Here is a 144,179-nt window from a genome sequence, read left to right as displayed (position 1 = left end):
AGTCTGCTCTTCCTTTGTCACTTCCAAGCTCAAGCTTTTAGTTTGGTTTTCAATAAACAACTTATTAAAGTATCTCGACCACCTCTCTTTTATGTCTTCTTCTTTGATTAAGACTTTATCATTCTTGTCTTTTATACATTTTATATTACCTAAATCTTTGCATTTTCTTTCCCTAACTTTAGCAAGTCTATAAATGTCTCTTTCTACTCCTTTGGTATTTGGTCTAGTATACAAAGTATCATAGGCTCTATGTTTAGCTTCATTAATAGCCTTTTTGCATTTTTTCTTGTCTCTTTATACTTTTAAAGATTTTCTATATTTCTACGGCTTTGTCATGTTTTATAGCTGTCTTTTTTTCTTTACAACTTTTTGGACATCTTGATCTTACCGCCAACTTTCTTTAGTGCTTGAGTATCTTCCTCAAGATTCACCTAAAATCTCTTTTGCTATCTTTGTGATAGAGTTAGTCATTACATTCTTCATAATTTTTGCATCACCTCATCTCCTATTGTCCTCACTCTTTTTAATCATTTTATCTTTGAATTTACTGTATTTTCTCCTTCAAGCTCCATCACCTTATCCTCTTGCATTGATTTATGTTGCTCTTTCTCTTCCATTTTTACAAGGACTCTATGTTGTGTAGTTAAACTTTATTCTAGGATAACTCTACAATCTTTACATGATAGATGATCCCCCTTGAATGTTCCTTTTTATAAAACACGTATTTAACCAAATTGTAGGACATGGAAAAATCTAGAATTGTATCACTGGCCTTATTTTTATCTCCGTATCCCTAACCTCCATGTATCCTCTTATAAACTATATCGTCCTTTTCAATGTGTCCATTCAAATCAACTCCTATAAATGTCTTTTTAGATGATGGTATCCCTTGTATAATGCTATTTATATCTTCTCAAAATTATCTTTTAAGGTAGCATATGCACTAATGACATTTACGGTCTCTAGGCCTAGAGCTATCTTGATTTTTATGATCCTATCCCCTATTATTTCAACATCTACTGCATTGTCTTTTAGGTCTTTCTCTATAGTGATTCTCACCTTGTTTCATGTTTCTCTTTTCCAATGTATCAAAGTTGAAATCCTTGATTTCTCAATTTCTCTACTTTTCTCCCCTACCCATTTCATCTCTTGAAGGCTAATTGAGTTAGTTTTCCTAAAAATGATTGTATCCACTATCTCCATGCTTTTGCCCATAAGCATCTCTATATTCCAAGTTGCTAATCTAATCCTAGTTTCTTGTGCTAAGTTTTTGGCTCTCTCCCATCTAGATTGATGCAATCTACTCTGCTCTTGTCCATTTCTCCTTGCATCCAGGTGGTATAAGTGAAAAGCCTCACTTGTATGAAACGCCTTAGTGAAGATTTGGTAAGGATTCAATAGTTATAAAGACTTGACAAGTTTTACACTGACTGTCATCTACCTAACACAACCTCACTCCTTTATCTGGGCTTGGGACCGACTGTGTGTACAAAGATAATTGGTGTTACACAAATGAAGTACAAGAATCAACAGTTTCAGGGGTTTTTTTTAAATATGCAAACTTATTTCATAAAGACCCCCAAAAAAAAAAAGGCAAAAACTAAAAACCCACACGACCTACCATAAGCAGTCTAAACTAAAACAAAACTAATCAAAGCTGAAAAAGTCTACTAAAATCCTACCATTCGTCCAGTTCACTATTTTCTAAAGCACACCCTACAACCAGATCTAAAAACCACACAAACATCACAATGAACTTAAAATCTAAAGCATTCAATTTTGGTTTGTGAAACAAAGCAAGACTAAACCAAAAACTCATGCAATAGTTTTTCTAAATTTTTTTTGTATAATCCAAGAGTTGCAAAACGTTTTTTTCTTGAGATCCAAAAACTGAGAAATTAAATGCATATGTTAAGCCTACAAATCGGAAAGCATAAAACTTACTCTACTAACCAAAAATTAAAAACAATTTGAGAAAAAAATGAAAATAAGAATAAATCAGATCAATAGAGGGAAAAGATCTCACCAGTGGCCAAAACAGAAGTTAAAACAAATCAAATCAAGAAATGCTTCAATTGAAAAATCCTAGATAACACTCGCAAGAATCCAATTCAAAATCTGGATCCCAAGCAGAAGAGCCGTTGGGCTGATGTGTGAAACTCATGGTGTCAATTTGTGGTTGCTGATTGCATTGTTATAATTTATTTATTTTAAAGCTATCAGGTGAGGAGGGGAGTTTTTTGGATGTCATAGGCCCATTACCAATGAGGATTTGTGCTCCCTTGTATCCTCAGTTTATTTCTAGTAATTAACTTTTCCTACAGTGGCTTATCTTTGTAATTATGTTCATGTCATTCTCAAAAAATGTTTAAATAACACTTGGCATGAAATTTCCTGAGAAACTAAACAAGTTAAAAATTTATTTTATTTTTCAATTCCTTAATTATTTGACTTTTAACTATATTAATTTCCTTAGACAATTGATGAAGCGGAGCGCAGTCAGAATGGTGCAAAAACATCAGAAAGTGAAACAGAGAAGGAGGGTAGTCAAAATGATGCAAAGACATCAGAAAGCAAAATGCGGCCAGGGCATTTATCCAGTTTGAAAACCCTCACTGAAGCATACAAGGAGGCTATTATAGATGGGGATGAAAAAACTATAGCTGAAATTGAGGCTATGATATATACATTAGAGAATGAGAAGAATGATTTGGCTCAGAAAGTTTCAACTTTGTCATCTGAGATAACATCTGGGAAGGACAAATATCTTCGCCTGCAAGCAGATTTTGATAATTTTAGGAAGAGATCAGAGAAGGAGAGACTTACCACAAGGACTGATGCCAAAGGAGAAGTAATTGAGAGCCTTTTGCTCATGGTGGACAATTTTGAGCGGGCCAAACAACAAATTAAACCAGAAACAGAGAAGGAAAAAAATATTGATACAAGTTATCAGGGTATATACAAGCAGTTTGTGGAGATCATGAAGAGTTTGAACGTGTCTGCTGTAGAAACTGTTGGAAAGCCATTTGATCCATCAGTAAGTGAAATCTTTTGAGACTTGCTTCAATCCTTTTCTTTTTTACTTTTCCCAATATTTCTTAATTCCATTTTTATGCTGCTGTGTTTTGCCTGCAAAGTGCACAAGTTTATAATGCCAAGATACAGGAAATGTGAGAAACCATATAGGTTGGCATTAAAGAGACATATTTGTTCAGGAATCCCCCTCACATGCTTAGAATGAGAACTCAAAAGTGAAATTCTTGTCCTCTGCCATATGCAAAAATTATCTGACACCTTAGCCTTGAATTTATGTCGCAGTAGAGATGAAATGCCAGTAGTTAAAATAAGCCTGTCCAGAAGTCAGGGGCTAAGTACAATGCAGCCAGCGCCTACCTCCCGTGACTTCTCTGACAGTCGTGGGGACCTCTAATATTTCTGAAATAGCATTTAGCACCATGACTTTATTTGTATTATCAGATGCCTCCCCTTATTTGTTGACCACATTAGTCAAAGGCCCTTGTGTGATGTTATCATTTTCCATTTCCATTATTGATAGCACTTAAAAAGAGATTCTAGTTGATTTCTTAGCAAATTTCAGGTAAGCTTGACCTGTTTAGTTTTAGAGAATTGTTCCATTCTCCATCTTTAATTTTTTGAAGAATTATGAAAACATCACCTTTTTTTTTTTTTTTTTTTTTCCAGTTTTCAAACATTTCTACGGAGAACATAGTAAATTTATGTTTTCTAAGTTTCGCATACAAATGTTTGAAAGCTGGAAAACAAGGTGGCATAAGCAATTCTTTAGAAAACTGGAAATGTAAAAAAAAAACTATTTTCCACAACTAAAAACCCTTAGGTAGTCCTTGGAGCATATATTTCGAGGATTGGATTTGGATTTGTGTGAATTTGGAAAAAAGTCGATATAATTTTGTACTATATTTTATCCAAATCCAAATCCAAGCCCTGGAATTCATGCTCCCAAATGCAGGGTTAGTGTTATTCTAGAATTTTTAGGGAAAGAATCTAGAATTGTTAAGAAAGTTGGGGGTGGTAATAGAAGTTGTGAATGTTGTACCAATGAATGCGCTATATTTATTAGAATGATACGTATCACTATTGGCATTGGATTACCATTTCAATTCATGAATTTAAAAATAAAAAATAAATATCAACTTTATTTTTCAAGAAGCAGAATTTGTCACTGTCAATTGGTTTTTGAATGTCATCACCCATTATTTATCAGTACTAGGTGGCATAGATCGGTACTGATGATTTGAACAGTATGAGTAGTTGAGGCCTCAAGTGATTACATTGTATGGCAAAGTTCCAAGGTGGTTTTTTTTTTTTTTGTGCGTCTCTGATAGCAACTTCGGACCTGCCAATGGACTTGCTAGTATAATACTATTAATCAAGTGCCCAAAGTCCATTTGTGCATGCTAATTGTGAAGAGAATGAGACCGGTGCAGAGTTGCTGACCCTTACCATTAGTATTGAGCACTTGATGGTAGCTTCTGTGTGCTTGATGAAAAATTTAGTTAATGAGAGACTGTTGGAGTGTCAACTTTATTAGAGATGAAACACATCACGTTCTGTCCCATTTCCATGGAAAACCTTTTACTGTTTTTTCATTAGGGTTTTTTTCTTACTGTGCCTACATGTTTTCTATCTTATTGTAATTCTTGTTTAGTTTAATTTGCTCAGTTCAATTCATCCGTCTCATGTTCCTCCTTGAAATATTATGTCGCTATGATGTACTGACCAGACCTTAGCACCACCTCATAATCTCATTTAGGTAACATCTCTCTGTGTAGCATATTATACGAGAGGTGTTTAGTAATACAGAAGCTATCCCAACAATGAGCCTACTCTTAGCCAAGCAAAAGGGGGCAAAAAAAAAAAAAAAGGAAAGAAAAGCCACGAGCCTAGTGTAGACTGAAGTGAAAGGAGGGCAAAAAGGTATAGAATTACATCGTCCTTATTTCCATTCTGTTCTGCAGCTGCACGAGGCCATGGCACGCGAGGAGTCCCAGGAGTTCAGGGAGGGAATTGTGATTCAAGAATTCCGCCGCGGTTTTTTCCTTGGAGATCGACTTCTAAGACCAGCAATGGTTAAAGTTTCTGCTGGCCCTGGTCGGAAGAAAACCACTTCAGGCGCTGAGAAATCCGACGGGCAACCTGCCACAGCTGCTGGAGTGGATGAAGATGCTTCTGTGAAACAACCCTAAGGACTAGCTTAGTGACACAAGCCCAATGAGTATTTGTCAAACCACACTGGGGTTCATCCACTGGCTTTAGATCTAATGTATTGGATTTCCCCTTTCCACCCTAGCCAATTGCAACCAACAGTTATGGTATCTTGAGTTCTGAAGTGGTCATTTTGGGTTAATGTCTGGGGACTTGACATTATTTTTGTTTGCATCAACCGTGATGGATTTAATATGCTTAAAAGCCCGTTCAAATTTACATGCCAAACAATTGTCTCTGCTTATTTTGGTGGGGAGGAGTGGTGGTGGCTGTATCTCTATTGATTTTTTTGTGACACGGCTGTAACAAATGTTCATTTTTGTTCTTGTGATATGACTTGAGTACCACAAAAAAAGTACTTGTTAATGAACATCATAATAAGAATAGAAATTATTTAATTACTTTCCATCATTATATTTTTAAAAACTCGCAGAATAATCTTATTGTACAGGAAAATTGAAAAATAAAAAATATATATTTTTTTTAAATGAATTATTTGTTTTTCAAAATTTAAGAAAAATGTTTGGAGATTTTTCTTTTAGATATATTTTCAATTTGCTGTCATTTTTATTAAAATTTATGTGCAAAATGAGTAATTTAATTGACAAAATTAATCATGTTTGTTAGAATATTTTGGAAATAAGTTGTCAAAACATGTTTATTAGTTTGTTTTTTGGTAGAGTAAAATTGAAAATAAAAAATAAAATTAGAAAATCAGTAATATTTATGCATTGTCATAATCTGTTTTTTTTTTTTTTTTTTTACTGAAATAGAAAATGGAAATAATGCCAAAGAGATCCTAGGGCTTATTAATTTACTAGTGGAAAATGATTTTCGTTTTTCATTTTAGTTTTCAAGAAATTACAAAAGTTGGTTAAATTTAATTTTTACAATATTTGTATCAAATAAACAAGTAATAAAAAGTTTTGGTACTATTTGCTTGTAGAAATAGTTTTATTTTTTATTTTAAAATTTTAAATAATTATAAAAATCTCACATTGTAAATTTTAAATAGTTTTATTTTAAATTTTTCAATTTTCTAAATTTATATAAAAATGTTGAAAAACATATTTTTATTATTTTCTAAATTTCTAACCCTTATTTGCATACAGGAGTATGAATTTGGATTTTAGACATTGAGTTGTTTGGATTACATATCGGGTTTGCTTCAAATCCAAGTACTAAAATTTATAATTTCAAATATTACCTCCTACAATTTTTGAAAAATAATTTTTTTGCCATTATATGGAAATATAGAAGTAAAAAATAAAATATTTTGCACATTTAAACAACTTTTTATTTTAATTTTTTTTTAAAAAAATATGAATCTTGAAAATGAAAAAATGAGTTAAAATTCTTATAGTTCTTTGAAAAACTAAAAAATAGAAAATAGAAAATGTTTTTCCCCACTAATTAGGTCCTAAAACTTTCTACATTGTCTCCAATCTATACATATAAAATAACATATACTTTTAGTATTCATCTTTTATATTTTCCAAAATCATTAGTTAAATATTAAAGCTAGTTATGATATAAAAAATATTAATAATTTTATAATTAATCTATAACTATTTTTAACTCATCACTATTTGCATATATAGATCTTACATTTGCTAAAGAATTTTTTATTCACTTGCACTATCCTGTTAAATAACAGTTTTGTATTACAGCAAAAAAATTATGAAAAATAAAATTAAAACAAAGTCATAAATTTAAAAATTAAAAAAAATTGATTAGTATTTATAAAACAAATACAACTTAAAAACTAGATTGAACATATGCTTATTTTTGTCTTGAACCAAATAAAAATTCCATAATATAATTTACATATTAGAAAAATAAAAAATACACATTACAAAAATATCATAAAAAATTTATAATTATTTTACTTCATTATATTTTGAAAACTCGCTATTTAGTGCAATACGAGCAATCTTATTATACATGAAAATTAAAAAGTAATGAAATTATTTTTTTTAAGTGAATTCTTTTTTGCAAAATTGAAGGAAAATTTATGGATGCATTTTTTTTAGTTCTATTTTAAATTCACAACCATTTTTAATTAAAAATTACTTATAAAATGGATAATTTTATTCAAGGAGTTAATTATGCATATTAGAATATTTTAGCAACAACTTATTAAAATAATTAAAAGTCATAAAATCCATTTATTCGTTTTCCGATCACATCTGGAAATTAAAAATAAAAATAAAAAACCAGTACTCTAGCAATCACATTATCATAATATATTTTTTTCACTGTATAAAAATAAAAATAGAAAATAGTAATAAGGCTAGAGATTCTAAAGTTCTTTATATTTTTTCTCCTATGAAAAGTGGATGCTTTTAGCATTTATCTTTTATTTTTCATGATATTACAGTTAAATATTAAAGCTAATTATAACAATATATATATATATATTGTGATATTTTTTTTTTAATGTACAACTATTTTTAATCCACATTTACCTCAACTTCATTGTTTATTATTTTTAGCATTCTAAATTCATATCAACAAGGGTGCTATTACATGTTACATTAAAGAGTAATTGGTATATATTTAAAAATTTATTGATTGAAGACACTGAACTTTCACTAGCTTTGTTTAAAAAAATATGAGCCTTTCATCAAGTTTAGAATTTTTTAAAAATTTTTAACACCTAATCTTAAATTAATTATATCCTTTTCCCAAACTTATTTTCATACAATTTTCAAGTATTCAAATAAAATTTTAAACAAATCAATTCTTTTGCCTCGTAATTAAGGAGAGTTCCGTTAGAAGATGTGGGACACAATTGATGATCCTACCTAGTGCATCTGGTTTCCCTAGTTTGGTACCCTTTTCTTGTGAGTTTTAGGACTTGTTTGGATTAAGGATTTTGGTTGAAAAAAATAAAGGAAAGGAAAACAAGAAGGAAACTCACTTTCCACTACATTTTTCCTCTATATCAAATACTACAAAAAATAAAAATTTATTTTAAAATGGTTAAAAATTAAAAAAAAAAACAAGTGTAAATGATTCGTAAAATCATATTTTTATTCATTGATTTGGTTTATATTTTGCTCCTTTTTTTTTCTTACTTTTCTTGATAATTAAACATGGAAAAGTGGATTCCTTCATATTTTTCTTTTTTAAAGATTTTTCAAGGTCCTAACAGGGTCTTAGGAAAATAGTGCTTTTCTTGATTGTTGAATTTGTATTTCTAGTATTGTTTCAGAAGTATCCCTAACACTCATAAAATTATTATATATTTTTCTCCAATCTCAATGAAAAATAAAATTTGAAAATTTAAAAGAAAATAAAATCTATTGAACTTTTTTAGCCAAAATTGTGTACGTAATTGAGGATGTACTTTTTAGTCCATGTAATATCATTTCATGTGTCAAAGGTAAAAGAGCCAATTATTTGAAAATTTTAATTTTTTTTTTTTGCCACTTAATAGTAAATTAATGAAGGGAATACACAAATGTTTAGGAAGGTCTTTGTTATTTTTAGAAGATTAATCTTAGTCATATACATACATACATACATATATATATATATAAAATAGAACTTAAGGAATGTCAAATCTTTTGTTTAAAAGTAAATAAAGATGTTATGTAAACATGCTAAGTGATAAAGTAATAAATGTGTGTCATTTAGAAGTATTTCTAATGTAAGTTTCAAAAGTTTAAATTATGTTGCATGTTATTGAGAAGGACATAAAAGATATATGGATTATCTAATCAATTCATCCTTTTCATTGGGCTTGCCACCTTTGTCGCGAAAGAATTGACAAACAAGGATACTCCAGAGTTCATGTGTACAATATGGATAAATTTGGGAAACCCACTGGTAATTCTCAATGAACCATCCAGTGAGGAGTGGAAGAAACAATTAGAACCTCTAATAAATCATTGAAAGCCCCTATTAGAGAGAGAGTAAGCAGGGAAAGAAAAAGGTAAGTACATTCAACTTCAACCTCCTATCTTCTATAGAATTCGCTTGTGAGACTCCCTTCAAAAGGTTTTCCTTGAGGCCTATCTCCATCATCCTTATTGTTTTGTAAGAAAGTGTTTAGGTGTATCAAACATACATCAACTAGGACATTAGGTCAGAAACTATTTTAATGGTTTGGTGTTATCCATGGAGCTATGAACAAATAGCAATGGTCTATTCACCTCACTAGAGAGAAACAAGGAAATTAAAGAAGAAATTCAGAAGCTCCTAGCTATGGGATTCATTAGAATGGCAAGTTGTCTTAACTACTTTGTTATGTTAGCATTAGGAAAATGGCATAAATGTATTGATTTCACCGACCTAGACAAAGCATGACCAAAGGTTTCTTTCCTACCAAGGCATGGATAAGTTTCATGGATGCTTTCTCTACTTATATCATATTTGACAGTTCCAAGATGGGGAAAATTCCTAATCTATAACAAAAGAAGGAAAACATAATGCCATTAAGTGATGCCCTTTGAATTGAAGATTGCTAGAGCAACCTTTCAGGGAAGAGTTTAGTGAATGATGCATTCAAAGACCGTATCTAAACATAAATTTTGTTAAAGGTCCTTATTGTCCAATTATAACCTCCTCCGAAGGGGTGGATGAAATTGAATGTGGATGGAAGTTTCATCGATAGAGTTGGAATGACTAGTTATGTGTGGTTTTAAAGGACAAACTAGGAAGATAGCTTCTAGGGTTCTCAATGATATTCGTCTTAGTACGAAAATAGTAGCTGGAATATGGAGTGTAGACACCTTATTTTGTTTTCGCATTATATAGAAAAACCTCACATTATTAAAGTTTATATTTTAAACATTTTTTGGCAGCTTTTCAAAAAAATTTCAAAATAGTTCATTAGTGGTTTTTGTTTTTTAATTGTTTAGTTGGATAAAAAAGGTTTTTCATTTTAAATTGGAGTGCCTTCTAAGACCCATCCTAGTAGCTCTCAATTAGTATCTTAATTCATTTGTTCTCCTACTCTGCTAAAATAAAATACACATACATCCATCCACATTACATTATTCACCCATTCATTTTGCAAAAATTCATACAAAAAAAAAAAAGCAAGGTTTTCCTTCAACTACCATCTTCAGATCCCCAAGCTAGCCATTAGGGTAACATTCACCTACCCACACAAATAAACATAGTTAGTAAAGGTATTCAAGTTCAGCCTAAACCCACTTTGGGCCCTAACTTTAGAGGAGGCCCAAGAAACATCACCTCTTAATTTAGAGCCAACAAACGGACCATGTAGTATTTGAAGCTTGTATAGGCTCCTCTCATTTAGACCAAGCCCTGTGCTAGGCTCAGCCTACTGTCCCCAAGCCCATCTAGTTCTTATCCCAATACTCCCTAACTCAACTCACTACCTTTGGTCTGAACGAATTAGCCCACTAGCCCAAGCCCTATGTTGGTCATCCAATTCTCACCCCCAAATCCAGCCCACTCTCACTCACGTAGGAGTTGTTGTTCCCTTCCCCTCAACAGACTCATATGCTGACTCCCCTGCATATTCCCTCTAAACCAATTAAGATAGATGGCAACCTATCAAATTTTCAAGGACTAAAGCATAAATGAAATTGAAATTGGGCACGTTCTCGCCCAGCTAACTGCGTAGAGGGTAGCTATTTGAATAGTTTACCTATAAATAGAGTGCTAAGAGAACAGAGAGAGGAGAGAGAGAGAGAGAGAGAGAGAGAGAGAGAGAGAGAGAGAGAGAGAGAGAGAGGGAGGGAGAGGGAAACAAAGAGAGAGAATGTAGTGGGAGAGAGATAAATGAGAGAGTTGTTCTTGCAAAAGGGTCTAGAAAGGCTCGGAAAAAGATAGAAGAGTATAAAGGAAGGGAGCAGGATACGTTGGAAGAAAGGGAGCTTGAATTGTGAAGAACCTGTAGAGAAGAAAAAGAATTAACAAAGGGGTGGTGCAGGGTGACCGACTGAAAGAGAGAGTAAAGAAAGAGTTATAGAGGAATTTTAAAGGTACATGTTCCCTTTTCTCTCTCAAATTATCTTAAAAGTCATCTATTCTACCATGTGATGAATGGTTTGGTTTGATTCTTAGGGTAATGAATCTGAAAGCATGCAAGATATGTTTGGTTGAAACCATGTTTAATTGCATGCATGTGGATTGCAGACTATTGAATACATCTTTGTTGCTTTCAATATCATATAGCTAAACTTATGATTGAGTAATGCATGAATATATTCTTTGAAATCATGATATGAATGGAAAATTTTTGAATCCATCGATTGATCTTAAGAATTCGCAATTGGTTGCCTCTAAATGGCAACACTTTAAACATAGGGATTGCCAGATTTTAGAATCATGAAATTGATCTCATAATTGAATGTTCATTAACAGTTTTAGTTGAAAAATTGTTTAAGCAATTTGAATTTGGATCCACTGATTAACAATTATGTCTCTCAAGGCCATTTGAAGTCAAATCCACTTAAGGATTCATATTGGTTTAATTTGACCAAACCTAAATTCATACCTATTTTCTAACCAGGTCAACCCAAGGCTCAGGTTCAATTCCTAACCGAGTCAACCTGAGACTTGGATCCAATTTCTAACTAAGTCAACTCGAGACGCGAATCCAATGTCTAATTGGATCAGCCCGAGACCCTGAATCAAGTTCCAATTGGGTCAACTCGAGTTCCAATTGGGTCAATCTGAGACCCAAACCTGAATGTTGTCAAGGTCAGCCCAAGGTCTGGGCTCGATTATCATTTGGATTAACCCAATACCTTAATCCCAAACACTCCTAAACATTGCCCTAAGACCGATCCAAGCCGAACTGAACCCTAGTTGGATCAAACCTGAGCCAAAACTTGTTTGTTCAATGAGAAAAGAAAAGAAAATTAAGAAAAGCAGAAAACCCAAACCCCAAGCTATTATTTGGTGAGAAAGAAACTAAAAGAAAAGAAAATAGCATAAAATAAAGGAAAAGATAAAATAGAGAGTCGAAAAGGGCATAGGGAGAGTTAGAATGTGAGAGAGTGAAGAGGATTAGAGAGCAAAAAGAGTTTGCACCTATAACGCCCTGGACCCACCACGTGGGGCCCAGAGTGTTATAAGACTGACACGTGTCTCTGATACCAATCACGTAGTAGAAAATAATTAAGTAACCTCGAACATAAAATACCAAAGTTCTACATTTGTACATCAGCAAATGTATATTATACATCCATGTTCTCTATATTACAAAACCTGGAAGAAATATAAAGAAACATAAAAACTAATACATAATCGTTTTAGTACCACTCACAAAACTACCCCGCCCTGGAGCTATCTAAGCTCGATCACCTGGATAACTTGAAAAGTTTAGAACATCGACGGGATGAGACACATCTCAGTAAGGAAGAAATAGTTTATAATAGTGTGTGGCTGAAGTGTTTAATATACAATTAAAATATCCATCCAAAATGCATTCACAATCCATAAGTAGCCCAAAATATCGTGCCCATAATCACACAAAGTCAATATCTTTGCCAACCAATCACATACCCACAATCATCAATATTTTACTTGTAATTCCTGAGAATAGAGAAATATACCCGCTCATACAAGTAGTTTCCCTCTGCTCTAGTGTTAGCACCAGAGCACTCACCTTTCTCAGTAAGCCCTCATGTTATGTATCTAGGTAAAGTCACCGAGAATAGGGAAGATCACCCTCCCATACAAGTGGTTTCTCTCTACTCTGGTATCCACATATAATTACCAGAGTACTCGCCTTTGTCAACAAGCCCTCGGGTGGAGTAATCTACTTTACCATAAATACTTAATTAATTAAAGTTACACACGGCCAATCACAATTGCTTCACATATTTTCACACATATACCCATATCACAATCAATCCACATAAGATATTCATACAGTTTTTTATTCTACCCACACAGGGTCTACATTCACATATCATATATTTGTCCACAAAAGACCCTATCACACACATCATACATATACACATAGGATTGGTCCATACAGGACTAATCAACTCACAGCATAAATGTCTACACAGGACTGGTCCACACGGGACTAATCAAACCACACAGGATACAAACAACATTTCGTTCATGGTAAATAGGTAAACAACCTCTTCATACCACTTCCAATGTTTACCTCCCAATATAACGTCCATATAACGACCTCCTCATACCACTGCCAACGTTATATGATGGTTATACCAGGTATGATATAACGATCTCCTTATACCACTGCCAACGCTATATCGTAATTTACATGAACCACCACCCAAATCAACAGCAACCAAATATTTAACATATCCATAATTCTACCACAATATACACAACACCAGTATTTTCAATTAACCAGTATATTCACAATCATTTAATTATCAAAAATGGTTTCAACCACACGATTTTTCCCCAATATAATTTATTTATCTAAACACAACATTTTCAATACCTGTAAGGTTTAGAACATTATACCTGTATACATATATAAAAATTCATACTTGAAACTAGTCATTTAAAATTATTAAAAGGCTATTATAAAATATTTCTCCTTACCTGCTCCTCGAAATTCGACCTAAAATCAACAAAACGAGACCCTATAATCCAAAAATTCTAAATTCCACAAATCTTAATAAAACACCCTTATAATACTTCCTAGGCTCCAAATACCTCAAAATAATGTTAATACCTTAAATTATTTTACTTACCCTGGTTTTGGGATGTTTCCCAAACTTCTCAAATCAAAGATCCACTTTGCCTATATTGCAGAGAACCTTCCCAGGAGTCTCGTGGTTGCTTCCAATAGTCGAACCGAGCTAAATCCGGCCCAGAATCAAGGAGAGAAGGTAGTAGGGTCAAATTTCTAGTGTGTGTGTGTGTGTGTGTGTGTGTGTGAGAGAGAGAGAGAGAGAGAGAGAGAGAGAGAGAGAGAGAGAGAGAACATGCAAAAAATTCGTGCTTGAAATGAAAGAACTTGCTATTTATACGCAGGGATTCGTCGACGAGACACATGGAAATGTCGACAAGTCCTAGTACATAGTTCGGCGATGAAATAGTAAACTTTGTCGATGAATTTTAGTAGTGAAAACCCCCCTCTCGGTAATTCCTCGTTGACTAGACACACATCCTTGTCGACAAGCCAAGACTAACACTCGTCGATGAGACCAGTTTGTTCGTCAACAAATGCTTGGTACCCCCCTTTTCTAACTTATTCCTCCTTCCCTTCTATCTTTCTTATTATTTCAAATAGTTTAAAATTGTTTCGGGTCGTTACATTCTTCCCCCCTTAAAATAATTCCGTCCTCGAAATTCGTTAATCAGCCATTTTCACAACCATAAAGCTAACTAACCACATTCACAAATTCTAAACAATTCAAACATGTGCAACATTAAATTATGCAAAGTCAAACAACATTAATACACATACTAACATAAACATATTATCTAGACCTTTAGTGTTGCCCTCTTTAGGCGTACCCAACATATAGACAAGCGTCGGGGCATCGCCGCCGCGAGGCACCAGATTGTTCCTTTGATTTTGATTTTGGTTCGGAGCTGGTGCATTATTCGGCGGCTCTCGACATTCTCGAGCTATGTGACCCTGTTTTCCGCACCTGTAGCATACGACACTCCTACTCCGACATTCTCCCCAATGCCTTTGATTACATCTAGGGCAATGAGGGCGTGACAAATCGCCCTGCTATCCCCGATCACCCCTTTCTGACCCTAGGCCCACTGCATCTCTGTCTCCCCTCCACGGCCCTTGTCTGACATTTGTTTGGGATCATGGAGATGCAGGCCTCTTCCTTCGTTCTGATGCCTCCGTACCCCTATATAGACTCGACTCTGCCACCGTAGCTTTCTCCACCAACTCCGTGAAATCCTAAATCTGCAAACATGCCATATACTCATGGATTCTTTGATTTAGGCCCTTCTCAAACCACCTCGCCTTCTGATATTCATTTTGAACCACAGAAGGTGCAAAATGAGATAACTCCATAAATTTAACAGCGTACTGCTGAACAATGAGGCGCCCCTGAGTCAACCTGAAAAATTCTCCTTCCTTTACATTTCTAGTGGTGGTGGGAAAATATCGGTCATAGAAGACCTGCCTAAAGTGACCCTAGGTCATTGTTATAGGTACCGCTCGTTGTTCCTCTAAAAGTTTCATCGCATGCCATCACCGTTCAGCTTCTCCGGCCAGTTTGAAGGTGGCGAAGAGAACCTTCTGCTCCTCGGTACAATTCAACACAGCAAGTATTTTCTCCATTTCTAGCATCCATATCTCAGCCTTAATCGGATTAGTGCCACCCTCAAAAGACGGGGGTTTCAGACGAGTAAACTAATCAATAGTGCAACCCTGGTGCACTGGTAGATGGCTTGTTCCCCCAAAATCCCGTCTCATTTCTTCCCTGACCTGATGAGCTATTCTTCGTAATAGTCAATAGGTGTCAATTTTGCCCCCGCTAGAAGCTCCATTTCGCTTCCTCCTCCTTCATCCACGTTCTTGCTTCTAGGATCCATCCCTAAACATAAATGTACAACAAAAGCAATTTAGAATCTTCACATCTTTATATATATTTGACATTATCACGAAACATAAAACCAATTTAATATCCATTTATCCACAATCATTTGAACTTTCAAATTTAAATTCCAAATCTCAGTTTCACAACTTGGAAACATCACCATTAATGGATTTACCATGGTTTTTTGAAAGCGTCGACTGATTCAGAAATTCACAGAAGTCCGTCAAGGGATTTCCGCCTCCAAATTACAAAACAACCTCAAACTTTTGTCAATACCTCAATCTACCCATTCCTACCCTCATTCAATTCAAACCTATACTCTGGTATTAATCCTCTTAAAGTCCGCAAGACTGTTATGCTCTAATACCAACTGTAACGCCCCGAACCCGCCACGTAGGGCCCAAAGTGTTATAAGACCGACACGCGTCTCTGATACCATTCACGCAGCAGAAAATAATTAAGTAACCTCGAACATAAAATACCAGAGTTTTACATTTGTACATCAGCAAATGCATATCATACAGCTACGTTCTCTATATTACAAAACCTGGAAGAAATATAAAGAAACATAAAAACGAATACATAACTATTTTAGTACCACTCACAAAACTACCCCGCCCTGGAGCTGTCTAAGCTCGATCACCTGGATAACTTGAAAAGTTTAGAACATCGACGGGGTGAGACACCTCTCAGTAAGGAAGAAATAGTTTATAATAGTGTGTGACTGAAGTGTTTAATATACAATTAAAATATCCATCCAAAATGCATTCACAATCCATAAGTAGCCCAAAATATTGTGCCCATAATCACACAAGGTCAATATCGTTGCCAACTAGTCATATACCCACAATCATCAATATTTTACTTGTAATGCCCAAGAATAGAGAAATCTACCTACCCATACAAGTAGTTTCCCTCTGCTTTAGTGCTAGCACCAGGGCACTTACCTTTCTCAGTAAGCCCTCGGGTTATGTATCTAGGTAAAGTCATCGAGAATAGGGAAGATCACCCGCCCATACAACTGGCTTCCCTCTACTCTGGTATCCACATATAATTACCAAAGTACTCGCCTTTCTCAACAAGCCCTTGGGTAGAGTAATCTACTTTACCATAAATACTTAATTAATTAAAGTTACACACGGCCAATCACAATTGCTTCACATACTTTCATACATACACTCATATCACAATCAATCCACATAGGATATTCATACAGTTTTCAATTCTACCCACACAGGGTCTACATTCACATATCATATATTCGTCCACACAAGACCCTATCACACACATCATACATATCCACACAGGACTAATCAAATCACAACATAAATGTCCACACGGGACTGGTTTACACATGACTAATCAAACCACACAGGATACAAACAACACTCCATTCATGGTAAATAGGTAAACAACCTCCTCATACCACTGCCAATGTTTACCTCCCAATATAATGTCCATATAATGACCTCCTCATACCACTGCCAACATTATATGACGGTTATACCAACGACCTCCTCATACCACTTCCAACGCTACATCGTAATTTACATGAACCACCACCCAAATCAACAGCAACCAAATATTCAACATATCCATAATTCTAACACAATATACACAACACTAGTATTTTCAATCAGCCAGTATATTCACAATCATTTAATAATCAAAAATGGTTTCAACCACACGATTTTTCCCCAATATAATTTATTTATCTAAACGCAACATTTTCAATACCAGTAAGGTTTAGAAAAGTATACCTGTATACATATATAAAAATGCGCACTTGAAACTAGTCATTTAAAATTATTAAAAAGCTATTATAAAATATTTCTCCTTACCTGCTCCTCGAAATTCAACCCAAAATCAACAAAACGAGACCCTGTAATCCAAAAATTCTAAATTCCACAAATCTTAATAAAACACCCTTATAATACTTCCTAGGCTCCAAATACCTCAAAATAATGTTAATACCTTAAATTATTTTACTTACCCTGGTTTTGGGATGTTTCCCAAACTTCTCAAATCAAAGATCCACTTTGCCTATATTGCAGAGAACCTTCCCAGGAGTCTCGTGGTAGCTTCCGATCGTCGAATCGAGTTAAATCCGGCCCGGAATCCAGGAAAGAAGGTAGTAGGGTCAAATTCTAGTGAGAGAGAGAGAGAACATGCAGAAAATTTGCACTTGAAATGAAAGAACTTGCTATTTATATGCAGGGATTTGTCGATGAGACACGTGGACTTGTCAACGAGTCCTAGTACACAGTTTGGCGATGAAATAGTAAACTTCGTCAATGAATTTTAGTCGTAAAAACCCCCCTCTCGATAATTCCTCGTCGACGAGACACGCACCCTCGTCGACGAGACATGCACCCTCGTCGACGAGCCAAGAGAGAACACTCGTCGACGAGACCAATTTGTTCGTCGATGAATGCTTGCTACCCCCTTTTCCAACTTATTCCTCCTTCCCTTCTATCTTCCTTATTATTTCAAATAGTTTAAAATTTTTCCAGGTCGTTACAGTACCTGAGTGAGAGAGTAAAGAAGATTAAAAGAGAAAAAAAAGTGCGTACCTGAGGGAGGAAGGGAAGAGAGAGAGCGAGAGGGAGAGAGAGGGAGAGGGAGAGAGAGAGAGAGAGAGAGATCTGGCGACGTTCTGGCCAAGGATGGTGGTGTCAGTTAGGCTGAGAAGGGTAGCAAAGGTACTTGGCCATAATAGCAAGTGTGAGAGAGAGAGAGAGAGAGAGAGAGAGAGAGAGAGAGAGAGAGAGAGAGAGGGGAGAGAGAGAGATCTGGTGGTGTTCTAGCCAATGAAGGTGGTGTCAGTTAGGCTGAGAGGGGTAGCGAAGGTGCATGGCCATAATAGCAAGTGAGAGAAGTCAAAGATCACTAGGGTTCTCTGCTTCATGTTCTCACTTGAGAGGGAGAGGGAGAAGAGTGAGGATTTGTGAGTAAGGGTGTAATTAGTTCGGTTCAATCGGTCTTTGGGCAGGTTCAAAACCTAAATTGATTTTGTCGGTACGAAATTTTTATAAACTTAACAAAATCGACTATTCTTAGCTCAGTTTGGTTTTTCTGGTCGATTTGGGCCTTTTGGTGGCTCTTTATTAGGCCATAATTATGCTTGTTAAAATAAAAAAGCAACCTTCTTAAAATTATGTCAATTTAATCCAAAAAATTTGGCCAATGAAATTTTTATTCGAACAACAATGAAATATGCCTCTTAAATAATGAACTTTTGGATTGAATTTTTAGGAATTTATTTAAAAAATAAAAATCTATCAATAATTATATGCATGATCTTGTCATTTGCAATTTGCACTAATAATTCGTTAGAAATCATGAATTAATGAATACTTCATAGTTAAATTAATGGATCTAGTTCATAACAAACCAATATCCAATTTTTTTTTGTTTAAAAGGGTAAATAAGTTAAATAAATAACTAAATATAATATATTTTAATGTGTATATATATGGTTCAGTTCAGTTTGGTTCTACTAGTGTTTTAAACATTCAAATTGGAGACCGAATCAAAAGTCTTGGTTCTCCCATTCCATAAATCGAACCAAATTGGTTCCCTTACAAAACCAACTACTAAGGTTTGTTCCCATTTACATTTACATTTTTACAATGTCCATATTATTCCTTTGCAGAGATGATTGGTTGTCATCCAATTGTTGCATCCCTTCAAGCATAGTACGATTGGTTTTCATTTGCAACTACGTCTTTTCATCCCTTTACAGAGATTTTTGGTGGTTGTCCAATCATTGCATACTTTCAAGTGTAGACATGGTTAGTAGTAGTCCACCATCGTGTCTTTTCAACCCTTTACAAAGATGGCTAGTAAGCATCCAATCATTGCATCCTTATAAGCATAGATATGGTTGGTAGTCATCCTCCACTATGTCTTTTCATTGCTTTGCAAATATGGTTGGTGGTTATCCAATCACTGCATTCCTTCAAGCGTAGATATGGTTGGTAGGCATCCACTACTGTCTTTTCATCCTTTTGTAGATATGGTTGGTGGTTATCTAGTCATTGCATCATTTTAAGCGTATATACGGTTGGTATTCATCCACCACTGTGTCTTTTCATTCCTTTGCAGAGATGGTTGGTGGCCATCGAATCATTGCATCGCTTCAAGTATAGATATGGTTGATAGTCATCTGGCACTACGTCTTTTCATTCTTTATATCTGACCATTAAATCCTCTTAAGTGTATTATGGTTGGTAGCTATCTGCCACTGCGGAGATGGTTAGTAGTCATCCAACCACTGCATCCCCTCAAGCATAGAGATTGTAGGTAGTCGTCCACCATTGCATCTTTTTCATCGCTTTGCAGAGATGATTGGTAATCATCCAACTATTGGTTTTCAAGCATAGGTAATCCTTGTGTAATTGACTAGAACTTTACCAAGTAACTCCTTTAACTTTTATCTTTTAGGAAACCCTATATAATTGACTAAGATCTTAACAAATGGCCTACTATCTTTTGACCATTGGTAGTTGAATGTTCTACCAATCGATTAGTCCAAATGTGAAGGACCGATAGATTAGATCCCAATGTTAGATCATAATACCTATGACCTTCCAATCTACACCCACTTTAAGAACATCAATTATGCACCCATATGACATGGTGAACTTCCTTTAGTCATCCTCCTATAGGCAATTCCAATACCCTAATATCCCAGCCACATCTTATTTTTTCACCCATAGGTTTATCTTGTCTGTTAGTGTACTTTGAAAGTAAGATGGAATGACATCCCTTTTTATAGCATGTTCTTTTTGTTTGAAAGGTACTTCTATTAGATTGATTAGTCTCACCAACATGTTGTATACCTATGCAATTCAATTCTAGAATGACTAAGGCAACATGCAAATTACATGACATGTTAATATACCCTTAGGGATCATATTTATGGCCCTTGCGCCTTAACATTTTGTTTATCACCAAACACCTGGTAAAAGCTCTATCCTAGGGTGTAGGAAAAAAATTTCTAGTAGAACAAATCAAGTGAAAGAATTTTCATAAGGCTTATATAGGAAACAAAGCCCCACTAAGTACCTCACTACTTCTTCCTTCTCCTATATTCTACAAGGTAGGCACTTCAGATATAGGACTCATGCAATGTAGTGGATGTAACAACCTGCCTATTTTACCGTAAATTCTTTTTTTTCCATAATAACATTTAATATAATAGTCCTAGTATCCTGTTCAGCTAATAAAACATAATCAACCTGGACCCATGTGTAAAGAGCCGAAGAATAATGGTATTTATATAATAAAGAGAGAGGAAAATGGAAATAGAAAAAAAGGGGCGGCAGCTTCGCGTTTGTCGACGACGTGGCATTTTGGGCTCATTGACGAGGGTGCACTTCATCGACGAGAAGATACCGAGAAGCTATTTTTTTTAGTTCTGAATTTCATTGATGAGGAATAGTATTCGTCAACAAATTTCCTTCTTGACCTCGTCGACGAAGTGACGTGGCTCGTCGACGAGGGCAAGTGTATAAATAGGCCTAACCTTCATTTTATGGCCGAAAATCCTGTGAAAATCTCCTTCTTTCTCCTTAGTTTGTCCCCCCTTCCTTCTCACTAAGATCTCGAGCCAGATTCTCGCCGGCTCGACTATCTGAAGCCACCACGACGCTCCTGGGAAAGTTCTCTGCAAACCTATCAGAGTGGATCGTCGGTGGAGCTACTTTGGAATTCATCTCTAGTTTAAGGTAAGGCTTTTTTTGGTCTTCTCGTAGTTATAAAAAATGTTATTCATGAAAGAAATGTTGAAGTTTAGTTATGAGAGTTGTTGTTTTCAGGGAATTGAACGAGGAACCCTGCGAGTGCAGGACGAGTGTATTTTAGGGGATTTTTCTGCAGAAATCAAGTAAAGGAATAAACTAAAGCAATTATTTTTCCATGAAAATTATTATTAAATTCTTAAAAGAATTATGTTCAGGAAAGTATGCATTATATTTGTATATTATTGAGAAAATGCATATTTGGAAAAATACTGCTATGATACTGAAATGTATGTATAAGTAAAAAATGCAAGAAAATATGATTTTAGAATAGAATATATGGTTTTATTCAGCATTGTGTGACATGAATATTATTTTACGTGAAAAGTATTATGTTAAGGAAATTTTACAGATAAAGTATGTTTTCAGAAAATATGGAATAATGCAATACATTACGATTTTACAATACATGATAAATAACATGTTTATTCATATTATTATTTATGAAATGTTTGGCATAAGGCCATGTATTATGTATGATTTCGGAGCAAGGCTGTATTTATGAAATGTTCGGCGCAAGGCCGCATATGTGAAAGTAATAGGCGTAAGATTGCATGTATTTATGCTATTACAAAAAATGCTATCAATCTATTTACGTTAAACTGTATATTATCATGTATTATATATTATCAGAACCCGGATGATAGTTTAGTTCAGTTATAGGAGCACAGTACCGTAGCTATACAGATCAGATTACTATGTTCAGACTTATGCTAATCGCCCCTGCAAGTAGAGGGGGTGGGAGATGGATAGTTGATGTGGCTTTCAGTGTAGAGTTGTAGACGCCCACCTGGTAGTCCGGACCAAGGTGTGGCGGGCCCATCATACTGACAAACATTTTTGACTCGGCAGTGGTCGGTCAGCCATTGTCGGGTCCTGCCTTCGGGTTGCACAACCCGTCATGGGGGGTAATACATGACATTAGCTAGCTATGATCCTGGGTAAATTACAGTACCACCAGTTATATTAGACATTTCATATACAATATGATTTATTAGAAATTGCGAAAGTATATGCTTATTCAGTTATGTTTTGATAAATGTTTACTGATATATGAAATGTACTATATATGTATTATAACATCAAATATTCATGTTACCACACAGCTGTATTTAATTTATTTTCCCTTACTGAGAGGTGTCTCACCCCCAACATTAAATCATTTTCAGGAAATCCAGAAAGACCGGCGGATCGAGACCGCTATTGAGATAGTGTGATACTACCCCGCTAGGAGGGTAAGTTTTGATCTGGGAATAGGAGAATTGTGTTGTGGGTTCCTAGATATGTATATATTCTTGTATTTTTGGAGATTTATATATAAACACAGTATTTTAGAATTTAGTTGACTCTGGTATTATGTATTTTATGGTTATAAGGATGTGATTTACATTTACTATTGCTTAGGTTTCTGCTGTGAATGTCAGATGTGTCCCCGTTACCTACGGGTTCGGGTTGATTATATTAATAAATATATTTTACTATATGATAAGATAAGTAGGTCATTACAGTTTGGTATCATAGCCTAGGATACTAGGTTCTTTAGACTCTAGAATGCAGCAGTAATAATACCAGAGTATAGGATAAGAGAATTTGAGGTCTGGTTTTGTAGTCTAGATACAGGACTTCCGTGGTGGTTTGTGTGATTTTTCTAAGGTGACGATTTCAGGAAAGTCATGGTAAACTATCGTCAGGTTAGGTATCTAGGTTGTAGGATTGAACCTTGAATTAAGATTAGGAGAGATGAATTAATTAGGAATATATTATATTGGTTGGATGATATGTATAGTGAAGGGCTTCTAAGTTAAGTTATTTGTTTTTCTAGATGGACGCTGGTGGCAGTAGTACTCATTCCAATCGAAATGAGAGAGCTAGACCCTCAAGCATTGCAGGTGGTGATTCAGATGTCGTATTGTGCAGCGTGGCACAACAAGTCATGGCTGAAATCACAGGAGTTCTAGAGAACAAAGTGGTCCATCGGCAGGCCATAGTAGCTCGATTGAGAAATTCATTAAGATGAACCCTCTAGCTTTCTTAGGAGGAACTGATCCTGCAGCCGCTGAAAACTGGGTGCAGGAGATTGAGAAAGTGTTTGCAGTACTGCAGTGCATAGAAGAGCAGAGGTGTTGTTTGCTACATATAGATTGACTGGAGAGGCTAAGAGATGGTGGACGGCGGTGAAACTCCTAGAGTAGCAGAGGACAGTACCTATAGAGATGACGTGGGAACAGTTTAAGGAGATATTCTTCGACAGGTATTTTCCTGCTTCGTCTAGGGAAGTTAAGATAGAGGAGTTCCTGAATCTGAAGTAGGGACAACAAACAGTGCAGCAGCACGTAGTGAGGTTCATTGAACTATCTTGCTTCACCCCGTACATTATTTTAGATAAGGCGAAAAAGGAACGATAGTGTGAAAGAGGTTTAAGGAGAGAAATATATAAATAGGTGTCGATACTGAAGTTACAGGATTTTGCTGAGCTGGTAGATAGGGCCACTATAGCAGAGGTTGGAGAGCGACTGGAGGTTAAAGGGCAGAGACAGAAGAAGAGATATACACCTTCTGGTTCCCAGTAGGGAGTCGGTCCTAGTTCGTGGAAGAGGGGTGGATACTATAGAGACCGGAGGTAGGAGATTGGGAATCGCAGTTTATAGGGTATGTAGCCACTTCCAGCTTGCCTGACTTGTGGGAAGAGACACCCGGGGGAGTGTCATATCCGGCGAAGTATTTGTTACCGGTGTGGGGAGCCAAGACATGTGATGAGAGATTATCAGGCTCATATTGGTGCTACTCCTGCTCATAGACTTGCTCGAGGGGGCTATCAGGTGCCACGTGGAGGCCAACATAGGAACATGACTCCAATCAGGGTTTTCGCTCTGACGCCGAGTGATGTCGAGGCAACTAGCGACGTGGTGACAAGTACGGTTAATATGTTTATGTTTAAAGTTATTACATTATTTGACTCAGGGGCCACGCACTCGTTTGTATCTATGGGATATGTTAGATTGTGTGGGGTTGAAACACAGTTATTAGATGTTGAACTATTAGTGACCACACCGACTGGGTTAGCCGTGAGGTGTAGTAGGATGCTTCGTCGTTGTCCAATTGATGTTCAGGGGAGGATTTTATTTACTGATTTGGTAGTACTGGACATGCATAGGTTTGATATCATTTTCAGCATAGATTGGCTAGTAGCTAATTTTTTCAGTATAGATTGTCGTGCGAGAGAAGTAATATTTAGACCTCTAGGAAAACTAGAATTCAGATTTATAGGGTGATGAGTGCAATATCTACCTCAGATGGTTTTAGCTATTCATGCGAGGAGACTGCTCCACAGTGGTTGCCAAGGATTCATGGCTTTTGTGAAAGAAATGTTAGAGAATGAAATGAAGCTTATTATTACCCTAGTAGTGAAAGAATTTATAGATGTGTTTCCAGATTAATTATTAGGTTTGCCACCTGATCGTGAGGTAGATTTTTCTATTGATCTACTTCCAGGTACAGCGCTGATTTCTAAAGCACCGTATCGAATGGCGCTAGCAAAATTGGAAGAATTAAAAGATCAATTGCAAGATTTACTTGATAAGGACTTTATACGACCTAGTGTATCCCCATGGGGAGCTCCATTATTATTTGTAAAGAAGAAGGACAGGTCTATGAGGATGTGCATAGATTATAGGGAGATTAATAAAGTAACCATCAAGAACAAGTATCCTCTACCCCGTATAGATGATTTATTTGACCAGCTCCAAGGTACACGGGTGTATTCCAAGATTGACCTTAGATCAGGCTATCATCAGGGAAAAATACAGGCAGAAGATGTGTCGAAGATGGCCTTCAGGACCAAGTATGGAGATTACGAGTTCCTTGTTATGTCATTTGGTCTGATAAATGCTTCTACGATATTTATGGATTTGATGAATAGGATCTTCCAACCATTTTTAGACCAATTTGTTGTTATTTTTATTGATAATGTACTAGTCTATTCGAGGAGCTATGAGGAGCATGAGATACATTTGAGGCAAGTTTTACACACGCTCAAAGAAAAGAAGTTGTACGCCAAGTTCAATAAATGTGAATTATGACTTGAGAGAGTTGTGTTTTTAGGACATGTTATCTCAGGGGATGAAATTTTTGTGGATCCTAGTAAAATTGACGTGGCAATGAATTGGTCTAGACCGAGGAACATCTAGGAGATCAGGAGTTTCTTGGGGTTAGCTGGTTATTACCGTCGTTTTGTTAAGGGATTCTCAGCTTTGTCAGGGCCTCTGACACAACTGACTAGGAAGAATGTCAGATTTGAATGGGACGACAGTTGTGAGCAGAGCTTTTAGGGATTGAAGCAGAAGCTAGTCACAACACCTGTAATGATCATTCCGTAAAGGGGTAGCGTTATGTCATTTATAGTGATGCATCCTTAAAGGGACTTGGCAGTGTATTGATGTAGCATGACAGGGTGGTGGCATATGCTTCCAGGCAGCTGAAATAGTATGAGAAGAATTATCCTACCCATTATGTTGAATTGGCTGCAGTGGTACACACATTGAAGATTTGGAGGCATTACTTGTACGATGAGCAGTGTGAGATTTTCTCCAACTATAAGAGTTTGAAGTATTTCTTCACTTAGAAGGAACTGAATATAAGGTAGAGAATGTGGTTGGAGCTTATTAAATATTTTTATTGTACCATCAGTTATCACCCAGGAAAAGCAAATGTGGTAGCGGATGCGTTGAGCAAGAAGTCTGCGAGACTAGTGGTAGCAGCTATGGAGATCCAGTATCCGATCATGATGGATCTAGAGAGACTCGGCATAGAGTTGGTAGAGAGTGATCCTCCAATGTGTATCGCCAGTTTAGTGGCACAACCCACTCTGCAAGAAAGAATTAAAGCTGCTCAGAAGGAAGACCCAGAATTAGCGGAGGTATTAGTTAAAGTGCAGAATGGTCAGGGGGAGGAATTCTATTTGTTAGATGATGGAGCTTTATGGTTCCATTCCAGGTTATGTGATCCTACCGATGCTGACATCAAGAAGACCATTTTAGAGAAGGCTCACAGATCTTTGTATACAGTTCATCCCGGTAGTATGAAAATGTACAGGGATCTACGAGAGTTTTACTGGTAGAGTGGTATGAAGAAGGAAATTACCGAGTATGTAGCGTAGTGTCTGATGTTCCAGCAGGTAAAAGCTGAGCACCAAAGGCCGACGGGTCAGTTGCGACCGATATTTATTTTAGAGTGGAAGTGGGATCATATATCCATGGACTTTTGTTTCAAGGCTGCTATCAGCGTCACATAGCTAGAATGCGATTTGGGTGATTGTATATCGGTTAGCTAGGACCGCCCATTTCCTACCTATCAAGATCAACTATTCCCTTAACCATCTAGTAGAGGTGTATGTTCAGAAGGCAGTTCGTTCTGTCGGAGTGCCTGTGTCTATAGTGTCATATACAGACCCGCGATTCACGTCACACTTTTGGAGGAGCTTGCAGGAAGCTTTAGGATCTCAATTATCTTTTAGCATGACATTCCATCCTCAGTCAGACGGGTAGACTGAGAGGACGATACAGATATTAGAAGGTATGCTTCGAGCGTGCATATTGTACTTTGGGGGTAGTTGGACTCAGTTTATGTCATTGCTGGAGTTCACGTATAATAACAGTTATTAGGCCAGTATTGGCATGGCATCGTTTGAGGCACTGTACGGTAGGAAATGCCTTTCTTCGTTATATTGGGATGAGATGGGTGAGCAGTGAGTTGTGGGACCAGAGCTTGTGCAGCAGGCGTACGATAAGGTTCGGCTCATCAAAGACAGAATCAGTGCAGCTTAGAGCCGACAGAAGAGTTATACCGATAATTGCCGCAGGAAATTAGAATTTGATATAGATGATCATGTATTTTTGAAGATAGCTCTGTTAAAAGGGGTTATGAGGTTTGGAAGGAAGGGTAGTCCTAGGCTTATCAGTTCGTTTGAAATTTTAGAGAAAGTGGGGCCGGTTGCCTACAGGTTAGTTTTACCACCTGCGTTATCCAGGAGGCACTTTGTATTTCATGTTTCCATGTTGAGGAAATACATCCCAGACCCTTCTTATATAATCAGTTATGGTGAATTAGAGCTCAATGATTCGCTAGTTTATGAGGAGGTACCAGTGCAGATTCTAGATAGAAGAGAACATGAACTACATAATAAGAAGATTCCTTTGGTAAAGGTTCTAGGGAGGAATCATGCAGTAGAAGAGGCTTCTTGGGAGTTCGAGGAATAGATCAGACAGAAATACTCACAATTGTTCTAAGAAGTTCAGATGTATCTAGGAAAATGTAAGTAAATATGTAGTATTTCTTTTACAGGTACATGTAATAGTTTAGTTTTGAATGGTCTTTTAGTTTTGAGAGAATTTTATTTTAATTTATATATGTAATCTCTCAGAACTTGAAGTGTAACCATGGTATTCCTCCACCATAAGTGAGGGTAAGTAATAAAATAAGTAGACCACTTTTCTTAAGGGATGGTAAATTGTATGGATAGTAAATTTCGAGGACGAAATTTCATAAGGAGGGCGCGTTTCGTCGACGAGAAGATAGCAAGAGGCTATTTTTTTTTCAATTTTGTCGACGAGGAATAGTATTCATCAACGAATTTCCTTCTTGACCTCGTCGACGAAGGTTAGTGTATAAATAGGCCTAACTTCATTTTATGGCCGAAAATCCTGCGAAAATCTCCTTCTCTCTCCTTAGTTCGTCCCCCCTTCCTTCTCTCTAAGATCTCGGGCCGAATTCTCACCAATTCGACGATCTGAAGTCACCACGACGCTCTTGGGAAAGTTCTCTGCAAACTTACTGGAGTGGATCGTCGGTGGAGCTACTTTGGAATTCATCCCTAGTTTAAGGTAAGACTTTTTTTATTCAAAATTTGGTCTTCCCGCAGTTATAAGAAATGTTATTCACAAAGAAATACTGAAGTTTAGTTCTGAAAGTTATTATTTTCAAGGAGTTGAACGGGGATCCCTGCGAGTGCAAGACGGGTGTATTTTTTTTTGCAGAAATCAGGAAAGAGAATAAATTAAAGCAATTATTTTTCCATGAAAATTATTATTAAATCTTAAAAGAATTATGTTCAAGAAAGTATGTATTATATTTGTATATTATTGAGAAAATGCATATTTGAGAAAATACTGCTATGATATTGAAATGTATGTATTAGTAAAAAATGCCAGAAAATATGATTTTAGAATAGAATGTATGGTTTTATTCAGCATTGTGTGACATGAATATTATTTTACATGAAAAGTACTATGTTAAGACAATTTTACAGATAAAGTATGTTTTCAGAAAATATGGAATAATGCAGTACATTACGATTTTGCAATACATGATAAATAATATGTTTATTCAGATTTTTATTTATGAAATGTTCGGCGCAAGGTCGTGATTGATAGCCGACGTAAGGCCATGTATTATGTATGATTTCGACACAAGGTCGTATTTATGAAATGTTCGGCGTGAGGCCGCAGATGTGAAAGTAATCAACGCAAGGTTGTATGTATTTATGCTATTATAGAAAATGCTATCAATCTATTTATGTTAAACTGTATATTATCATGTATTATATATTATCAGAACCCAAATGATAGTTCAGTTCAGTTATAGGAGCACGGTACCGTAGTTATACAGATCAGATTACTATGTTCATACTTGTGCTCACTACAAAAAAACTGGTTTTTAGTGACGAAAGTATTAGTGACGATTAACTAACCGTCACTACTAATATTTATGAATAAATAAATAAAAATTAGTTAAGAGTATTAGTGATGGTTTGGGAGAACCGTCACTAATAATAAGATATTAGTGACGGTTTTGAAACCATCACTACTAGTGTTTTTATTTAAAAAATATTAAAAAAAATTAGGTAAGGGTATTAGTGATGATTTTGAAACCGTCACTACTAGTGTTTTTAGTTAAAAAATATAAAAAAATTAGTTAAGGGTATTAGGGACGGTTTTGAAACCGTCACTACTAGTATTTTTATTTAAAAAAATATAAAAAAATATTAGTTAAGGGTATTAGTGACGATTTTGAAACCGTCACTACTAGTGTTTTTATTTAAAAAATATTAAAAAAAAATTAGTTAAGGGTATTAGTGACGGTGTGGGAGAACCGTCACTAATAATAGGATATTAGTAATGGTTTTGATACCGTCACTACTAGTGTTTTTATTTAAAAAATATTAAAAAAAAATTAGGTAAGGGTATTAGTGACGATTTTGAAATCGTCACTACTAGTGTTTTTTTTTAAAAATATATTAAAAAATTAGGTAAGGATATTAGTGACGGTTTGAAAACCGTCACTACTAGTGTTTTTATTTAAAAAAATATAAAAAAAAATAGGTAAGGGTATTAGTGACGGTTCTGAAACCGTCACTACTGGTGTTTTTATTTAAAAAATATAAAAAAAATTAGTTAAGGGTATTAGTGCCGATTAGGGAGAACCGTCACTAATAATAGGGTATTAATGACGGTTTTGAAACCGTCAATACTAGGTTTTTTATTTAAAAAATATTAAAAAAAAATTAGGTAAGGGTATTAGTGATGATTTTGAAACCGTCACTACTAGTTTTTTTATTTAAAAATATATATATAAAAAATTAGTTAAGGGTATTAGTGACGGTTTTGAAACCGTCACAACTAGTATTTTTATTTAAAAAATATAAAAAAGAAATTAGTTAAGGGTATTAGTGACGGTTTCTACTAGTATTTTTATTTAAAAAATATAAAAAAAAAATTAGTTAAGGGTATTAATGATGATTTTGAAGCCGTCACTGATGCTCAAAATCTGAAATCCCCGCCTTAACATGCATAATTTCCCACACTTTCCCCAAATTTCTTCTTTCTCCTACTCTCGCTTCGTTCTCCCTCCTGCCATCTCTTCTTTCCCCAAATTTCGTTCTGCTCCTCCCTCTACCAATCCCTCCTCGCTCCTTCATGCACGCAGCGCAATCCTCCCTCCATTGAATCTCAAGCTGCCGCCCACAGCGTCTCCTCGATCTCTGCATCCATGGGGATCGCGGACGCGCATGACGGGGCTTTCCTCGTCATGCCTCGACAAATCTAAACTAAAATTTCTTCATCAATCTTAGCGGTGACTTGCGCATTTAGATATCTCAAGCTTCCTAAGTGAATTCATTGATGGCAGAGGAGGACATCAACACCGCGAGAAGGAGGCTGGCCGTTGTGGCCAACCATCTCATGGTTCCAGCTCACCCTGCGCTACCTAATCGTAGCTCCATCGTCTCGTGTGCCAACGCTGCGTCCGCGAATGACAGCTACCGTAGGGTTCACGGCGAAGTTCCTGATCACGAGGCCGTGTGGAGAGTCGTTGCATGCGGTGATGAATCTGGTGAGGAGTTCACCCATGATTAGTCCAATTTAACAAATTATGAAATTGGTTAATCAATACGCAGTTTGGAAATATTGCAATACTGTTTTCTAAGGTTTCTATTCTTTTGCTTTTTCTTTTTGCCTTTTTCTGCCGCCATATTTTTTTATTTATTCATGGCCCATTAATTATAGAGAAGACTATTGGTATTGCTCACAATCTTCTTTGAAACCTATTTTTATTGTAAATAGTTTTCAGTTAAACTTCTGAAAGAACATTATTTCCGAATTCATTGATTTTAACATGAAGAACCATGGCATAGGATAAAGAAGATCGCCATAGTAGGAGCAGCATTAAGATTAGTATTGTTCATATTAACATGTGATGTACTTCAGCTATTGTAAGAGGCTAAAATAGAAAAAAAAAAAACAAAAAAAGTATTGGAATTATAATTTGAACAATGTGGGTATAAGAGTAACCCCTAATTACAAATTTTCATTGCCTGTTGATAGGGTTGTTTGAGCCTTGATCTTGCAAGACTTTCAATGGGATATGGAATTGGGCTTCTTTCTTATGTGGTAATTGCTGTACAGTTTGCATTTCATTTGAAATTTACTTATTCCCTTGTGACATACTTATGTATTTGCATTCCCTATTCAAAATAGGTTCCTGTATATATATATATATATATATATATATATATATATATATATATATATATATATATATATTAGAAATAACTCCAAAGAATCTTCGAGGAGGTTTTGCCACAGTTAACCAGGTGAAGATAAACTATCATGAATCTCAGTTTTAGTTTGCATGGGCTGTTGCTTGTGTGACTAAGCAATACCAATCCTACAACTGATGATATGTTGCGGTGTATCTATAATGTATCTAATTGGAACTGTCCTCACTTGGCGCACTTTGGTTGTGATTGGTAATTTTTTCTGCCTTTTGTGTTGCATTAATTTAATCCAATTGTTGTTTGAAGAAAAAGCCTTACATGTGATCTCATTTTAGGAGTTATTCCATGTGTCACACAGCTTGTGGGATTGTTCTATGCTCCTGAGTCTCCTAGATTGCTAGTGAGTCAAATTCATTATTCTGTTTTAAGTTCTTGTGTAGTAGGTTTTTGGTGAAGCTTGAAAATACATTAAAAAATCAAACAGTTCAACATAATGAAGGGGAGTCCTCATGGCGAGCTTGATATACATTGATGATCACCAATTTGACTGAAAAGCCTAAGCTTTTAGGCCTTGGGCCCATCCATGTATATAACCCTCTCATCCTTCACTTGATTTTTCAATGCGGGACAAACTCACAACTGCAATTCTCAACAATAATGTATATGAGTGTGCCACATTTTTTTTATAGGACAAGGCAACAAAGTGAATAATAATTGTTTGGGTATGTAGTTTTAGTGTTGAGCTGCATATATATATATATATTGTGTTTGTTTAATTCTACGACCTGGACATCCTTACAAGATGAAAATACATGTCCAAGATCTTACACTTGGACATACTAATGTACCTCACAAGTACTACAAAATAACACTAAGCATTCTCACTTACAAAACACTTCCATGTTGCCAACACACAGAACACACTTACAATTCTTTTTTGTACATACAACACACACAATTTCTATTGTTTGCGCACTCAAATTTTTTCCTGCGCACAACACACACAATTTCCTTGTGCTTATCTAACTTCAATTTAATAGATGATTTAACTTCTGGACTGCATGTTTGGATTGATATATCTTGTGAACTGCATGCTGGTAGTGGACATTAGGACTGTATCCTTGATTGGAATGCCACCTACATGGCTGATGCAGTGATGTGTATTGTCTGCTGGTAGATACTTTTAGGTTGTTGCATGTCTTAATCTAAATGACATTTGTAAGATGCAAAAATATTGTGAATTGCATGCTTTTGTGACTTGTAGGTTTAGGAAATGTTCTATTTATAGACGGCATGCTGCCGAAAATTTATTGACTTTTTCCAAAATAATCATAATCATATACCATATGTTTATATGGTTATAGTGTGCTGAATTGGGTTTGCAACTGTGAATTGCGTATACTAATTTTTTTAACTTTCTTAATTTGTAAGGTTTGCAACTGTTACAACGTCCACACGATGTCATGCACTACAGATGTAGCTTTTAACTTTTTTTTTTTTATATATATGAACAAATGAATTTTCTATATTTGAATTTGAATTTGTATAATGTATTTGTATTTAAATTTGAATTTGTATAATATATTTGTATTTGAATTTGAATTTGTATAATATATTTGTATTTGAATTTGAATTTGTATAATATATTTGTATTTGTATTTAAATTTGAGTTAGAATTTTGAATAATTTATGAATTTTTTAGCAATTATGGTTTAATGTTTGTATAAGAAAATGTAATTATAGATTTTTATAGGAATTAATAATTGGGAAAAAAAATTAATTTAACATTATTAGTGACGATTTTAAAACCGTCACTACTAATTGTTTAATTTAAGTATTAGTGAAGGTTTCAAAACCGTCACTAATAATAGAGTATTAGTGACGGTTACTGTGAGCAATAGTGACGGTTTTAAAAACGTCACTAATAATAGAGTATTAGTAGTGGTTTTAAAACCGTCACTAAAGTCATAGTATTAGTGACGATTCTGGTGAGCAATAGTGATGGTTTTCAAATCGTCACTAATAATAGAGCATTAGTGACAAATTTAAAACTGTCACTAATACTATGACTTTAGTGACGATTTTTGATCGAGTTAGTGTAGAATCTATAGTGATGGGCTTAAGTTTTTAGTGACGGTTTTAATCTGTCACTAATACTCTATTATTAGTGAGGATTTGAAAATTCGTCACTAATAAGTATTAGTAACGGCATATATGGCGACTAATTCAAAACATCACGAATAACCTTATTTTTTGTAGTGGCTAACCACCCCTGCAAGTAGAGGAGGTGAGAGATGGATAGTCGATGTGGCTTTTAGTATAGAGTTGTAGACGTCCACCTGGCAGTCTGGACCAGGGTGTGGCAGGTCCATCGTACTTACAGACATTTTTAACTCGGCAGTGGTCGGCCAGCCATTGTCGGGCGGGACAACCCGTCATGGGGGGTAATACATGACATTAGCTAGTTATGCATCATAAGTAAATTACAGTATTTCCAGTTATATCAGACTTTGCATATACAGTATGATTTATTAGAAATTACAAAAGTATATGCTTATTCAGTTATGTTATGATGAATGTTTACTGGTATATGAAATGTACTGTATATGTATTATAACATCAAATATTCATGTTACCACACAACTGTATTTAGTTTATTTTCCCTTACTAAGAGGTGTCTCACCCCCAACATTAAATCATTTTCAGGAAACCCAAAAAGATCGGCGGATCGAGATCACCATTGAGATAGTGTAATACCGCGCTAGGAGGGTAAGTTTTGATCTGGGAACGAGAGAATCGTGTTGTGGGTTCTTATATATGTATATATTCTTGTATTTTTGGAGATTTGTATATAAACACAGTATTTTGAAATTTAGTTGACTCATGTATTATGTATTTTATTGTTATGAGAATGTGATTTACGTTTACTGCTGCTTAGGTTTCCGCTGTGAATGTCAGATGTGTCCCCGTTACCCACAGGTTCGGGTTGACTATATTAATAAATATATTTTACTATATGATAAGATAAGCAGGTCATTACACCATAAGTACCAGGGATCTACCTGAAACACAACTCTGATACCTAAGCAGTGGAAAACATAAATCATATACATGTCAAGTCATCCAACCAACACAAAATCAGAGTTTTACCAAACCTGTCATATACATATACACATCCTAAAAAACCCAAAAGTACCTTAGGGTCATAACCCAAAAATCCATCAGACCTTAACATAACAATCACGCTGACCACACACTACCTAGCCGAGAACTTGGCTGTTGCCTATGTGACAATCCCCCACATAGTGCCTCCCTGAGAGGTTCCTTGCACTCCGTATATCCCCCTGCTGCTCCTCCCTAAAAACCCTTTTAATTCCCAGCATTCCTCATTGGCCGAAACCCCCCCTTGCTATTTTTTTTTTGTTTTGTGCCCAGCACTACCTCACTAGTCACACCCTCCTTTGCGCACAGCTTCGGGTCCCTTTGATTTTGCTGTCGTGTGTCTCACTCCCCTCCCAGCATGTGCTGGCATAACTGCCCCCTGAAATTCCTCCTCCTCTGCTGCCTTTTTAGTTCATGCACAACCCCTGAATTTCAGCCTTTCTTTACGGGTCCCGGCTAATATGCATATTATTCCTCTAATGGTTTTGCATTTGGGCTTCAGCTACAGACGTCAGCTTCATTGAAATAATTTCTTTCCGGGCTCTAAAACATGACCAATCCTAAAATACCATAAGCAACATGAGTCCATCTGAATTTAATTAGGAGTAAAAAAATATATCATTTCACACGTCAAAAACAGTTAATCACATTACCAAATTAATACCCTTCAATTAACAAATAAAGTTCACATAACCCACTATATTAATAGTATTAGAAAAACATATTTATCCATTTATCACTATTGCAGTGGTCGAATGTGAAAACAATGATTGTTGAAAATTTTTTTTACACCACTTACATACAATATTATTGCAAGCTGGACAAAATAGGTTATGATGTTTTATGTCATATGCTCAAAAGGTAAACTTGGTAATTTTTTTACTTTTTTTTTATTGTTATTATGAGTAACTCTATACATGTTCATTTATTTTTTGTCAAATGCATAAATAAAACCCAAAGGAATAGGGTGGACTTAACAACGTCACTTATTTATTTATGAAACCTAAATTCTATTCATTTATAAGAATTTTCCTTAAGTATGCATCACTCAAAGTTGCATGAATTCTAATATTATCTTTCTTAACATTATGTACTTAATGTCATCAATGCCAGAATGTTTGGTGCAAATCATAGATTATGATGTAGACACATATTCAACAAACTTAAGAAATGACACAGTTGTTTAGAGCTTAGGAAACTTTTTTGGGCATTAGCCAAGGCGTCAAATAAAGAATCATTTATGGAAGCTATGGAACAAATTAAGAGAAGAGGATAGATCTTAATGCAACTGTAACTTTAAAGAAAATACCTCTTGAATATTGTTGGTGTAGGCATAAGGGGGAATCCTATATTAACCTTACTTTAATCTATTAGGATGCAGGATGAAAGTGATGGTAATGTTGAGGAAAAGGCTAGACAAAGATACATCATGGGAGCATATTGTGTCTTCAATAATTCAAAAAAATTTGGTGAAGATAAGTCAAGATGCTAGGCTTTGTAGGGTCATTTATGGTGGATGGATAGGCCATGAAGTTTTAGATGGGACGAAAAGAGACTTGAACAACGGTCTTGTGATTATCATTATTGGCAAATTAGTGGAATCCTTTGTCGACATTGTGCTGCTATTGTGCACTGGGAGAGGTTGAAATTGGGGGATTATACACACCTATTTTATCACAAAGGATATATTTTGAGGATATATGACTAGATCGTCAATCCTTTGCTCGATGAAAGTCAATGGCCAAATGGACTTGGAGACCCTATACAACCACTACCACTAAGGAGGCTTTTAAGCAGACCAAGGAAAAATCAAAGGAGGGAACATGGTGAAGCTAACCCGGAGAATGCAACAAGAAGAAGCACCACTATTAGGTGTACTTATAGTAAGCATCTGAGCCACAACAAAAGAGCCTGCCCAAGGGTTCTAATTGAGAGCAATTGAATGACTGCTAATGCTAGAAGAGAGAGGCCTGGAAATGTTTGTAGAAGTAAGGGAAAGGCAAGATCCACAAATACAACATATTACATGTAAGCTTTATTTATGTTAGCACATGCAATTTTTACTACTAGTTTGTTGTGTTATGTTATTGAATTCCTATATTTTTCCTTTAGTAGTTAAGTACTTATTTTAAAATTTCTCTCTCAAATTCCAAAATCAATATTTATGTAGTTGGCTCAGGGATTTTAAATCTTAATTCAAGTATATTGTGTGTGTAGGTTGAATAAAGGGTTATGCAAAGAGATGTGGATGACTTCATAATACAAGGCACAGTGGAAGGCTAGGCTAAGAGGTTGGAGGTGCAGTACTGATGTGTCATATGTGGCATCATAATTTTCTAAAAATAGCACAAGAGATGCATATTTATAGGACAACTATAAGACTAACTATGCTATATGGATCAGAATGTTGGGCGACAAAGAAACATAATATCCAAAAAGTAAAAGTTGTTAAGATGAGAATGCTTAGATGGATGAGTGGTATAACATTGAAAGATAAATTAAGAAATGAACATATTCGTGGTAAGTTAGGTGTAACTCTTATACAAGATAAGATAAGGGAGAGACGATTAAAGATATGGATGCTTGCAATGTAGGCCAAATAGTGCACCTGTGAGGAAGAGTTGCGTAGTTACTGTGGAGGGTAGTAGAAGGGGTAGGGGTAGATATAAAATAATTTAGGAGGTGATAGTGAGTAAGGATTTATTATCTTTGAATATATCAAAAGAAATGGTCCATGATCACATAAATTAACGGAAAAAGAATCATATAATCGACCCCACTTAGTGGGACTAAGGTTTCGTTTTGTTGTTGTTATTGTATGCATTTAGAGACACTCAACCTAGCCAAGCTCAAGCACTTCGTCAAGGAAGTGTGTTAGGTGCCCTAGGTTTTATCTTGTAGATGATAACAATCACTCATAGGGGCTTTTTTGCGTTAGTATTGTAGATGATGAATGCACCATTGGGCTACTTTTTGTTTTTTGGATTTATAGTGATTGTTGATCATAGCAATTTATATTGTCCAAAAAACACGTTCTTGTGTTAGAAGATTATATGTAAAGAAGTAATGGTGGCTTGAGTTCCACATGAAGATATTAGGAGATTACAATTATATTTTATTAATAATTTTCAATATGCATTTTTTACTTAAATATATGATTGGTATTTAATGATAGCACTGGATATTAGCTCAAGACTTATATTGAAACATATAGCCAAAGTATTGTTAATGGATTTATCTCATTAAAATTTGTTAGCAAAATATGTGCTCTTTTAGCAAGTTTGAGTAGTTTTACCCCGACCAATTTTACTTGATATCCCATAAGTTAAATTATTGGATGCGTAACATACTCAAGAATCATTACAGTCGAATGGTTTCTTCATGATGTTACTAGTGCAAATTTTTACCATAATTAAGTTGACAAGATCCAAAGAAGAATAAGCCTTTGGAGATCAATGATTAATTTTCATAGCATCTCACAAGTGCAATTAGTAATTGTATTTCTTATTTATTATATTAAATTAGAAAATCCTAAATTTTATTTTTAATTAATTTATCAACACACTTTTTTATGGTAATAGTAATTATAATAAATGAAGGATAATTTTAAAATCATTGAGGGAGCTTGTCAACTTTTTATTTTTTTATTTCAAGTGAGAAACTTAATATTAGTTTTCTAATTTATGAAAGATTAAATTTAAAGTTGCTTTTGGCTTTGTAATTAAATAGAACGATAAAAATATTATTTAAATTTATTTTTAGTGTAAATTTAATGATAAATTAATGAATAGTTTTCTTTGTGAATTGAATGTGTAGGGTGTTTAAAAACCTGATAGGGTGGAGTTATTATAAAACTCACCGGTGTTAAATGGATTTACCATTTTACCCTTTGGCGAATTATCCGTAAAGCTAGACCACCTTGTGTTTAGCCTAATGCTTTTGTCTTTTAGCGTTCAAGTCCACGTGTCCAACTGCTTTAGCATTTATCCCACGCGACTGAATTCTGTACTTGCTGGCTGTCCACTCGCAGAGGGGTGCACATGCTTGGACGGTGGCCCGTAAATAACGATCACTTTTTCCTTTAAGATCGAAAGCTCTTCGTCAAGTTCAACGCGCCTTCTTGCAAAAGCTGCGACCGTCTCCCTACGGTTCCATACCATCCGGTTCTTCCCCATTACCGGCAACTCTCAACTCCTTCACTGCCGTTCTTACCGTTCATAGACACTCGATGCTTCCACTTCAATCTCCCCGTAGCCATTCTCCAAATCCTTAAGTTCTTTCTAGGGTTTTTTCTTGCCGTCGCCAAACGCTTGAACTTTCCAAATGCTGGGCCCCAGCCGTCTCGGCTGCGGTGGAGGCGGCGCAGGCGCCGGAACAGGAACCGGAACCGGAACCGGCACTGCTTGGTCCACGCCGCCGCAGTCTCCCCGGTTCCGTCACGGCCGCGCCAAGAGCTTCGGTGGCCGCAAGGTTCACTCTTTGGTGGAGCGGGTCGTGTATGTTATGATTGCGGCGGTTTTTCGGCAGCGGGGGGTGTTGTTGTTCGCGCCGCTTTTGTACATTTCAGGAATGTTGATGTATATGGGTTCTTTGGGGTTTGATGTCGTGGTTGTTAGCAAGAGTGGTAGCAGCAGCGGCAGTGAGGACCAGCCGCGAGGGTCAGTGTATAGGAGTCCTGAGGTGTTCGAGAAGCTTTGGCCGTATATGGAGGGCAAAGAAAACGGGAGCTCGAACGCGGTACGCTTAGTAGTTGACAATAGATGATGGTTTTGCGAAAGCATGTGGAAATGGTTAAGGACTGTTCTGTTGATGTTTTGGAAGGGTTTTTATTGCTTGTGATAGGCCAAGTTAATGCAGTTGCCTTTTGTATGAGAAGCTTGAAAATTACTTCCAAGCTAATTTGGTATCATTTCTCTTCTTCTGGGAGAAAAGTAATTTGTCTTCAAAAAGCAAGAAAAGTGCTTCCAAATTCTGAAAGTAATTCACTTTGATATCATGAAAAATTCTTCTAAAATGCTGCTGCAATTTTCCGTGGGGTGTTGATTTTTTTTTTATTTTTGTGTGGTTGGTGCATTTTGCGATTAATGTGCTTACCTTGGTGATTTTGGTGATAATTGCTATTGCTTGTGGACAATGAGTTCTATTTCATTGTGAAATATATGGTTTCTGAATATGCATTGTCTGTTACCTTGTTGTGATTATTTTTGGGGCAGTCGTTGATATAACTCCATGAAAGCTGTAAACTATTTTACCTTTTTTGCATGCTTATTATTGATAAAATTAATTTTTCAAAGGGACTGGGCCAGGTACATAGTTTTATGGGTATATATTGGGGTAAAGTTGTCTGACAAAATTATTAAGAATAATAGTAACAATATCATGCGGAGAGATAAAAGTAAAATTCCATTAATTCAGAATTTAATAATAGTGTGAAAAGAATTTTTAGCTAAATCATAATTAAATCATGGTGTTTCAATTTGCGTATGTTTCTGGTGGCATAATTTTAATTGGTATTATGGGGAAGGGATGCATACAAAAATAGAAATATGACAAAATCTAAATTATATGGAGCACAATTCTTGTAAAATCAACACTATTTGGGGGTGTAGTAAGACTGATGATGGTGTGAGGTGTTGAAAATGATTGATGAATAAATGGGTTTGTTTGGGTATTTTGCTGGAAGAAAGTATCACCTACCATAGATTGATGTCCTATTATTTGGTGTAAATATCAATTTTTATAAACATGTTCCTTTCTTCATTTGCTCAAAACAAATATTCTTCATTCCAAAGAATGAAGATATCCATTTGGCTTATCACCTGTATGCTATTTATTTCTTCCTCCATAAATTTCTCTTTTATCTTAAAAATTCCTATAAAGGATATCCTTGCCTTGCCTGACTTTTCTTCTCACTGTGATAAGTAATTAGGTTACCTTCTATAATTGCCCCAGATGGCATTCTTGTTATTTGGGATGTGAGAAGTGTGGTTGATAGTGGACAATGGCAGCTACCTAAAGTTTACAAAATAAGGGACAAATGCCTTGATTCAAAAGCCGTGGTTCTTATTTGAATTGATGAGATGACTTGGTCAATTTGGAAGGTCATCTAGTACATTATAAGGCTTTAAAAAGATGAGAGCTGCATTATTTTTTTATTTTATTTTAATTTATTTTTTCATGTCATGCTGAAACAAGGTGAATGCGACCATATTCATAAGGGATGAGGCTTGGTGACCAAGTTTTGTGCTGAAGTAATTTTGGGCCCCAAAGCTTGAATTTTCTCTCAAGACTTAGACTCTCTTTTGCACCCATAAAACTTATATGTCTGTTGCAAATTACAAAAGAAGTCCAGAACTAAAAAAATTCAGCCTGAAATCTGGAGCTTATGTACAAATTACCAAAATATCTCTACAATAAAAACATAAAAATGACATTCTAACCCTTAAGACAAATTTTGCAAACATTAATTACAGCCTTATAGTGTACTAAAAAAAACCTCCCAAATTGATTTCATGTCATCTTGGCATTGCTTGAACAAGTACTTGGGATTTTGAATCAAGGCTTTGTCCACTTCTTTTGTACTGGTATTGTGCTTCATAATCTCTCCCCAGCTTGGAAGAACTTGATACCAATGATGGGGAGAAAACACTGCTTGTCAAGGTTTAAGGCATTGGAATGCATCAGCTGTAACCTGTGTACAATCTCATTGAGAACATACAAGGAACTTCTCATGTCCACCACCATATGTTGCAACTATTTGTTCATCAAGCACTCCTTCAACTTCTTGGCTTGAGTTGGGTATTGGTTTTAAACTCCCTCATCATCGTAGAGGCACATATTGTTGCAACCTTGGTATAATGTAAGATATTCAACGCTGATCATGTTACTAATGCCCAAATATTTTAATCCAAAGGCTTAAGCATTCGAGCTTATCTTCTTCATGACCTTGGATGGTTTGGCATTCTTGGAGTGCAACTTCTTGTTGGCAACTCTAGGAAACTGATCATGTTACTAATGCCCAAATATTCTAATCCAAAGGCATAAGCATTCGAGCTTATCTTCTTCGTGACCTTGGATGGTTTGGCATTCTTGGAGTGCAACTTCTTGTTGGCAACTCTAGGAAACTGCTAGGGTTGCATGCAGACCATTACCACATCACTTTCTTCAAATTCAGCAAGGAGTAATATCAGTGCATGCCTTGTGACTTCCATTGCTAAGAGCAATCTTCCATCTTGCTTTATCATGGATCTCCCTTTTGTGTTTGGAGAATGCTTTTTTCTTTGGCATTAGGTTTGGCAACCATGAGTAATGAACTGAGGCACCTAAAACAACTATGAAAGGACTGCAGACAGTTGTTTTATTGACAAAACTATTATATGCAAATTCTGTCACAGAAAGTACTTAATCCCTGGCAGTAACATGATCACCTGATAGATACCTTGAGAGATCTCCTAAACTTCAGTTTACAACATCAGTTTGTGTGTGGAAATAAGGAAAAAAATTGAGCCTTTTGTGTTCAGCAACTTCCATAGTGGTCTTCAAAACTAGCTTATAAGCTTGGCATTTCAATCAGAGATGAGTTTTCGTAACCCATGCAAGTGCACAGTTTCTTGAAAATTTTTTTTTATGATATGAACACCATTCATTGTCTTCGAACATGGAATGAAGAGTGCTATCTTTGAGAGCCTATCAATGACCACAAAGATGGAGTTGGAACCCGGAGTTTTTTCCAATCCTGTGACAAACTCTTTACTCATGTCTTGCTTTAGCTCATGTGCTATATGTGAAGGAATACTAAGACTAGTGTTCTTCCTTAGTTGGCATGTGTGGCAGTGGGTGGCAATTTTAGCAACATCTTGCATGAAGCTTGGCCAATGGAAAAATGACCTTCATGATTGCAATCCTTTTATCATGCTCAAAATGAGATACTGCCCCTTCTGGCATGTAATTCCCATTATACTTGTTCTCAAGGGGAAATTCTGGATAAGCACAAGTGAATCCACTAGATAAGATAGTAAGATACCCATAATGGAAGGAAAAATTTGAGTAGTTAATATGCCCCCAGGTAGCAGATCAGATGATATTTACTCTTTGCAAGAAGGTTTTAGGAACATACATTCTGAAAAGCAAAGATTGTGCTATGTTGAGTAAATGTATATTCTTCCTTTCAGCCACACCACTTTGTTGAGGGGTGTGAAGAAAAGAAGTTTGGTGAATGGTTTGCTTATCTAAACGAAGTATCTGAATTTTATTTTGAATAAATTCATGAGCATTATCAGACTGAGACGTTAATGCCATTGCCCAGTTGATTTTTATGCCATTCTAAAATTGGACAAATGCACCAAGAAACTCAAACCTATATGTTGACTAATATAACTAATTTGTGATGAATTGATAACGATCCTCCGCTGATATCAAATAATGAGACAATGAAAATGAAGATTTGTTATGAGATTTAATCCTAGGATAATATGGGGACATATTGTTTTTGGGTAACTGACATGCTTGACACTCCAGTTAAGAAACAGACATAAAAACATAAAACAATTGCTGCAGCTTCAAAAAGAGATGGATGTCTGGGGTGACATGCAATGATGCAATCAATTCAAAGAAACACCATGGGAGGAAAAGGAAGATGCTGTTCCAGATAAACTGGAACTACCACAAATAGGCTGTCCTCAAGCACTCCACTTATAAGTTGCATGCTGAGGTTAGCTGTAAACTTGTCATGAGTAGTATGGATTATAAGCTTGTTGCATGTGCTTGTAGGACTAGGAAATTCTAATGTGGGTGATGTTATGGTTCACATTAGACCTGAATGCTTTTGAGAAATTTCCTTAAGAATTTCCATGCCCTTGCTATTGACCCATTCTCCATCATTAGGAAACTTTGATCTAATGCATATTTTCTTAATTATCCTGATCTTATGTGCTGTAGTTCTGTTTCAATGTGGATGGCTTTACACCCTACCCAGGCACCTTTAAGTCTTCTGCCTTGTTTTCTAATGCTAGTATAGGTTCTGCAGTCCCTCAGCTCCTCCCATTTCGTGGCCACAAAATGTTGTTGAGTTTATTCTAGATGACGAGTTTGTTGTCTTTGGGTGATACATTGTCTATTGGAGTGGCTAATCCCCTTCGGATGCCACATGGCATAGAGGGGATGATGTATGCGAGAGTGCTCCAAAGTTGTTAAGAGTGATATTTGCAGTTACGCTTTCTAAGTTGAGTTCCTTTCAGCTAGGGGAGTATGATGAAGGGTTGTCACTGCTGTTTAGACCACCTGTTTGCATACCTTCTTTTGGCAAAGGTATAGGAAATTAGGATGTTTGTATTCTGTCTTGTATTTTTTTAATTTTATTTTGTTAATGTGTGACTTCGAATTGTATTTAACTGTAGGGTAGTTGGGTACTTGGGTATTTGTATGTTTTGGGGTTAATTTTCAGTTTGGAGTTAAATAAAATTTCCCCCATCTATTCTCTTTTTCTCTATACACATAGTTCAGTCTTTCTTTTCTATCTGTCTTCTTCCTTCTACCTTTACTTTTCTTCTTCTTCTTCTTCTTTTACTGTTGAATCATGTTACACAGCAGCAAATTTGTTGTTTTTTTTTAAATTTTTATCGGCAAGAAATTTAATACCTTCCAGACAAGTTTACAAGCTGTGCACTGTTTACAAATCTTCATATGGATATCAACTCGCTTATTGTTTGTGCAGTTCTTCTGGATGTCTCCCCATGGTGGAAGACATGATGAGAGCCTTTGGGTTTTGATACCAATTTGGAACAGGGCTTGAAAAGGGGAAAAATAATGAGCTAAGATTCTTTGGGGGGTGGGGTGTTGTGTATAATAATACTATAATGTTAAGAATAAAAATTGTTGTGAAATATCGGTTCTCACTAGAACTGATTGTAGTAGCTGAGATTGCTGATGAAACAAAGAGGAAACATGAATATTTTAAAGCAGTGAGGAGAAGCAAAAGATAGCTGCTAGTGCCCTTTTAGCGTTTCAAGGAGTTGCTTTTAGAGTGAAGAAAGCATCAGATCTTTGTCCAAGGGAGAAGCCAGAACTGGCAGTTCTCAGTAGAAACCCCAATTTTCTCTATAAAGATCCTAATTAACTCGCCAATAGATGTTATTACACTGCTTATATGTTCTTATTTGATTACTAAACCCTCCTGGATATTATGAAATAAATGAATCATCCAACTTTGTCTAAACATTAAGAATTGTTAACATCCTGTCATTCTTTCCCGACACTGACTCACATTTGACATTGTTGTCCAAATTTCATTCCTCAGTGCAAGAACATGGTATTATGCTCTCTGAGTAAAAGACTATCATGGGAACCTGAAATTGATATCTTAGAAATGAATTATTTCACGTTGATAATATAAATGAAAGGTGGAAAAAAAAACTTCCAAATTCCATCCACAAGTACCATGGAAATCACTGCTACACTAATGTTCAAAACTTGAGCTGAAAGCTCCAAGTTTGGGCAGGCCCATTTAATTTGTTACATCATCAATTAGAACGTAAGGCAATAAATTTACTATTTGTTTTTCATTAACAAACTTTTAGTGGTCGATTTCCATCATTCCATTTGAAAGGGTTTAGTTTTTCTTACTCAGCGGGAGTGCAGGTCCGATTAGCACAACAGAACAACATGAAGTATTTTGTTCTATCTTTTGATCTTTTGAGTTCTTTCAAAATATCTGCAGAAATAAATATTTATGTTTTTAGGTCTATGTTTATTTAGTGATTCTAATTACTTTGTTGTGATTTTTCACTTAATATTCTGAACTATATGTTACACTTGCCTGCAAAAAGCATTCTAAGTTTGCTTTGCTTGGGGTCAAGTCTATGATTGCATGAATGAGGCCCTGCCTTTGTTTGTTTTCTTGTCTTTTGTTAGCATGAATTGACTTATAAGGTGCTTTTGTTTTTGGAATGCATTGACTTACAGGGTGCTTGCGTGTAAATTATGCAGTTAATGACTGTGTGGCACCCGGAATTGCGTCAAGGATGGAAGCCTTGTGTAAAGCAAAGGTTACCTCAAGCAGGTCAAATCACATACATGCTGCCAATGATTAACTGGACAATATGTGCTTTTGATTCATTGTGGATAAAATTTCCAAAATTATACCTAATATGTCCTTATTTTCAATTTTGGGTTGTTCCTTGCGAACTGTTTCAAGACCTAAGAGGTTCTCTAATGTACATCCGTTGCTTCATCCAAATTTAATCATTGAAGCTTAATTTAATTTGGTTTATTTTATTAGTTGGAAGACATCAATGATGGCTTGCATGTCTCTTTGAGTTTTGTGCAGTGAGCACATTTGTCAGTGTTATTGTGTTTAATTTTATAACGTTGAAATAAGTTTTGTATTATAAAATGATTAAATGATTATAATTTGTCAATAGATCTAGGACCTTTGACCACTGGGGGCGGTAATTTGCATCTTAAGGGCTATTTTGGTATCATTGCTGTTTTCGATTTTCTGTTTTTGTTTCTTTACAATGAAGAAACAGATTATGAAAATGTATTTGTTTACGTTGTTGTTTTTCTATTTTTATTGACGATTTTCAACTATTTGTGAAAAAATTTAAAACTAGATTTTATGGTTTTAAGTTGTTTTCGCAACCCATTGCCAGAATACTTTAGTATCCAAAATTAACTTTTTTGAATTAAATCATTCATTTTATCTATACTTTTTAATTAAAATTTAAATAAAATGATTATATGAATTTAAAATAAATTAAAAATTAAAACTGCTCATAAAATTCCAAAATTTTTTTTAAAAAAATAATGAAAGGCATTAACAATTTTTTTTACTACATTTCAATTTTTATATGCAATAAAATGTTCTTGTAAAGTGAATTTTGAAATATAATAATTAAGTAAAATATATCAAGGAAATTGTTTAGTTTTCCAGCCAATTGTCGACAATTACTGTATTCCCATCGATGGTTACTTCAACTATTTCAGACTAAAACATTTTCAGAAGAAATTGTCGATGGTTTCACTAAACCGTTGACGGAGTACTGAAACCGTCGATGGTTTTATTTGTTGCTTAATAGTCGAGAATCTTTGTAGTTGAAGATTGGTCGATATCCGATATACTGCAAATTCTATATGGTATAAGAGCTCATTTCTCTAACGAGCTTTTTTTTTTCCTCATGGCCGTTTTTCCTGAGTCTGTTATTGTCAACACTTTCGAGCTTCCTGGCAATGGTAACAGTCCTTTTGTTGCCATCAATGCCGGCTCCCAGCTTCCTTTGAAGTTGACCCCTTCCAACTTTCTTTCATGGCACGCTCAGCTGATGTCATTGCTCATTGGTTATGATCTCCAGGGCTATCTTGACGCTACCACTGTATGTCCGTCACCGACCCTTTCTACCAGCACCTACTCTGCTGGTTCATCTTCTGCAGATGTCTTCAATCCGACCTTCTGGTGTTGGCTCAGGCAAGTTAAGACTATCCTTCATGCCATCCTTGCATCCGTCTCCGAACCAGTGATGCCACTCATTGCTGCGTCAATCATTGCTTGTGATGTTGGTCCACGTTGCAACGATTGTGTGCCAATTGTTCACGTATTCGTGTTATGCAACTTAAGGAAAAGTTGGTTCTCATTCAGCAAGAGTCCCGTTGGGTCTCGGAGTATCTCCATGCCATCAAGGTTCTAGTTGATGAACTTGTTGTGAGTGACTCTTCCGTCTTAGCCGATGACATTACTTTTTATGTCCCCAATGGCCTTGGTCCTGAATTTTGTGATATTGCAGCACCTATTCGGGCACGTGAGACTTCTCTTACGTTTGAAGAGCTTCGTGACATGCTGGTTGGCGACGAAAGCTACTTGAAAAGTGTTGAAGCTTCTAACTCCGCCCTGGTTGCCACTACAAACACCACTCAGCGCTGCAATACTGCTTTCACATTCAATTGTAATCAAAGTTCCAGCACCTGGTTCCTATGGTCAGCATCGCACCAAATTTGGTCGCTATAATAGCAAAGAGCCGTCTGGTAAGCCCCACATTATTTGTCAACTATGTGACAAAGTGGGACACTCGACCAAGACTTGTCACTCGACTTCCGGAGTGAAGTCTGTGAATTGTTCCACTACCACCGGGTCCAACAACAAAAAAGTGGCTTGTGGATTCCGCTGCTTCTCACAATATCACCTCTGATCTTGCAAATTTATCTATTCACTCGGCGTATGATGGCACGGATGAAGTTGTCATTGGTGATGACTCAGGTTTGCGAGTCACACATGTTGGCTCTATGACCTTTCCCTCTTCCTTGAAGCCCTTTACATTAATTAATACTCTTTACCCGTTCCAATAATGTATATCTTGAGTTTCACCCATTTTATTTTCTTGTGAAGGATCGGAGTATGGGGGCACTCTTCTTCGCGGTAAATGTCAGGATGATGTCTATCCAATGCCGATGGCTTCTCTCGCTACTAAGTCTTCCGTTTTAGCACTTGTTGGTGAATGAACAACATCTGACCCTTAGCATAGACGGCTTGGGCATCCATCAAATAAAATTGTTGATTTTGTTATTTGTACATTTTCTCGTCCAGTTGTAGTGTCTCTTATCTCTCCATCATCTCTTTGTAATGCTTGTCTATGCAATAAAAGTCATAAATTGCCTTTTTCTTCCACTTCTCTTGTTAGCACTCATCCTCTTGAATATATCTATACTGATGTTTGGGGGCCTACGTCTTCCACTTCGCTTGATGGGTTTCGTTTTTATGTCTTATTTGTTGATCATTTTACCAAGTATTGTTGGTTGTTTCCCATCCGTCGAAAAAGTGATGTTCGCTCTATTTTCTGTTAGTTGAAAGGGCTACTTGAAAAACAATTTGGTTTTCAAATCAAGCACTTGTACTCGATAATTTTGGGGGGGGGGGATATCATGCTCTACGCCAATTTCTCTCGTCTAATTCCATTAGTTGGCTAACCACTGCTCCTTATACACCTCAACAGAATGGTACAAGTGAACGTTGGCATGATCACATTGTCAAAACAGGTCTCACTCTATTGAGTTAGGCGAGTCTCCCTCCATCTTATTGGTCCTATGCATTTCAGGCAGCGGTTTATTTGATAAATTGTATGCCCACTCCTATTTTGAAAAATAAAAGTCCATTCGAATGTTTATTTGGTCGTCTCTTTGATTATAAGAAGCTGTGCATTTTTGGTTGTTAGTGTTACCCATGGCTCAAACCTTACACCATAAGTAAACTTCAACCAAAATCAACACCGTGTCTCTTCCTCGGTTTCTCGAGGTCATAGAGTGCCTATACGTTTATGGACTTTGTTACATCTCGCATCTACGTGTCTAGGCACGTGGTCTTTGATGAGTGTATTTTTCCCTTTTTTTCCTCTGCCCATGTCACTGTGCATTCTTTGTCAGTTTCAGGTGCTAACACACAAGATCTTGCAATACTAGCGGTGCCTTCCATTGGACGCATACCCTCCTTTCCTACCACTGTGACAGACAACGCTCCTGTAGCTCCGATTTCACCTTCCCGGTCCTAATCATCCTCCCCTGCACACTCTCAGCCAGCGGTAATACCTTCACCCACTACACCTACATCTCCGAACTGGTCCACCCATACTCATGCTATGACTACTCGGTCTATGAATAATATTCATAGACCCAACATTTTTTACCTTGCCACAAAACATCCTCTTCCTCAACATGTAGAGCCCACATGTGTCTCAGACCTTGAAGGATCCCAAGTGGTGGCATGCTATGTCTGAGGAGTTCATTGCTTTGGTTAAACATGGCACATGGGAGCTTGTTCCGCTACGCCCCACCATCAAATCAGTTGGTTGCAAATGGGTTTTCCGTATCAAACGAAAATCTGATGGTAGTATTTCTCGCTATAAAGCAAGGTTGGTGGCCAAAGGTTTTCATCAACGACATGGTTTTGATTATAATGAGACGTTCAGTCTTGTTGTGAAACTGGTGACTACTCGAGTTGTCCTCTCAATTGCTGTTCAGAAAAATTTGTTACTTCGACGGCTGGATGTTAATAATGCATTTTGGCATGGCCGACTTTAGGAGGATGTATTCATGGTTCAACCTCCGGGTTTTGTTGATCCTAATCTACCTTCTCATGCTTGCAGGTTAAAGAAGTCTTTGTATGACTTGAAACAAGCACCTCATGCTTGGTATCAAGAACAGAGTGCTTGTCCTCTTCAACTGGGATTTTAGCAGTCCAAATCTGACTCCTCTTTGTTTATCTACAATTGTGATGGTGTTACACTCTATTTTCTAATATATGTGGATAATCTCTTACTCACGGGAAGTAATTTAGCTGCTATCTCTAAAGTTGTTCTGTAGCTTGGTCATCGGTTTTCTTTGAAGGATCTTTGTCCCTTAAATTATTTTCTTGGTGTCAAGGTGATTTCAGTTAACCATGGGCTGTTCCTCTCCCAACAAAAATATATTCGGGATCTTCTTTCTCGCACCAAGATGGACGGCGCCAAGGCAGTGATGACTCCACTTGCCACAAAGGATCTTAATTAGCTTCAGGATGACTCTTCTTCTGTTGATCCGATTGAGCACTGCCGAGTTGTAGGAGCTCTCCAATATCTCTCTCTTACTCGGCTTGACATTGCCTTCTCGGTCAATAAGTTGGGCTCAATTCATGCATAAACCGTCTCAGCTTCATTGGACCGCTGCCAAACGTGTTCTGTGATACTTGAAGGGCACTCTTAATCATGGCAATCTTCTCAAGCGCACTGAGAATCTCACTTTTCAAGGTTTCTTTGATGCAAATTGGGCCAATTATAGGGATACCAGATCCTCCACCTTTGCCTGTCTTATTTTTCTGAGTGATTGTCCCATTTCCTAGAGCATGCGAAAGTAGCGTGCGGTGGCTCGTTCCTCTACTGAGGCGGAATATCGTGCTCTTGCTTCAGCCACATCCGAGCTTGTTTGGATTCGCTCATTGTTTCATGAACTCGGAATTTTGATTACTAAGCCCCTACATTTATTTTGTGATAATATTGGTGCTACTCAATTAAGTCTTAATCCTGTTATGCATTCGAGGATGAAGCATATTGCTATTGATCTTCATTTTGTTCGTGATCTGGTCACCAAAGGAATGCTGCAAGTATCTCATGTCAGCACCCCGACCAGCTTGCAGACCTCTTGACTAAAGCTCTATCACGTTAGAATTTTCAATCTCTGTGCTCCAAGATCGGCTTATCTGATGGCACGCCTATCTTGCATGGGCGTATCAAGGAAACTGTATAGTTTTCCAGCCAATGGTCGACGTTTACTGTATTCCCATCGACAATTTCAGAAAAAAACTTTTCTTGAAGAAAACCATTGACATTTTCACAAAACCGTTGACGAAGTACTAAAATCGTTGACGGTTTTGTTTGTTGCTGTAATCGAGAATCTTTGTAGTTGGAGATTGGTTGATATATGATATTCTGAAAATTCTACAAAATAATTATAAAATTTTTATTTTTATTATTATATATTTATTTTATATTACTTTGCACTTTTATTTTTTTAATCATATTTTGTAATTGTTATTTGATTCAAGGATAAAAATGAACATTTGTTTGATTAAGTTTTTAATTTGTTTTAATTCTAGAAATATTAACCAAACAAGTTGTTGGTTTATGGTTTTTAGGTTCTATTTCTAGTTTTTAGTTTTTGTTTCCATAATTTTTGATAATGATACCAAATGGCCCCTAAGATTTAAGTTTTTGAAAGCATTTCATTATCTCTATACACAGTCATAACACCAGCTTATCCATAATAATAATCAAAACATAAAAATAAAATTTTCAGTTATAGTATATTTCAATAAAATCATTCTAAAATAAATAAATGCATGGCAATTATTTTCCTGCCAAAATTTAAAAATAATTAAATATATCTCAAAATTGTCCTCAATAAATTTCCATTTTTTTGGAATTATTTTGTTATCAAATCATTTTTTATACTATTGTATACATCTCTTTTATTATATATGACTAAGCAATTATTCACCAAATCATCTTCCCTTTGTATTAAAATTGTCACATTTTTTATTTAGATTTTTTTTTTTTGTTTTTTTTTTTGGGTTGGCTGAACAACAAATCAATGAAAATTTCAAAAAAGCATACAAACAACAACAATAAAACCAAACCTTAGTCCCACTAAGTGGGGTCGCCTATATGAATCCTTTTCCGCCAATTTATGCGATCATAGACCATTTCTTTTGATAGATTCAAGGATACTAAATCCTTATACACCCTCTTCCTCACAGGTGCACTATGTGGCCCACGTTGTAAGTGTCCATACTATTTGAGTCATCCTTCCCTTCTCTTATCTTCTATAGGAGCTACACCTAACTTATCACGAATATGTTCATTCCTTAATTTATCTTTCAATGTTATACCACTCATCTATCTAAGCATTCTCATCTCGTCAACTTTTATTTTTTAGATATTATGGTTCTTCGTCGCCCAACATTCCGATCCATATAGCATAGTTGGTCTTATAGCTGTCCTATAAAACTTCCCTTTCAATTTTAAGGGTATTCTACGATAACATAGCACACTTGAAGCACTTCTCCATTTTACCCAACCTGCTTTAATCTATGCATTACATCATCTTCAATTTCTCTTTTAGCATGCATAATAGCTCCAAGGTATCGAAATCTACAAGTGCTATTTATTTCTTCATCATCAAGTTTAACTTTGTCTCCAATATTCCTCCTATCATTACTAAAATTACATTTCATATATTTTGATTTATTTCTACTTATCCTAAAGCCTCTAGATTCCAAAGCTTTTCTCCATAATTCTAACTCAGCCTCTACTCCGTCCCTAGTTTCGTCAATTAATACAATACCATCTACAAACAACATACACCATGGAGCCTACTTTTGAATACTCCTAGTCAATTGGTCCATCACTAAAGCAAAAAAGATAAGGACTCAAAGCAGATCATTGATGTACACCTATGGTAATTGGAAATTCTCTAGTTTCTCCATCTAAGTCCTTACACTAGTCATTACTCCATCGTACATATCCTTAATGACATTGGTATGGCTACAACATGCACTTTTTTTTTTTCTAGAACCTACCATAGAACTTCCCTAGGTATCCTATCATATGCTTTCTCAAGGTCAATAAATATCATATGCAAGTCCCTCTTCTTTTTCCTAAACTTTTCCATTAATCTTCTTAAAAGATAAATAGCTTCTGTGGTAGATCTCCCAGACATAAAACCAAATTGATTTTCTGAGATCTTCGTTTCTAACCTTAATCTTTGTTCAACTACCCTTTCCCATAGTTTCATCGTATGACTCATAATAAGTTTAATTTCACGACAGTTATTACAATTTTGAATATCTCCTTTATTTTTGTATATAGGTATTAAAGTGCTTTTCCTTCATTCATCTGGCATTTTCTTAGTTTTTACAATTGTATTAAATAAATTTTTTTTTAACCATATAATTCTGTTATCACCCAAACATTTCCAAACTTCAATTGGGATGTTATCTGGTCCCATGGCTTTCCCATTTTTCATCTTTTTTAATGCATACATAACTTCGTTAACTCTAATTTTGCAAATAAATCTTATATTTTTAGTCTTTTTCTCATTTGACAATTCTAAGTTTAAGCCTTTTATTTGGTTTTCGTTAAACAACTTATTAAAGTAACTTCGTCATTTTTCTTTAACATCTTCGTCCTTAACCAAGACAATATCATCCTCACTTTTTATACATTTTACATTTCCTAAGTCCTTGCTCTTCCTTTCTTTAGCTTTAGCAAATTTAAATATATCTCTTTCCCCTTCTTTTGTACCTAATCTATCATATAAACTATTAAAAGATCTATATTTAGCTTCGTCAACGGTCCTTTTTGTATCTTTTCTTGTCTCCTTATATTTTTCAAAGTTATCTCTATTTCTACATTTTTGCCAAGTTTTATACCAAATTCTTTTTGTATTTATGATTTTTTGTACATTTTTATCCCACCACCAACTCTCTTTGCTATTCAAGAATCTTCCCCTTAATTCACCTAAAATCTCTTTTGCTATCTTTTTAATAGAGCTAGCTAATCTATTCCAAAGAGCATTTGTATCTATCCTATCCTCTATGGTCCAACCCCCATCTTTGATCATTTTATCTTAAATTTTATTAAAGTTTCTTCTTTTATGTTCCACCGTCTAGTTCTCCTACACTGGTTTATTTTATCCTTTTTCTTCTATTTTTTAATACATATATCTAACACTAAGACTCTATGTTGTGTGGTTAGGCTTTCACCTGGAATTACTTTATAATCCTTGCATAATAGATGATCTACCCTCCTAGTTAAAAGAAAATCTATTTGACTTCTATTTTGTCCACTTTTAAAGGTTATTAAGTGTTCTTCTCTCTTCTTAAAGCAAGTATTCATTATACTAAAATCATGTGACATAGCAAAGTCTAAGATTATCTCCCCAGACTCATTTTTGTCTTCATATTCATATCCTCTATGTATTCTCTCATAATTTTAATTATCTTTTCCAACTTGTCCATTCAGATCTCCTCCTATAAATATTTTCCCAGTCCCTGGTATGCCTTGTATAATACTATCCATATCTTCCCAAAATTGTCTCTTAAGATTTTCTGCTAAGCCAACTTGAGGAGCATAAGCACTAATGATATTTATTATCTCTTATCCTAATTCCATCTTGATTTTTATAATTCTATCCCTTACCCTAGTTACATCCACAACTCTATCTTTTAAGTTTTTGTCTATAATAATGCCTACTCCATTATGTTTTTCTTTTCCAATGTACCAAAGTTTAAATCCTGATTTATCGATTTCTCTAGCTTTCTCCTCCACCCACTTAGTTTCTTGGAGGCAAATTATATTAATTCTTCTTCTAATCATTGTATCCACAATTTCCATGCTTTTACCCGTAAGTGTCCTTATATTTCAAGTTGCTAATCTAATCCTAATTTCCTGAACTAACGTCTTTACCTGCCCACGTCCAGAATGACGCTGGAACCCTCGCATATTTGACACCGTACCCGGGCGCCGACATGGCGCTTCACTTTGGGGCGACGACCTAGCCCACCCTTGCCCACTTTTTGCTACACCCGGGTGGTTCAAGTGCAACGCGTTGCTCGTAGGGGACGCCCCAATAAATATTCGGTAAGGATTCATGTCATAGTGATTTGACAAATTTTATGCTAGCTGTCAGCTACCTAACGCAACCCTCCTCCTTTACCTGGGCTTGAGACCAGCTGTGTGTGAAAAAATTAGGACATTAAGTGCATCACAGGCGGAGTTAAAATTTCAAAAAAGCATAAAAAACTAAAAATAATCAGGATCTCTACTTTCCTCAATTTTTTTCATGTTCTAAAAATTTACTTTTAGCAATTTAAGTTAGCCATGTGATTGATTCAAGAAAATTTAAGTAGTCAAAACTTTGCAATTGAATGAAATTTTGTTTTGGAAAATCATGAAAATTTTCAGATATTTAAATTTGTCTTACAAAATTGAAAGGGGTGCAAATTTAATTATTTGTTAAAAGCATTGTCAAATATATGTATAATAGGAATATTTTTTAATTATTTCAATGGAAGGTGCTAGATCCGCCAATGTTTGTCATTGATGGTACAATTGGCACTTCTGCTTGTAATTGAGTTCCAATGCAAGATTAATGTCAATCTTGGAAATAATGAATGCTAGAAAAAGTTGATATATGATGGTAAGGTATTTTAGGGCAAATCATTACCAATAGAAAACTAGTGAACTTATTATTTTGCTTCCATTTAGCTAATGCATTTCAAACAAAGATGAGTGCATATAAGAGTGTAAATAGTTGAAATTTTTCATTAAATCTAAATTATCTATAATGATTCAATCATATTCTCAAATGAACATAAATATGCTAATATGATTCATGCAATGATTTATAAGTCTTTGTTGTTGTAGACATTTTGTCTTAATTTTAAATTTTTAGTCTAATAATGCCATATTGTTTTTGGAAAATCGGTGCTGCTGTTTGGCTTGTGCAATTAGAAATTCATAGAAAATTTCAATCCGAATATATTGTGCTCATACCATATTATACAGTAATAGCCTTAATTTTAGTTCTCTTTAATATACTTGCTATTTGCAAAGTGGTAGATGCTAACTTTCTTTTCCTTTTTTTCCCCCTGTTTTGTTTTGCTTTTTCTTGGGGGTGGGGGATTGTTGAATTTGGTGATGGTGTGGTTTTTAGGCATTTCAGAATTGCCAAAGTCTAATGGTTTTCTTATAATTGAAGCAAATGGTGGGTTGAATCAACAACGGCTATCGGTATGTTTTGTTCTCAATAAAAGAATTGGTTTCCTCGCCTTTTAACTACAAAGTATATTTTTCCAGTCTTTACTTTGTTTTGTGAACTTGCATGTGTTCAGGTGTATGCTACTTGTTTTATTTTTCTTTTTTTTTCCTTTTCCCTTTTCCCCATCTTGCTAATATTGATTTTGATAATATTTTTTTTGGTATTTGTAACCTATGCTTGTTAATGTGTTCTGAAATTGGCATTTAAGGGTGGTGTTTATTTGCACATGGTTCAATTTGTTGCTAGATTTTCTCATTGTATTGACTTGAAGGCATGAAGATACATAGGGAAGGTGCTTTACAAGTGAAATCTTGAAAATTTCTCAATATAAAACGTCTTTGTCTTTCTGTATATAGTCGGATCTTGGTTCCTCTAAACAGTTAGTGGGCAGCAAAAACCTCAATATTACTATGCTTGCAGCCATGATATTTCCCAATATGTGATTATGTTCCTGTCTCTTGTTGTCTTGCTCTTACACTTCCTCTCTTGGCTGGGTTTTCTTCTTAGCTTTTGATCAGTTTGTGCATAACTAGGTATGAGGCATTATGGTTACATGCTTTTAGCACAAGTAGTTACGGGGTTTGCTATGACTTTTTATTATCATCCGACCATTAGTTAGGCTTTTGGTTCTGTTTAATACATAATGTTCGAAGCTTACTTTGGTTAGTTAATCCAATCAGTTCATTTATGGTCAGCAAGTGTGATGGTCCTAATGATGGTCCTGCACGTATTTCGTGTATATCTCATTGGTGGATTTAAAAAACCTCACTAATTGACTTGGGTTACAGGTGTGGTTACTTGGGTTATAGGTGAGATTATGACTGTATTGGCTCCATCTTTTGATGGCGGAGGTTATTCCTTACATCCTTACATTGGGATCAAATTGGTTATTGGGCAGCAAAAATTTAACAGGTGTACTTGATTGAATGGAAAATTTTTGATTTTCAGTTGGAAAATTTGGGGAAGGGTTTTTTCGTTCACTTAGAGGAGAAGTTTCAAAATAGGAACTGGTGGATTAAGATTACTTTATCTGCTGCAAGATGGATCTAAGATTGTTTACCTTTGGTTTTCTTGAGAATAGAGCAATTTATCCGCTGTAGGAAGTTTGGCATTATATCATATTGGGTGACGGTTAAAGCAAATAATAAGGATAAGTTTTTGGAGTTGGTTTATTTGATTTCAGCCCTTGGAGGTTTTGATGCGGAGAGTTTGCGTATGTATGTGTGAATGCTATTATCAGTGTTGTGTTTGGTGTAGACGAGTAGATCTAAAGAAAAGGTCATTACTTAATCTTTAGGGAACCTTGTTCAGAGTTGGAAGGACATTTTAATCATAAATTTCATGCCTTTGAAATTAAGAAGGGAAAAATGATACAAAATGTTGATTTTGTATTAAAATGAAAGAATGGGTACAAGTTGGTGTATTTTCTTTACAATAGAGAGTGAATATTCCTCTAAAGAGCATGTTCTCGAATGAGGCAGTGGTGGATCTTCCAATGGATTCGATGATTTGTGGAAAGAAGGACTTGTGTTTGATCTTTTATCTCCTTAAAGAAATTTTGAGGCTTTGAGGAGCGCGTTCTCGAATGAGGCGGTGTTGGATCTTCTGGCTGAAGAATTTGTTGACTGAATTTGTGATATTTGATTTCCTTAAAGGATTTTCTGGTTTGTGAGTTTGAAGAATGTGTTCTCAAACGGGGCAATGGTGGATTTCTCAAATGATGATGATTTGTGGGAAAATGTATTTGTGTTTGATCTTCATGGGCATGAGCTTGATCATGAAGAAAATGTTTGAACAAAGAGTGGATTGCAGAAGAACTGTCAGAAACTTCTTGTTTTTTGATTATGACAACTTTGATATTGAGAGAGTTGTTGAAAATTGGAGGTTAGGGTTTTCACCACCCGTGGCTCTTGGTTGGGAGCTCCTTTTGGGAAGCCATGAGATTATTTATAAGGGAAACTAAGGTTAGGTGAAACCCCAGAAGCCCTCATATCTTAACATCTGTCCTTGCGCAAGATATGACCTTATGGGTTAGCCATGTTTTAACAGTTAGTCCTGTCTCTGATGTTGGGTCCAAAATGTCATTTCCTTAATGAAGACTAACATGAGTTTTTAAAATTGAGCTCATTAAGATAACTAGTCAAATGAATTTTTATTTTGGCTGATTAAATTTAAGTAGGCATTGACAACTTTTTAATGCCTATGGATGTTACAACTGGAAGTACAGAGGTAGCAAAGGATGAGTGGTGGTGCGGCAATTTATAGGTTCGAAACTCATGTGCGTTGGAGTGAGGGCAGCTTGTGGTTATAAGATCTCAAGGCAGCTAGAGTTTGTGAGTGGAGGGGAGTGCTGGCATATGGCTAAGAGTGGTGTGACTGCATGGGCCTGAGCAGGTGGGGCCAGGGTTCTTGACAACATCACTGTGCACTTGGTTCAGCTTATGGAAAATAAACGGCTTTCTTCACTAAGTTCTGTGGGTTAGTGCAACACTCTTGTTAGTCAGGCCCCTCATTTAAAACATGCACTTGAGGCCAATCTTTCCTGCCGCATGGTTATGATGGTAGGGCTTGAAGGCTGGGGGCTTTAAAGGTGGAATTTATCCATTTGAAAAAGAAAGGATGCTAATTGTAATGATTAGGCTCAAATTAAAGCCTCTAAATCATGAGGGCAATTGTTTGGCTTTGAATGTTACGGGTTTGCAGATGGAGAAGGGGAGTTTGCTCTTGCAAGTGTCCGGGCCATTGGTTGCTGCTCAGCGGGTGTCAAGCCAATCTGTTGCTTCCTCTTTGAAAGCTGTCCAATAATAGATTGTGTTAATGCATTGGATGCTTTTCTGTTGCATGGTATCTGTCCAGCTGGAGGAAAGGGAGTATGGATTCTTGGGGTATCATTTTGATAATGAAGAATTGTAGGGCTGAGTTGTTATAGTCATGGCATCTGGTGCTTGGGATTCCCTCCTCTGATGAAAAGTAGCTCGTCAAATGGTTTTCATAAAGCTTCTTCTGGTGGATCAAGTGGTGGGAAAGAGAGTTTTGTCTTTTGATGAGGTGACCTAAGAGCTTTAGTTGGAAGCTAATGGATGTGAAAGTTTACGGGTGGGCAGGAGCCTCAACATTCTGGGGATCAATTAGATGTCCAAGATTGCAAGGGCTCACTTGTGCAGGCGCTCCCTAGGACAGGGGGTGTTTGTGGGGGATTTGATGATGGCAAGGTATGTGACGAGGCTGAATCCCAAATGTTCCAAGGTTTATAATCGTCAGATAGTAAGAACAAATTTAAAAGGGTATACTAATGGCAGCTTTTTCATTGAGGATGTTCTATGTGATTTTGAGATAGATTGAGGTGGAAAGCATAGTGAAGACTATCTTCTTAAGGAGAAAAGGAAATGGGGCGATGCTGAAGAATGAGAGTGAGTTTGATAATGATTTTGGCTGTGCTAGTGGTTTGCTTTTGGATGAGGTTTGTGAACAATTTGGAACAATTGGATATGTGTTTTATTCATCTAATTTACTTGGTGATATCCGCCAGAAGGTTTGGAGGATTTTCCTATTTTCCAGGATTATGGATTGGATAAAGAGAAGAAGAGTAATTAGCGTATGGATGGGATTTTGCCTTCTCCGTGGAGGAAATATGTGGAAGGATATAGAAGCTCAACAACTGATGGACTAGATGTATTTTTGGTTGTTTAATCCTAGAGGAAAACAAATTCAGTTGGATGTTGGAAAGAGTAAGGCAAAGAAAGGCCAGTGCAAATTAGCAAATTTGCAGTGCTCCATTAGTCTATTATGACGGAAAGGGTTTCAAGAGGGGTTCTCTTATCAAGTTTTTGTTAGGTCATTTCTTTCTTTGTTTTCTGGTTTTTCTCTATTGAGGATTTCTTATCCACCCCTAGGGTTTGATCTCCTTGTCTTCTTTCTTCATACAACTTATTTTCTTTCATATGAAAAGTATGGATAATTGTCAATTTATCAAGCATGGGCATGGAGATGGGTGCACAACATGAAGTAGATGGGATATGGCACAAATATGGTGATGGGCAAAATCCAAAAATTGAGGGCACAAGTCTTGACACTGCATGGATACATTATATATATATATATAGAATGAATAAGAAAATATATGGATAAATAAATATGTTAATCAAATCTGGAAATATAATAGTAATTTTTTGATCAGTGAAAGTATGTTAGCAGCATAATCACAACAATAAGAGCAACCATCAAAGCATAGAATCACATCTATAAATTGTAAACCAATAATTACTATTCAAGCTTAGTCACATTCAAATTTTTTTTTGTTTTGCACACAAGCTCCATTGAGAAACTTTTATAGAAATTTGCTGTCTTTTTTTTTTTCTTTAAAATAAAAATTCAAGTCATATTTCTTTACTTTTATGAAGAGACAAGGGTACTCTGGTAGGACATTTTTGGAAAGAAGGGAAAATATTTGGAAAATTGGCACGTAGCTGTGCTGAATGCCCTTATCCTAGTCTGAGCCAGCTTAGGTTCCCAGTTCCCACACAGCCATGTTTCCTATTCTCTTTTTATTCTTGAATCCTGCTTTGTAGACTGGCCAAGTCAGACAGCGTCTGCTAAACCTTTCTTCCCAATCAAACCTTGCTCTTCTTGACTAGTGAGATTGAGATGTCACCTCTCTTTTTGTACCTCTTGATTGTTGAAATGATACTATGTATTAAACTTTCTATTAATATGCTGTAACTATCTTACCTATGGTAGTAATTTATGCTGTACCTTATGTAATATATTTGGTCTTATTGGGGAGCATTGAGTTTGCCTTTTTCACTTTTTTTTTTGGATAGTTTATGCCGTCTTTAGTTTCAACTGCTTTTGGTTCGCAGAATAGAATAGATGATGGTAGTATGGTGGAATATAATAGATGATTATAGTATAAGGATATGATAGTTTACAAAAGAAAATGTTTTCTGTCCTTACGAAGAAAATGGCTATGCTGAAGTTCTTATTGATCCATAACATGAAATAGACAAAGAACTTCCCAAATTTTGCAGGGGCAATGTCTATTCCTATCATATTCTATGTGGATTTTCAGTTTTGAAAGTTTTGAATGATAGGAGATGGAAGAGTTATCTTCTTTGCTGTTTTGTTGAATAAATGTCAAGTTTCTTAGTAAGAGGATAGTTGTTTCTGGTCTTTGGATCCTTTGGGTGTATATCCTTGCAAATCCTTTTGTGAATTTTTTACTAGATCTAATTCCTCTTTTCCTCTCTATAAATCCATCTAAAAGGCCAAAGTCCCCTCTAAAATCAAGCTTTTCGCTTGTTGGTTGTGCTTAATAAAATCAATACCAATAACTTGTTGCAGATTAGGAGATCTTTGAAGGCTCTCTCTCCATATGTTTGTGTGCTTTGTTTCAACTGTTCGGAATCTGCGTCGCATTTTTTATACAATGTGAGTTTGCCTGGAGGGTGTGGAATAAGTTATTTTGATTTTTTTCGGCTGGTGTTGGGTTTATCCACAAACAGTAGGATTTTTTGGCAGTTTCTTTTGTTGGTTTTGGCTGGGAGAAGGAAAGGACAACACTCTGGATTTTTTTTTTTGGCAGTATTTTGGAGGCTGTGGATGGAACACAATGCACATATTTTTTTCTGGGAAGTTGTTGTATTTGCTGGTTCGGGAGGAGATTCATTATTTTGCTTCTCTTTGGTGTTTGGGTCTTGGGAACTTTAAGGGGATGAGCTTTTTGGATATTCAGCGATTGGCGATATTTGCTGGACTTTTAGGGTGTGCTGGTTTTGATTTGTTTGTTTATGCTTTTCGGTTTCTTCTCTGTTTTTGTCTGGCAGATTGTGCTAAATTGATGTCTTATTCTCTTGGTTGTACATTCTTAATCGATTAATAAAATTCTTCTTTTGCGAAAAAAAATATAGAAAAAGAAAAATTATCACACAAACTTTTGCATGAGTAACAAGTTTGAAAGTTATATTATCCCTGTAAAATTTCTATTCCATTCCATAAACCAAATGTGATCTCTCGGTTTTCCTGGGGAGGAGACTTTTGGATGTATGCTGTTTTTGTGATATTTTGGTGTATCTGATTGGAGGGTAATTCTAGAATCTTCAGGTTTAGTTATTCCTATTGTTTTGTTTTGGATTGGTTTGTCTTTCATGCATCACTTCAGTGCTGTGCAAATGAATTTTTTAGAGGCATTCTCAACTGATTTGCATAGGGTTTGGAGACCTTTGCATCAGTAACTTTGCGATTTGAAGTTCTCTTTATTGTTTTCCTTATTGTCTTGGTGGATGCCTTATCCTTCTCTTTGTATCTCCTTTCCTAATTCTCTTTGTAAATTCCTCTTTTTTGCTTAAAAATTCCTATTAAAATGATAAAGAATTTTGAGAATCAAAGTGGGAGAAATTGTTTTCATCTTGCCATATGTGATTCATCCACAGAAGAATTTTGTTGATTTTATTTAAGTTGTGACCATATCATGAATCTGAGAATTTTGTTGTTGCCTTGCATTTTCGCTATTTGTTGTTGTGCTGTGAATGTAAGAGAGTAGATGTCCATGGGGATATGTGTTGTGCTTGCGGTCAGCCTAGTTATTTGGTTTTTTGTTCTGTTTGTTTTATTTATTCTGCTTCTTTAGGTATTGGTCATATTATTCAGGTTTAGACTGCAGAAGGGATTTTACAAGTTCATCTAAGCCTGAATAACTTGGATACATAACTCTAAATTAACTAATTGCATTGATTCTGTTTTATGAGTCTTGCAATACTTAGTGTTCATTGATAACTTTTGTTGATACAGATATGTGATGCAGTTGCTGTGGCAGGACTACTTAATGCCACTCTTGTCATTCCAATGTTTCATTTAAATAGTGTGTGGCGAGATTCCAGGTGACAATCATGTGATGTTTTATTGTATTTTTTTTTTTTTTGAAATTTTTTTATAATGTTCTATGAGTCATTCTTGAATTTTCAAATATCATTGCCATGTTTATATTTAATGCAACGTAGTGCTAACGCAGGATGGCTAGGGGAAATTGATTTGTGTCAGAGTTTCCAAGGGAAGTTGGGAATATGTGAATTAAGGCTAGAAAATCAGGGTTTCAAATCCAATCATGGCTAATTAATTATAATAGTAAAGATAATAAAGAATATAATGATTAGCCTCTCATTGATAGGTTCTAGGAATCACTCCTATGGAGAAGGCAGCCTTGCACTTTCTAATGTTTAACCGATCAATTTGTACCAATGTTAATGATAATATGTCATTCCAATGTGCGGAGAAATATATGACTCTTGCTACCTTAACCCTAGCAATAGGTTATTTTGGTAATGGAAATAAACTAATTCCGGCTCTAAAAACTAACTAGATAAAGTGGAAGTAGCTTTATATTTACCCAAAATATGGAGCCAAAAGACGCTTGAATTATGGCCAATAATAACAAAATAGCACGTGGACAGTATTGCTACATTGTCTGTGTACTGTACTTGCGCTCAGCTCAACGAAGGTTCCCAAAATCAAAATTCAATTCAGCTTCTAAGTCAATCCTCCGTATCATGCTATAAAACTGATGTTAGGAATAAGTGCTACTGAGCATGAATTCTTAGGGAAAATTGCATAAAAGTACATTCTTCTTCACAACACCCTTTCTATGGAACTGATGTTAAACTCTTATAATATTGTAAGAACCAACCAGTTACCCTGGAAAAAAATGCCATACTTAAATCTTATAGTCTCCTTGCGCTTTATCTATATCCATCCCATAGATTGCTATGCTCACCTCATCATCCTCAAGACATTGGTCTAAACAGCAAGACGTCTCCTCAGTGATTGGGCACCAATCCATCCCCTTAATCATGTGTCTAATGGAGATTGTTTAGTACATAAATCCTTAAAAACCCCTATAATCTTCTCTGCATTTTCCCACTGATCATACACCACTTCCCCAGAATATAGTTCCAACTCCTTAATCATCCTTCCTGCATATAGATTATAGGAACTCTATGAAAAATTGGAATACCTATCTTGGAAAAGAGTATCCGCCATCTTATCCAATCTGTGGTATGAGAATGGGGGCATGATTTTTATAAGCCATCATCTTAGTTCATTTTATAATTGTGTACAAGGTCTTAAATTTAAATTTAGAAAATTTTTTTTGATGCTACAGAATTACAGAAATTTTGATGTCAATGTTTTTTTGATTTCAATTTTAGAAAATGGAGTAAAATATGGAAATTTTTTATGAAACTTTAGAAATTGTTAATAAGCATAATAATGCAAGATTTAGAACTAAAATATTATAAATAAAATGCATCAATTATAGATATGTGGTGTATGAGGTTAGTAACTGTAATTTTTTAGTCATGTTGAAAATATTCAATCAATATGATGAAATTCATAGACTAGTTAAATATTATTTATTATACAAATGCAAATAATTTGGAGATAAATGGTGAAATAAATCTTGTAGCTAATATCTAAGTTTAATCAATCATATCCTTGCAATCATCTTTATTTCCATATGAAATAAAGAAGAATAATTAAGAGTAAAACTTCAATTTGGGTTTTGAATCTCTAATTTTAATCGAGGAAAATATTCTTTTAGTTAAAATTTCAACAAATTTCTCTAAAATTATGAGATTTGGATAAATTTCATTGTGGAAATTTTAATGAAGATTTTTATAAGATTGAAATTGACTGCCATTTTGTTTTTTGAGGATGGTGGAAAAGAAACAATTTGTGGCAATTTAAGACCATGATTGTGTAATGGTTTTGGATCTATGAAAAAGGGTAAATCAAATGCTGATCAACAAAGATATTATGAAACGTGATCAAATTAATTCAATGCTCTGTTATAACATCTGGAAATATGAAGTCTCAGCTGCAGTTGGACATTACGTTATTCTGTTTTTCTTGTTGAATCATGAATGAGTTTTTTAATATAAAAAAGCTTTTATTCTGTTTTTCTTGTTGAATGGCTGTTTTAGTATAAAAAAGGTACTCCCTATATATCCTGCTTCCTGCTTCTCCTTTTATGTCATGATCTAATTTTTTTTTTTTTCAAAATATCAGCTTGGATTTTGGTGTGATATTTTTGTTGTCGATTTGCTTGCTTCATCAAAATTCATGCTTTAAAGATTATTTTGTGCATTTTATATTTTAAATCCCATTTGAGCTATAAAGTTGCTGCTGATATTTTTGGTTTTCCTATAATTTTTTATTTGTTGCAGCAAGTTTGGGGACATATTTGATGAAGAATATTTCATACATGCGCTTGGAAAAAATGTTAATGTGGTCAGGGAGCTCCCTGGCGATGTTCTTCAGCGGTTTGACAATAATATAAGCAACATTGTGAACCTGAGAGTAAAAGCTTGGTCAAGTCCAACTTACTATCTCGAAAAGGTGCTTCCCAAGCTTGTACAAATGGGGTATGTGCCTTTACCATTTTATCATAGGGAGCTGCTCCTGAAAGCAACTGTAGGAAATTTATGTTGATCGTCTCTCTCTCTCTCTCTCTCTTCATGGAGTTAAGTCTAGTTACATCCTGTGTACAACTAGCTAGTATTTGATTCAGAGAATTGTAGAGGGAGAGAAGAGTATAGAAGAGAGAGAAAATGTTGACAAACATCTATACCAAGGGATAAACGTTAAAGTTTCATTTTCAAGTGCAAGTCATCCTAATTCCTAATCCATTATATAATGTAGATGTTTGCCCAAAATTTCTGAGTTTCTTGGATTTGAATCTTCAACCATGTTTCGAAAGCTATTGCCTTCTGGTGTAACAGTAGGTGCTCGATTCTAAATGGCATTAGAGCTAGGGTCGTGGGTTTGATTCTCTGCAGGAGCAAGCAGTAGCTAGGTTGAGGAGAGGGGAGATTGTTGTCCATGGTGTGCAGAACTTTGGACCACCCGTGGAGGTTTGGCAAGTGACAGTTGCAACGTGCTGCTTGAGCTGTTGTAGTTTAAGGGATTTAGTTGCAGTCTCACTATTAGTTATAGCTTACTCTTTTATAGAAGGTTGCACTTGTCATTGGAAAGGTTATTAAAATTGGGATCCTATGTAGGATTGCTAGGTTTTCTAGCAGGACCAGATTGTAGGGTAGGATTGAGGACTGTAATATCCTACTAACTAGACAAACAAATGTGAAAAATGCATATGTATGATATTTTGTTCATAAATTTTTATGGTATAAACAAACAAAATTGTCTATTAAGTGGTGAAGACTCAAAAAATCACAAGTAGCCCTATGGGAAAGCCCTCATTTGACACACACATAGATTTTCAAATGGTTGCATTCTTAACTGAATTGAACCACTTATAATAAAACGAAATAAATTTTTATTAAAAAAATAATAAAATAAATTTTAACATAAATCAGCCAATAAACAACTATATGACATGAGCACCCAAATTTTTTTTTTCTTTTTAAAATAAAGTTTTGGCAAACAAAAGCCACTGTCAAGGTAGTTCCTCATCATTTTAATGTCAACATATGCACCACCATTTGTTTTGCTAGTGTCACTAAACCATCATGAGTGACTTCATCATACCTATCATCAAAATCATCTACAATATTATCATTATTATCATCAAGTGCATTAGTGTATTATCTATCTTATTAAAAGTTTGAACTAGTTAATAATCATCAATGTCAAGTGCATTAATATATTATCCTTTTTTTTTTTTTTTTCCTTTTTCCCTCTGACTTCTCTCATTACTTTTCCTTGGCATCATGGCTGCTATAGGGTATGAAAGGAGGGGATTGGTGTCAATCCCTTCAGATTAAAGGGAAATCTTTCAATGATAAAGTGGGTAAGGAATATTTTCAGTTTGTTCTTGAGTGTGATCTGCAAGCTGAAAATGGAAAAGTGTTTGACCATGTTAAAATTGGAATTTTTGCAGTACATTCTCAGACTTATGGGTTTTGGGGAAATGTGATGGTGCTGGATTTGTTAGTGTATTTCTATCCCTTCATTCTCAGTTCTCATTAATGGCTGCCCTATGGATTTTTTTCCGTTCATCTTGTGGTCTGAGACAAGGGGATCCCCTCTCCCCCTTACTGTTCATCATAGTTTTGGAAGTGTTGAGCCTTATGAGTTATTATTATTAAAGCCAACGGAGGTGACCTGCTCAAGGTGCTTTGCATCAGGAATAATGCAAATGTCTCGCATAAGATCTTTGTGGATGATACTATCACTTTTTGTGAAGATGATCTTGAGTAATCCTTAATCTCAGATGCATTCTGCTTGGGTTTGAAGCAGTTTTAAGGCTGAAAGTGAATTTGAGGAAAAAGTGAAATTATTCTCGTGGGGACTTGCTGCAGGCCTCTGTTTGTGGGCCTGTTGGGATGTAAGTTGGGGGCCTTTTCTGTTACTTATCTCGATCTCCCTCTGGGTGCCAAGTTTAAAGAACAGGGAGTCTGGGAGTCCATTGTTGAAAGGTTTGAAAGAAAACTTGCTGGGTGGAAAAGGAATTTCTTGTTCAGAGGAGGAAGACTCATGCTTGTCAAAAGCTCTTTATCCAACTCTCAGTCTACTTCATTTCTCTTTTCCCTATCCCTTGTTCAGTAACATGGAGATTAGAAGGAATACAAAGGACTGAAAGGAGCCTTTGGGGGATCACAGTGGAGGAGTTCAAATATCATCTGGTAAAGTGCGTGGTGGTTAAACAACCTATTCATAAGGGAAGGCTAGGTCTTAAATCTCTTACTACTTTAAATAAAGCGCTTGGGGGGAAATGGCTTTTGATATTCACAAAAGAGAAGAACCATTTCTGGAGGGAAGTCATGGGTACCAAATACGACCTTCATCATAATGGTTGGGCCTCGAAAGATTTGAATGGAGATCACAGTGAAGGTGTTTGAAAATTCATAGGAAAGATTGGAAATCCATTTGAAAGATTTGAATGGAGCTCACAGTCATGGTGTTTGGAAATTCATAAAGATTGGAAACCCATTCAAAAGATCTGAATGGAGCTCACAGTGTAGGTGTTTGCTACCAAACTCATTTCGAAAACAGAAGCCCCAACAAAGGTTGCTTTTATCACATGGGAGGCTACTCTTGGAAAAATCCTGGTCATTGATAACCTGCAGAAAAGTGTTTGCTGCTTGTTAATAGGTGCTTTTTATGTCTGGAGCAAGCTGAATCAGTGGAGCACATCCTCCTGCACTGCTCGATTAGGAAATCTTTGGAATTTGGCCATTTCCTTTATCAAGCAGAAGTGGTTCATTGCAGGAACTGTTGGGGGACGAATTGTGGGCTTGGAAAGGGATCCACTGCAGCAAAGATAGAAGGAAGGCTCTCTCCCTCATCCCCCTTGCCCTTTTTTGAGCAGTGTGAGGGGAAAGAAAAGGAGAGCTTTCAAAGGATCAATTTTTCCCCTTAACCTTGTCAAAGATCATTGTAAGTGATATTAATATTATCCTTTTGTTTCCTTAACACCCTTCAGTGAGGTTGTTCCTTGTTCTTTTGTATTTGAATGGCATCCCCTTGACGCCCTTTAATAAATTCTCTTTGCTGATAAAGAAAATAATCTGAAGTTGAATGGATGGGTGAGGCTTTGTGTGGAAGTGATGAAATGGTTTTCTAATGGTGTGGCTTTGCATTTTTGCAGGCTGGGAAGGAGTTTTCAAAACACCACATTTGGTAATGTGTGGTATTTTTTGGCGTTTCGGCCAACAATATTTGGGAAGTCCGTGGAGATAGGACTGGAATGGGAAGGAAGACGATTTTCAGTGTTCATTCCCGGACAACCAAAAGAAAATTCGTTCAAGAATTCTGTGTGTTGTTAGGGTTTCCCAAAATGGAAAGGATGGTGTTGGCAAAGATTTACAGAGGAGCATTCTCTTGGAGTAGAGTAGTGCTGGCGGAGAAGAATGGGATCTGTGATGAATGTGGTTGCATGATGCAGATGCAGCAGCAACAAGCGATGCAGCAGACGCAACAACAGGGAAGCAGCAGATGTAGGCAAAGCAGCAGCAATTTATTTGTTGGTGGGACATCACCATATGGGGACTATGGCTCGATGGTGGAGGTAGTGAAGGATGGATGGAGTGGGCTGGGGTGCCTGCCATCAATTTGGACTTAGGCTGAATTTTGGTACTCCAGGATTTGAGAACTTGGGCTGACTGAGTAAATAGGCCATAAGTCCACATTTCTTTAGAGGTGATCTGGCCCAATTTCCAGCCCAATGGAGAACTTGAATAAAAGCCAGCTGTCTATTGAAGCTCTTAGCAGTTTAGATCTTAATGGGATTCCTGGCCAGGCCCAAAATTCTAAGTATCACAAATAAGGTAATTAGCACACTACAGATTTTAGACAAATGGACTGTAGAAGCCCGGTACAACCAACTCTCATATGGAGACAGCCCTTCCCTTTTGCAGAGCAGGTTTAATGCCTTATTGCCGGAAAGGGATTCCAAGCCTTCCATCGCGCAACGAAGGGGAATCAGTTGGGTGAGTCCAGCAGGGCAGCCTCTGATCAGGGATAGTAGCAACTTGGATAGTCTTGGGAACTGAACTGGTGATGCTGTGCTTTTGGTTCGAGAGGGTTGCAACCAGGACGAGGGATTCATTAAGAAGTTGACCGCAGCATTAGCTGAGGGAGGGGCCTGCACTAAGGTTCACGAAGGTGGTATGGGTAATATAGAGGTTGGCTGCTGATGAGGAGAATAATTCTACTGGTAGGGGAAAAATTTTTGAGAAGGTTTATGTTTGCAGGTGGATGAGTGAGATAACTCTTCTGGGGAGACTGGAAAAAATTTAATAAACAATGCTGAGAGTTTTTAATGTGTTCTGAATTCCCAGAATTTTCAAAAGGGAGATACAATGTGAGGAGTAACAAAGGCAAGGAAATGGATAAATGGGGTGATGTGTCGGATAATGATAGTGATGATACTAGTGAATTTGTGGACAAAGCAAACCTTTGCTGAGATTTGAGATCTGTGTGGCTATGTTTCCGTGTTGTCTGATTTACTTGGGGAGATATGTGGTGCAATCTTTGATGGAAGGTTTAGAGGGCACCTTTGTAATTGAGGAGGATGGTTTGGGTAAACAAGCATAGTGTAAGGGAGGGATTTCGCCCATTCCAGTTGTTGAGGTTGATTTGGAGGACTTGGAAGCTCAACAATTGATGGAGAGATGGGTTTGTGGTTTTCTGGTCTTGGATGTAATGAAGATCACTTGGATGGAAATAAAACGAAATTGAAGAAGTGGTAGCATGAATTAGCAAACTTGAAGTGTTTAGTGAACTATAATTGCAAGGGCTTAAGGAGCGGATTTCTTATTTGACTTTTTAGGTATTTTTGTTTTATTTTATTTTCTTTTTATCTTATTTATTTATTTTTTGTTTTTTTGTTTTTTGTTTTATTTGAGGATTGCTCATCCTATTTTACAGTATAATCCCCTTTTCCTCTCTTAATATATCTTCTTTTATTATAAAAAATCATTAACTAAAAAAATAAAATTTTGTGTCATAATTTTGTTAGTATAAAATAAGCCAAATAACTTTTTAAGTTGTCCATTTCTTGTATAATTATACATTACAAAAACCAAACCTATTTGGCAATTAATTTTATAATTTAGTAAATATTTTTAAAATATTAATGTCTGCAAGATCTTATAATCCTTCCACGATTGTACTATGATCTTAGTGATCCTATTGATCCTAGTACAATCCTACTGTGATCCTACTAATTTGTGACTCTATGTAGGATCAGGATTATCTTGGTAATGTAGGATTGTAGGATTGCAATTTTAACAATCATGGTCATCAGTTACATGGCAGGTCTTGACCAATCTTGATCCTCAGATGTTCTAGAGAGTTTTAGCTTGGTAAATGAAATTTCCATCCAAGATTTAATAATTGTTCCATTCTTAGCCAAGGCAAGACCCATCTTGTTGCCAATAGACTTCCTAATCAAATTCATCGTAACACTCATAATGATCAATTTTAAGAAGATCCCATTCTATTTTGGAAGCTCGTAGCATTGGCTTGAGTCTTAGTTAGGCTTGACTCCCTTAATCCTTCCTTAATCTACCCAACCATTCGTTGAGTGTTCGTTGCAACGCGTGCCCTTCCTCCCCTTGACATGGCATCTTGATTTTAGAGGATGACAACATGTTCATCCACCCCTGCCAATAAATACTCCTTTTCTCGCTTCAGTAGAGGATTTTTTGTGGCCTTGATAGTTAGAAATTATCTGTTACAAAAAGTTAGTAAGGGATGTAATATGAGCTAATTTTTAAACTAGGCTCACAGATGTGTGTATTTAAGTTGCACAGATATGGACATGGGATGTGACAATTCCTAGACTTAGTGATTATTGTTAAAAAATTTGGACATACTCATGGTTTTAAAATTCCATGATATTGTCGAGAAGTTTATGCTTCCTACGATCCTTGAAATCAAAATTGTAGTTAATTTTTATTTTAACAATTTTCTTTTGAAATCTATGTAAATTAAATTTGATCATGGAACAAATTTCCTTGAAATTGAATTTTGAGATTTAAAACCTGAACAAATTTGTTGTTAAAATTTCAGCAAATCATCCAAATTTTATTAAAATCTTGAAATTGTAATGAAATTTGACCATGAAAAAAATTTCCTTGAAATTGAATTTTGAGATTTAGAACCTAAAGTAAAATTTTTCTTATAATGGATATATTTTTCTTTGTTAAAAGTTAAGATTATTATAGGAAGGATATACATGATAGCTCTCACTTATAAAATTTTATGCAAATATGAACTTTGATATTAGTTACAACAGTTCTTCCTTTGTCTAAATTAGTTGTATTTGTAAATAAAAATATTCTAATGATTTATATCTTATGAATTTCACTTAAGTTAATTTAATATGTATAAGGTAATTATTGTGTCATAGTTATTGAATCTTGTACACCACTAATAAGACCCTACGGTTTTATCGTGGTAAAATTGGGAAAATTTTAAGAAGGGAAATTAGTAAGAGAAAATAGGGTTTGATCACTTTGAGGGGATCTGCCTCCAAATTAGCCAAAGGCTATGAATTATGCTATTGCTTGGATTGAAAAGTCCAATAGGGTTACATATATATATAGGGCAGGGAAATTTACTCCTATTATGAATGTAAAATATCCTAATCCAATTCCTCGATGGACTCAATCCCAATTGATTTTGGGAATCCTAACACATTAAATAAAAACCCTAATATTAAATAATAATAACATTAACTAGAATTCATTGGGAATCATAATGGATTTATTAGAAATCCCAATTGATTTGGGAATCCTATCATTAAATAGAAAATTCCAATTGATTTGGGTATCCTAAGATTCTCACCTCGTTCAAATGAACCTTGTTCTCAAGGCTGAGCAGCAATAAACTCTGGGAATCTCTCCTCCAAGTATTGATAAGTTTCCCAAGTTGCATCTTCTGATGATAAGTGAGACTAGTGAACTAAAACTTCTATAATGTCTTGACTTCTACGTTTGGCCCCCAGGCAATCCAAAATTACTTGTGGCTGCACTTGAACCTCACCCATAGGTGCAACATCAGGCAAGTGGCATTGCAGAGTAACTTGCTTCCCTACCTTCTTTTTGAGGCAAGAGACATGAAAAATTGGATGTACCTTAGAACCTGTTGGTAAGTCAAATCGATAAGCAAGAGGGCCTATACATTTTAGGATGTTATAAGGCCCGTCGAATCGAGGAGACAACTTTATTGAAAAACGAACAGTCACAGATATCTGTCTATGGGGCTGTAGCCTGAGAAATACCCAATCTCCCATTAAGAATTCCCTTTCATTATGGTGCTAATCAACTTGCTGTTTCATATGAGCTTGAGCTGCAACAAGAGTTTCCTTGAAAAGCTGAATCCCTCTTTCTTGATCATGTAACTCCTTGCCAACTTGATCAACTATGGATGATCGAGCTGAATACCTGGCAAGAACAGGAGGAGCTCGACCATAAAACAACTTCGAATGGAGTCAACTTGATGGAGGAATGTAAGTGGTATTATACCACCCTTCGATCCATGGGAGCCATCACACCCAATCCTTCGGTTTTTCGCTAGCAAAGCAATGAAGATAAGTCTCTAAGCACCTGTTAAGAACTTCAGTTTGCCCATCTGATTGTGGATGATATGCAGTGCTCATATTGAATTGTGTTCCTTGCAAACGGAAAAACTCCTTTCTAAAGTTTCTGGTAAAGACTTTGTCACTATCATTGACAATATACTGAAGAATTCCATGCAACTTGACAATATTTTTAACTAAAGTACAAGCAACACTTATAGCTGTATGAGGGTGAATTATGGCACAAAAATGAGCATATTTTGTGAGATGGTCTACAACAACAAAAATAGTAGACTTACCATGAGAAGATGGTAGTCCCTTAATCAAATCCATGAAGATATCAGTCCAAGCTTCTTCTGGAATAGGAAGAAATTGTAGAAAGCCTGAACTAGCCACAGTTTCCCCTTTCTGTTGTTGACAAACATCACATTTTGCCCCAAACTTTTTGATTTCATCCTTCATTCCTGTCCAGTAAAATTCCTTAGAAATACACTTGTAGGTTCTAAGAAAACCAGAATGACCTGCAGCCGGTGATGCATGTAATTCTTGCAATATGGTTTGCTTGTGAGCTGAAGTAAGGACTAATAAAATCCTACTTATATACAGTAAGTTTAAAATGTCCCAAAGGTAAAACGGGACTGAAGTTGGCTATTTTTTGTAGCTTTTGGTAATACCTCTAGTATCTAGATTTTGCCACCATTCCTTCCTAATTTGCTCAAGAGTAGTACATGCAGGTATAGAAATAGATATAAGTTCAACTTGTTCAGGAAGTTGTGAGAGTGCATCTGGCACCACATTCTTGGTCCCTTTCTTCTAAATAATCTCAGTCATAGCCCAACAACTTAGTGACCCACTTTTGTTGTTCCATGGAAGAGATTTGTTGGTCCAAAAAATACTTCAGACTCTTGTGATCGGTTCGGATTTGGAAATGCTGGCCGATTAAATACGATCTCCACTTTGTAATTGTATGCACTATAGCTAGCATCTCTTTGTCATAAATAGACATGCCGATGTGGGATGGAGCAAGAGCCTTACTGGTAAAAGCGATGGGGCGTCTATCTTGTATTAAAACTGCACTAATGCCAACTCTTGATGCATCAAACTCAATGATGAACACCTTGTTGAAATTTGGTAGGGCAAGAACCGTGTGGTGGATATTGCGTCCTTAACCTTGAAAAACTTGCGGTAGTAACCAGTTAACCCGAAAAATCCTTGCAGCCTTTTCATTGTTGTGGAATAGGCCAGTTTGTCATCACCAATAATTTAGAAGAGGCAACTAAAACACTTTCTTGGGAAACAATATGCCCAAGGTATTCCATATGTGATCGAGCAAAATTGCGTTTAGATTTCTTGACAAACATATGATACTCATGAAGAGTGTTGAGTACAATTCACAAATGACCTAAATGATCCTCAAGGGATGAGCTATATATGAGGATATCATAAAAAAATATGAGAAAAAACTCATATAGGTAAAGTCGAAAAATGTCATTCATGAGACTTTGGAAGGTCGAAGGTTCATTGGTTAGCCCAAAAGGCATAAACAAGACTCGTAATGGCCATCATGAGTTCTAAATGCAGTCTTTTGAATGTCATCCTTGTGTACCTGAATCTAGTGATAGTTTGATCTCAAGTTAAGTTTGGTGAATTGCTGGGCACCGCCTTAGTCATCTAACAATTCATCCACAATAGGGATAGGATATTTATCCTTCACAGTGTTCATGTTTAGTGCTCGATAATCAACACATCTTGCAAGAGCCATCCTTTTTCTTCACCAATAAGACGAGAAGAATGTGGACTGACACTTGGTTGAATTATGCCTGCATCTAACCTTTCTTTCACTATCTTTTCTATTTTTGCTTTCTAAAAATAAGGACAGTGATAAGGACAGACATTAGTAGTGGCAATAAAGGAATACAGTGATCATATGTTTGTTGAGGTGGCAATCCCTGTGGCTTTGCAAATAGGTCGAAAAATTCTAAAATAAGAGAGTCTAGCCCTTTATCCATGCCAAATTTGATGTTGTAAATCTAGTGCTTGAAGTTGTAACTTGTACTTAGCAACCATGTCGCTCCTTTTTAAGGCGCTTCTCTATGTGGTGGTTTGAAACTGTAGTGACGTTACCACAACTTTTGCCTTTAAGAGTCACTCTCTGGCCATTCATGACAAACTTCATAACTAGTTTAGAGAAATTCCGAATCATTCAATACCTAAAATCACTTCACAGTCTTCCAGTGGCAGCAAAAAGAAATCAACATGCAAGCCATGGTTTTACATAGTAATTTTTGCCTTCAGACACTTGCTCTGACATGTCAAGGTCCTTCCATCTGCTACCTTCACATCAAACTTTTCACATTGCTCCACAGGATAGGCTAGCCATTTAGCAATTTTAGTGTCCATTAAATTATTAGTGCTACTTGTATCAATTAAAATAGTAACAGGTTGGCATTTTAGGAAGCCACTATGTTCATGGTTTGAGGATTAGCATAACCAGCTAAAGCATGAACTAAAGAAGTGTAGATGCGTCATTATCATTAAATTCCAGACATTCATGATTTGAATATGGGGGTCATCCTCAACCTCTTTTGGCTCCTCCATTGGTTCAATAATGAACAGTTGCCCCTTCTTGCAACGGTGTCGTTTATGCCACTTTTCATCACAATGCTAGCACAAACCTTTTGTCATTCTCTTTTAAGTCCCTTTTGAGTCAATCATTTGGCAAGAGGATAGCGAGGAGCAGGTGGTGTGATCGTGCTGCTGACATTTTGCTTACTAATGGTCTTTTGGAGTGACGTCGTTCTTCTCCCAACTTCTCTTCTTCTAATTGTGCAAAGGAAATTGCAGTAGTCATAGTTCATGGCCAACGCACGTTGACCTCACGCCAAATGTCAGGTAGGAGCCCTTCAATAAAAGTACGGATGAGTTGGCTTTCATTCTAATCTTTGGTCCCATTTGATAGCCACTAAAATCGTGTCTAATACTCCAAGACAGTGCTAGTTTGCCGTATTTTAGCAAGCTCTCTATCGATATTCTCATGTCTAGTGTGCCCAAATCGGACAAGTAATCTAGAAACAAATTTTGTCCATGAAGGCATTCCATAATGAGCTGCAAACCAGCCATACCATTGAATAGCATCGCCATCCAAGCTAATAGAAGCAATCTCAAATTTGGATGTTTTTTGATTGCGATGAAAGTGAAAGTATTTTTCAGCCCTAGAACCCCATTGGTAGGGTCATCATTGCCCCCACCAAGGAAATTCCACATTTATACGAGAAGGATCACAATCACGCTCTCCTTGGTAACCTCCTTCATGCAAGTACGGATGCTCCCTACAATTAGTTGATGTGGAGGCATTATCTTCTCTCTCTTTCTGGGAAGATGTCATGAGTAGTTTAGAGAGTGATCTCGGGATCTCTTCAAATTAAGACTTAGTCACTTAGACATATTGCTAAGTTCAACCTTTAGCCTAGCTTCCGTTTGGGACTGTGTTGAATTTTTTGAGGCCATTATGCATGAGTGAAGATAAAGAATTCCAACATCTTGATTTTGTTGGCTGGTTAACGACATTCACAAAAATGATGGCTTTGATGCCAAATGATAAGTGATGCGAACCTCAATCGACACGCATTGAGACCCAGCAAACAATGTTGGAATGCTTGCCCAAGAAACCTAAAAATCAGGTTTTTGACAAAAAACGCCGACCCAACGTTTATAATTGAAACGCAAACTGTAGGTATAAAGTAACAAACCTTGACCCAATGATTATAATTAAATCACTAACCAAAGGTATAAAATTTGAACGCCACAAGAAAGAAATCCTTGATAAGTTCACAAATTCTCTGAAGAAACAAAACCTCACATTTTTTATTCAATGTCCTTTTTTTTGTAGAATGTGGCTACAAGTCTATTTATAAACCCCTCCAATTAAATTTAAATTCAAATTCAAAAATCAAAATCAAAATCAAATTTAAATTTAAATTCAAATTCAAATTCAAATAACAAGACCCTAAACACCTATAACTAATAAACATAAAATAGACCCACGTGCCTATACATATTGAAATAAAAAGTCTACACTAAACACTAGGCTATGTCATCCCCCGTTGTAATGGATTGCACAAATCCTTACGTTGCTTCCTTGATCTTCTTAACTCATGACCTTGTGATTGGCCCATCTGGAACTTGCAATGGATCCTTTAATGGTACTTGTCGATTCTCATCATTCCCCCTCTCTTCAAAAGGATTTGTCCTCGAATCCATATAGTATGAAACCAATACCGATGGCAAGAAAATATTATAGAAACAATGAATTAAAGGAAGATGACAAAAAAAAAAAAAAAAAAAAAAAAAAACTTTGATAAGTACGGTGAATGTATCTGTTGCTTCAGTATCACCATTTTTTTTTCTTTCTCTCTCTATTTTTTTTTCTTCTTTCTATTTTCCCCTTTTCTTATTTTTTATTTTTTGATAACAAAAGATAAAATGATAGTAAACCTGATTTTAGAACCTAAGCTCTGATACCAAATGATGTGAACCTCAATCGACACGCATTGAGACCCAGCAAACAATGTTAGAATGCTTGCCCAAGAAACCTAAAAATCAGGTTTTTGATAGAAAAGCCCGACCCAACGTTTATAAATGAAACGCGAATCGTAGGTATAAAGTAACAAACCTTGACCCAATGATTATAATTAAATCACGAACCAAAGGTATAAAATTTGAACGCCACAAGAAAGAAATCCTTGATAAGTTCACAAGTTCTCTGAAGAAACAAAACCTCACATTTTTTATTCAATGTCCTTTTTTTTGTAGAATGTGGCTACAAGTCTATTTATAAACCCCTCCAATTAAATTTAAATTCAAATTCAAAAATCAAAATCAAATTCAAATTTAAATTTAAATTCAAATTCAAATTCAAATAACATAACCCTAAACACCTATAACTAATAAACATAAAATAGACCCACGTGCCTATACTTATTGAAATAAAAAGTCTACACTAAACACTAGGCTATGTCGTCCCCCGTTGTAATGGATTGCACCAATCCTTACATTGCTTCCTTGATCTTCTTAACTTTTGACCTTGTGATTGGCCCATTTGGAACTTGCAATGGATCCTTTAATGGTGCTTGTTGATTCTCATCAATAAGACTCTAGGATTTTAGCATGGAGAAATTAGGGTAATTTTAAGAAGGGAAAATAGTAAGAGAAAATAGGGTTTGATCACTTCGAGGGGATTTGCCTCCAAGTTAGCCGAAGGCTATTAATTATGTTATTGCTTGGATGGAAAAAGCCCTGTAGGGTTACATATATATAGGATAGGGAAACTTACTCCTATTAGCAATGTAAAACATCCCAATCCAAGTCCTTAATGGACTCAATCCCAATTGATTTGGGAATCCTATCATTAAGTAGAAAATCTCAATTGATTTGGGAATCCTAATAACCATATGACTGTCATTGTTGTATTTTAAATATTTTATTTCTCAATCTTGCAGCATTATGTCTTACAGTTTCTAAAGTTTCACCAAAAAGAACTCTATGCTTTATTTCCATCATATTTTTAACTTGAAATTGGCATCAACATTGACATTTCCAATTGAAATTTCGGTACATGTGAAGCCTAAAAATTAGTTAAAATGGAAATTACCTTAGAAACTTATGACTGAATATGGCAAATAAATATGATATTTTTTTTATACTTCGCTGATACGGAAGGTATTAAAACTTATCAAAGTTCAACAAAAACTACTGTTAGTATATTTTCACAACCAATTTACCTAAAAGCTTAAGCTGTTAGGCTGTGGACGAACAATGTATCAAACCTTAACATTTCCCCGCACAAGCAGCTCAATTGCATGCAGTGAAATAAACAGTGAAGAACATTCACTGTGGGGAACACCATAATTTTTTATACAAAGAGACAGTAAACTCAGGCAAAAAGTATAGAACCCAGGACCCAGCTCTTATACTATTTTAAGCACCTACTTTACCTAAAAGCTTAAGCTGTTAGGCTGTGGGTGAACAATGTATATCAAGCCTTAATAATGTGAAAAGATGATTATTGCTTTGATATCTTTCATGTAGTAGTCAAGCGTGGTTCATGATTGAGAAGGAACATGGATTTTTTGCCTAAGTTAAAATTTTGCAAAGAGTTATGTTATTTTGGATGATATGACTTCCACATTAGGTTTGTGGTGCTGTTCAAATTGTGCTCATGTTTGTTCAGTTGTTGATGTTCTTAAGAGGCATGTGTGCATATTTTTGTTAAACTATACCTTCTAGTCATAGGCTAAAAAAATTAGTTAAGAATGGAAACATTTTCATCTTCCATGCTGCAGGGCTGTACGCATTGCGCCTTTCTCCAACAGATTGGCTCATGCGGTTCCTCCATACACCCAGGGGCTTCGATGCTTGGCCAATTTTGAAGCGTTGAGGTTTTCACAGACCATAAGAATGCTTGCAGACAATATGGTTGAGCGGATGATTAGAAATAGCTCCAAGAGCAATGGAAAATTTGTCTCTGTGCATCTTCGGTTTGAGGAGGTTGTACTTTTTGTCTCTTTCACATTCTTTCAGATGCGCAATTCCCAAATTCGGTTATTTGTTGGCACCTAACATTATTTCTTGGTGCCAATTTTCTATTTACTTTAGGATATGGTTGCTTTTTCATGTTGTATATATGATGGTGGTGAGGAAGAGAAACATGAAATGGATATTGCACGTGAAAGAAGTTGGAGAGGAAAATTTCATAAAAGGGGCCGAGTAATAAGACCAGGTGCAATTCGGATGGATGGAAAATGTCCATTGACCCCAATGGAGGTAAATTAGTTTTAATACTTGCTTGTGGAATTGCTCTTTGTGTATATAATTTTTCTTCTTGTGTTCTCTTTTTTGTTCATGCATTTGGTTTCAATTGCCATTAAACTAGTGCAAAATCATTTTAATAAGGATATGTTTGGGAATATTTTGGTTTGTGGTGGTTCCATTTTTTTTTTTCCACCTAAAGGGCTGACCACCTTAATCGGATTTGTTAATACATGCTTTCAAAAAACTCCTTTGTCATGTTTCACTCTTTTTGAAAAACTGAAACCAAACAAGTACAACACAAATTCAACTGTGGAAATATAAATAAAACAAGCCAACACATTCCCTTATTTTTTGTCATATTCCCCCCTTTGGCAGATGACCTTTATTTTTATTAATGATGGGAACCGACAGAAATTAAGGATGAAGAAGAAAGAAATAATATTGAAATTTAGAGAATGGGGAACGACCAAAAGATAGATGAGAAATCCTCTAAACTGAAAAAGCTAGTAACAGCATGTAGCAAATTATGTTTTGCACCCCTCCTCCTCTCTCTCTCTCTCTCACACACACATATGCCAAATCAATGAAAAAAAAAGAAGAAAGAAAGCAGCAGTGCCTCCGAAAATTTCAGGATAGAGAGTCTCTCACTCTCTCCCCAATATTTAATAACAGTTACAAGTCATCTAATCTGCCATGATACTGGACAACAGTGATATGATAGTTATTCTTTTGAAATTCTTTTTAGCCTTCCATGAGAGTGACCACGGTGACAAGGTTGGCAACTTTCATCAATTGACAGTCTTCAGCAAGCCAAGCCAACATAATTGACAGGGTTTCCAACATGGAATGTAACGTGGCAAGATCATGAAGAGGTAAGCAGAGGAAGCCTACCTCATTCACACAAAGTGGCCTCCAACCTAGCCTTAATCAAAGTTCAGTCCATAACATGGAATATCAAAATTTAATGATAAGTAAACCTTTTAGGTAAGGAGGGAGAGAGATCGACGCCACACTTGTGAGGACCAAAAGCAGTTACTACTGGAAGCTTTAAGAGCAGGAACAAGTGCTAAGTTATCCTGTTTAGCCAAGACAGGGTTAGGACTAGCCTCATCCTTCAAATGGGGAACACCAACCTGAACAAGCCCAAATGAATTTTGACCCACTTTCACCTCCTTAATCTTGGTAGAAATTTTCCCTCCAAATGCTGCAGATAGAAAATAATACATTCACAGAGTTTCACCTCAGAGCTTGCCGCTTTGCTGTCAGTCTGAATTAACTGAAACCCTCAACATTACCATGCTCTTCCCTTTGTCGATAAGAAGATCCTCGGACTCAGAACACATTTGGGATATATATCAGCCTCCTCTAAATCTGAATCCTCAGCAACATCATCTGGCTGATCTGCTCACTGCCACCCATTGCATTACAAGTAGTTGCAATGGCTGTGAACAGGGATATCAAAGAATAGCTGGTTTGCCCCACTACCAGAGAAAGCCTTCAAAGAAACCATTAATTAAATATCCACATCTTGAGCAGGCATCCTGGCATTAACAGGAACTCCTTGTCAACCTGTTTGGGTTAGTCCGAGTACTTTGGAAGAGCTGTTTTATTAGATTTCAAGGCTTTGACAATAGGGAAGATGCTTGATTCTTATGGAATTGTTCTTTAATGGTGATGGATTGAAGCATTTGGATAGAAGAACTTTTGAGGATATTTTTTGGGCTTATACCATCCTGTGGTTTTTACTTTGGGCGAGGGTGGTTTTTATGCCTCGTTTTGGGCATCAGTGGAAGTTGCTTTTCCAGGAGTTTGATTGTCTCACATCCGGAGTGATTGATGATCTTTGCTACATTGATTTTTGCTTTGAATTTTGATAGCTTCATTTGTATTTTTAAATTTTCTTGATCCGTGGAAATCCGATCCTCAGCTTTTTATAATCTTTCTTCCTTTAAATAGTATTTTTTTTCCTTATAAAACAAAAACAAAACAAAACTAAATTCACTGCCATCCAACCCAGGTATAGCAGCTTCACCAATGATTGTAATTCTCAAAGGTGCATGATTGCATGTTTATTCCCATTGTAAAGGTCCTTGCGGGGGTGAGCATTCGGTCGGTATAGCTAGTTTGGTTAATTAACTGAATTAACCAAAAATTTTTGGTTAAAGAATCTTGTTAATCGAAACAAACTGAAATTCTATATTAACCGAATCCTGAAACTGGCTAAACCGAATTTTAGTTAAATTGGTTTACTAATTTAATATTTTAATCTATATAAATATATATAATGTATATAAAATTAATATATATATAATTATTAATTATTAATTATTAATATATATACTAATTGGTTAATTCAGTTAACCAAACATATTAAACCCTAAAACTGAATGAAAATCAAATATCGAAATTCAGTGAAAATGAAAACTGAACTGAACTGAACCTACCAAATTTACTCAATTAATTTGATTAATTTGGTTTTGACCAAATTATGCTCACCCCTACTTTGAGGTGTTCAGTGCTTTTGCTTCAAGCAAAATTCCCTTGGTTCTGGCCCTTCTAAAATCTTTGCAAGAGCCTTCCAAGTTCCAACTTCAGATCATCTTCCCTATAGTGTGACAGTGAGATGATGAGAGATGAAGACCTGTGCATCAATTGTCAAATCCCATCTTTTCCCTTCTTAGTCCCTGTTTGTTTCATATCTAGGGGTGAAAACGATTCATTATGGTTCGGTTATGGAACAAATCGAAAACTGAACCAAAAATTACGGTTTTTAATCGTGCCGAACCGAAATTGAAACTGAACCAACTCTACTATTCCTTGGAGAACCGAACATTTGGCGGTTTGGTTACGGTTTTTTTGGTTTTTTAACCGATTTTTTTTTATGTTCAATGATTTTTTTTCGCATGGGCAGTTGAGAAGCTATTGGACCTTTTGATTTTTCATAATATTTCATAATTTTAACAAATTTGAAACTGTTAGATATTCTAGACCATTGAGAACCTGCTGTTCTTATTTGGCCTTTTGTGAACATATGAATTGTGGTGAAATAATTGAAAACTTGCTGCCTGCTGGTCCTACTAGACCTTTAAATAATAATTGATATGGAAATATAAAAAACATGCATCCTTTTCTTTTTTTTCCTAGTTCCTACTAGCTTTTCTGCTGATCACTTTTGGATCTCTCTTAGGCTTCTACAAACCATCACAATGCAAATTACATATCAATTAACCACAATGTCCCAATCCTTGGGCTCTTTAATAGTTAAGTCTCCTTATCCCTGATTGCACAAAACAAGCAAGCAAATTCATGGGCACTTTAACTGTTATGTCTTCCTGTTCCTAGTTACCCAAAATAAACAAACATTCAAGATAACAAGAAAATATGAAATATCCCAAATTACAAATAAAAACAGACATTAAAATTGTTTACCAAAAAAGAAAATCAATGTTTAGAACTTTCAAAGAATTGAAGTCATCCACATTCTTCATTCCACAGTCTTCAATATTCAAATTGTAGCTTCAATTCTCTGATCTCCATACAAGCATCATTTGTTCTTCCTAATAAAATAAAGAAATTCTAACAAGATAAAATTAAATTGATAATGAATGTTCATAAAAGAAATGAATACATAATCTTACCAATAAATCATCGGCAGTGTCAATACTAGAAGAATTTAGGCCAAATTTGTCTAATTCTGAAATGAATTAAAAAGAAAAAGTTAATAAATTAGAGAAAATAAATACGAAACAATAATTAGAATAAAACAATTAGGAAATGTGAAAAAGATACACTAAGAAATTATCTTGTACCTTTTTCAAGTTTATCAAGTTCTTCAAGGCTTTCTTCATGGTTAACTGGTAGTGGCAGATTTTGCAGCCAATCTTGAGAACGTATAAGAGCCTTCACAATCTTAGGAGTCAATGATGTCCTAAAAGAATCAAGAGCATGGCCTCCCATGCTAAATGCAGACTCGGGGGGCAATAGTAGCTATGGGGATAGCCAAAACATTGCGTGCTACTTGTGAAAGGATAGGAAATCTCGGATTATTTTTCTTCCACCATCCTAAAATATCAAATTCATGACTAGCCTCTTCAAGGTCCTCAAAAAGATACCTATCAAGATCACTCTTGCCTTCCCCACCTTCTCTTTCTAACCTATGCCTCTTGAATTTATCCGCCATAAGCATCCTTATCTTCATTGATGGTTTCTTAGCATCCACCATGCCACTAGAAGAACTAAAGCCAACTTTAGAAGTTTTACCACTAGGTCCACTACATTGCCTACCCCCATTTTGTTTTGTACTCATCAAACATAGAAAAAGTAACATCTTTCACCTTTTTACTCAAAATTGAAGATGTAGGAGGAGAAATAGTTGAGAAAGGCCCCAATCCACATACTTTAACTTGTATTGAGGATCAAGAATGGTGGCAACAAATATCATCATGTTTAGTTTTTCTGGATTCCCTTAATAATCACTGTATTTATGTTTCATTTTGAATGCCATTTCACTTAATCCAAAATCATCACTGTTGCACCAATCTTCCAACAAAGTATTAACCATGCAAATTTCATTGAAAAAAGTATTAAAAGTCACATAATTAGAGTGAGAAACACGCAAAGCAAATTCATAGAAATATTCTAAGAATTGCACCATCCCCATCACATTATCCCAATCATCTTCCATTGGTTTTCCTTTTCCACCATCTCTTGAAAGGTTGAGTGCAAATTTCGATCTTTTTCATCATATCTATCAAAAATTTTTTGAAATTTTTGAGCAGTGTCCAACATCATGTATGTGGAATTCCATCTGGTAGGTACATCCAAAGCAAATGCTTTTTACAGTTACCCTTCTCCTCATATGCACACACTTTAAATTTTGCAGTTATACTTGGTGATTGCTCGATATATTTCACTGTTTGCCTAATTTGAAGTACTGAATCTTCCACAAGTTTCAATCCATCTTGTACAACTAAATTAATGACATGTGCAACACATCTCATGTGCAAGAACTCACCATTGAGCACACTACCCTTCCAATTGTTCACCCTCCTCTTTAAGTAACTAATCATTTTACCAATAGAACTTGCATTGTCCATAGTAATGGTAAAAACTTTATCTTATTCCTCAATCTAACAAAGCTTTATTAATAGCAAAACCTAGCACTTCCCCTCGATGATTAGGAACTGGACCAAAACTCAAAATTCTTTTTTGTAACCTCCATTCATTGTCAACAAAAGCACAATCAAACACATGTAATTAACATTCTGTAAAGAAGTCCAAGTGTTTCTTGTGAGACAAACTAGTTGACAATTATGTTTCAAAAATTTTCCCAATTTCTTTTTCTCTTCTCCATATAAAAGAAGACAATCCTTAGCCACCATCGCCCGTGGTGGAACCTTAAATGTAGGTTCCATGAGGTTACAAAAATATTTAAAATCTTGCCCCTCCACAAAACTAAAAGGTAATTCATCGACTATCACCATATGTGCCAAGGCCTTTATAAGAACACCTGCATCATATTTTTGGCATGTTAATTGTTTTTCCTCCCCTTTTTTTTTGGTTTGAAGTTAATATGTGATTGATTACGATCATGAGGTCTCCTATGGGGATACTTAGCACATGTATTCAAGTGATGCCACAAAACTCTTGTTCCATTTCTTCTTGAATCATCACAAAACACTTTTGGACAATATATACATTGAGCTTTTACCTTTTGAGTGTCATCAACACACAATCTAGTAAAATGGTCCCATACCTATGATCTTGATCTAAACTTCCTCTTATTACCCAACTCTGTTTTGAAGTAGCAACATTATCTCCTGATTCTATATTCATGCTTTGGCTTGGATTTGGGTTTGGGCTCGAAGCCTCAAACAAGTTGTTTTGAGACTTGCGTTGTCCCTAGTTTCAGACATCTATAAAAATCATGTATAATTGCAAATTTGTTAGATTTGAAGCATAACTGATATACAAACACTCACAATCTCACATGACACAAATATTATCACATCAAAAAGATAAAAAGCAAATAAAATTAATATACATAATGCAGGAGAACTTGTTCTAAATTCAATACATAATGGCAAAGCATCATGATCAGGAGAACAAACAATCACATAATGGCATGTGTGTCAATTGTCATGCTCATACTCTAGCTGCAAAAGGAAGTAACTTGTTTTGAAAGCTTGAAGAGTAAGAAGTTTCAAGTTATGAACTATCTTCTTAGGATAATGGCGGGATGGTCCTTGTTGCTTTCACTTTTATTTAGCAGCCCAAGGCAAGGTGACTCTTGAGTCTTGACCATAGTATTCTATTGCCTTGTGATATTAAGATATCATTTGGATTAGTTATATTTATCGATCTAAAATAGTTCTTACATGGTATATTTTTCAAAAATTCAATTGAAACTTAAATAGTTTTGACAACTTAACTAGTGTAAAGGTAATCATGGAACTATTAGACCTCAACTCAAATAACTAAAACTTGGTGTCTTGCTATTATCTTATACATTCCCAAATGTATATGAGAATCTAGTGCATGATAGAAGAGATTAAAAAATAAAAAACAGAGAAAACTTGTATGTTCAACTATTTATCCTCCATTTGCTTCTTTTTTCCTTTCTAAATATATATATATATATATATATATATATATATTTTAAAAAACGTGGAAGTCTTCATTATATTTTTTCCCAACTACTGCTTCTTAGAGGATGTATTTCTAAATAACATAGTCTGCCTATATGGGATGATAGAGGATAATATAACAATTTAAGCACAATATCAGAATACAAAAGTCAGAATAAAAATCACTGAAGCTCTTGGTTTCTTGTAGAATGAAATCAACACAGCTTTGTTATGGAGATCAGTTATTGAAAGAGTTTCAGCTCAAATTTTCTGTCAGAAGAGAATATCAGCTTTATGATTGATTCTCTCTCTCTCTCTCTCTCTCTCTCAATTTTTTTTTTAATATATCAAAACGAGTATCTTTTTACCTGGAAGAGCACTTGCATGTATAGAGGAACCACATGCGCAAACGTTGGACTGCCATCTACCTACATTAAGCTTGAAGTAATTTTAAATTTAAGTTTTGGAGCATAGAAGCCAAGGGGCAGTGCCATAGGAGCACGGGCAAGACAACCATTGTCCCAAGAAAAACAAATTTCATTTCCAAGAAAATTTTGAAGTCAAAGTGAACTTATATCTTAAAATATCATAGAAAGATACAGCAGTGATATCTCGGTTTCAGACCATAAAAAATTATTTATATTAATTCATTTTCAGGGAAAGAAAATTTTCCCATTGAGAATAAAGTATAATTGGTCAAAATAACTTAATCATGCTCAAGTTCAGATTTCAATACTCAATTCTTGATTAGATAATCATAGATAAACGAAATGTAACAACAATCATATATCCAAATTTTTTTCGTATTTACAAAATGAGGAGAAAAAGAAAGCGTTCTTTCTTTTCCTCAGTTGTTGTCATTCATTTGTTCTTTTTTCTAAAAGTCATCTTTCAAATCTTTCTCCTCCAAAAACTTTCTCTGCACAAAACCAAAACTGTTCCCCACCAAAGCTTCTCTTTTTGCCATTTCTACTCCACTTTTTCTTCTTTCTTTTTTCTCAATAGAGATTTCATCTGGGCCTCTCATCCACAAGGAGATTAATAATCTGTCACAGCCATTGTACTGAGAAGAAAAATTATTCAAAAAAAATGACGAAGAAGAAGAAGAAGAAGAAGAAGATGAAGAAGAGAAGAAGGTGCCTTGCGGCACTTGTGCGTCGGTTACTTGGTGGAGATTGGAGACTGAAGAGGCAGCGAGGCGGCTACGCTGGCACACTGTTGTTGACTTAAGGATTGAGGCTGAGGGCTTGCTATTCGACAAGGGTTGTGAAAATCGAGACCGAAATTGAAACTAAATATTTTTAGTACCTAGAACCGAAACTGAAACCGAAACCGAAACCAAATACGAAAAAACCAAACCAGAAGAGAAGAAGGCGCCTTGTGGCACTTGTGCGTCGGTGACTTGGTGGATTGGAGATTGAAGAGGCAGCGAGGCGGCTACGTTGGTACACTCTGTTGTTGACTTAACGATTGAGGCTGAGGGCTTGCTATTCGACAAGGGTTGCAAAAACCAAAACCGAAATTGAAACCAAAGATTTCTATTCCCTAGAACCGAAACCGAAACCGAAACTGAAACCGAAGCCGAATACCAAAAAACCAAACCACTTGTGATTTTGGTCCAATTTTAATGTGATTTTTGTTTTGTACACCCCTATTCATATCAGAGCCACCATTGATCAATTGGCCCAAACTATTAAAAACTCTTTGACATTCCTATTCAAATCAGAGCCACCTATTAAAAACGCTTTGACATTCCAAGCATACGTCCACTCTCCCAAGGCCTCATCCATCTTGATATCCACCATCACCAAATGAAACTTCACGATTTCTTGCTTTCATGGAGGCAAGAACTCCATACACCAATTATCATCCCTTGCTTTAAATGGTGGCAAAGGCACCAATTGCTTAGATACAAAAAATAAGATCCTCACAAGGGTAGGATATACAAATTGAGAGATCAATTTCAAAATACACAAACTCTCAAGCAAGAATAGAAAAATATGACACAATTGTTTTAGTACTTTATGTCTTTGGAAGAAGATGAGCAAATGGTGATATTTGAGAGAGATAAGAGTACAATGCTTAGGCAATCTATTAGCAAATATCTAGCTTGGATTTCTTTGGGCTTAAAGGGCATGTATATAGGGTTTGAGGTTAAATGTATATGTTTTTTGCCCGTAGAGTGTATCAATCATTGCGGCCAGTTGGCTTGTCCAAAGGTGGTCAACCTACCACCTAGCTATTGTAGAGCAGTTAGAAACAGTCTGCCAAAGCCCTGATATCGACCCCCCACAGGGTCTGGTCAACCACCTAGGCACATTGCGAAGATCGGTCAACCTCCCTTTATGAGGCGGTTGATCACTCTAGGCAGAACATGTCTGGAGCAGTCTGCGGACTGCATTTTTCTTTGATTGCTTGTGACATAAAGTGGTAACTAAAGAAGTTCTTCAAGTTCTCTCAGACTTCCAACTTTGATTACTCAAAGACAATCACAACTCAAATTCAGTGACATTAATCCAAAGGTTTTGTTATCATCAAATTTGAGTTAGTGACACCTTGGGGCTAACAGAGGTGAATGTGGGGAAGTCTTCATGGAGCATGGTAGCAATAAATGATGTTGCAAAGAAAGGGAGTTGTTGATGGTTATTTTAGTCATTTAGCATTATTAGTGTGGTAATGTTATGTTAATAAGTGAGGGTTAGTAAGGGTGTTGTGGTTATTGGTATGTACTTAATATATATCATTAATAGAGGGAGAGACCTATCACCATGATTAGGTTTCCATTTTACCCAGTTATTCAACATGGTATCAGAGCATGATTTTGAGACCTAAACCCGGCTGCAATCAAAACTGAAGCTTATCCCTAAATTCGCTGCATGTCTACGATTATAGAAGAATTTCCGGCAACACCATAGCCCTGAAAAAGAGCCAGCAGCTGCCAGAAGCCAGAGCAGTTGCTGCAGAGTTCCTGGCGACGCTGCCAGCTCAGGAACACAAAAACCACTATAGATTTTGCAAAAACAACACAATCACCCACATGCACTGCTGCTCTGCCCCCAATTGAAATCTCAACCCTAGATCTTCTCCCACGCCTACGTGCTGGCACATGATGTGAATCTAATTTCAGGCATGTTTCTGGCCTGAATTCATCCAGCAGTGCCCCAATCTCTCTATAAACATATTATGGAAGTTTTTCATGATGTTTTTGGTCCAAAGATCTCAACTTTTTTTAGTTGCTCATGTGCGACACCTAGGAATGATTGTTTGATGCTTCTTGAAGCTGTTTGTTGATGATTATTGAGTTTATTGGGGCCTTAAAGGTGGTTTTTTCTGTGTTCTTTCATCATGTACTTGTGATTTACATCGGTTTTTGAAGTTAGTGTGTGTTGGGATGGAGTTGGTGAATTCCAAAAGCATGTTATTCGCTGTGTGTTGACACCGGGTTTAGGAGGGCTGTTTTTGTTGCCAACATTTTGGTGATCATTTACTAATCAAACAAGTATAGACAATCAAATCATTGGTTTCCTAACTTTTCTATTTATTTTACAAAATGGATTTGCCGCTTCATTTTAGTTTTAAAAAGACAAAATAAAGAAAAAACCTTTTTGAAAAAAAATAGGTTCAAGAGTCCTTTTGTGAATAAGAAAGGTAATTCCTTAAATTCCTTTTTGTTGGATTTCAAAGAACTAACACCCTAAAACACTAATTCTATGAATGGTTAGCATACATATATTTTGTGTGTGCATCTCCTCCTTTTGAAAGCAATTATCTGAAAGAAAATGATTGAAATGGGAAAACATTTAAAAAAAAACAAGTTGCATGATTAGGAGGTCGATTGGCTTTTGTGTGGTCGACCGAAATTTGTGTGGTCGACTGTTTGCAAAAGCCGGTCGACCGCCCCATCTAAAATCTTATTCTCTTTTGCTTGTTCATTTTAGAAATCTTCCAACCCTTAACCCCTTTGAAAGACTTTCATAGGATCTATAAAGAGTACTTAATTTCATTAAAATTCTTTTACTTAATGCCTATTCAAAACGAACATAAAATCATGCAAAAATTGGAAAAAAAATAAGAGAAGAAAGAGAGACGCTTTTTGGTTTTTTGTTTGGTATGGCTACATCTACGAAGTACTGCCTACATATCCTAAAAAGAGGAATTAGGTCATCCATAGTTTCCAACAAAACATTTTTAATTTCAATTTTAAAACCATTTTGGGGTTATTTTATAAAAACTCTTGAATTTGAATGATTTGGTTTCTTTGGGAGGGAACCATAAAACCCAACTTGAGAACATTGATTTTACTTTTTAGAAAAGAGACTTTTTAATCTATTCAACAATCACATCCTGAATGACCCTTTAAAAAAATAAATTTTCTAAGAATGCATTGGTATTTTTGGAAAGAAGACCATAAAACCTAACTTGAAAAAAGTGTAGATTTTTTATGAGAGAACCACAAACCCGCCTTGACATCTTGTTAGAAAAGGTTTGGAGAACATTTAGAAGCCACATCATGGATGTATGACTCCAAATATTTGAAAAACAATGATTAAAACATAAAAGCTTTTGTGAAAATCCCACATGAATTCATTTTCTTGATGAAAATTTATTTATTTTTTTAAAGAGAGAAACTATTAAAACTTCTAGTAAAATAGCACTTAAATTTAGCCAAATGTATTCTATCGAGTTTAGATACCCAAAAACACTTGAAATCCTAGAGAAAATTAAGAGGGAAAAAAAAAAAGAAGAAGCAAAATTTGCACTTTCGAGATCTAGCGGTTGGCCACTTGTAGGGGCCAATTGATCGCCAGGTAGCTAACAACTACTTTCTCAAAAAAGGCAGGTGGCGGTCGACCACATGGGTGAATTGGTCGACCGCCTGTAGGCAAACTTCCATAAAACATGCCATTTTTTGACCTTTGAACATGTTTTTTCTATGCAACTAATATAAAAATATATCCTACCACTTTTAACACGTATTGTTTGACATGGATTAATGGAGAAATCATTAAACATTGAATATGAACATTCAAAGAATCAACATGCCTCAACATGCCAAAATTTATAAAACAAGTGAAAATGAATAAAGTAGAAGGTTAGACACTAATCTTATTGAAGAACAATCCTTTTCAAATCTAGTTGACACCCTTACTTCAATTTACTCTCCAAACACCAAAAAAAATGATATATGTGACTGTCACTCATTTTTTTCTTTCAACAAATCCACTTTGACCCCATGAAAATTCTTGAAAATCCTCTTCATGCCCTCACTTAGACGTGCCCATTTCTCCCCTCAAAGAGGTTCTCTTATATACCTCCAATTGAATGGAGGGAAAAACCCCTTTGAATTTGAAATTTGAAAATTCAAATTCAAAAATAATTTCCAATAACTATCAACTACCCACTGTCTCGTTGCTTGAGATGTGGCATCATTGGGACACATGACAATGCCCAAATTCCCTAGCAAATCACAAGAAGACAACTCAAAATTTTGAATTTTTCTAAGCTTGGTCGACCACCTGAATGGGCTGGTTGACCGCGTATTGGTGGCATCAAGCAACAAAGGTGGAGGAAAGGGGCTGGTCGACTGCCCGAGAGAGCCAATCAACCGCTTGGGGAAATTTTGTTTTTTTCTTTGTTTTGTTTATTTATTTATTTTTTGATATGTTCATTTAGGTTAAGATTTGTTTGGTAAAAAAAATGACTATTGACATTGTGTGTTTTTGATCTGTTGCTCTGTCAAGGTGGTCTGTTACTAGGCTGGAGCCCCAATGCCAAAAATGTATTTCCCTCTTCATTTACTTGTTCGAGTGAACAATGTACTATAATTGTCTTAGAGGAGTATTCAAAGTTCTTGCAGTATTAGGCATCCTAACAAGCATCTCAACACATTGCATCTTTTGCTAAAAAAAACTCATACCATCTGTTTATCATATGGTATCTCTCCCACTAGTCAACGAGTTCTGGACTTTGCTGCTACCGACCATATGACATGTGTCACCAACTTCTATTTTGCTCTCTGATATCCTAAAAATTTTCCTTAAGTTATCCGTGTTGATAGTTCCACTACTGCTGTTAAAGGGATAGGAGCAATAAATCCTATTCCATCTCTCTTTCTTTTGTTTTGTACATTCCTAAATCTCCCTTCAATCTCATGTTTGTTTGTTAAATTACAAAGTCACTAAATTGCTTTGTAACCTTCTATCTTGATTCTATTGTTATTTAGGATTTGAAAATGAGGAAGACGATTGACATGGGACGTGAGGTTGGTGGATTTTACTACTTTGAGTTGCTTTTTTTCCCTATTGCTTGTAGTGCCATTTCCACACAACATCAGATCCGCGTCTAACCTTGAATGCAAGTCTTGTCAATTTGGAAAGCATCATTGTGCCATTTCCACTACTGCTGTTAAAGGGATAGGAGCAATAAATCCTATTCCATCTCTCTTTCTTTTGTTTTGTACATTCCTAAATCTCCCTTCAATCTCATGTTTGTTGGTAAAATTACAGTCACTAAATTGCTCTGTAACCTTTTGTCTTGATTCTATTGTTATTTAGGATTTGAAAATGAGGAAGACGATTGACATGGGATGTGAGGTTGGTGGATTTTACTACTTTGAGTTGCTCTTTTTTCCTATTGCTTGTAGTGCCATTTCCACACAACATCAGATCCACGTCTAACCTTGAATGTGAGTCTTGTCAATTTAGAAAGCATCATGTGTTCCTTTTTCTTCTTGAGTCATTAAAAGAGCCGTTAGTCCTTTTATGTTAGTCCATTCCCATGTTTTGGGTCCTAGTCATGTCACACCAAATCTGGTTTTTGGTACTTTGTTGATGACTACTCTAGAATAAATTGGTTTTATTTAATGAAAGACTGTCCAAAGCTGTTTAGTATCTTTTGTGCCTTCTATGCTCAAATAAGGACTCATTTTGATATGCCAATTTGGATACTTTGTAGTGATAATGCTAAGGAGTACTTCATGACTCTTTTCATTACCTATATGACTAACTTTGGCCTGATCCATTAGTCATCTTGTGCTCACACTCCACAACAAAATGGAGTTGTAGAGCAGAAAAAATAGATATATTCATGATGTCACTCGAACCTAATTGTGTCAAATGAATGTCCCAAATTTTTTTTGAGTGATGTGCTTGCTCTCTTATTAATAAAATGCCATTTGTTCTTGGTGATAAAATCCCATATTTAATTATCTTCCTTAAGGCTCCTTTGTTCTCCCTTCCTCCTTGTATATTTGACTGTTTATCCATCTTTCATCAATTAAATCCAAGAAGGGACAAATTGGATTCTCATGCTATCAAATGTAATTTTTGGATTATTCCTAATACTGAAAAAGGATATCGATGTTTAAGCCCTAATTTAGATTAATTCTTTACCTCTACTGATGTCACCTTTTTTGAGTCTACACCATGTTATTTTGATTCCTTAAGTTCTATTGACCTTGATGAGTCCCTTCCTCTTCCTAACCTTCCCAATCCTAACCTATTTTCTTCGCCAAATCCTCTTACATCTTCATCCAATTTGAGCCCTTTTCATTGATTAGGTCAACCTGATTTGCTAGTGTGCGCACAACGACTCAAAAGAGGAGAGCCTCCTCTAGCTTTGACTTCTATGCCTTTAGTTCCCTCGTCATATGATCCTATTTCCCAAGTGGTTGATCCTCCTATTGCTGTTCGAAAAGGTAAATGCACTTGTACCCAACATCCAATTCCTAATTTGGTTGTACTTTGCCTTTTGTTACTCTTCCAAAATCTATTTTCTGAAGCTCTGTCCCATTTTGGGTGGAGAAATGCAATGATAGAAGAGATGAATATGTAGGATAATGATACTTGGGAGTCGGTACCTCGTCCTCTTGATAATGGTTGATTGTTGTTGGGTGTACATTGTGATGTTCAATCCAAATGGTTTTGTGGCTTGATTAAAGGTTTGCCTTGTTGCTAAGGTTTATACTCAGGTGTATGGTTTGGATTATTCAGACACATAATCCCCTGTCACCAAACTTGCCTTAGTACAATTTTTCATCTCGTTAGCCACCACCTCTCACTAGTCTCTACATTAGTTAGATGTGAAGAATGCTTTTCTACATGGTGATCTTTAGGAGGTCTATATGGAGCAACTGCCTTGGTTTGTTGCTCAAGGGAAGCTAAGCTTAATATGTTGGCTCAAGAAGTTATTATATGGTTTAAAACAATTTCCTATGGCAGGGTTTTGTTGATTCAGTGCTGTAGTAGTTGAGTTTGGCCTTCGATAGTGTGCAGTAAATCATTTTGTATTTTATTGTCACACTCCATTCGACAGGATTCTTCTTATTGCGTATATGGATGATATTGTGATAACTAGTGATGATGATCAAGGTATCCAGAGTGTAGAACATTTCCTACGGACTAAGTTTTAGAGCAAAGATTTGGGACCATTAAAGTACTTCTTGGGTATAGAAGTATTGAGATCTCATATGGGAACCGTCTTGTCACAGAGGAAGTGTGTTATTGATCTTTTAGATGAGGCTGGGATGTTGAGATCCAAACCTATTCATTCACATGGATCCTAATAGTAAGCTAGTGCCATATGTGGGTGATTTGTTGCCTAACCCAAGACAATACTCGAGACTTGTTGGGAAGTTGGATTATCTCACGGCCAGTTTGCTAGATATATCTTTTGAAATAAGTCTTGTGAGTCAGTTTCTAGATTCTTTGAGAACAAGTCACAGGGATGCGGCAGTTTGCATCTTGAGATATCTCGAAGGTGCACCTAGGAGTGATCTCTTATATAAGGATCGAGGTCACACTCATGTTCAGGGATATATATGGATGCATATTGGGCAAGGTCACCTTTTGACAGTTTGGTGGTAATTTGGTTTCTTGGAGGAGTAAGAAACAAATTGTGGTGGCTTGGTCAAGTGCTAAATTAGATTATAGGGCGGTTCACATTGCATGAACTTGGTTGGCTGAAGAACATGTTGGAAGAACGGGCTTTCCCTCATTCTTAGACTATAGAGTTGATGTGTGATAAGTTCCCATTCATATTGCCTCCAATCCAATCTTCCATGAGTGGGCAAAACACATTCAAGTTGATGGCCACTTTGTTTGGGAGAAACTTGTGCTGAAGCTCATTACCACCACTCATGTTAAGTCTGATTTGTAGCTTGCTGATTTGTTTACTAAAGCCTTGTGGGGTGATTGTGTTAAATTCATTTGCAACAAGCTAGGAGCATCATATATCTATGCTTCAGCTTGAGGGGAAGTGTTGAAGGTTATTTTAGTCATTTAGCATTATTAGTGTGTTAGTTATGTTAATAAGTGAGAGTTAGTACAGGAAATGGTTATGGCACTTCCCTTTAGAAGAATCTCCCCTTGGCATCGAGTAATGAGAAGCAAGTAACAAAATTTTGTCTAAGGTGTTCTTTGGGGAGTCTGTGGAGGTTCGTTTCTTAAGTTTATCCTTCCTTTATCCCTCACACTAATCTTGTGGTGGTTAAGGGGTCACATATTGCTTCTAAGTGATGAAGTTTTATCCACGTCTTTCCCTCATCTCTTTCATTTGTGTGTTGAGCAAAATAAATCCGTATCTTTGGTTTCTTGGAATCTTCATTTTAGGAGACTTCTTAATGAGAGGGAGATGGAGGAAATGTCCTCTTTGCTATCTTTATTGAACATAAGTGAGATGGAGGAAATGTCTTCTTTGCTATCTTTATTGAACGTAAGTGATCTTTCGTTTTTTTTTTGGGGTTGGGGGATTTTTGCTCTCGGTCCTCAGATCAGTTGGGAGTGTATTCTTGTAAATCTTTTTTGGCATTCTTGATCTGTTCTAATTCTTCATTTCCTCTCCTCCTATAATTTGGAAGGCCAGGGCTCACTCAAAAATTAAGGCTTTCACTTGGTTGGTTTGCTTAATAAAATAAATACTGACACCTTGTTGCAAATCAAAAGACCTTTGAAGGCTCTTTCACCTGATGTTTGTGTGTTTTGTCTCAAGGACTTAGAGACAGCTTCTCATCTCCTTTTACACTGCATCTTTGCTTGGAGGATTGGAATAAGTTATTCGGTATAAAGGGGGAGAGTTGGGAATGCCCTGTATTGGTAGAATATTTACTAGCCATCTCTTTCACAGGTTTTGGTAGGAGGATAGGGCAACCTTATGGAGGTGTGGTGTATTTGCAATTTTATTGTGGATATGGATGGAACGGAAAGCACAGATTTTCTCGGGAAAAAATTAATTTGAGAGTTTGTCTAGGATAAGATCCAGTTCTTCACATCACTTTGGTGTGTTGGTTTTGGTTTTTTTTTTCAGAGGAAATAGTTTCCATGAGATTCAAAGAGATTGGAGGAACGTGCTGGCTTTTTAAGTTTTTTTTTTTTTTTGGTAGTTTTTGTAGTTTTTTATGGTTTGTTCCAGATTTTCTTTGGGAGATTTCTCATTCTCCCTCTTGTAAATTCTTTTCCCATTAAACTAATTTCCCTTTCTATAAAAAAATTATATCATAATAGTACAGGTGTATGCTTAGTTAGGGCTCAGAACAAGGGTGAAGTGATGAGGTATGCTTAGTTTAGAACTTCAAAAAAATTCATTTTCCTTTATCCAAATTTTTCCATCAAATTTGAGCTACAGTGCTGAAATTTTGAAATTTCCTCCGAAATTTGCCAAAATATTCAAATTTTCTGTTGAGATTTGCAGAAATACTGAAATTTTGGTTGAAAATTTTCTAAAAATGAACTTTAAAAGCCAGTTTCAATTCAATACTTTCAGAAATTTGAAATATCTGATGAAATTTTGATGTTTTGACCAAAATTTAAGTCCTTGGCTACACTGACCTTGTCAAAATTGGGAGTTTGTATAGAATCAACAGAGTGGTCATTGGGGTTGAAGTACCAAACTGAATTGTAAGATTCTTAAATTTGGCACAATGAATTTGAGCATGTGAAGCTCTATTCCATTATATGTGCGGGTGAACATTAATTGAGATAGAAATTTTTCTGAAATACTTGTTGAGACTACAAAAATCATTTCAAATAGGATTGCATATAGAAAATATCCAAATTTTTTGATAAAAAAAATAGAAAAAAAAAGAGACAACATATTCTAATTTTTAAGCTACACTATTTGGTTTTGCAGGTGGGAATGATGCTTAGGGGTATGGGCTTTGACAACACCACTTCAGTTTATGTTGCTGCTGGAAAAATTTACAGGGCAGAAAAGTATATGGCTCCACTTAGACAAATGTTTCCACGCCTAGAAACGAAGGATACACTAGCTTCACAAGAAGAACTTGCTCCATTTCAGGTACAAATCTGCTCCTGAAAAAATGCAATTGATATTAATTTTAATCAATTCAGAAAGATGAAGTCAATGTGCCACTCACAGTTTCTGTTTCAGGGCCACTCATCTAGGTTGGCTGCACTTGATTACACGGTTTGCCTTCACAGTGAAGTATTTGTTACAACTCAAGGTGGAAATTTTCCCCACTTCTTGATTGGTCATAGGCGGTACATTTATGGAGGGCATGCAAAGACATTAACACCTGATAAGAGGAAATTAGCACTACTATTTGATAATCCAGATATCAGGTAACATGCTGTGGAACTGTATTGACCCTTCTAATTTTTTTTTCTGAATACTGACTTTCACCCTTCAATCTGTGTGACATCAAACTTTTTGAGATCAAAAGACAAAATATGCTGTATCACTATTCTCTGGGTTTCTATTTCACTATTCAATTAAAAATTTTAGAAAATGTACTCGGTGAATTTGTCATCTGTGTATTTGAAACTTCTCTGACTACTATCCCTTTGTTCGGAGCAGCCCTGGCTCTCTATCACTCACACACACATTTTTGGATTTGAAAAGCATTCCTGCTGTATTATATGAACCTTATAATAAATGTTCTGCATAAGCTGGTTGATTTATTACCTTGATGAATGTGGTGCTTCATGGATTTCCAGTTTGTATGCCTCTCTTGATCCTACATACTAGGGGTGTACTTGGTTTTTTTGGGTTCAGTTTTACCCAAAACTGGACACACAGCTGATGCATATCGATATTATATTTGAAAAACATTACCGAACCATAAACCAACGGTTCAGTTTAAAATAAATAATGGATCTTTGGTTCGGTTTTCGGTTAGTAACTGAACTGAACCTCCTCAAAATATTATTACTTAGGGCCCATTTAGAATTGTTATAAGGGCTTTAATTTGAGCTGGCCGAGTATGAGAATCAGTTTTCATGCAGCCCAAGTGGAATGCGGATGAGGGGAAGAGGAGGTCTGGTTTTATAGGTGGAGAAGGTTCACCCAAAACTAATGGCCAGCCGATGTGGGATGTGGGAATCAAGGGGATGTGGAATCATACTCTTTGATCTTCTTACGGGCCATTTCATCACCTGTTTCCACCAAAAAAACCACCAAGAATTGAACCCCAATACACAGATTCACATTACAGAACAGATCTAATTCTGTGTTTTATTTCACAAGATGGGCAAGAGATCTGTTCATTCTTAGGTTGTGAGAGGAGGTTCTGATCGTGCAGATGACAAAAAAAGCAATTACAGCAATTCTTTGGTACAATTATATGGCAGTCTTTGTCCCAAAGCTGGCAATCCCAGTTTGCCAAAAAGATAAAACAAAAACAGGAAAGCCAATGCAGACGCCGATCAAAACAGAATCAGAACCACAAAACCTCCCAATGCAAAACGAAAAAGCAAAGGTCGAAGCTCGAGAGGATTCGGCAAAAATGAAATTTTTGGCGAGAGAGAGAGAGAGGCGACAGAAATGGGGTTGGATGCAAAGGCTTCAGAGAGAGATTGGGAGTGGGATTGAACTTAGATTGGAGAAGGTGGGTTTATCTGTTGCTCTATTCATAGGTGGGCTTTGTTAGAGTTACGGGGAGGGTACCTATGGACACATGCTGCACTCATTGGGTCACTGGGCTTGGGGGGCACGTGTGTGTGTGTGTGTGTATGAGAGAGAGAGAGAGGGTGAGAGTGATGGTGCAGTGTGTGCCTTCTGCATGTTTCCATGAACATGATTTCAACCAAGGTCCATCCCACATTGATAACACATGGGAGAAAACCTCTCATCGTCAGGCATAAAGGGTTCTAATCCCTTGGCCTTTCTGCTGTAATCAAGTATTTGTATTTGTTATTATAATAAACAGAATTTATTAAACAATTGTAGGTAGTAAATTAATAAATTAAGAGTTATAAATTAGGAAAATTTTTTTAAATAAATATATAATTCTATTTTTTCGGTTTGGTTTTTCTGTATAACTGAAACCAAAACCGAAACCGAAACCAAACATCGGTTTTTTAAAATTTGAAAACCAAAACCGAATATTGAAATCAAAAAACCAAACCGAGATGTTAAACAGTTCGATTTCGGTCTGGTTTTCAGTTTTTCTATAATTTTTGTACACCCCTACTACATACATGCACGACTAGTTCAGATTGGCCTAGTTTTGTTTAGATACTATTGTTCAAGGAACAATATGTTGAGCAATTAGGAAAATTTGGAAACTTTATTACTTTTTAGTTTTTTTTTTTAATAGAAATCTTAGGGCCGGTTTGGTATCATTATTGTTATAAAAAACCCGTTTGTTTATATGTTAGTTTTCTATTTTTGTTGTTGGTTTTCAATTGTTTGCCAAAAAAATGAGAACTAAATTTTATGGCTTTCAGTTGTTTTAGCAGCCCGTTGCCAGAAATTTTAATATCCAAAAATAGTTTGTTTGGATTAAATTAATCATTTTATACACTTTTAAATGAAAATCAAAATTAAATGATCATATGAATTTAAATATAATTAAAGGAAAAATCTACATAGATTTCAAAAAATAAAATAAAACCAATTACAAAATACTTTTATTATCTTTCAATTGTCATGTCCAATAAAATTTTTCTTGTAAAGTAAATTTTAAAAGTGGAATAATTAAGTAAAATAATTATAATAAGTTGATTTTTTATTTATTTATTTTTTAATCTGTATAATTTGTAATTTTATTATTTTGATCATTTTTTTATAATATTTTTTTTATTTGAAGATGAAATTGGGTATTTTTTAATTAAGTTGCTAATTTGTATTAGTTTTATAAATGTTAACCAAACAGGTTGTTGGTTTCTAAATTTAAGTTTTTGTTTTTGGTTTTTGGTTTTTGTTTTTGGTTTCCATTTCTCTAGTTTTGGATAGTGATACCAGATGGTCCCTTAGTTTCCACTGAGAAGGATTATGACCCCTTGCACAAGGTTGATCACTCTGCCAAATGTGGAGTGTTTTGGTGTAAATTGATGCCAACCCCTCAGCATGTGTTAACTTCAATTCCATTAATAACCACTAGTCAATCTCTTCTTGTGGCTTAAACCAGAAAGACTGCTCCCACTCTTTGAAGAATTGGTTAACAGTGTGAGCTAGCCAGCTAATGATTGTACTTGAATACTGTCTCGGTCTGGGTGGACCTCATTGTCAAATGTTTATTATTGAATAGTGATGGGTATTGGGATTATCCTGAGATGTTTGGGACGAAATCAAATTAAGTTCTGAATTGGTGGATGTTGTCAAAGGGAGTACTGATACCAAATGTAGAGGAACAGACTCATGGAATGGCATACAATATAAAAGGACGTGTGTGTGTGTGTATGTGTTTGGCTTTCCATACCAATTTTTATATTCCCATCCAAACATTTGCAATATTGTAACTAGGAAGTCATTCTACTTCTTGTGCTATTTTATGCTAAATATATTTTCTTTATTTCTTTTAAGTTTCTATCCATGTTCAATTGATACTTTTGTCCTTCCCATTAATACATATTACAAGTGTGCTTGTGTATGTACACATGTATATGCATACATGTATACATTCATGTGCTTGCATGTGTATTCTGCATATATATATGATGCATGTGTCTTTGTGCTCTTTGCATGTGCTTGTGCATAAACAAGCACATGTTTATGCACATGCACGTGCACATATGCATGTATGTGCATGTGCATTGAGTATGTATATGTTCATGTGTGCATGCATTCATGTGTGAATGTTTTTGTGCATATGCGACACATTAAATAACTTTTTAGGAATGGCCTATAATTTAAATAATGTACAATTTTTAATTTCATTTAATTAGTAATATATGTGATAGTTATATTTATAAATTTATAAAATATTCAAGATTTTTTTGTGAAGGACTTGTACAAGAATTATTATTATTATTATTATTATTGGGTTTTGAGTTGGTAACAAAACATGTTGAATGATGCCGTGTGAGTCTTGTGTATATACATGCAAAAAGAGGCCAAAGAAGAAAAGTATCACTTGTAATACCCAGTTTCCAAAAAATAAGGAACTGTGCAAGTAATAAAAATGTTTTAAAATTTGGACTGGTGCAGCGGATTGAGGCCACCGTGTTGGTTGGCTCAGTGGTTCAAACTGGTGGTTGAACATGTGGTGTTGTTGGTATGATATGTTTGTGTGTATTATAGTGTGATAATATTACACTGATTAATATGCAAAGATGTTGGTCATAAACTCATAATCACCTTATTCACCTATTAGTTAATTACAATAAAAAAATAATTACTGGTAACAATTTAAATAAAATTTCTACATTTTCTATTTTTCTAAAGCATCATTGAAGCTTCTTGTTGTTGTTGTTGCTTAGCCAAAACCAAATATTAAAAGGCAAAGAGAAAAGAATGATTCAATTAATTTTTTTTTTTACTTAAAACCATGGTAAATCATTTACATTGTCTAGAGCTAGTTTTTGTGATTAATTATTATTCTCAGGGATAAAAAACCAAATATTAGAAGGCAAAGAGAAGAGAATGATTCAATTATTATTTTTTCTTTAAAACCATGGTAAATCATTTGCATTTTCTAGAGCTAGTTGTGCTTAATTATTATCCTAAGGGGTCAAACAAATATTGAAGGCAAAGATATTAGGTGTATTCCTTTTTGCGTATATTTATCATTTATGAGGTAATTGAACAATAAATACCTGCTTGTTTAGGGGTAATTTAAGACCTTAATTCCCTGATTTCTTTATTATTATTATTATTATTATTATTATTATTATTATTATTATTATTATTAGCCAAAACCAAATAGTAAAGGCAAAGAGAACAGAATGATTCAATTATTTTTCTTTCCTTAAAAGCCATGGTAAATCATTTACATTGTCTAGAGCTAGTTTATTATTCCCAGGGGTCAAACAACTATTGAAGGCAAATAGATTAGGTGTATTCCTTATTGCATATATATATATATCATTTATGAGGTAATTGAATAATAAATACCTGCTCGTTTAGGGGTAATTTAGGACCTTACTCCCCTCATTTCTATTGGAGGTCCTAGTTTTGAGCCCTGCCATGAGCACCTTGTTTTTTTGGCACTATGTTTTTGTGCAGGGAGCTGGTTAACCCACCATTGACCAGGCCAGGCTGGTTTAGGTCGGTTCTAAGTTCTAACCGAGTTGCTCAGGTTGATACTGGTTCATGACAAATCCAGTTTCTGGGTGTCAACTGGACTGGCCTAGTGCCTGCTTTGCCAGTCTGGTTCTAGTTTTGAGACCATGGTACACAATCTGCTAAACCAGCTAATAGTGCTAAGCCATCTATCATTGGGGATATGTAGTAACGTAGCTGATCCTTTGAATGTTCTTCTGTCTCTTTCCCTTTTTGCAATCTAAAAATTGTTGGGAGGGATCAATACATTTTTCCTTTCAAGTAGCTTGAACAGATGTCTGTCCAGGCCGAAATCTCATTCTCCAGTATTAGCTGTAACCCAAAGCTGACTGGCCAGAACAGTATCCGGATTGCACAGGTTTCTAGTCCAAGAACGTTGAAGTAGGATGTGATCAATTGATTCAGTATCTTCTCCATACAAACTATATCTGTTAACTAAAGAAATCCCCCTTTTCCGACAGTTGTTGATAGTGAGAATCTTCCCCAGAGCAGCCTCCCAAGGAAAAAAGCAAGTTTGGTATAGGCTAGTGATTTCCAGGTTGCATTTCAGGGGAAATTGGTTCTGACCCCAGCAGATCTATCCACATTTTTGTAGAAAGAGCTGACTGAAGCTGCCATTTTTGTAAGGTCCACCTAGGCTCATTATGATTTATCGGATAATTATTACTCTTGTATAAGAAGCCAAGAAAAAAAGAAAAGTCAGTGAAAGTGTCAAGCTTCCAATCATGGGCGTCTCTCAAGAGGGAATGTTCCAAATTACTCCATTGACTGAGATGAAAATGCATGGTTATCAGAACATCCTTATCACAGGACAAAGAGCGAACTGAAAATGTCAGGAAATTGAGTGCCAAGGGGGTGAGCCCACATCATATGTCATGGAAAAGGAAATCAAAATATTATTTCCATTACAACTTCAGAATGATTAAAGGCAAAGATATCTCCTCAAGCTTTGCCCATCCATTTTCAGGCACCTACATCATAGGGTTTTCTACTTTCCTTGGAGGTCCAACCATTGTCATCAAACCGATAATTTGAAGCAAACCTTTCTCCAATAGAACTCTCGCTTTGTTTTGAATCTCTAGAACCATTTACAAAGGAGGGCTTTGTTGAAGAGAGAGAGAGAGAGAGAGACCCATACGATCAATTTGAGTTAATTGCTTGGAAACCTGCCATATAACTGTATTTGAAATCCTCCTATATTTCCCCGAAGGATTCTTTCAATATTTTCAAGACTTTTGGTCACTGAGTATGGGATGGGGAAGAGGGACATTTGACACATTGGGAGGTTAAAAAGTTTCATCATTTTAAAATTTTTAACTATTTTAAGAATTATTCTTTCAAATGGAATTTATGGTATAATTTGTATTCTTATGGATTTGAACAAATCCATATCAAATCTGAAAGAATATATCCACAAAAACATAATTTGCAATTAAAATTTCTCCCATCAAGAGTCCAATGACTTTGAACATTAATGTTAAAAGTCTTGCATTATTTCGTGTGAACATTATTTTGTAGCAGTGTTTTAAAAGGCGAATGCATAAGGTGAGGCGTTTTACCCATGACGAGGCGAGGCGTAAGCCTTTTGGGAAATTAATTTTTTATTTAAGAAATTATATAAATAAATTATACAAACTAAAAATAATATGAATTTTATTAGATAATTAAAATGAAACAGGTTTTTAAAATTTTATTTCTGAAAAGAAGAGTGCTTGTGTGGGTATTTGCCCATGAATTAAAGGGCCATTGTCACATGCCCATCCAAGGCTTAAATATTTTATTTGAAACATTGCATTTCTTGGTTAAAGAAGTGGACTCGGTTAGCTCTCCTCACGTCTCTTTCTCTCTCACACACACTTAACTCCGAATGGAATAATCGTGAGAGAAGCCAGATTGCCTGAGAAGAGAGAGCGCGGATCTGGAGAAATATGTCGGAGAGACAATTCATCTTGTTTGGAGGAATATTGTCGGAGAGACGACAGCCCGTCGTTGTGTAGGAGGAATCGTGTTGGAGAGACGACAATCCATGTTCATGATGCTTGATTGGCTGAAGAGAGTTGACAACCCAATCTTCATGTTGGAGTCTCGCTAGAGAAGATCGATCAAGGGAAGCTACCTTTCTGTAACTTGAACGAATGGGTTCCGAAATGCGTATGCCTTTTTTGTAGAGGTGTGAAATGCGAATATGTTTTTTTACTGATGCATACTCCCAACTCCAAAATGTGTACGCCTTTTGGGACTTTCGCCTTTACATTATGCCTTGGGGTGTTCAAGCCTCAAAATGCATAGGGCACCTCATAAACGCCTTTTAAATCACTGTTTTGTAGCCATGCAAGTTGCAGAAAAAGGAGTATTATGTGATGTACCACTTGAAAATCAGATTGTAAGAATAATTTTTTTGTTCAGTAAATTTCAATGAATTCATATGTACATTTATATAGATTGGTCTCCTATAATCAAGCTATATACATAATGATTGGACAACTACATTATCTTTAGAATAGGAAAGAAGCCCGAATTAAGTTAATTACAAGATCAACCAATATTTCAACACTTCCCCACAAGTTGGTGCATAGATGTCACACATGCCCAACTTGCTCAAAAACTTTGAGAACACTCGATTTGAAATTGCTTTGGCGAGGATATCAGCCAATTGATCCTCTGATCGAAACTCCACAATTCGCTCATCCATTTTCTCCTTAATTAAAAATCTGTCTATTTCTAAATGCTTTGTACGATCATGTTGAACCGGATTATGAGCAATATCACATGCTGCTTTATTGTCATAGTATAGTCGAATTGGTTGCCGAGGCGGATAGCCCAAATCCCTGAAGAGAAGCTTTAGCCATAATACTTCACAAACTTCAAGTGCCATACCTCTAAATTCAGCTTCTGCACTTGATTATGCAACAACATTTTGTTTTTGCTTCTCCTTGTAACAAGATTACCACCTACAAAGGTGAAATTATCCTGAAGTAGATCGCCTGTCATCTATTGCTCCAGCCCAGTCAGCATCAGTATATGCTTCCACGCTTTGACAATCTATATTTTTAGTGAACAAAATTCCCTTTCCAGGAACCGACTTTAGATATCTCAAAATACGCATAACAACATTCATATGTTGTTCTCCAGGATCATGCATAAATTGGCTGACAATACTCAATGCATAGGCAAGGTCAGGCCTTGTGTGTGTTAAATACATCAATCTTCCTACAAGTCTCTAGTATCTCCCTTTATCAACTGGTTCTTGATTAGACTTAACACATAATTTCAAACCTTCTTCCACTAATGTATCAGCTAGTTGACATGCTAGACATACCAGTTTCTTGTAACAAATCTAAGGTATATTTCCTTTGAGAGAGAAAGATCCCTTTATCAGATTGGGACACTTCAATTCCAAGGAAAAATTTCAAGGGACTGAGATCTTTCATTTCGAATTCTCTGGACAAGTAACTCTGTAGTTTTTTCCTTTCTTCAGGATCATTTGCTGCGACTACCATGTCATCTACATAAATGATAAGTGCAATGATTTTATCTTGTCGTTTCTTTAATGATAAGTGCTCTGATGGTAGCCAAAGGTTATCATAGCCTTTATGAGCCTTCCAAACCACGCTCTTGGAGATTGTTTCAATCCTTAAAATGATTTCTTTAACCTGCACACCTTCTGACTATGTATTCCTGGTATCATGCTTCCTGGTGGGAGATCCATGTAGACTTCCTCGGACAACTCACCATGTAGAAAGGCATTCTTCACATCAAATTATTGTAATGGCTAATCCAAGTTCACAGCTAGAGACAACAATACTCAAACTATGTTGATTTTAGCTACGGGTGCAAAAGTATCTGTATAATCGATCCCATAGGTTTGGGTGTATCCTTTTGCAACCAATCTTGCTTTAAGCATTCAATTGTACCATCTGCTTTGTACTTCACACTAAAAATCCACCGGCATCCAATTGGTTTCTTTCTGGTGGACAATTAACAAGTTCCCAAGTTTTATTCTTCTGCAAGGATTTCATTTCCTCATTCATAGCAGCTTTCCACCTTGGGTTAGCGAAGGCTTCTTGCACACTGTTAGCAATAGATACAGTAGATAATTGATTCACAAATGACTGATTTGATTCTGACGAACGATGGTTAGGCACATAGTGACTCATAGGATATTTAACTTTACTAGAAGGATTGGGTTCATATGTGGGTTTAGGAATACCTTTGGTGTGACACTGTGATAGCTGTTTTCTAACTAGTTCAAGAACATCCTCAACAAGTGATTGGTTTGGTGTATTAGTCGCCTTTTGTGCGAGGGACTCAGACGAGGGTGGAGCCACAACTTCTGTTTTTGGGCATGCATCACCACTTTGGTCCAAAGTTATACCACTCAAATCCAATTCACCCACTTCTGGATTGGTCATCCTAAGTTGTGGGTGTTCATCACCACTAGCATCCAAATTTATACCACTTGTATCCAAGTTACCCACATCATGGTTGTCATGTTGAGGGAGTTTGTGTCTTTAGAAATGTGAACATCATAGTCTAGAGTCTGAACTTCCTCTTGGTACCCCCCTTGAAGTTTAGGCTCAGAGGGAAAATACATGGAGTCTTCATGAAAAATAACATCCAAAGTAATAAACATTCTTTGAGTTTGAGGATGATAGTATCGGTACCCCTTTTGATGAGTAGCGTACCCAAGAAAGACACATCTCAATGCTCGAGGTGTCGACTTGGTGCGCTGATGTGTATGAAGATGTACGAATGCTACACAACCAAAGACATGAGGAGGTAAGTTTGGAACAGGTGGATCAACAATCGCTTTAAAAAGAGCTTGGGATGGTGTTTGGAAATCAATAGGGCTTGAGGGTACTCGATTGATCAAATACGTTGCAGAAGTAAGTGCTTCGTCCTAATAAGATAACGACATTTGAGCTTCTATCAATAAAGCACAGAGAACCTCCAACAAGTGACAATTTTTTTGCTCAGCTACCCCATTCTGTTGGGTGTAAGGGAACAGGTAGTTTGATGAATGATTCCGTGTGCTTCCAAATATTGCTGCAATTCAGAACTTAGATATTCTCTTCTGTGTCACTATGGAGGACCTTAACTTGTGCATTGTACTAAGTATGAACCATTTTATGAAATTTTTGAAATAACAAGTTCAATTCCCCTTTGGACTTCATCAAGCACACCCAGGTCATCCTGGTACAATTGTCAATAAAAGTAACAAACCAACATGATCCACCCAAACTAGTGACTTTCAATGGACCCTAAACATCAGAATGTATAACCATAAAAGGAACTGAACTTTTATTCAAAGTTAATGGAAATGAAGCACGATGACTCTTTGCAAGTTCATAAACATCACATTTGAAACTAGCAACATCAAATTTTGCAAATAAATTAGGAAATAATTTCTTGAGGTAACCAAAACAAGTATGCTTCAGACGTCGATGCCATAACCAGATGTCAGTTCTTTTCTTTACCCCCTCAGAATCATCCACCTTTTGAGCTTGACCCAACTTGTCTTAACTCTTTGACACCAAGTCTAGGTAATGCAACTTCCCTTGCCTAACACCACAATCAATCATCTGCCGCGTTCAAATGTCCTTAAACACACAAAATTCAGGCAAAAGAATTACAACACAAAATAAGGCAGTTGTTATTTGGGAAAGTGTCAGTGAGGGGCAAGGATCCTTCCTCAATAACTGGGGTCAAAGTACCATTGGCAGTGGAAACATACATTTGTGAAGACGGTTTAAGGGTTGAGACCTATCCAGAATCAAATGTCATATGATCTGTAGCACCAGAATCAATTATTCATGCACTATTAGAAACAGGTGTAGACATATTTAAAACCTTACTACCCTTACTTGCAATTGCTGCCAATGCCAAGACCTTTTCAGCAACCTCATCCGCCACCTTTGTTTCAACAATCGCAGCAGTAGTGGTCTTCTTGGGATTCCCCTTTTGTGGATCACGACTGTGATCCCACCATTCTGGATACCCCACAAGTTCAAAGCATCGATTTTTGGTATGACCGATTTGATTACAATGAGTGCATTTATGGGTGGATTTGTTGGCTCCATTATTTGTCTTGTGATGACTGGACTTTATTCGGTCCTGCTGGTTTTGAGGAGACTGGTGTCGAGCCACAATGGCTGAAGCTTCAAATTTTTCAGGGTCTCCATTCATTGTTGTGCGTCGAACAAATTCACGGCGGACCAGTGTATAACATTCTTCTAATTTAGGTGCAGGTTCCTTTCTCAAAATTTCACCATGGATTTGTTTAAATTCAACATGTTGGCCTAACAAGGGTTACAAATCTTATTTTGATGATAACAAATCACGATAAGTTTGATATGGTTTGTTTCAAGTGAAATTCTTTCAAGAAGAAGGCAAAGCTCAAGAATTTCCAAGCTCAAAAGGATAATAAAGCTCATGATGAACATACTATACAAAAGGTTGAAGAAAGAAAGATGATCAAAAACTCAAAGATGATATATGATCATGGAAGAATAAAGATTTACTTGAAGATCAAAAGATTAGAGTATTAAGGATGTCTCTATGTAAGTACTTCATGTAAACTTCAATATAAACTGAATTGAAGCTCTTATAAATCAAAAGAAACTAAAAAACACATTTTTCAAAAAAGACCTTAAAATATGTTTTTGAAATCAAAGTAACAAAGGTCTCAAAGGAAGAAAAGTTTTCAAAGAATATAAGGGAAAGACTGAGAGCCAGACGACTGCCCTATATAGGCAATAGATTGCCAAATTTTAGAAGTAAATTTGGGAGGCAGTAGGGTGCCAGGCGACTGCCTGAACATTGTCAGGCGCCTGAGTGGTCAAGCCAGGCAACTGCCTGTGTCTTGGCAGGCGACTGCCAACCTTCTGGTTGTCTAGTTTTCACTATGGCAGGCGACTACCAGGTCGTGGCAGGTGACTGCCACTCGAAACAGAATTTTAAAATTCAATGGGAAGATTTTTAAATAGATTTCTTGGGCACAACTCTTTTGGAAAACTTGATATTTACTCCAAGTAAACTTGGGGGGCAAGGAATTATCTCTTAAACATCTATAAATAGCCCCGAACTCCAAAGATTTCAATACCTAAGAAATTTTCCATCAATAAAAGTTCTCTCAAAGCTCTCTATCTCTCTTGTGCTCATCCTACTTCCACTATTGAATTGGTGCTGATACAAATTCCGAATTAGAGCTTTCAAAATCTGAATCTTTCAATACTCAGAAGATATATTTGGTGATATAAATTCAATTGAGCTTCAATCTCTTTATATTGATTTACTTTGAAGTATATTTGTGCTGAATATTGTACTAACCAGCTCTGTTGTGAGAGTGTCTCTTGTACACAAAATTTTCTCTACTTGTTTCTTGTTTCTAGAACGGTTCAAGGTTATTTGGATCGTTGGCTAAGTGTGGGGTATCACTTAGAGAGGTGTTGCTCTAGCCTAATTGAAGGAGTGACCGAGTGAGGGGATATCATTTGGAGAGGCGGGCTTTAGCCTAATCGAAGGAGTGTTGTAAACGGTGTTTCGCCCGGCAAAGGAACTGGTTTTAGTGAATCTTTTGGTGGTTTGCCAAAGGCGAGGACGTAGGCTGGGTATAAGCCGAACCTTGTTAAAAATCTTGGTCTTACTCTCTCTTTCCTTACTCTCTTTATTTTCAGTACATATACAATTGCGTGGATGTTTTAAATATCTAAATCATATACACTACGTGGATTAGATATTAAATAAACTTAGCCTTAATTTGTTTTTGGGATTACGAAAACTGAAAGGAAGTACGTTAGAGTTGATCAATCTTTTGCGGAAACTGTAAAGTAGTACGTTGATTGATTCAACACCCCGAGACTCTTAACTTAAAGTTTATTTAAGGTCTTCTAAGTATTTGGAAAGAGTGATTGGATGTTGTATTGAATATCAAATTGAGAGACAAATTTCATATATACAGGGCTTGATTCAAATTTATATAAACAGGGCTGCACACAAGTTGAAAAAGTTGAGCATTTGCATTAAGTTGCAGAGTATATCTTGATTGAATGTTTTATAATTGATTGGCTTGGTTAAGTTGTTTGATTGAATGTTTGTGTAGTTATGAATTAAATAAAAAGAATTAAATTGTTGTGCGTGATCAACAAAAGGTTAAGTTTTCATTAAAGGAATTAAAAGAAAATTTTAAAACCCAATTCAACCCCCCTCTTGGGAACTATATCCTATTTTCACAACATCTAATCCAATAAGGAAAATATGCACCCTTTGTCGTTGATCTGATTTTCGGTAAGATTCAACATCTTTCTCACTCTCCATAATCACCTTATCGCGATGATCCAACTCCCCAAAAATCTCGGTTACTTCTCCGTAATTACACAGAGAGTACTCTGCCATTTTGTTTGGCGTAGTAAGCCTTTTATTTTAAGGCAAACTCATGATTTATGGCAAAAAACTTGTAACTCATCTGCTCCATCATAAAAAGCTTTGGAAAGAGCTTTCCAAATATCATGTGCAGTGGGTAAGCAAATGTATCGCTTCATAATTTCCGAAGACATAGACATCAGTGGTCATTGCTTGACCTTTTGATTGCCTGTGTACCACTTTTCATATTGATCATCCTTCTCGGTAGGTGGTTGTGAGTTTTCATGAATAAAGAAGAGTTTCTCCTTCTTTGCAATATGCATCTCCATTAGTCGAGACCAGTATTTTGAAAGGCGAAGGCGTAAGGCGAGGCGTAAGCCTCAAGGCGTAAGCATTTTGGGACTGTATTTTTTAAAATAATTAATAAATAAAAAAATTTAGATATAGTATAAAAATGAGAAAAATGTTAGAATAATGGAGAAACAAATAAAAACATAATTCTTAAGTATCATATAGTCCAATTTTAGCTAACAAACTCAAACAATGCATGTTAAAAATAAGCCTTTAGTTTACAAAAAGAAGAGAAAAAGCCAAATTACAGCATCACAATGTCTTATCATCCAAGATTCTAATTTCTAAAATCTAAATCTTAATCAACAAAGTTTAGAGGGAACTATCAAGATCTTCATCAAAGTCCTCATCTTCATCAAAATCATCTGAAATAGGAGTTCTTCCACTAATAAATTCCTCTCCGACTTCAACATCATCTTCTTCCTCAATTGTGCCCAATGTTGGCCTCTTGCCTTTGTATTGAGTGCCTACATATTCAATAAAGCAATAGGTTAGGAGTTAGAAGAAATGGAGAATTATAAATTAGTAGATTCAAAAATGACTATTGATATGTATGTACTCAAGTTCTCACAATAATCACTAATCTTCCTTTTGCTAGGAAGATTATAATGCGAGCTACCAGAAGCTTGTGTTGCTTGAGCATCATCCCCTTCAAGAGGTACCATGGGAAAAGCTCTAATAGCATCAACATCAAGGAGATTTTCATCATCAACCCAAGAAGTATCTTTTGGGAGGATAGGTTCTTCCTTCTTTGTGATCCATTCATCATCTGAAGCTACTTACGACACCAATATTGGATCATAATTTTGTTTTCTTCTTATAGCTCTCTCCCTCAGTTTGGTGTTGTACTTGTTGTAAACTAGAGCATTCAATCTCTTGTGCTCCAATCTATTCCTCTTTTTTATATGAATCTACAATTGAGTTTAAGCCATTTAAATTTTTAGATATTAGAAGATATTTTCATATTTCAGTGAAACCATAATAACATGGCATTTGTAAGAAGTAAGACCTAAGAACTTGCTCAAATGTGCTCCAATTCCTCTCACATCAACTAGCACTACATGTTAGGCTGAGAACATGAATAGCAAGCTTCATCAATTCTGGGGTCTTTGTCCCAAAACGCTTCCACCAATCAGCTACATAAGAAAAAAAACATGTTTAAGTTCCAAGTTATAAGAAGAAACAAGGATAGAGTACCACTAATTAACTAATTTTTACTGAAATATTATTTTTACCTGGGCTTCTCAACATTCTAGAGTCAACAGCCACTCGAGACCCAAAATCCCCTCATGCGTTATCAAAAAATCCAATTGGATGTCTACAGCTAGCCTTTCTTCATATGACAACATTCTATCCATGCATTCAAATAGTCCTTGCTTCACTTCTTCACAATTAGAGAAGTTGTCCTTATAACGCAATTGAAGATTTAAATAATATCCTGCAACATGTAAAGGGCTATGAAATTGTGGAGTTCGTCTATCATCTATTTTGCTCCAAATGGGTCCATACTTCTTCTCATTTCTAGAAAAAATTGCGGCAATTTTTTCCTTCGTCGAATCCATCATCTCATAGAGAAACCCCATGGCTGGTCTTTACTCAGAATCAACTTCCCTTAGAACACATACAAGAAGGACAACACTCTTGAGAACATACGCCACGTGAGGCCAAAAATGTGGGTCAAATAAAACTATTGAGTGACTCCTTATACCTTCATACATTTTTTGCATATGTAGAAGTGCACCACATCTCCGAAGAGAACATAGATTGAAGGTCTCGCTTTTGTTTGTAAATGCTCTGAAGTGTCAAAAATGTAGTGGCAAAGCACATCACTGCAAGGGGGATGAGTTCTTTGTTGTTGGTGAAATGCTTCCTTATCATTGCAAGTACATAGGAATGATTATTAATAAATTTCACAACTTGCTTAGCCTTTAGGATTGTGCTTGCATGGATCTTCAATTTTGCAATATCCTCCAACATGAGATCCAAACAATGTGCAGCACATGGAGTCCAATAGAGCTTCTTCCTCTATTCCATAAGCTTTTTTCCACCATTCATCATGTTCTTTGCATTATCAGTTATCACCTGCACAACATTCTTCTCACCAACTTCCTTAACCACTTCATCCATATACTTAAACATCAAATGACCATTTTTTATAGAATCAGAAGCATCATAGGATCTTAAAAACCATGTACCAGTAGGACATTCACAAGGACATTAATCAAGGCCCTTGAACACCCATCAGTCCATCCATCAACCTTGATAGAACATCCATATTCCTTCCAAGCATTTTTGTGGTCTTTTAACATGCCATTGGTGTCTTTCACTTCATCTTTAAGGATCCACCTCCTCATCTCATGCATAGATGGAGGCTTGAAACTAGGCCCATAATTAGCAATTCCATCCACCATAGCATGCCAACATACGTCATCCATCAAATTAAATGGTAAAGCATTGTTGAACACACAACGACCAACTTTCCTACACATTTTTCTTTTTTCCTTTCCATTTTGAGTTTAGAGTGGATTGTTTGGTATGTGAAAACGAAAACTTATCCATTGGACCTCTAGCCCTAGGAGTATGGCCACTCCCACTATTCCGTTGCTCAAAATCTCCAACTAATGGGGACCTAGCACTCTGAGTCCCTCCCCCTAGACCCTGCTCAATCTCTTCAAGAAGTTCATTTCTTTTGCCCTTCTCTTCTCGGAATTTTTCAAGAGCAATCTTGCACTCATCACTCACGTTTTGAGGGGCTTTTGGGCAAGGTTTCATTCCCTTCCTTGTACTAGCCAAATGATGTTTAAATCTTATGATAGTCCCACTACAACATTGATCACAAAATTTGCATCTAAAATATTTTTCTCCATCAACTACTTTTATGTACTTCTAAATAAAATTTTTTTTTCTGCCCCTTGGAATCAACTTTAGACATATTTCAGCAGTTGCAACAAGATTTAAGCAATTAAAATTTGAGAAAAAAACCTCAGAGACGAGCGGAGAACCTCCGACCCGTTGGACAGAGACTTCGAAAGAGAGAGTAGAGCCTGAGAGAGAGAGAGAGAGCAAAGGCTTCATCGAGCTTTGTCGAGGCTTCGAAAGAGAGAACAGAGGCTTCATCGAGGCTTCGAGAGAGAGCAGAGGCTTTGTTGAGCTTCGTCGAGGCTTCGAAGAGAGAGAAAAGGCTTCATTAGGCTTCGTCGACAGAGCAGAGGAGAAGAAGCTTCGCAAGAGAGAGAGGGAGGATAGGGTTTTAGTGTTGTCCAGGTTCTGGACTTTTAAAAAGGGGTTTAACCCAGGAATACCGAAAGGTGTACGCCTTGAAGCGGAGGCGTACGCCTTTTTGCCTGATGTGTATGCTTTTATGGAGTCGCGCCTTTTCACATACGCCTTGGTGCGTTTTTGGCCTAAAATGCCTTAAGGCATGCCTAAAAAGTGCCTTTCAAATTACTGGTTGACCACACGTCATAATTTGTCTCATTGAGTATAATCCCTGCGTTGAAGGATGAACCTTCAGTTTGAACAATGATGGGAGCAGATTTGTTCCTAGATGTTTCAGAATTTGACTTGCTCATGGTGACGTGAGCAGGTTTTGAAATTTTTTTTCCCAGTGTAGTGTTAATGGACACGTTTAGGGGAAAAAAACGGAGAGCCTTTGGGAACCGGCTTTGATGTTTCTTTTATTTATTTATTTATTGTTTCTTTCTCTGGTTCTGGCTGAGATCTTGACGACCCAAGTTGCGGCGAACGGACCCAACGTTGATTCGGATACACCACAGATGCTGAGTGTGCGGCAGTATGCTGCTGCTATCTGTGCGGGCTGATGAACCTGCTGGTCCTGGCCGTCCATCAAGTGCCAAAGGGTGTTGTGGATCAGGTTTCGGATCCCCCGGCTTCGAGCAGAGAAGGGCCGCTGGAGCGCAAGGAAGAAGGAGCTGCCAGAGCGCGAGGAAGGAGTCGCCAGAGCGCGACGGCTGTTTGTGGCGCTTGCGGTTACAGAGAGAGAGTCGCAGGTGACTTTGTGATCGGCGATTAGCAATCAACGATCGGTGATCAGCGATCAATGTTTCACTGGAATCGGCGTGTTTGAGGCCGAAAAATTGAAGACCAGGAGAAGGAAACCTGATGCAAAGATTCAAAAACAGGGTTCTTGGGTTTGCAGAGATCCAAACCTGGTGGATTTTTCGGATTTTGCATATCAAGTTGGGTTTGCAGAATTTCTGGGCTTTTTGCTGGTGACGATGAAATCGACTGGGTCGTTGTGCTGGTTGTTTGATTCAGAGCTGCGTAGTTTGTTAGAGGGGTTGTTGTTGCCGCTTGGAGATTTGGCGCTTGATGGCCCTCGGAAAGTGAAAAAAACGAGGATTGGGAGGAAGGGAAGGGCGGGTGCCGAACTGGGTGATGGCGAGGGCTGTTCGTGCACAAGGCTTTGATACCAACTTGAAAATCAGTGTTTTAAGAATAATATTTTTGTTCCATATATTTCAATGAATTCATATGTACATATATATAGATGGGTCTCCTATAATCAAGTTGTATACATAATGACTGGACAGCTACATTATCTCTAGAATAGGAAAGAATCCCAAATTAAGTTAATTACAATATCAACCCAAATATTTCAACAGTACCTACTAGTTACTCATTGCTACCTTTAGAAAAGATTTTGTGATATACTACTTCATTGTCACTATTTCCATGAGTAATGATTGTTTTGCTTCTTTTCTGAGTGATATGGAATACATTTTGAAGTAATAACCCTTTTTTCATCTAAAATAAATAATAAACACGTTTATCTTCTTCTCATGTTTTGTAATTGTAGATTCTTGACAAAAACTAACAGTAAAGAATTTGTTATTGTTGAACAAACTGCAATGATTGCAGGAAAAAAATTAGTGTAGAGAAAAAGCTCTGAAAACTGAGAGATGAACAAATCTCTCTCTCTCTCTCTCTCTCTCTAATAATGTGCTTGATGAATGTTTCAGTTTGCAGTTTGATTACCTTAGTTTCATGTTTACAAGAACAGGGATTTTTTTTTCACTCGATGAATATATTCAGGCTATAGCTTAGTTTCATCTTGATATAGTGTTGCTTTTCTGTCATATTCCGTTGGGGTTATCTAAATAATGTAGGTCATGCAACCATATTGTTTTCCGTGGATTGCGCTTTCCATTTGGATGCTTCCGTGATCTGATTGCTTTCCATTTATTTTTTACTGTTCCTCTAGTTTTTTCTTATATTCAACATGAAATGTTCAATACTTGTTGAGCAATGCTGTTTGCCAATGTTTCTGGTTTTTGTGAGTGCACTTAATTTTTTTTTTCTTTAATTTGGAATTTGCAAGATAATCATGTCCTAGTAACCTGTTTTAATTTCTGAAAGTCATGCAGCAAGGTGGAAATGACATGATGTTTTCAAAAATAACAAAACACTGGAAACATCAAAATGATATTTCACTCTGCTTTGAAAAATGCAAAAAACCAAAGGTGGAGGATGTGCATAATTTTTGCCTTTATGCATCTTGGGACTCAGGTTCAGGTCTTGTAAAAATCATCCTTTTGTTTTTTTAAAGCCTTTCTTTTCTGACAACTGACCTTTCTTCTCTCTCTCTCTCTCTCTCTCTCTCTCTCTCTCCCTCTCTCCGTGTCCATTTCATCTCTCGTCCTACTGTCTTCCCCTTCATCTTCGCTTGTGTTTGTTCTGTCGCAGGAACTGTAGCTATTAGCAATTTGGCCATGGCAATGGGTTTGCAGTGCCTGAAATGGGTTAGTTATTGGATTTTGGACAATTTACCCAGTTCACGTCTTCTTGTTCATCATTATCATAATCCTCCTCTTCTCTCTCGGCTTCAGCAGGTGCCTTCACCATTTTTCTGGCTTTTTTATTTTTTATTTTTTATTTTTATGAAGTTTTCAGCTTGTTAGGTTTCTCCATCTTTTTGGCTTTGGCTGCTGCTTTTTCTTTTGCCTTATTTATTTATTATTATTATTATTATTATTTTTTTGTTTCAGGTAGGTTTCTGCCTCCATTTCTTCCCTTTTTATTTTCCCCCATTTTAGCCAAGAACTCCCACTGATTCATAAAATTAATTAGGTTGGTTTTACTTTCAACTGGCTGAGAACTTTTCATAGAATTTCTATTTTGATATATATATGTGCCAGCCCAGTTCAAGTGTCTGCATTGAAAAGAAATGAATTATAATTTTTTTATGTTTCATGTACATTATTTGCCACACTACACTATCTTGTGGTATTGTTTTGAATTTCGAGGATTACCATACACATTTTCTCTGTTTTGAATTCCAGAACAGATGACATTACATGTCCTTTGCATCAACAAATTTTGAAAAAATGAAAATGGAAACATTTGGAAACTATTACAGAAAACAAGATCATGAAATTGGCGATGTTACCAAATGGGCCCTGGGTAAGCAATGAACCACATCTTCCTTCTTTTTGTTCCTTCCACTTGGGCTGTCTTTGGTTTGCAAAAGGTCTAATAGTATGGAATACGATGAGAATTTAATAAAAATTATAGAGATGTAATAATTTTAAAGAGTCATCCATGCAATTTTTTATATTATTCCATCTAACATAGAATAGGACAGGAGTAGAAATGCCCATGTTCTGCAAACCAAACATAACCTTAGGATTTCATTGAACCAGCTTACTCAGGATTTGTTTCTTTCATTGTTAGGCAATTGTTTTGGTTGTGTTTCATACATTTATCTTTTTATCCATTGCATCAGAAATCAACTTTTCTTAAATGTGGATGCTTTTCTGTTCTATTCTGATGCTGAATTAATGTTGCATCCCATTAATGGCTTCTCTTGTTAATCATAAACACAATCTTAAAGGAGGTTTGCGTATACATTGCAGCTGGGAGAATTTTAAGCACAAGATGCGAGGTATGCTTCATCACAGTGATTTGAAGGGAAGTGAATTGAGAAAGCCCAGTGGCTCACTCTATACATTTCCAATGCCCGATTGCATGTGTAACCAAACAGAAGCACTGAGATCTCAGGGGGGGTGAATTGAGGAAGTCCTCTTGCTTAATGTCTACGTTCTCAATGCCCCATTGCATGTGTTTAACCCGACAGAAGGAAAAGTGGATACACGGTAAAACCACAGAAGGAAACCTGAAACTTGGAATATAGAAGTTGCTTTTACGAATACGAATTTTCCCATCAGTGATTTTCGACATATCATTCAAATTAATTCTTTCACTTTTATCAAGGGTGGAAGTATTTATTTTTTAATTCTTTGAGGGTCATTGGCTCAGCTGTACTTGGCTGTTTGATGCTTCAAATTCATTTGTATATGATACAGCAAGAGCTTATATGACTTTGAAGTACGCTATTAACAAATTTATGGCAATTAATCTTCATATTGCCCTTATTTTTTTTCGCAACCTGAATAATGTATGATATTCTGCTTTTTTGTGGTCATCTGCTCTCTCTCTGCAGTGCCATTTTTGGTTTTTGTATGTCATTGGGAACGGATACATCTGTATTGGGCTCGTGGGCTTGGTTCATGATTTTCGGCAGTTATGGTTCCCCTGAATGGTTAGAACAGTTGGCGTCTTGGGGTTTTTTCCTTCAAGATTTGTGTAATTGCCACCTCTGTGCTACTAGCTTGTATCTATTTGTATAGAAAATATAGGACACTTTCATTGATGTAGAGATGCCCTATATATAGGATTTGTACCAGGCATATTTTGTTACTAATTTAAATATAAATTTAAAAGTATGTAAATACTAAATCAAAGAAATTTTAGACTATTAAATTTAAATACAAATTTAAAAGTATTCAAATGCTAAATCAAGGAGAATCTAGATTATCAAATATAAACAGATATTCAAACAATGCAATCTGAAGAATTCTAATGCACCGCATATAATTGGATATTCGCAAATCTTCAATTAGTTGGTTTCTCGGCAAATTTTTTTGATACGCCCTCGTAAGATAGGCGTGAAATTAGTAGTTAAACCAATCTTGGAACACAGAGAGTGAAATTTATGGCAAGATAGAGCCTTAGTTAAGAGATTGACAAGTTGATTGTGGGTGCTAACTTAAGAAACTTGTAGCAAGCCTTTTGTAACTAGATCACGAACAAAATAAAAATTAACAGCAATTTGCTTCATTCATGAATGCATAATAGGGTTAAGACTCAATTGGCAAACACCGATATTATCACAAAACATATGCGGTGGCTTAGAAATCGGAATACCAAGTTCTTGAAATAACGAGCGATTCCAAACAAGCTTGGAGGTGGTTGAAGCAAGAGCCCGATATTTCGCCTCAGTGGAGGAATGAGCCATAGCACGCTGCTTGCGTGTGCTCCATGAAATAGGATAATCACCCAGAAAAATAAGATATGCAGAGGTGGAGGATATGGTATCCCTATCACTGGCCCAATCAGCATTCGAAAACCCTTGGAGAGTGAGATTCCCAGTGCGCTTGAGGAGGATGCCATGATGAAGAGTACCTTTTCAAGTATCGCAGAATACGCTTGGCATCAATCCAATGGAGTTGAAATGATTTATGCATGAACTAAGCCAACTTATTAACTAGGAAGGCAATGTCGGGTCGAGTTAGAGAGAGATATTGAAAAGCTCCTATAACTCGGTGAAATTCAGTCGAATTAGTAGGAGAACAACCATCATGGAGCTGAAGAAGATCCTTTGTGGCAAATGGAATCATCACTGCTTTAGCACCATCCATCTTAGTGCGAGAAAGGAGATTCCGAATATATTTTTGTTGGAAGAGGAATAGTCTATGGGAAACTGAAATCATCTCAACACCAAGAAAGTGATGCAAAGGACCAATACCTTTCAGAGAAAACCGATGATCGATATGTTGAATAACATTAGAAATAGCAGCAGAGTTACTCCCAGTGATTAAGAGATCATCAACATATACCAAAAAATAGAGTAACATCAGCACTCTTGTAGATAAACAGAGAAGAATCGGATTTAGACTGTTGAAAACTGAGTTGAAGAAGACAAGCACTCAGTTCTTGATACCAAGCACGAGGTGCTTGTTTCAAGCCACACAAAGACCGCTTTAGCCTGCAAACATGTTAAGGAAAATTAGGATCAACAAAACCCAGAGGTTGAACCATGAATACATCCTCTTGAAGTCGGCCATGTAGAAATGCATTATTAACATCCAACTGGCGAATTTTTCTGAACAGCAATGGAGAGGACAACCTGAATAGTTACCGGCTTCACAACAGGGTTGAATGTCTCATTATAGTCAAAGCCATGCCATTGATGAAAACCTTTGGCCACTAACCAGGCTTTATAACGAGAAATACTACCATCAGGATTTCGTTTGATACGGAAAACCCATTTGTAGCCAACGAGTTTGATTTTAAAGTGCATTAGAACCAGCTCCCATGTACCATGTTTAACCAAGGTAGTGAACTTTTTGAACATAGCATGCCGCCACTTGGAATCTTTCAAGGCCTGAGACACACATGTGGGCTCATTAGGTTGAGGAAGAGGGTGTTGAGTAGCAAGGTAAAGTTTTTTGGGTCTAAAAATATTATTCATAGGCTAGGTGGTCATACTATGAGTACAGGTGGACCAGGCCAAAGATGCAGGTATGGTAGATGAAGGGTAATCCTTATGTAGAGAAGGTGCACGGGAGAGTGATGAAGTCGGAGCTGCAAGAGCGCTGTTCGTCATGATGGTAAGAGAGGAGGGTATCCTTCCAATGGAAGGCATCACTGGAATGACAAAGTCCTTTGTCATAGCACCTGAAACTGATAGAGAAGGCACAACAACATGGGCACAGGAAGAAAAGGGAAAACACATTAATAAAAAACCACATGCCTAGACACGTAAATGTGAGAGGTAACAAGGTCCATACACTTATAGGCACTCTAAGAATTCATGTAACCGAGAAAGAGACAAGGCGTAGATTTTGGTTGAAGTTTACCGGTGGCATAAGGTTTGAGCCATGAGTAACAATGACAACCAAAAATATGCAACTTTTTGTAATCGGAGCGACAACCAAACAAACATTCGAAAATAATTTTATTTTTTCAAAATAGGAGTGGGAATACAATTTATTAAATAAACCGTCGTATGAAATGCATAGAACCAATAAGAAAGAGGGAGACTCGCTTGACTCAACAGGGTGAGACCAGTTTCGACAATGTGCCATGTAGATTTTTTGAGTTTGATCTTTGTTTTGATGCTGACAAAACATTAGTTTCTCATGTGTGTGCCTAGAACTTGGATAGGTTCATATTTAAGCTTAAACATAAGGACAAAGGGAATGGAAGCCAATGAAGGACTTAAAGCTCATACTCCTAGTGTATTCCATGAAGATTAAAGAGCAAAAGAAAAGAAGACTTATGTTTTTATTTGTAATGCATTTAGAATTTGGTTTGTAATAATGAATTTTATGCATGGTATGGATGGATGCTCAGAATGACCATAGACTGACCTTAAGGAACCAACGTTTTCACGAAAAACTGTTCACATGATTTTCTAAACACTTACAAAGGTTTTAAAATAAAGTTGAGGTAAAAAATAGGGCTAATCTTAGTTTTTAAGTTACCTCGGTCGACCAACCCTTACTAGGAAAAACTAGCTTAGTCGACCGACCATGCCTTAAGTGCAAAATTGTAACTTTGTTCAAGGTCAACCGACCAGCCCAAAAGTAAACATAAATGGATAGTCGACCAACCATAAAAATCTTGGCAAATCTAATGCTCAGTCGATCGGGCTAAAGGAACTAAATTTAGCCTCAGCTGACTGTTCATAAGGCTTAATTGACCAAAGTATCGTAACTTTGGAAATCGCCTATGGTCAACCGACCAGCCTCTTTCTCAGTTGACTGTTGCCTAAGAAAATTCAAATTTTAACTTAGCTCAGTTGACCGATACATGCCTCAGTCGATTGACCCTCTTGGGTTGCCCGAATTTTAGGTGCTAAAGCGTGGTTAATTTTTTATTAAACAAATTTAAAAATACACTCTGTGTCCCTAACGGTCATATTTCTTCAAGACTCTATAAACACCTCATCATTACTAATTTTTAAATAGCTGAGATTGTAAATCCTCCCAAAATATTTTGTTCTTAAATTTTATACTCTCGTGCTCTTTTCTTTGAAAATCCTTTTTGTAAGAGAGCATTTGATTTCTCCTTCACTCCCTTATTTACAAATTAATTGCTCTTGAGGGATTGTTGAAAGGAACATTTGTTATGGCATTTATTCTAGCATTTAAATGGCATTTACACTCATTCACTTGTTCATTTTGAAAATCATCTTGTGAGAGTAAGATTAAAGTTTCTCTCACGTCTTCTTTGATAAATATTTTGTGGAGAAATTGTTTATAGCTTGTGAATCTTTGAACATTCATTGTAAGATTCAAAAGCTTACTTATATTTATTTAAAAAAATCTTTTGAGCATAAACTCTAGCTTCTTTAATCACTTTTTATTGCAAAATATTTTGTTGGAGAAAATATCTATTACATTTATATCTTTGAAGCTCAATCTTATTGCATATTTAACTCCACATCAAAGATCATATATACTTATTTTTTCAAAAATCTCTTTGAGACCAAAACCCTAGGTTCTCCTACTTTCTATTGAAATTTTTTTTGGAGAAAATTTTATTAGAGTTGAATCTTTGAAGTGCTTATCATATATATATCTTTATCAAAGATTGCAAAATATTATTAAGGAAAATACCCTTACTCTACCGAGCATAATTCACTTCATACGGGAGTGCATTTTAGAGCTTTCATATTGTACATCTTTCCTTATTTTTAGAAGCATTTATTTGTACAAAAATTTATATCTTTGTATTCTAGACATGACCTGAATAGGAATACACCGTCTTGTAAGGTGTATCGGTTTGACTCTAGTCCAGTTAGGTGAGTTGAGGAAACTCTGCCTCGTAAAGAGATTTTGTTGTGGCTCAGCCTCGTAATTGAGCCGAGGTGACTCAACCTCACCCCATAAGGAGAGTTGTAAACGGCGTTGCTCTGCTCAGTTAAGTGAGCAAATAATGGAATCCTCTTATTGGTTAGCATGAGGTGGGGACATAGGCTAGTTTGGCCAAACTTCGATAAAAATATTGTGTCTTTTTTTCTCTTGGCTATTTATCTTTCCTGCACATGTATGTTTATATTTGACTTACTGTGAATGATGTGCATGAATTATATATTTCCATATATTGTCATTTGAATTAGTAAATGCTTAGAGAGACCTTAGGTTGAATTATTCTGATTGTGGATCTTAAAATAGAGATAAATTGACTTAGGAAGTTTAAAATTTCGAATTCACCCCCTCTTGGGAATGCACCATTCCCGTCAATTGGTATCAAAGACAGGTTCCAAAAGCTTAACTGCTTATGTTAAATATCACAGTGACTCATATTGGTGTATCCCAATTTGGTTAAGGACAATCACTTACCAAGCCTCCATTATTTTGTGGTGTTGATTACACCACTTGGAAATTAGGAATGAGCATATTTGTAAAATCAATGGACTGGAGGGCCTAGCAAATGATTGCTAAAGCAAGCTGTGTGCAAATTAGTGAAAATGATTTTAAGTTGATTAATTATAATGCCATGGATATATTAGACTGTGCTTTAGAGTCTAATATCTTTAAGGAGATCATGGCCTGTTGTGGTGCACAGGAAATCTGGGAAGAACTCAAAAAGAAATATGGAGAGACCCAGAAGAAAAAGAACGTCACTCCATAATTGTCAAGCTCAATTAATCAGGATGTGGTAAATCATGGGGTAATAGCATCAACAGAAAAATAGGTACATGATTCTCACTCTACCTCAATTGATGATTCTTAAGACAAATGCGGTGATGTATTATGTGTTGAATCATCTATTGAATATAGTGATAATCTTGTTAATGATGCATGCACTGATTCATATAATAGTTATTGTGATAAATTTTATGATGAATCATGCAATAAATTCAATGATGAAAGCATGACCTCTAATGAAAAACTAAGAACTAATTTATTGAAGATGCCTAAGTTTCTAGTTAGGATGTCTAAGATGAGAGCAATCTTGAAGAATGAGAATAAAAGGTGGCAATACAATTAGAAAATCTAAAAGAATATCATGCCACCTTAGAAAAGAAAAAGATTGTGAAGGTTTTGAAAATCATCTACTTACAAGGAAAAACTAAAGTTTACTCTGAAGTGATTTTCAAACCCACTAGTGAAAATGATAATTCAAAGGAACCCTTAGGAATTAAATGAAATAAATCTTTCAAAAAGGGTTCATCTTTTAAATCATGTGGTCATTTTTATGCCTCCTCGAACAAAGGTAGGAGCAAAATTTTTCACGTGCATTCAAATCCCACCTTTATTGTGAAAGAAGAGGGCATGCATGGTGTTCTTGTCTACTTAAAGGTCCTAGAGGCATTGACAAGGAAATGATGTGGGTACTAATAAAGGCAAGCCCCTGTGAAACAAAGGAAGAAAGGATCCCCATTAAAATTACATAATTATTTAATTCTTCCTTAGTTCTTAGGATTAATTATTAGGGATAGTAATGACTATTAGGCTTGGGAAGTGGTATGTGCTTGAAATGAAAACTCTTAGTATATGTATTCACTATGCAATATTTTGTATACTAAGAATCTTAGATGATCAAGCCAACATGAAAATTCACATAAGATATTTAATCTGAACTTAATGCATATACATCATCATGTTTGGTTAAATATGAAATTATTGGCCATAGTATGCTTGCTTTGAACTGAAAAGGAATGAGTTTATATTTTCTTAAATGGGACATTGGTCTCTACACAATCCATGTCATTCCTCCTTGTTCAGAGTAAAGGTTGAAGGCTAAACTGAGTAAAATTTATGGAACCTTGTAATTCTAAGATGAATAATATAAATCAGTCTTGAAAAATATCTCAGAAGCATGCTTAAATAAAAACCACTTCCAAATGGACAAAGCATCTTTACTTGATAAATAATTCTTAATGCTTAACTCTCGCTTAAATATAAATATCTTAAGTTAAGCATATCGTGTCCATTCTACAAGCTTGAGCTTTAGGAAATTAATCATGCGCTAAGTATCATCTTATCGTAAACTCATCTTGGAGCCTCAATTGATTGATCAAATATTTGTCATCACTCTAGCCATAAGCACTAATAAATTCCTTATTCTACTAGTGCTTATTAAAGGACATCCTTCATAATCAAATTCCACTAAGGGAATTGAGTATGACATTTAGTTAAATCAAAATATTCCCTTTGTGCTTAAATTGTAACAAACCTCTAATTTTGGTTCATCTCCTCTACAGGAAATCTTTATCACATCATGATCATCGGTAAGGATTTTACCCATTCCTTGGTCTATATCCTTACTTAATATTGTGATCATATCTAAAGGATACTTTCCCATTGTGATAAATCTATGATCACCAAAGAACATTATTCACAAATATTCATATACTCCTAGATGCTCACTATCTAAACAATTTGGGCGTGTTCTCTTGCACAAACATATCTTGAATATGGTTCATTCGTATCATTCTAAATACTCTTCTGAACTTAATACGTGATTTATCTTTTAGGAGTATTAGTTCAAACTCTCTTCATAAGCTCTCAAGTTTCAATCAAATTCTTTAGAGCCCCACATCCTTATAATGGTGTTGAGCCTCCCATTCATAAGAGAATAGGCTAAATAGGCTTTATTCAATAAAGGTATATTGATTGTGACTTTTTGGTTCATTAAAGCCTATGCATCTAGAGTCAAGTTTAAATCACAGAAAATAATAGGACACTTGGCTAAAGAACTTGAAAATTGAAAAGAAGAAAAAGGCATAAGATGGTAGAGTACATAACTAAGGGGGATCATTTCTCTTTGTGTTTTCTTGATTCAAAATTAAATACTCTTATAATCTTATTTCTATTGCTTACATGCCCTTATGAGAATAGCACTACATTTCACTATCCATATCCTACCATATTATTTAATTTGCTTATCAGATAGTTGAATGGTATTGTAGCATGAACTATTATTGAAATATATTGAAATAAATGCTATAAATTTTTCATGCTTGAACTAAATGCCACCTGCACGGCTGATGCAATGATGCGAATTGCATATTGATGGTGGATTTAGGTTGTTGTATGCTTAAATTGAATTACTTGTTGTAAACAACTAGGTTTTTGGTGCATGAAATATTTGGGAAATGCTCAATTTACAAACGACATGCTGCTGAAATTTTGTTAGAATTTTCCTAAAAATAACCAAAAGCCCATATGCCAAAAATGATTATGATAAAATGCATGGTAAAATATTTTTGAAATGATGAGTGAAAGTTAAACAAATATTAAACTTCATCCTTACATAATCATTGCATATTCAAGAGAACTGAGCTCCATCCTTAGAGAAAGAGCAATAAAGACTCATATGCATCATGTTTAGCTTTTTGACTATTGAGGCTCTTCTGAAAACTTTGAACATCATATCCAGCTATTAAAACTCTCTCTCTCTCTCTCTCTCTCTCTCTCTATATATATATATATATATATATATATATATATATATATATATATATATATGGATTGTCCTCAGGTCTATGAGCATTATATTATGCCTTAATATCTATTTTCTGATGCATGTGTGAAATATAGGGATAAATGTACTGGTTGCATAATAGAATGAATTAATCTTGATCTAGTATTTCTATTTTAAGAGAGTTAAAGTATTGCTTATATGGCTTGGAACTATTAGTAAAACCATCTTTGATGTGTATAAGCAGTTCATTGCATCTGAGTTAGGATTCAAATCGAGAGGGGGAGCATTTAAAATTAAATCTCCATTGTGTTATGCTCACCAACATTTTAGCTTAGATCAGTTTTGAATTCACTATGGCTGAGCTTAATTATGATAATCTTATTGAATATTTTAGATAAGAATATTGTTTAACCATAGGTTCTTTGGATTAGCCATATGATTCCTGTTTTAAATTGTCTGATATCTTTAGAATTTATATGGTTGCTTTTTCTGGTTATATTATGAAGTGTGCTTTAATGTTTAACCATAAAATCATTGCTTGCTTGAACATCATATTAAAGTTTCTTTTTCAACAAGCATATTCTCCAATACATTGCTATCATATCAAAGGGGGAAATATCTTTTGTTTTTGTTGTTTTATGGCAAGCAATACTTTCAAAGCTAAAATTTTTTATATCTTGTCTTATTATTATTATTACTTTTATTATTATAATAATAATATATATATATATATATATATACACATACATATATATATATATAGATGTACACACACACACACACACACACACACTCATATATATATATATATATATATATATATATATATATATTAATGCATAACTGGTTCGTTGATTATATATGAAAATGCATGCGAACTTGTTAGACTAAATTTATACTCAAACCTACACTTAGTTGTCATATGCCGCGTGCTTTAAATTCCAATCTTTTGTGGGTCTTATGTAATGTTTAAATTGCAATGATTTGATGATATTTCTGGTATGACCTTGTTGATCATGTCATTTTTATCTTAAATGACTAGTTAAACTGTTTTGTGTGCAAAATTGCCAAATATTTTTAAAGCAGTTAAATTTTTTTTTTTCTATGACCAAATCTTATACCAAAAAGGGGAAAAGGTTTCTAAGCAAATGAAAGTTATTTCAAAAAGGGAGGAGATATTTTTTAAGCTAAGATTTCTGTTAAGACTGATCAAATACTTTCATACTTAACTTAGCCCTTTGCTGATGCCAAAAGGGGGAGAGAGCTATAAGCAAAATGCTAAATTTTTTTTTGGGGAAATATTTGAGGGACAAACATCTTAGCTACAAGCATATGTGATTTAAATGCCGTAACTAAATGCATGATTAATTTGAAATGTCTTCTTTAGTAAATATGCCTGAGCTAAAATGTCTACATTTTAAGATTATGCATTTGGAAGGGGGAGTTTTTTCAAGCTAAACCCATTTTATTCGTGTGTGTTTGTCATCATAAAAAAGAGGGAGATTGTTGACTTTTTGAGTCCAGTCCCTATTTTGAGATTGACAAAGTACTAGTTTCTCATGTGTGTGCCTAGCACTTAGACATGTTCATATTTCAGCTCACACATAAGGACAAGGGGAATGGAAGCCAATGAAGGACTTAAAGCTTATACTCCTAGCGTATTTCATGAAGATTGAAGAGCAAAATAAAAGAAGACTTATGCTTTTATTTGTAATGCATTTAGAATTTGGCTGTAATAATGTATTTTATGCATGGTATAGATGGATGCTCAGAATGACCATAGACTAACCTTAGGGAACCAACGTTTTCACAAAAAACCTTTCACATGATTTGCTAAACACTTACAAACCTTTTAAAATAAACCTGAGGTAAAGAACAGGGCAAATCTTATTTTTTAAGTAACCTCGGTCGATCGACCCTTACTAGTTAAAACTAGCTCAGTCGATCGACCATGCCTTAAGCGCAAAATTGTAACTTTGTTCAAGGTCAGCCGACCGGCCCAAAAGTAAACATAAATGGATAGTCGACCGACCATAAAAATCTCAGCAAATCTAATGCTCAGTTGACCAGGCTAAATGAACTAAATTTAGCCTCAACTGACTGACCTTCATGCTCAGCTAATTGTTCATAAGGCTTAGTCAACCGAAGTATCTTAACTTTGGAAATTGCTTATGGTCAGTTGACCGACCTCTTTCTCAGTCGACTGATGCCTAAGAAAATTCAAATTTTGACTTAGCTTAGTTGATCGGTGCATGCCTCAGTTGACTGACCCTCTCGAGTTGCTCGAATTTTAAGCGCTAAAACGTTGTTAATTTTTTTATTAAACAAATTTAAAAATACACTTCGTGTTCCTAAGGGTCATATTTCTTCAAGACTCTATAAATACCTCCTCATTACTCATTTTTAAAGAGATGCTCAGATTATAAATCCTCCCAAAATATTTTGTGCTTAAATTTTATACTCTCGTACTCTTTTCTTTGAAAATCCTTTTGTAAGAGAGCATTTGATTTCTCTTTCACTCCCTTATTTACAAATTAATTGCTCTTGAGGGATTGTTGAAAGGAACATTTGTTATTGCATTTATTCTAGCATTTAAAAGGCATTTACACTCATTCACTTGTTCATTTTGAAAATCATCTTGTGATAGTAAGATTAAAGTTTCTCTCACGTTTTCTTTGATAAATATTTTTGTGGAGAAATTTTTTTATAGCTTGTTAATCTTTGAACATTCATTGTAAGATTCAAAAGCTTACTTATATTTATTTGCAAAAATCCTTTGAGCATAAACTCTAGCTTCTCTAAACACCTTTTATTGAAAAATATTTTTTTGGAGAAAATATCTATTACATTTAAATCTTTGAAGCTCTTATTGTATATTTTACTCCACATCAAAGATCATATATACTCATTTTTGCAAAAATATCTTTGAGAGCAAAACCCTAGGTTCTCCTACTTTCTATTGAAAACCTTTTTGGAGAAAATTTTATTAGGGTTAAATCTTTGAATTGCTTATCAAATATATATTTTTCAAAAATTGCAAAATATTATTAAGAAAAATACCCTTACTCTACCGAGCATAATTCACTTCATACGAGAGTGCATTTTAGAGCTTTCATATTGTACATCTTTACTTATTTTCAAAAGCATTTATTTGTACAAAAATTTATATCTTTGTATTCCAAACATGGCCTGAAAAGGAATACACCGTCCTATAAGGTGTACCGGTTTGACTCTAACCCGGTTAGGTGAGCTGAGGAAACTCTGCCTCATAAGAAGATTTGGTTGTGAGTCCGCCTCGTAAGGAGAACTGGTTGTGGCTCAGCCTATAATTGAGTTGGGGAGTCTCCGCCTCATAAAGAGAGTTGTAAACGGCATCGCTCTGCTCGGTTAAGTGAGCAAATAGTGGAATCCACTTGTTGGTTAGCTTGAGGCGGGTACGTAGGCTAGTTTGGCCAAACCTCGATAAAAAATTGTGTTTCTCTTTCTTTTGACTATTTATCTTTCCTGCACACGTATGTTTATATTTGATTTACTATAAATGATGTGCATGATTTATATATTTCCATATATTGTCATTTGAATTGGTAAATGCTTAGAGAGACCCTAAGTTGAATTATTCTGATTGTGGATCTTAAAATGGAGATAAATTGACATAGGAAGTTTATAATTTCCAATTCAGCCCCTCTTAGGAATACACCATTCTTGTCATGCCGATGCCGACGTTCACTTGGACCATTTTGCTCAGGTGTATGGGGAGCAGTGGTAAGCCAACCAACGGAATTAGAGGAGAGAAAATGACGAAGAGCCTGAAATTCACCTCCCATTATCAGAGTATAAGTGTTTGATGTGAAAACCAAACTATTTTTCAAGTAACCCTTTCAATTGACAAAAAATATTGCAAACATTACTTTTTCCTCGGATAGGAAACAACCAACAATATCTAGTAAAGTGGTCAAAAAACAAGACATAAAAACAAAACCCATCAAGCGAAGTGGAATTTGTAAGCCCCCCAACATTAGTATAAATGTATTCAAGTGGATGAGTGCTAACAAGAGAAGTGAAAGAAAAAGGCAACTTGTGACTTTTATTGCATCGACAAGAATTACAAATGGAAGATAAAGAGACACTATACACCACAACTGGTAGAGAAAAGGTACGAATAAGAAAATCAACTACTTTATTTGAAGGAGGCCCAAGTTGTCTATGCCAGGTGTCAACTATTGTTTGTTCACCAACAAGTGTTAAAATAGAAGACGCTTTAGCACAAGACGCCATTGGCATTGGATAGACACAATCCTTATATTTATTGCGAAGTAGAGTTGCCCTCGTGCTCTGATCCTTCACAATAAAATAAAATGGGTGAAATCAAGATAGACATCATTGTTACGAGTGAAATTATGAACGGAGATTACGTTTTTGTGAATATTAGGAACACTAAGAGTATTAGTCAATTTAAAAGACTTCGAGGAAGAGTGAAGAGACATAAAGCCAACATGTGTGACTCACAAACCTGAGACATCGCCAATGACGACCTTATCCGTGCCATCATACTTCAAGTGAATAGAGAGATTGGCAAGATCGGAGGTGATGTTGTGAGAAGTTGCGGAATCCACAAGCCACTTTTTGTCGATGGATGCATTTGTAGTGGCACAATTAATAGAATTCACTCCTGAAGCCGAGTAACAAGTCTTGACCGCGTGATCAACTTTGTGGCACAATTGACAAACGATTCGGGCTTACCAGACTACTCCTAATGATTATTGTGACCAAAGTTGGAGTGATGCTGACCAGAGGAACTAGGGTTAGAACGTTGGTTGCAATTGAAAGTGGTAGCGGAAGTGCGGTGCTGAGTGGAGTTCGTAGTGGCAACCATAACAACATTGGACACATCAACACGTCGTAAGTAACTATTGTGGCCAACCAGCATATCATGAAGCTCCTCAAACGTAAAAGAGTCTCACGTGCTTGAATAGGCATTGCAATCTCACAGTACTCAGGGCCAAGACCATTGAGGACATACAAAGTAATGCCATCCATTGAGATGGGAGAGTCAATTACAGTAAGTTCATCAACTAATACCTTGATGGTGTGGAGATACTCTGATACCGAGCGGGACTCTCGTTGAATGAGAGTTAACTCCTCCTTAAGTTGTATAATATGAGTGCATGAACAATTAGCGTACAATTGTTGCAATTTGGACCAAACATCATAAGCAGTGGTGGAAGCAGAAATTAGCGGCATGCTCGGCTTGGAGATAGAAGCAAGGATGGCATGGAGGATCAACTTATCTTGTCAAAGCCAATGCTAGAAAACCGGATTGGAGACACCTGCAGAAGATGAACCGGTAGGGGTGGTGCTGGAGAAATGGTTTGTGATGAACAAACAGTTGTATCGTCAAGATAGCCTTGAAGGTTATAGCCAATGACTAAGGACATCAGTTGGGCATGCCAAGAAGGGAAGTTGGAAGGGGTAAGCTTCAAGGGAAGCTGGGAGTTGGCATTGATGGCAATAAGAGAAGAGTTTCCGCTGCCAGGAACGTCTACGGTGGTGACAACAATGGATTAAGAAGAAGCAGCCATTAGGAAAGAGAAAAAAAAATAAAAATAAAAACTCATTAGAGAAAGAGCTTTGATACCATATAGAAAATGCAGGACACTTTCATTGATGAGATGTCCTATATATAGGACCTGTACAAGGTATAATTTGTTACAAATTCAAACACAAATTCAAAGTATTTAAATACTAAATTAAGGAGATTCTAGACTATCAAATACAAACATATATTCAAGTAATACAATCTGAAAAATCCCAGATCACCACATACAATCAGATATTCGCAAATCTTCAACTGTTAGGATTCTCGGCAAATTTCCTTAATAGTTTGCTAGTACACATTCTAAAATGCTACTACAAAATCAAGTTTGTTCATTAAGAACAATAGATACGAAAAGAGAATGGAGAGCATGATGAAATCAAGAAATAAGTTTGAAGCTATTTTGTTTGATTCTATTTACATACTCATATACTAGGTATGTAGAAAAATTTTCGAGTAATGCAACACACTGCTGAAGTTTTATTCTAAGATGTCTAGGATTTTTCTCAATGGTAGTAGAGAGAACTATTTTAAAGCTTCAAATAACATTTTGCCTAATGGTATTAGAGGAAAAATGTTCACTTAACAAAACTTTGCTTAATTTGTGTTGGAGCACCTACCTCATCTTGCGAAAAGTATTGTTGGGAAAAATATTATATATGAACTAATTCCCACAAGTAAATCGATGGAGTAATGCAAACAAAAAATAAAAATGAGACACACAAAATTTAATGTGGTTCCCTAAAATGTTGAGGTACGTCCACGGGGCACGACGGTCCAAATCCACTATCACAAAAATGTTGTACAAAGTGGATACAAAAGGTACGAGCCTTACAAACACACAAGAGTTTATAAACAAATGTAGAAAGATGGAAAGATCTCACCAATATTATGAAAAAAACTCCCAAAAGAACCAACCAAAATAACACATCCAGCAAAATACTAATATGCTGTCAATAATAAATAGCCTGAGTTGCAGGAGTGACTTGTAGTAACCTGGATAATTATAGAATTAAATAATTAAGAAAAGAGAGGAGAAATTTTTCAAGGGGGATCAGCAGGGTCTCGTCGACGAATGCAGAGAGTTCATCGACGAGTGGCTTTTTGGTAACGTCGACGGGGACACGTGTCTCGTTGACGAAAAGATACCGAGAGGGGTGATTTCAGGGCCTAAAATTCATCGACGAGGGTAATGAGTTCGTCAACGATCTCACTTGTTGGACTCGTCGATGAGATGACGTGGTTCGTCGACGAGGCCACATGGCCAAAGGTCTATAAATAGCAAAAAACGACGGTTCAACGAGAAAATTCATTTTCTCTTAGCTTTTTCTCTCTCTTACTCGATTTCTCTTCCCTTCTATCTAGATTTCTCACCTCGTTACTCCCCGGTTCAAATGATCAGAAGCCGCCACGTTGATCCTGGGGAGATTCTGTACAAGTCTGTTATAGTAGATTATTGGTTAGGCCAACTTGGGTACCATCCAAAAATCAGGGTAAGTAAATTATTTAGGTATTTTTAGTATTATCATACTTATTTGGGTCCAGATTTTGTATTATATAAGGATTAAAATTAGGGTGTTATGTTTTCAGGGTTAGGGTGTTTTGGGACTCTACAGACATGAGTTAAGGACCTAGTGGATATTTTTCCAGGAGCCAGGTAAATTATAGTTTAGAAAATTACGAGTATGTAGGTTCGAGAAATTTAGCTGGTTTATTGAAAATATGATTATATGCATTATTTCAGGATTTTGGGGGTAGTACACCGTGGGCGTGAGAGTGGAGTTGGAGGCAAACTTCCCAGTCAGTTAGGTAAGGGAAATATGCTATACTAGGAACTTCAGAATGTTTATAGAAATTATGTGTTTTTCAGATTATTACTTAGCTTACAAATTATTAGTATATCAGAAAATACAATTTTTAAGAATATGAGGTATTTACTTGTTTTGTTGTGTGGCATGAGATTTTAACAGACCAGTACAAAAATTATACAGTTTCTAGATTATTATGAATTATAGTATCTATACAGAAATATGTTTATGAGACCTTATTAGTTTAGTATAGAAATTATATAGTTTCTAGATTATTATGATTTATAGTATTTATACAGGAATATGTTTATGAGACCTTATTAGATCAGTATAGAAATGATATAGTTTTCAGATTGGAATGATTTATACTATTATGCAGAGATATGTTTTATCAGATTTTACAAGAGTATGAATTACAGTGTTTATACAGACAGATATTTTACAGCCTATGCAAATTATCATGATTTCCAAAATAATAAAGTCATAACACTATGATATTACAATTTATACAACTTAGATAATACAGTATTCTCAAATCAGTTTTTGGTGTTATGGTTATTTTCCATAACACTATGGTAGTACAGTTTATACAGTACATATATTACAGTATTTTCAAATTAGCTTTCAATGTAATGGTTATTTTAGAATCATAATGAAACAGTAAGATAATTATGTATATCAGTACTATATAGTATCAGACCTTGATGAATCAGTTTAGTAAATATCCAGTTATCAGAGTACGATACCGTTGCTATTACAAATCAGAGTGCAACCATACATCTTAGATAGAGTATGGAAGGTTTCCATCAACCGCACCTGGAGGGATTGCAGGCTCGCCAGAAGTTTGGGTTGAGGTGGGCAGTTTGACGAGGTAGATACCAGTACCGTGCCTAGAAGAGGTTGCAGATTGGCCGGGTTGAGGAACGTTAGAGTTATAGTTGACTTACTTGGTAGTCCAACTAGAGTTAAGTCCCTCTTACGGGCCACACAACCTTGTCATAAGGGGTTAAATCATGACGTATAGTTTTTTAGAGTATTTTCACAGTTATGTATATGCATACAAATTTACACAATATCAGCAGACATATTACAATACTAGAAGTATGAATAAGTAGAAACTCAGATATTACAGATGTATTTTAAACCATAAAAGATATGAAATGTACTGTATTTTGTATTATCAACTTTCACTGTTTCAATTACCTATCAGTATAGTATTTATGTAACTCAGTTGCCATACACTAGTAATAGCATATTTCCTCTGACTGAGCATTAAAGATATGAAATGTATTGTATTTTGTATTATCAGCTTCCACTGTTTCAATTACCTATCAGTATAGTATTTATGTAACTCAGTTGCCACACACTAGTAATAACATATTTCCTCTGACTGAGCATTCTCACCCCAATGATTTAATATTTTTCAGGTGATCCAGTTAGGTGAGTGGACCAGGCTCGTAGATAGAGAGGGTGATTATACTACCCTAATTGTAGGGTAAGTGTATACAGGAGATTGTATTTTCGATGAGATGATACTGGGGTGATGTGTATATATGTACGTATTTGGGAAGAATTACTGAATTCTTGTATTGTTTATATGGATGAACAATTTTATGTTTTACGCCTGCATAGGTGTGTAATATAATCAGGTTTTCCCCAGTGCTCGCTTGGGGTCTGAGATGTTATAGCAGATTATACAGGAGGGTCATAATTTTATATTTTGCAGTTTATTTTATAAAAAAAAAAATGGTATAGATTTTTGGGTCATTACAGTTTGGTATTAGAGACTAGGTTGCTAGGTTTGCCAGACTCTAGAGTACAGTGAAAAACAATACCAGAATATAGGAATGAAATTTTGAGAAGAGTGGAACAGGATATGAGTGAGTTGATGTTGAGAAACTAGGATGAGAATTTAGGGTTCTGTTCTGTAGTCTGGAAGTAGGAATATTGGGGTGGTTTTTGTGTTTTTCCTGGGGTGACAATTTCAGGAAAACCATAGTAAACTATCATTGATTTCTATTTCCATATGGTAGGACTAGATCTTAAATTAGTGATAGGAAGTGTAGGGTATTTTAGATAGAATAGTATTATAAGGTTTGGATCCTCAGGATAATTTGATGTTATTACAGGATGAATCTAGGAGGTAGTAGCGCCCATGCTAGTGGCGACGATGGAGCAGGGCTTTCTGGTGTAGAAGGCGAGGACTCAGATGCTACCTTATGCAGCATAGCTCAGCAGCTCATGACTGAGATTGCTCGGAGCTCCAGGGAGTAGGGAGGTCCATCTACAACTCAGGGATGCATGACAGAGAAGTCCATCTACAACTTAGGTATGTAATATGAGCAAGGTTTTCCTCAGTGCTCACTTTGGGCCTAGGAGGTTATAGTAGATAATTCAGGGGTATAAGAGTAAATAGGTAAAAAAAAAGGTATAATTTTTGGGTTGTTACATTAAGGAACCAACGACCTAAGCATAAGGAATTTTCTTCATCTTTTCCTTGTCTTTCTTACTTGTAGGACTTTCTTTTGTACTACGCTTGAAGTGACTAGCAAGTGGGCAACCAACGGGTTTTGCTTTATCCATATTGAACCTCTCAAGCTCTTTTTCAATATACCTTTCTTGAGACAACCAAATTTGCCATTTTTCATGATCACCAACAATTCTCATGCCAAGAATTTGCTTTGCTGGTCCCAAGTCTTTCATAGCAAAAGACTTGCTCAATTCCAACTTCAACTTGTCAATCTTAGAGGAGTCTTGTCCTACAGCAAGCATATCATCAATATAGAGTAAAAAAATAATATAAGTACCATCCAAAAATTTTTTCACAAACACACTATCATCTGAAGAGGTTTTTGAGTAACCATGATCAATCATGAAAGAATCAAATGTCTTGCACTATCTTCGTGGTGCTTGCTTCAACTCATACAAACTTTTCTTTAATTTGCATACCAAATTCTCTTTCCTTTTTTGTTTGAAGCATTCTGGTTATTCCATGTAAATTTCATTTTCCAAGTCACTATGTATGAAAACGGTTTTCACATCTAATTGCTTAACTTCTAAATTCAAGTATGCTGCCATGCCAAGAACAACACAAATAGATGACATTTTCACAACCGGTAAGAATATTTCATCAAAGTCAATTCCCTTTTTCTGACCAAAGCTTTTTACCACAAGCCTAGCCTTGTACCGAAGATTCTTTCCATCATTTTCCAACCTAAACACCTAATTTTTTTTTTTTTTTCAAAACTTTCTTTCCAGGAGGAAGTTTAACCAAATCATTAGTGTGATTGTCAACTATAGACTTCATTTCCTCTTGCATAGTCTCCCTCCATTTAACTTTGTTTTCATGGTTTATGGCTTCTTGATAGCTTTCGGGCTCCCCTTGATCTGTTAGAGTAACATAGTCACTTGATGGATATTTAGTTGAAGGTCTTGGCTCTCTTAAAGATCTTCTCAACGAAACTTGCTCTTGAACTTGTTGCTCCCCCTCATTTTCATCTTCATCATCACTAGGAATTTCATCATTTCCAACATCTTCAAGAGGTGGAAGAACATCTTTCATATTTTCATCATGTGTCAAAGGTGGAGAAGGTGACTCTAAGTCAACAAAATCATTCTCATTAGATTGTGGTTGCTCAATCGTGCCAAAATCTTCAATTGTTTGATCTTACAACATCCCGACTTCTAACAATTTTCTCGTCAATCAGATCCCACAATTTGTATCCAAATTCATCTTACCTATAATAACCTGGAAAAAAAAATTAAAAAAAAATAATTAATGAAAATTATTATTCAATTAATTAGTTAAACATTATTAAAATAATGTAATAAATAAATAAATAAAAAGTAATAGTATGAAAAAAAAGTTAAGACTAATTATTAATTAATTAATTAATTAAACATTATTGAATTAAATAAATAAATAAATAAATAAAAATAAATAGTAAAAAAATTGGAATAAAGATATATATATATATATATATAATATTTAATAATATAATAATATATATTATTTAGGAAGAAATCTTCCTTAGGAAAGATCTGCGCCTCTCTCCTCTCTCCTTCTCCTTTCTCCGTCCACTCCACCGTCTGCGTCTCTCGCTTTTCTCAATTTCTTGGCGGATGTTTGACCAATCGGGAAACAGAAGGTATCGTTGGGTTCATAGCTCCACCACCAACATTTCTACTGGAGTAAATTTGTCGTGGGAGCGGCGTAGGTACCACTCTTGAGGAAAGGTATATTTTCTTTAAATCCTTAATTTCTCCTTAGATCTTCAGTCAAATCGTCGATCAGGCACCACCACGGGGTTCTAGTCGCGATTGTCGTCATTTTGACATAAGTAAATTTTCAATTGAGATTTTCTAGGCCCTACTCCAAAGCAAGAGTGAGATTTGAAAATTTTGGTAAATTGGATATATTTAAGGGTATAATTATTTATTTAGAATTTATGGGCCTAAAAAATATTAAAATAGTATTTTATTTAGGGTTGATTTAATGGAATGAGGATTTTTTATTTAAGATCCAGGTGAGCCCCGTAGATATTTTTCGAGGTCCTTGTTGGCGTAGTTCAAGAAACCAGGTAAGGGAAAAAAATATATATTAAACTAGAATTTTATAAATTTAATAGAAATAAATTGTGTTATATATACGTGTATATGTTTTGGTATGAGTTTAAAATGTTAACCATTTAAATTATGTTTTTCCGAGTTTAGGGTTGTTTATTAGATACGTATATGCGAAAATGAACTGATGAAAGTAAAAAATATTTTTAGGATAATTATGTAAGAAATGAAAGGTATTTTCAGTATATAAATATTAAATGTTGGTTCACTTATTTTACAGGCAGTGTATGAATTTTATTGCTAAATTGTGTGGCATGAGTAAATGTAAGTTCTGTATAAATATATGTTAAATGTATGAGATGCGGGCTAAGTAAGTGAAGCATTAAGAATGAAATGTGATATGAACTATGTTGCTCGTGTGTGTTAATGTAACCATGTAAACAACTAAAAGATACTGGGTAAAACAACTGAAAAATGTCAGGTAAAATAGTTGAAAGATGTTGGGTATGTAATGAAATGAAATGAAAATAGAAATAAATGAAACGAAAATGAAGTGTGAAATGTGATCAATGTAAGTGACTCTTTCCCATTTTACATTGATCACATTTCACATTTCATTTTCGTTTCATTCATTTCCATTTTTGAGTCACTTAAAGTGAAATGAAATGAAATGTTAAAGTTATGAACTTGAACATAGGTGAATGGTTGAATAATGACAGAAAAAATAATATATTATGATATCAGAAGTATCTATGCTCGTAAAATATGTTACGATTGGGGCGGGGCATACTCTTCGCCTAAGGGCTTGTTGAGAAAGGCGAGTGCGCTAGTAACTTTAGATGTGGTAGTAGCTACATAACGTACTAGGGCAGAGGGAACCTATTTGTATTGGTAGGTAGATTTCCCTATCCTTGGGGTCTTCGCTGGTAAACCATTGTTTGAACTATGTGAGTACGAGATCAATCTAATACTTGATGGTTTACTGAGTAAGGTGAGTGCCCTGGTATGCTTTAGTGGTAACCTTCTGGTTGCCAAATGTATAGAGCAGAGGGGTGCTACTTGTATGTGCGGGTAATCACCCCTATCTTTGGGTAATCTTGTGGGGTTAAATATTTTGTATGTGTTTGATTAGGCTTAGAGAATGATTTCATTGTTTATGATAATGTTTTGCAAATATTATTAAAATAACATTTATGAACCTCATATTAGCCATACGCTGTTTTAATATATTGTTTCACCCCTTACTGAGATGTGTCTCACCTGAATATAAATTTATCTTTTTCAGGATTTCCTCGAGATTGATCTTAGAGAGCTCGAGGTTTTATAACATTTTTGGAAAATAAAAGAGAAAATGGTATATTTTTATGTTAATTTTGAGATGTATATTTCATGTTTTATGTATTTAAGTCTTCAGATAGATGAATAGTTGTGAATACTGGTATTTGTGGATAATGTTTTAGAGACATGTATATATGTGAGTACAGGTGGTGAATAGTTAATTTGGATTATGGATAGGAATAGTAAACTTTGGCATTATATAATTGGAGATTATATTTATGTTTTCCGCTGCATATATGAAATTAGTATGTGGATTATAAGGTAAATGAATGGATTAGTAGCTCTTTGGGCCCATGCAGAGGGTCGGGGCGTTACAATGCCCATAGCCAAGAAAAATACATTGCATTGTCTTGTCATCAAGTTTGGATCTTTCATCTTTTGGAATGTGAGCAAATGCACGACAACCAAACACTTTCTAGTGATCATAAGTGACATCTTTACCTATCCAAATTTTTTTAGGAACTTCACCAAGTAAAGGAATTGAAGGAGAAAAATTAAACAAGTCCACTGCTTTCCTTATTGCTTCACCCCAAAATGATTTTGGCAACTTTGCATGAGAGAACATACATCTCATTCTCTCCAGTATGGTGCGATTCATCTTTTCAACCATTCCATTTTGTTGAGGGATTTTCTTGACGGTCTTTTGATGTCCAATGCCTTGGCTATAACAATTTGCATCAAATGGGTCAATGTACTCTCCACCATTATCCGAGCACAAACATTTCACTTTCTTTCTAGTCTCTCTTTCAACTTTAACCTAAAAATGCTTAAACACATCTAAATTTTGATCTTTAGTTTTCAAAGTGTAAGCCCGAACTTTTCTTGAACAATCATCAATAAAAGTAACAAAATAAAGTGCACCACCATGAGATTTAACTTTCAACAGAATGTATCAAATTTAGAACATTATATTGTTTAGTAACAAACTTTGTATGAAAAGGAGCTCTATGTTACTTACCGGCCAAACAATGCACACAAGCTTTAAGAAGAGTATCTTTCATCTCGGGTAGGAGCTTCCTTTTGAACAAAAACTACATTCCTTTTCATAGTAGCCGAATTACTAACTGTCACAACCAAAGTCTCCCAACTTTCCAACAAAGAGCTAAGAAGCATTAAGGCCTACAATTCATCATCAAAAACTATTTTCATAATAGCAAGCTAATTGATAATATTTTTCATCTCATTCAAATGCTCGGTAATAAGACCACCATCTTTACATTTCAAGCTTACCGATTTTCGGAAAAGAAAAGCTTTATTTGTAGCCGACTTTCTATGATAAAGACACTCTAATTTTTTCCACAATTTATGTGTCGATGTTTTGGTAGAAACATGATGAAAAAAACTATTATCAATCTATTGCCGGATGACACCAACGACTTTTCTATTAAGCCTATTCCACTCATCATCACTCGTGTCTTTAGGCTTTCGACTATCACCCTCAATAGGTCCATCCAAATCTTTGCAAAATAAAAGGTCTTGAGTTTTTGTTTTCCAAGTTACCCAATTGCTCCCATTGAAGCTAATCATACGACCGACATTACCTTCCATGATTTACACAAATTTAATGTGTAAATATAATACGACTCTGATACCACTTGTTGGGAAAAATATTATATATGAACTAATTCCCACAACTAAATCAATGGAGTAATGCAAACAATAAATAAAAATGAGACACACAAAATTTAATGTGGTTCCCTTAAATGTTGAGGTACATCCATGGGGCACGACAGTCCAAATCCACTATCATCAAAATATTGTACAAAGTGGATACAAAATGCACGAGCCTTACAAATACACTAGAGTATATAAACAAATGTAGCAAGATGGAAAGATCTCACCAATATTATGAACAAAACTCCCAAAATAACCAACCAAAATAGCACATCCAGTAAAATACCAATATGCTGTTAATAATAAACAGCCTGAGTTGCCGGAGTGACCGGCGGAGCTGCTGTAGAAAATGGAGAGGACGACTGGCACTGATGCTGGTTGTAGGCGGAGAGAGTGTTGCAGGTGCTGGTTGCAGGCAGAGGGAGCTAGTAGGGGAAAATTAGAGTGGAATGACTACTTGCAGTGTGCGAAAAAAAAAAAAAAATTTGAATGGAGGGGCTACTATGCTGCGCATAAACTTTTGGAGAATGCCAAAGGACATGCATTAGACATGCCTTTTTTTTCGAAAAGCCAACAAAGCATTAATAAAAAAAAAAAAAAATCCTTTTTCAAGATATAGGTCCCACAAGGAGGGAAACCTAACATTATTGCCTATGGTTTTTTTTTTTGTTGGTTTTTTTTATTATTAGATAGTTTTTGTGAATTTGATGTTTTCATTAAACATTATCTTATAGGTTTAGGAAAGAAGGATTTACGAGAACAATTTTTACAACAATTATTTCAAACATTTGAAATTCATAGAAGTTCTAAAAGCAGCCAATTTGATTTAGCTAAGCACTTGAAACAAAATTTGAAGGCATCACCATGGAAAGGAGAAGTTATTTTAAATAGATGGATGATTAAGTGTGAAGTCAATCAAAATTTGTAAATAATGAGGAAAATTTCGAGTTGCGTTTAGTTTTTGCAATACCTCTATTCAGGAATAAAGTAGTTATGACAAAAGAAATACTATATCATCATAAAGCAACTAATAATCTGATAGGAGACTACTTTCATTATAACATGTTGATGGAATAATAAGAAATGGATGAAAAATAACTATTATCGTTAGTGTCAAATTTCTCATTTTATTCCATTTTATTCCTGTAAATAATTATTCTGTGAATCAAATGTATATTGAATATTTCACTTGGAGAATAAAGACCAATTGATTTACCAAAGAAAGAAAAAGTAATATTCTATTTTCTTCTTTTATAAATCAACGAAAGTGCGGTATATTTGTAAAATGCATTTTTTGTAAATAAAATCATCCTTTAAAGAAGTATAAGAGTCAAGCATAAGCAAATTGGGGTGTGGAGGGATCACTTGATGCCATATACCATAGAGTGAAATTTGTGACTAGTTTTGCTTTATAATTCAAGGAGAAGAATGACATTTGGTCATAATTTTTGAGGTTTATATTATTTAATTCAAGTGATGGTTGCTTGTGATGACAATGGTAAGAGCTTAGGCGAAGAAGCTACTAGGTCACAGATTTTTCATTCTCGAATTTTAAAATGCCTTAACATTATGATTTAGGAATATGAATTCCAGATTATAAATGTGAATTTGAATAGATTTGTATAAAACTTAATACAATTTATATTATGTTTCCTTCAAATCCACACAAATTTATTAGCATCAATCTAGGGATGTGGATCCTTGTCTTTTTTAGGAACTGGCCCTTGTACATCTGGCAATGCTCGTAAAAGTTTTATTCGTAAGGCATGCAAATGTATAAACCATAGTTATTAGTAGGCAAGAAAAGGGCTTGTGAATTTTTTACCTAATATAAATTTTGATTTAAAAAAATCGAAAAGCAATTTTTTTTTTTTTTTTTGTGATGCTTGTGCGGGAGGAAAATATTTAATTTAATTTTTTTTTTTGGCAAATTGGAACTCAAGATCCTAGTCAAGTCATTTAGAACTCCTAGTGTCACCAAACATAGGCCACTCCCAGGCATACCTAGGTCAGTAGAAAATT

At 35.7% G+C, this 144,179-nt stretch overlaps 2 protein-coding genes across 11 annotated transcripts in view; both read left to right on the top strand.

The window, feature by feature from the left end:
• The window catches only part of LOC131162021 (uncharacterized), a 12,843-nt gene extending 7,371 nt beyond the window's left edge, over positions 1-5,472 (top strand). Inside the window, exons 2-3 of the mRNA XM_058118117.1 lie at positions 2,477-3,037; positions 4,998-5,472. Of these exons, the coding sequence (XP_057974100.1) occupies positions 2,477-3,037; positions 4,998-5,225 (789 nt within the window). The 3' untranslated portion in view covers positions 5,226-5,472. The remainder of the gene's footprint in view (positions 1-2,476; positions 3,038-4,997) is intronic.
• Positions 5,473-38,756: 33,284 nt separating this feature from the next.
• LOC131161692 (O-fucosyltransferase 9) lies at positions 38,757-119,163 on the top strand. 10 transcript variants are annotated; one of them, XM_058117624.1, is made up of 11 exons: positions 38,782-39,482; positions 45,729-45,801; positions 55,974-56,050; positions 62,865-62,953; positions 65,294-65,491; positions 79,455-79,659; positions 79,768-79,935; positions 92,773-92,811; positions 97,674-97,841; positions 97,923-98,125; positions 118,595-119,163. In XM_058117624.1, exons 1-11 carry the CDS (start codon positions 39,069-39,071, stop codon positions 118,746-118,748), a joined length of 1,788 nt encoding a protein of 595 aa, XP_057973607.1. In that variant the 5' UTR covers positions 38,782-39,068; the 3' UTR covers positions 118,749-119,163. The 10 variants fall into 10 exon arrangements, with proteins under 10 accessions (XP_057973611.1, XP_057973607.1, XP_057973608.1 ...); XM_058117625.1 differs by having other exon boundaries at positions 38,840-39,482; positions 55,983-56,050; XM_058117626.1 differs by having other exon boundaries at positions 38,840-39,482; positions 97,935-98,125.
• The last annotated feature ends 25,016 nt before the right edge of the window (positions 119,164-144,179 follow it).

The sequence above is a fragment of the Malania oleifera genome, chromosome 8, assembly GCF_029873635.1.
Source record: "Malania oleifera isolate guangnan ecotype guangnan chromosome 8, ASM2987363v1, whole genome shotgun sequence".
Lineage (NCBI taxonomy): Eukaryota > Viridiplantae > Streptophyta > Magnoliopsida > Santalales > Ximeniaceae > Malania > Malania oleifera.
This window is presented reverse-complemented; position numbering and strand designations above follow the sequence as displayed.

What these genes read in the sequence shown, in the direction of transcription:
- LOC131161692 (XM_058117624.1), top strand. Translation starts at nt 39,069, where the DNA reads ATGCTGGGCCCCAGCCGTCTCGGCTGCGGTGGAGGCGGCGCAGGCGCC. An exon ending in TGAATCAACAACGGCTATCG is followed by an intron (nt 56,051 to 62,864) that starts GTATGTTTTGTT and finishes TTGTTGATACAG; the next exon opens with ATATGTGATGCAGTTGCTGT. An exon ending in AAGAACTTGCTCCATTTCAG is followed by an intron (nt 97,842 to 97,922) that starts GTACAAATCTGC and finishes TGCCACTCACAG; the next exon opens with TTTCTGTTTCAGGGCCACTC.